The 144,179-nt window shown below is 40.8% G+C and overlaps 2 protein-coding genes across 5 annotated transcripts in view; one reads left to right on the top strand and one right to left on the bottom strand.

The window, feature by feature from the left end:
* Nucleotides 1-18,723, bottom strand: part of RHBDD1 (rhomboid domain containing 1) — a 27,843-nt gene extending 9,120 nt beyond the window's left edge. For 3 of the 4 annotated variants that reach the window (XR_004498637.1, XM_015637536.2, XM_033516591.1), the window contains exons 1-6: nucleotides 18,647-18,723; nucleotides 12,462-12,980; nucleotides 10,803-10,935; nucleotides 7,327-7,415; nucleotides 5,678-5,728; nucleotides 1,067-1,189 (exon numbers count right to left, since the gene is read on the bottom strand). Coding sequence is in view for 3 of the 4 variants with exons in the window: in XM_015637536.2 (XP_015493022.1) it covers nucleotides 1,067-1,189; nucleotides 5,678-5,728; nucleotides 7,327-7,415; nucleotides 10,803-10,935; nucleotides 12,462-12,894 (829 nt within the window). In the remaining variant the exon portion in view is untranslated. Of the gene's footprint in view, nucleotides 1-1,066; nucleotides 1,190-5,677; nucleotides 5,729-7,326; nucleotides 7,416-10,802; nucleotides 10,936-12,461; nucleotides 12,981-18,403; nucleotides 18,494-18,646 lie in introns of those variants that run through there. The other variant, XM_015637537.3, reaches the window with a different exon arrangement.
* A 25,159-nt stretch (nucleotides 18,724-43,882) lies between these two features.
* Nucleotides 43,883-94,299, top strand: IRS1 (insulin receptor substrate 1). Its single transcript, XM_015638101.3, has 2 exons — nucleotides 43,883-48,510; nucleotides 93,235-94,299. Exon 1 carries the CDS (start codon nucleotides 44,954-44,956, stop codon nucleotides 48,485-48,487), a length of 3,534 nt encoding a protein of 1,177 aa, XP_015493587.1. The 5' UTR covers nucleotides 43,883-44,953; the 3' UTR covers nucleotides 48,488-48,510; nucleotides 93,235-94,299.
* Nucleotides 94,300-144,179: the final 49,880 nt, after the last annotated feature.

Genomic DNA, 144,179 nt, shown 5'->3' with positions numbered 1-144,179 from the left:
TCAAAGGATAGTGCTCATTCAAGCTAATTATTTTTCAAACTAACTGACAGGGAAGAATATCCTAATTGCCCATTAGCACAGTAAATTTAATCTCATCCTTTGTATCCCTAAAACAGGTGTGATCCGTGACATGCTCTGTATTATGTTCTTTGTGAAATAAGACATCTGCCTATAGGCAAACTGAACCTTTACACAGCTTGTTTAAGGAAATATTTTAAGAGCTCAAATCTTGGGTCTTGCTTGTCCAAACTGAAGTGTTCCAGCAGATAGGAGAAAGAGGTGCCAAATATAGCAAGATCCCTATATATTTGATCACACCAAATTATAATGGAAACAATATATGATGATACCTTTTCCTGCTTCAATTGCCTGTGAAAAAACTAACCAGCACTGAAACCATGCACTAACAGAGTATTAAGAAACACTGCTTTTGTCAGAGAAGTTTAAAGTGAAACTTGGTTTGCCACAGCAATCTACAAGAGAGTACTACTGAAATTCATTCTTGTGTTTCATCAAAGGATATTCTCAAAAAATAAATATTCCCTCTTACAGCATAAAACTTACCTTTGTTCAAAAACACAAGCTGACAAAAAATACATCTTACCTGGAGTGCTGGAGATTATTTAAGGCTACAAATGAAAAGCTGCAGATGTTTCACAGTGATACATGTAAGCTTTTACAATGCATACTGTCTACTTATTTATATTATAATCTTATTACTGTTACTTGTATTCTGTTTCCTTCTAGTTCCTAAAAACTTCTAGTTTCAAAAACACCCAAAAAAAATGGCTCATTCTTTCACGTAACATCTCAAAATACTTAATATTAAAAGCTTTGAAGAAGCTTAATATTAAAAGCTTCTCAAACTGTGTTAAAAATTATGTAAAATATCATCTTAGAAAGACCATAAAATAGACAATATCCTCTACAATAAAACTCATTTTATATCCATTCCTTCCCAAAATTACAAGACATGTCTAAAAATAAGTCACATCTTGTTTTCCCTCCTGCGTCCCTTTCAGTATGAATCATAACTTGAGAGATAAAAATGCAATAAAATTCCTACCTCTTTCATTAAGACTGTTCAGCACTGCCCTTTCAAGCTGTTCTTCTTCAGTGAGCCCACCTGTATAATCAAAGTAGTTCCTTGGAGCTCTGTGTTGATAATCTGGATAATAGCCATAATACTCTGTAAAATGAACCAAAAAATAAAATAAATTGCTGCTACTCAGCAAGTGTGAAATCAGATACTATCTTCTTGCTATCTTTCTTCCACAAATTGTTTTAATTTGGGAAAGAAAAAAATTATTAGGGTTCAATTACTTGTACAATATATGCCATGAATTAACTTCTAATTTACAAAGCCAAAGCATGGTAACAGGAGAAAAAAAAAATAAATATTGAAAAAAGATGGACCAAACATGTCAATTTTTTAATCTGTTAGAAGTGTTATAGAATTGCTATTACTAAGAAGTTTAACACAGAAATTGAAAGACAGTTTTCATCATCTCCTTTTAACATTAGTTGACAATATTTGGACACCTTACTGCTATCACTAGAACACAAACCAGGTACTGCTAAGGCATTTTCTCCCCACCTCTCTTCCCCTTTCCCCCAGGGCCCATAAAACAATGCCATTATGAATTCCAGTCATCTTTGGACCTAGAGAAGTCACAGGGAAAGAACCCTGCAAGTTCCTGCAGTGCTGTACACAGCTCATGTTGTGCTCTGGCACAGCTAAACCTGCCCTGCAAGAAGCCAGCAGAGCACAGATCTCATCAGTGTCTCACTCACTGCTGACAACCCTTTCTGGCCTTTGGAAAGCTGGCCAAAACCAAGCACAGGCCATCATCCACCCAAACACATGGGATTCAAAAGGAAAAAAATTACTTGGCTAGAGAATTGAGCAAGACTCTCTTCCTGTTAACAACACAATCTGATCTTGCCTGAGCACAGAAAACCTAAGCTGAGAAAAATTATGGAAAAAGGACACACTTTTCAACTGAAGAAAACTATTTAGAAAAGTCCCATTTTTCTATTCCATTTCTGTATTTTCAAAACACAAAGCTTTTGTGATGTGCTCATTTCCAGACATCTGAACGAGGGATTTTGAAGAACCAAAGTACAGAAAGGTTGGCAGTTTCTTCCAACTGAGAGAAAATTATACAAAGGTTAATCAAGATGAGTAAAGTGGAAATATTTTTTTATGAAACAAGTACAGCAAGCCATTTCCCTTTTCTTCAGCTTATTAGCATCAATGATAGTCTTGTGTTCTCTCTTTGCTTCTATCAATTCCAGATGTAACTTGTGAAGGTTCTGTACTTAATAACAAATACAGATGACAAAGTGAGGACAAATAAGCAATTTCTTTTTAAAAATGATTTTGTTGAAGAAAAATATCCCAAGTCCCTTAGACAAATAAAACCAGCAATACTCTGTCTTGAAAGTTTCCCAGGAAAAGAGGAAAAACTGACCAGAGTAACTGCACAAAATTCTACATAAAATTATATACATACCTCTGTATTTGCAAATATTCCTACATTGATTTTATGTACACATGTACATGCACACAGATGTAGGTATACACATTATACACACACATTCTGTCTGTTTCTTGTCTTGGAACACAACTGACAATGGAAGATTTTTCCTACACCTGCAGTGAAATCTGACTAAGGGACAGCATTTAGCTGTTTTGTCAGTACACTTTGGATGCAATCTTCATATACTCTTCTCATTCTCCTCTGCTTTTTATGCTAATCTGAATGAACATTTTCTCAGCTATTAATTTATTTACTTTATTTACTTTTGAGGCTTCAAAACTACATGCATGAAGAGTGTAAAAATCCTGGTACTAAAAGCATGAAATTATCTGATGAAAGCAAAAGGATGCTGTATTTTACGTTTGTTCTATTGCTGTAGTTCTTTCTGTTTTATGTTTCACACTGCCAGCAAGTTGTAAATGCTCAGAAAGCTGTAATCTTTTATTTTAAAACGAGACAGTTTGCTAACATTGACATGTTCAAGGTGTTCCTATTAATCAAAATAAATGTACTAATACTTTATTCATGAACTGCACTTTGAGAAAATCTAATTCACCTACTAAATACTAAATGTGTTAAAATTACACTTAAAACCTTTTTTCTTTTAAAGCTGTTTCCTTGTGCTGTTTCGTAAAATCTGTTCTGACCATAATTTCATCTATTTTTCTCTTTAAATTGGTATTTAAAGGCACATAGCAATAAATCAGCAATTCCAGAAAGTGAGAAACTAATCAAGATATGCATCATTAGCCTATGACACTAGAGCGAGTTTTCTTCATTCACAGATGGTCAAATTTATTCCATATATTATACACCAAGCAAAAGGTTAAATCTTCCATTAAGGCTTCTGCAAATAGGATGAAAGACAATTACAAAGTATATGAACAGGGAATGAACATAACAAATATATATTTTCTTAACTGCAGTTGTCATTTTAGACAAATGACTTTAGTACAAAGTAAAAATTAAGTGGTTATATCTAAAGGCTACTTTAAATTGTTATATCTAAAGGAACTTGGAGGACAGGATAATTCAGATTAACTCTCTCCATCTCCCCCTTGCCCAAAAGAACTCAAAGTAACAGCATTTGGGGACTGCCCAAAACAGATTTCCTTGCTGTCAGCATACTAATTTTTTTTTTCCCTCCTCATCACAGCAGATCTCTGTGTGATCTCTTCCATTTTCCCTACTGGAAAAGAGCTGGGAAAGCAAACAGAAAGGGCTGTTCAGAATCTCTCTGCTGCTCCTTCAAGAGGGGTGGTCTTGTATCCACCCAAGCTCCCAGCAGCTGGTGTTTGTACAGGGGCTGTAATAGATCACAGAGTTTAAATGTCAAGTACAAATTCTTATCTTCATTAGCTATTAAAGGACATTTTCCGACATAAATCTTCTGCCTTTCCATCCACCCTGCTATTGTGGGATGCTGGAGGAAGGTTCAATGTCTGTGAGCAGCTGGGCTGACCCCACCTTTACTTGGGCTGGGATTGCCAACCATGGGAACAGGTAACTTGTGAATACTGTGTTCACCTCTCATTTCACTTCACAGTAGTAATTGTTATATTTCTTTACTGGCCTTTAGATCAAATGTTTTTTAACTTGAGAGTAACTTAGAGTAACAAAAATCCTGGGTAAACATACTTTTAAATTGGAATAATCCCTGTTGCTGTTATTGAGGAAAGCAGGCTAAGATCTTTTGTTTAGGAATTACAAAACAGATGTTTCAAAATATTTAAGAACCCAGAATCCTGCTTGTGGGAACTATTTAATGTAATAATAAAATTGGAGATAGATCATGGAAGACAAAGTCCATCAGGGAGAATAAAAGCAGCTATAAACTTGGCTCAAAGTAACACATCTCACTTATAAAAGACTACACAAAATAAAAACCCCTTCTGATGAAACATCAGAGAACAGTAAGAATGATCAAACGTGTGAAATAGCTTCCTTATAAGCAACCAGACAGACTCCAACTTTGCAAATAGAGGGAAAAGATGACCATTTTGAGTACATTTTAGACTGTAGCCTAAAAACTACTAAGGAAGGAAGTACATAAAGAATGAAGGTTCAGTCTCCCTCCCAAAGAAGAATTAATCTGTATCAAACAAAATTGGTAGTTAGCAGGTTCAAGCCAAACGAAAAAATGACAGATTCTAAGCCAGGAAGCAAACTGTGAGTCTTTACTGATGATGTAGGTGTTAAGTGTTCATGTCAATTCAAAGAGCTTTTGACAAATTGGTGGAAGAAGGAGCTACCACAGGCTATTAAAGACAAAATTCTCCCATAAAACTTGCTGCTGAGAACATCTTTAAGCCACAAGCCACTGCACACTGGGAGATATTTGAGTGAGTTATCACTATGCATTTATCCCATTCTTCCAACAGATGCCTAGGAAAGAGCATAAAACACTGCAGGAGGTAAGAGATGCCAGGATATGCATCCCTTAGCTCAGATTCAACACCCAGAGCCCTTCTCTCAGCCTCTCCTGGCCCTCACAGACAAGGATTCCACCTATTACATCTGTACACTCCACATGCAATGATTCAATGTTCTGCAGGAGAAGTGAATCAAATGTGTTCCAGTCAGTGCCAGCATTCCAGCCATTCATCTATAAACTGAGGATGGCCTAAATTCAGTCTGCTGAGGAGGGGCTTTTTGCACATAAATAACTTAATTTACAAAGACTGTTCCAAGGAAGACATCCTTGTTAGAAGAGAAAAACCAACCGCAGAATAGAACAGATAAATTTGCTGGATGAGGGCTTATTTACCAAGGTCCAAAATGCTGCTTTTAGCAGACACGATTGCCCCACTGCTATACCTTGTGCAAAAGGAATGACACTTCCCCAAGGTAGCATTTTAGGATGTCATGACCTTAATTTGAGGCCTAAGCCTCGAATTTGTACAAATTTGTACTAAATCAGATCTGTAGAAAATCCATCCACATGCTTACCTGAAGAGGAAAGGTAAGACATGCCCAGAGAAGTAACATAAGTTTAGCAAGTATACATATGCAGAATATTTTGCCTACTATGTACGTTTCCATTTACACAGCTCTCCTATACATTTTCTAATCATCACCAAAAGCTATTTTTAAAGCTGGAATTAGTTTTTGGTTAAGTGGACAAGAGTACTTACCTGAATAGTGGTTCCTTGGCCTGTCAGGCTCAGTGAAGAAAGAAAAGCCAGCTAAATAAAAGAATAATGCATATACTGTTAGAATAATCATATTTTCTTTAAATTCAAATTTAAAGTACCCTTTCTTTAAGAGTCTGTTTCATAAGATACAGGCAGGAAATCAGTCATGGGTATCTGTGGATTGTTTTGGCATCATTGAGAGACTGTACTATTGCAAGCTTGTATGTTCCAGATTTTATAGAAGTGTGCTATGTTCAAGCAACATATCAATGTAGACCAGAAAAAAAGCAAACCTATAATGTTCTCCCTAGAAAGCACAACAAGCAATTTCTCTACTGAGAGTATTCATTATTAGTAATGTTTAATGAACAGAAAAACTGAGGACTGGAGCATTATTCCTGCTTTGCCACACGAGAAAAAAAATGCCCTTCTACTGAACACTGCTTCCTGCAGCTGTCAGTCACACACAACCTGCAGAGCAGCCCAGTCTCCAGGGCAGGTTTCACTAACAGTACTGTGATGCTATCCCTGAATTCCCAGAGAAATTCATTGGAAGGGGCCTCAGAAGGTTCCCCAGTCCAACTCCAAACCTGAGCAGCGTTAGTGAGGAGATCAGAGCAGGTTACCCAGTCAGGGCTGCATCATGCTAAAGTCCAAGGCTGCAGACTCTGAAGCTTCCCTGACAGCTGAGCTGATGCCTGCTTGTTCTATAGTCATCATCCCATGGCACAGAATCATGCAAGGTTAACCTTTAACTAACGGGACACCTGACGTCTGCTCCCTCCAGTAAGGCAGGAAAGCTGATGCTTTGGTGTCCTTTTTTCCCTTCCAGCTGCTGAACATACATGACTTACAGACTATCCCCAAACTGTGATCCAAGCCCCAGTGAGAGCACACACATTTGAACAAATAATACCTTGCTATACAAACACCATATCCATGCTCAATTTGATGGAACAGTCATGAATAAAGTACTCAACCTATCAAGCAGTCAGACATAAAAAGCCAAATATTCTGCCAACCAACCCCAGCACAGCTGTTGTGTCAGGGCTTAGATTTCCAATTAAAACACTGCCATTTATAGGAGTGTTCATTTAAAAGTTTGCAGGGCTGTATTTGAAACAACTGTTAAGACACAAGATGTTTAAAGCTATAATGTTTTTAAAAAAGTAATTATTACTGCAATATGAAAAGCTGTAATAATACACTGTTGGAAAGCTCAAGAAATCCAGTAACAAATTTTAAGTATCCTACCACCTCTTTCAAACTGTAGAGACTTTCATTAGAATCAACACAACAGTAGAAATCAAGAGGGAAACATTTTTTTCTTACATATGTTTATGGCCTCACCACACTTCATTTGAAGTTCAATTTTCATTCAAAGATTATACTATAAATAAATGCTTTTAAAAAGAAGATTAAAAGATATTCCTCTGAGTAAGAATACCTGAAAGACACATTTATTTTTAATTGTTCTTAGCCGTATATAAGAAAAAAACTTAATTTTTTTCTTCTGCACCCACTTTAATAAAATGAGCATATCTTTAATTATCTAAAAACTTGCTGGAATGGGCTGAATTTATGCAAGACTTACTGAGTTTCAGAAGTGTTCCTTATGCAGATTTTGTAAATTCAACAAAATTATATACCTGCACAGGCTTGCATGATTTTTTTCAGAGGTCCCATAGTGTACATCAATCCAACAAGAATCCCTGACAGATGCCCAGCAAAAGAAGTCCTAGAAAATAAAAAAAAACTTGATTAATGGAAAGGGACACTTTTTTTGATAGGGATACAAAAGGGGGAGTGTAAAATTTGTTGTAAAAGAATTTGTTGTCTGAGACTTCCCTGACACAGTCCCTGAGTGAGACCAAGCACAGAGACATTACCTGCCTTCAAGGATATAATGCCAAGTTTTCTTTCTTTGTAACTACCTTAAACTTGGGAGTTACACAGTTACAGGAAAGTATTTTAAAAATATCCTGAAAAATTGGAGAGATTATTTTAGTTGCTACAGAATATGCTTTCCCTAAAAACAATTCAAGAGCTACCAAAGGACTAAACTGGTTTTAAGCTTTAGAAAAGTAACTTACATTGTAATGTCTGGATGGATCTTACCAAAACCATGCACAGTTCTGAGTGAAAGCACAAACACAATACTTGCTACTGCACTATCCATGCAATCCTACAATTAGTCTGAAAGAAGTATGAATGCAGATCCATTGCAATCTTTGTAATACACTGCCTTCAAAATTGAAAGAACAATTGAAAAGCTGTGATCCAAATTCTTTTCTATGCATACCAACAATTTCTTTAAAAATATCATTCACATTTGTACACAGAATGAAAAGGCTCTGGAGTTTTTTGAGAATTCAACCCAGAGGCATGTATTTTCATTAAATAAAGAGATTTGCTGTAGTTATTGACATGACTATGGGGTACTCTATACATTCAAAAATCAATTTTGAGCATTCAAATTAAGAGTTAAACTCTTGTGTTTAAACATAAATTAAGAGAAAATCTTCTGAATTCAAGCAGGTGTAAACACTACTTGCAAATTTTTCACCTCTATTATGAAGTTGCAGAAGCCAATGCATTAAACATTAACATCTTGTATGTGCAATTAGAAAATAACTCATTTATACTGGTTGTCAAAAAATCTAAATAATACAGGCTAAAATGAGATTTTTTTTTTTCCTTTATAAAGTAGAAATTAAACCTCCATTTAATGTACCAAGTGTAATTGGTACCAAGTTTGCATCAATTTTTACATTCACATCAGTGATCTGCAGGAGTTATACAGATGATGGCATGAGCACTCAAGCCAACTTCCAGGCATCAGTGGTAAAAGGAGACAGGACACGTCACTAGAGGGAGGTAAAGATCAAATTCTAAATTCACTCTTCTGCCACCTACTTCACCACAAACTCATATCCTGCCATGGAGAACTGCAGTTCTCTCTTGTCAGTAACCAACAACTCTCTAAAGAGTAACTTAACAAGAATGCTGATGTGAGAATTTATAGATAAAAGACCATTACCAAAATAAAGTATCTATAAGGAACTAATTTTTCAAACAGATTTCTCTGGAACAGATATCCCAAATTTATGAAAAATTAATGCCCAACTTGGAAAATGTCTCACCTCAGAAAATGAAAAATACTTAAAAATCACCTACTGTAGAAATCACCAACATAATATTGGTTCACCTGAGACTTAGGATACCTGCCCAATTCTGGAAGAGGCACAGATTAACCAGAAAGCAACTTTTCACATGTCTGTTCTTACATTAACTAAATAAGCCCAAGGACTGCGAAGGAAATACAGATATATCTCAATATTCTTCACGGAAGGTGAAGATTAGAAGGATACTGAATGCACTTTAAAATTTTTTCCAAAACAAAAACATTAATGAGAAATTAATGAGAAAGAAAATAATAAGATGTCAATAGACTCCTAAATCCTCTCTCAGCACACAAATCAAAGTTTTCAAAAAGCTCAGTACAATTTTTGTACCTTTCATTGGTCATGGATTTTCAGGTGAACCTGTTACACCAGTCCAATAAGGCAGGTCCAAATTTACTGCATGACTTTCTAACTGGACAGAATTCTGCCCCAATTACTCACCTCCTATCTATTCAAAATGAAATTATGCAACTTGGTCTACAAAAAGGAACCAGTTGAACACAGACTTCAAATATTATAACCTGTCCTGAGTACACAGATGTTCATGTAAGAGCAATTCTGTGAGTGCTATAATTGTTATGGTTCATTGCAAGGCAGTTGGCAGTTATTAATTAAACATGTTGTGTTCTAGGACTGAATTTCTGGAGGTCACTACCTGTTTTCTGTAGCCCCCATTATCCTTTAAGTTCTGTGAAATTTCCCTCTGTAGAGGTCACTGTAGAAGTTTAGATGAGGCAGAAATCTAAACTTCCATGAAATATTTTTTTATATTATTTCTGGACTTCTTATCCACTCTCTACCCAAAGACATTTCTATAGTAATGCAACTGAAAAAGAACAGCACACAATGTCTGAAATCATGTTTTTCCTCTACCATAAACAGAATGATATGGTTTTACTTCATACATAACGCTCTTCTACTATTCTTTAATTAAAAACAGTATTGTAAAACATATCACCAAATAAAACCTATGTTCAGCTGAAACAGCAGTTTATATTTTTCCAAAAAATGTTTTAAATGCACTGAAAGCTTTAGTTTTATACTTGTAACAATGCCAAGCAGCTCACAAATAAAATTGTATTTGGGCAGAGCACTCTTCTGTCTTTAATCCTCACTGCAGTCAATTGAGCAGCCAGGCATAAAGCAATAAAACCAGTGCTTAACCTAAGCAATATTTGAATTCTCCTTCTGCACTAGAAAATGTTCTATCAGCTATATCATAGTATCTGACAAGGAAGATCTCCGTATTGCTGAGCCCTTTTTTTTTAATCTTTCTGAAAAGTGGGAAATTGTACATAAACTGTGATTTGATCGTTCACAGGTTTTGTGTCTGTACTTTGCATATATTCAGCAATATGATTCACAGTTACAAAATATTACATAGGAAAATTACTCATTTGCAAATAGGACTACAAAAATCAACTGCCAAAGAAGTGCAAGGTCCTGTTCTCCCAGAGATAGGGGTAGATGAACTGTGCTGACACAGAGCACACAGGGAAACTGAGGGAGATGACCAGCAGCACTGCAGGACAGTGACACTGACAGTGACAAAACTGGCAGAATACTGGATGATAGTTTGATCATAAATCAGAGGAGTGACTAAGCCAGAGTGGGCTAGGACAGAAATGGCAAGCAAACAGTGGAATGCTGCTCAGGTAATGAAGCCCTTGGCACTATAGTGGAGTAGTTTTGTTACCTCATTGAAAAGGCACAGACCTTTTCCTTGTCTATCAACTTTTGTTATCTTCTCTCAAATAACTCAATTAACACCTTCTGGGAAGGGTATTTCAGGTTTTTAATTTGAGATGAACTCAATACTGCAGACTGCAGCCCCAACACTGCACTGGGATACCAGCTAACACTACTCACACTTCATGAGACATTTCAAACTACTTCAGATTGCCCAAATCTCCTTCCTATGAAATATTAAATGCACTTACCCTGGGGAGATTAAATGAATAGCCACCAGCTCCACCCAACAAGCATATTTACTAGCTATTGGCAATCCAAAGATATTGCTCACTCTTCCTGGATTATAATGGTTGTTTAGAACTTTCAAAGCAAACAAGACTCCTGCAAACAAGAAGAAATCACATGAAGAGAGAAATAATGTACAAATAATAAAGGAATGTAAACAATTTGAAGCACCATGCAGTGTCAAAGCACCATAAATCATACAGCTGCATGCCAGAACACTTCTGTTCTTTCAGTGATACTTTGCAGTGACTTAAAAAAAAAAAAATACAAAAATTATGTATTTGTGTAACAGCCAAATCTAAGCTGCTTTTTAATGTGCCTGCTCACTGTAGCTGTTCAGGTATTCAAAATAATACAAACATAATTTAAAATGGGAGTTCTAGTTGAAATAATTGACAAAATTAGTGAATTCAAAAAAATGTTCCATGATTTGAGAAAACCCATTACTGAAAACAAGGCAAACAAATACGTGTAAAGCTCAACAGTAGGTTCAAATTCTGAGTTAATGGAAAATCATCTTACACAAACTTCAGATTCACTTGTTTCTGAAAAAAAAAAGTAGATAAATCACTTTTAATCACAGTAAATATTATTAATTTTAACTGACTGCAACTGTTTTGTCATGCAACCACTAGCCAATATGATGGAATGAATTCAGAGCACTTATTGAAAGTGCTTATGAAAACGTTCCTCTCAAGAGACAGCTCACAGTGGTCTGAAAAAAAACCTGAAAAATTAATAAATAAAACTTCTGACATGGACATATGAAGGCTGGCACAGGCAGCCAAACCACTCAGGGAAAGGGGCTGCACTTGGGGCCTCTACAGCCCCCAGAAAGGCTGATATTAGAACTGGACATGTCTTGTTACCAAAGGGGGGTGCCCAGAACATACCTGGAGGTCCAAAGGAGCAACTCCCAGGATTTTCCAGCTTGTATCCACTGGAATATCCCAAGAAAACCTCAAAGGTGTTGAAGTAACTTCCTTAAAAGCTGAAAAAGAGTGCTTGCCTTCTAAGTCTAGGTCCCAGTGACAGCAAGGAAATCCCCTACTTATCTAGAAATGCAGGGCTACTTTTCCACTTGACTGCACATTTTTTTAAAGAGAAGGAGTTTATTGACTTGAAAATAATCTGCTAAAGGAGGAGACAAGACCATTACCGGAAGGATGATAACCAAAATCAGGTGTTTGGATGTTGCCAGCAGAAGCAAATCTAGGGGAGTCTCTCCAAAGACAGGCATGAATAATTTTAAACTGACAAGTTTTCTAGAAGCCACCTAAGGATCATTATTGAAATGCTTATATGGCACCAGAAAATTAAGAGCTCAGACTTCAATTAACCAGTGATATTAAACAGAAAACATAATTCTACCATGATAATGATATTTCATGTATTCAAGTAAAGTTCCTGTCAGTCACAAGAACATGAACTGAATTACTTTATGTCCATACCCAGAGTACATGTTTTAAATTAAAAAATAGGATAAGCATACTGACATGACAATCATACATTTATTTATACAGATGTACACCTATTCTCTTCCTGCAATTAACAGTTACTGTTATGTAGCAACTATACATATTAATTTTACCCATGTAAATTGGACCAACTCTGTGTCTTACCTGAAAAACCTACACCACAATTCATTTCATAGGAATGATCATCCAGAATTATCACAAGCAGGAGCTCCAGCACCATGTAAACTACTCCAATCAGTACTGAAAATACTGCAATAATGTAGGCAAACCATATGCTCTTCAGCTTTTTTTCCAGCTTTATGCCCTTCCAAAGCATGGAAATCATGTTATAATACAAATGCCAATCATCTGCATGGTGGAAAGGAGCAAGCAGCAAACGCTGCCAGTTCTTTCTGTGGACAGCTTCATTTACACTGAGACACACTTCAGACAGTGGTTTCAAAGGATTCAGAAAGAGAAAAATATTCAGTAGAAGTACCCCAAGGGTAACAGAAGGAATGTTCTGGAGTCCAACTTGAGAAATTTGATAAAGCAGCAAAAGCAGTCCAGCACTAACTCCTCTTTGCCTTCGTTCCATTGTTACTTCTTGTTCAAAGAAATGTGAAGATTATTCTGATTTCCAGTCTTTTATTCAATTTCAAAACCATACAAGTTCTGGAAATTCTGAAAGAAAAAAGATAACTTGTTATATACGTATTTACGTATTATATACACGGTGTTTTGAAGCTCATCACTGGTTTTTTTGAGTTTTTAAACACAAAAAAATTCATCAAGGTAATCAGCTGAGACCTTTATATATCAGAACAAAATTTCAAGTGAGGGGAAAAAACCCCAGAATTTTTAAACTGATACAAAACACAAACAAAAGAGATTTATAGAGGCAATCCAGAGCAAGCACTGAGAGAAAAAGCAGTCTGCAACCTCTCATATCCCTGGACAGGCTGTACTTAATCTATTAAAATACTTGTGTATGCTAGACATGTTTTCATTAATTCTGATTCAGTCAGAACAATTAAGATTTCAGGAAGTAAAACAGTTCAAAATTCTTCTATAGAGTCTCAGTTTCCAGAATTCCTATCTTTGGCACATATTTAAACTTTTTAATGACCACTTCTCCAACTTGCACAAATATTCAAAACAAGCTTGAAAACTAAAAGTAACAATTTTTAAAAAAGGAACAGAGACACAGCTAAGCAATCCTAGATACAATTTGAAAATTGTTACTGCTTTCATAGAGATGAGACTAAAGAGTTTAGTTTAGAAGTAAGCAAAGGAGAAAAGAAAACTATGGGAGAAATCATATACAAAATCAGCATATAAAATTTAAAGAGCTATAACAAATTTTCATCTCTGCCTTGTTTATATCAGAAAAACCCAGGGGGTTAAAGAGGGCTACAGAAATAGATCTGGCTAGAAACAGAGTTACTGTGGCAGGAACTGACAGGAGAGGAAGGAGGAAGATGCGCTGGATAACACAGCACAGGGGGCTGTGGAGTTGCCAGAGGGTGGAACCACCTGTGGTAGACAGAAAGAGACCTGGGATTTCAAGCTGGTTCTGAGGGCTACCCCAACTTGGCCAGTCCAGCTTTTACCTCTGAAAACCAACAAAATACAACTACTATTCAAAACTCTGCTCCCAGGTTTCACATGAAACTGCCTGAAATATTGAGATATATATAAAATTCTCATCTAAGCACCCCAATAGCCTTCTTTTTCATTATAAACAAAATAGTTAAAGTTGATAATATACTAATTTTTTATTTAAATGCCTTTCCTGTTAATACAGAACTATTCCTCTTCAATATTTTCATTAGAAAAACAAGCAACAATCTAATTCTTCTAGAGGACAGGAGGAAAAATTACACATTTATAAAGGACAGCTCAAGATTCAAAATTTAACCTTCCCCATTATGTCTGTTAGGATTTACTAAGTTTCACATTTCTACAGACCATTGCTATGCCTGTAAGCACTTTATTAAAAAATTTTATTCTGTTATTCAGACTATTCTTAATAATTTGATTGAGATGCATTCCACAAAGTCAGTGAGGACATGGAAAAGAAGGAAAGCATCTCTGGATCATGGTATCTTATAACAGACCTGCATGGGGTGGAACATCAAAGACAACCCGGTAGGGGCCAGGCTACCTTCTCTGCTTATCCTGAAGTGAGGGGAGCACACAGTTCCATGCTAGTTCACACACAGAATTAATTAATGCCACTTCTTATAATTATTTTTTTAGTCTCTGTATTTCTCTCTAAATCACATTTATGCTTATTATAGCAATTTAAGAGAAGAAAAAACCAATCTGGTTTTGTTTTTATCCTGAAAATAACTGCAGTAAACCAGAATGAATGTGAAATGTATTTGTTACATTACAAGGAAAGTCACTACATTTTCCCCATGTTATTATCTTGGAGATGCTATATAATCCCTGCGCTTTGTCCAAAACACAGTGAAAACAACAGAAACGCACTTTATACCAGGCCTTGAACATGTAACTTCCTACACTGGTGCCTTCCAAAACCAGTTTCTAATGATCACAATTTAACTGCAGAGAGCACAGCTGCAGCCCTCACAAGGCTCAAATGAACCAACCTGTTAAACTGAAAATTGGTCATTGCAGATAATTACATTGTCATCTTTGAGTTTCAAGTCAATATTATCACAAAAAATAGTTAATCCAAAGTTAAATCAATGTCATCCTCTTTTTCCACACTAGCTCTGATATCAGGTAGACCAACATCCCCTAATATTCTTATAATCTTCTGCCCAGACCTCTGGCTAGTCTTGTACCACATACAGAGTTACATCTTTTTCATCACAAAACAGTCGACACAAAAACTCTTAGAATTTAAAAATGGACATCCTTTAAATGCAAGTTACATGGAAACATCAAAATCTTGCCATACCATGTTGCTCAAATTGTCAAATAACCTTGTGTTTTAAAGCTTCTGTCTCTGTTTCTGATAGCCGTAAATTCCCAAATTAAGTACTTTCAGCATCCATGCACCTAAGAAAAGAAACCCTCATCCAGCACACAGCCAGACAATAATCATGGAACAGGATTGGGAATGCTTTCCATCATGATCATAGCAGTGCTAGTTACCCTAAACCATTCCCATTACTGGGAGCAACCAAAAATATCAACCAAAACACATTATGTGTTTGAGTCAAAGGGAAAAAGATACAAGAAAACAGTAGCTGACAGCCTTCTGGAATGCAACTCCCTTAAAACATAGAGAGCTTTCAACTGTTTGAACATTCCTCCTCAGCCTCTACTCTGTTTATTAAAAGTCTAATGAGGCTTGAAACAATGAAGCACTTTTTTCTTTTTTTTTTTTTTTGAACACATGCCACCTACTTCAAAATGTACAAATTTCCAGAATAGACTTGAAATGGACATTTGTCTTGCATCCAGGCTGCCACGTGTCTGCATTTTTGTCACCTACTGAAGATAAATATCTGAATGAAATATTCTTGGAATTTATTTGTTTGTTTTGTACTAACCAAGTAAAAAGCATTTAAACTTACTTTACTGTGACAAACCCCCTCACTCACTTGGCAGCCATAAAATATTACAACTTCACATTACTAAAAAAATCATGCAATAAAATATTTTAATAAATACCTGTTAAATTCAAATGTTCTACTGTCTTTTCCTGTAGCTGTAATTTGAATTTAGAGGAAAATAATCTCCCTGTACCCTTGCTCCCCTTAAAACAGACATAATTATCCTGAAATTTTGATTTATGTTTATGCAAAGCCAAGTACACCCTGGAAAAAAAATTTATGCATTCAGCCTACATGTCCAGATTAGAGCTAGACCAATGTCAAAACCACTTGAAACATAAAGGGCGAGTATCAGATCCTAAGCACAAAGCATTCCACAATACAGATAAGCCTCAACAGGCCCACACCACTTGTCTGTGAAGATACAGTCTCAGGGTACAAAGACTTCTCCAGGTAAAGCAGAAACTGTTTTTAGGGCAAAAGAGGAGGGCAAAGGAAGCAGGAGCCAACTGTAAACACTTTTACTGTGGCACTCACACTTTGGAAAGGGGTGGGGAAAAGGCCTAACAGAAAAAACAACCAATGCAAGGAAAAACAAATAAACATTTGAAACATAATGAATCATCCTGTTTATATTTAATAAGTATGCAAGGAGAAGGTCAGCCACAAGCTGTCAGCTACAACAAGCTTTGAAATGTCCAGTCAATTACATAGTTCATAGCAAAGACAAGGTTCTGACTTAATTATAAAATGAATTACTTCATAAAGGACAACTTCTGGATTCATCACATGTGCCTTTAAAGGGTTTTCCTTCACAAAGGAATACTGAATGGTGAACTGAAAAGATACAGCATTTCAGAATTTGGTGAGAGAAGTCATATATCTGTAATAAAAATATTTTAAAACTGTGTAAGTCAATAACTTCCTTACAATTCAATTGTTAAATATTAATGTTCAATGACTTCAAAAATGGCTGTATCACAGTCACATTTTAAATTTCATTCAAAGTTTTCTATGTGAATAAAGAAGTCCTTCTGCCTCTTAAATCTACTTCAGCATAGAAACTGGAAATCTTTAATAGATTTGTAATCCTCTTAGGTACCACCGAAAGAGGAAGTCCTTAACAAAATAAGCATTTTAACTAAAAACTTCTGCTTAAAACTGAAAATTGTGTTCTGAAGGGTGTAACAACCACTGTTCACAATAAAATATATACATATTAAACAATACATGTCAAGAATCATTTTAGCTACCTTATCCCAAAATAAATGAGACAGCTTTCACAGGAAAGAACCCAAGGGGCTAGGTCAAATCTCTCTCATAACAGACAGTAATTAGTAACTGCCTCTCAAAACACCAGGATACATCTACACTAATTGAAGTTGGAGAAGTGAAATAGTCATAAATATTTAATATCACTGTACTTGTAAAGGAAAGAGGATGTCACACCTTAAAATAAAAATACATCAAAACAACAGTGAACTTCAGATTAGGCCACAGCTGAGTTTTAACTTCACAGATTTTTAACTCAGGGTCAGGGATTTGGGTTTTGATCGGGGTTTCTTGGGGTTTTTCCCCCACTTGATTGCAATTGTGCCACCTGTATAAGGTTAAAACTGGGTAATCATGCTAGAAAAGTATCCTCCTTTATCTGAAGAATTTTTTAATATTATGGAAAATGAAACCATCAAAGACTGCGTGACTCCACTTCAGAAGTGTGAAGCACAACAGCTCTGATAATTTTAGCATTCCTTGGAAGCTTTTGAGGAAAAATTTGTCTGCAGCGTGTAGAAGAAAGGATGAACAGGGAACTCACTTTTTGAAGAAATCTATTCTAAATAATTCTGTTTAAATATACAATTAATTCAGAAACATATGCTTTGTAGTATTAGCATTATATTACCATTGTCAACACCTCCAATCTATGTCAATAAAAAAACAGTTCCAGGAAGAACATCACTGTGCTATTTCAGGAAATCAAACCAGCTCAGGTATTGGCCATTACATTTTACAAACACCTGAATTAATTGAACTCGGTGTTTTAACAATTGTAAAAAGGCTTACCAAATACAGTCAAGATATACTTGCCATTACTTCTTCTTTTATACAGATGAAAGATATTTGCAGTTTTTGGGGGGTAGGTTTTTTTGTTTCGTAGTATTAACAAAAAAAGGGATATTGTTTCGGCCAATTACTGATTTTTTTAGGAAGTCGTTTATATAATTTTTTTAAAATACCACTGCAGAATATGAGGTAAATGGAGGCTACAAGCCCGAACTGCGGAGGCTGTAAGGAGCACAGCACATGTGCAGGTGTGGCTGCGGATAAGCCCCGCGGGTTCCCGACACTCGGCTCCTCCAGCGCACCGAGAGCGCTCCCAGGAACCGAGCCCCAGAGACACGACGGTGGGTGTGTGTATAAAGATAACGGCTGTGAAACCGTGAAATATTGGGGATCCGACTTCTCAGGCCGCTTCACTTCCATAATTCCCACCACCACTCCTTGCGGCGGCAGGAACGAGCTAAGATCGGCGGAGGAAAACTTCCTACAGAGCGCAGCTTGAGGGCAGCTTACCCAGCGCAGACCCGGCTTGCCGGGGCTCGCAGCGGGCAGCCCCCGCTCAGCAGGGCGGCGCTCCCCGGGTGTGGGCCGCGCCCCTCACGGCCGGGGGGCCGCTCTCCGCCGGGAGGCGGCGGCAAAGGCGAGAGGAAGAGGGCAGGAGAGCAGAACAGGAGAACACGGCAGGAGGAGCCGCGCGGGGAAGGGGAGGAGGAGGTGGCGGCGGCAGCTCCAGCGTCCCCCCGCCCCTGCACTCACGTTCTCCGGCGGCGGCAGCACCTGGAACCCCGCGCCGCCTCACGTGACCGCGGCGAGGGGCGTGGCCCCGGCCCCGGCCCCGCCCGGGGAGCGCACCGCGCCTGCGCCGAGCCGGCTGCGCCGCTAGGGGCGCTGTGCGCGGGCGGGCTGAGGGCGGAGGCCGGAGGCGGGAAAGCTGAGGCGGCGCGGCTGTCTCGGGTTGGGTATTGGTCGCTGGCACTGCCCACTATTAAAATACATATTAAGGTTTCCTTTGAAAGCATTTTACTGCACATGCAAAACAGTAACTAGTTCTGTAAGTTTAAAATAGTTCGACGACTTTTTTTTTTTTTTCCAAGCGTTAAAATCAGTTAGATGAAGACAGTGCAGAATCACAGAATCAACAAGGTTGGAAAAGACCTCTGAGATCATCAAATCTAACCTACGACTAAATACTACTGTGTTAAACAGACCATGGCATGCAGTGCCACATGCAGTCTTAAACACCTCCAGGGGTGGTGACTCCACTTCCCTGGACAGCCCATCCCACTGTCTAATCACCCCTTCTGTGAAGAACTTCATCCTAATGTCTAACCTAAACCTCCCCGGGTGCAGCTAAAGACTCTATTAGTTTCGCTTTTGTAGAGTACTAGTCACTGGTGTCAGTGTATTATTCCCCAAATTTGACACAGATATCCAGACTGTGAGCTGTATTATTAATATTCAGTAGGGAATACACTGAACAAATTATAAATGCCTGAAATAATAGGTTCTCATAGAAATGTTGGCGAGCTGTTGGTGCAAATATGTGACTAGAAATGAATCATACAAAACCCATAGCCAAAGCTACATGTAAACCGCCTGATTCTGCTGTCATTTATGTGGCACTCAGGTTTCATAGAACATTTTGGCAACTTGTACAAGTATGTCATAGACTTTATAAGAAAATTGCATTCTGCCCTTCCAAAAACAGCACACAACTCAGCAGACTGGCAGGCATGAAAGGGGCTGAATTCCTAGAAATAGGGTGGAGATCAAGTTAAAGGAGCAGGCTTTGCCAAAACAAGCAGCTTCAGCATAGTCCTCGCTTCCAAGAACGAACAGAAGCCAAAAGAGGCGGGCCAGGTTCAGTGTGTGCCACCATTTACACACATTACCTTAAGCTCCTTACTTCTGGCACATTTAGATTTGTTACCTCAATTAAAGCTAGTCATAATAATTCATAGAAATATCAGGATGTGGGAGTTAAAAGTGCCCAAACTGATAGATTTTTATCATACATCAGGTTTTCTACAATTGGCACAATTTCCTGTAACAGCATACTCCATTTTCAGGCAATCATAACTTCAGTCCATAATTCTTAAAGATGCCATATTTATTGCCTCAATACAGGCTCAGATCTTATTACTGGATGTGCAAGTCCTGAGGTTGTGGTTCCTTTTTGGGACCTAGAAGATCATAGTTCCCTTCATGGTCAATCTGAGCAATTGTATATTACTATTCTCTCTTTTCAGATCCTTAATGATATGGCAGGGCTAACAAAAGTCACAGGAACAATGGGAGGCTAAGGAAATGAATACTATGTTCTAATGCTATAATTAATGGACCACATATGTAGCTAGGTTTTAAAAAAAACCCACCATTGTTCTTGTACTCTTTGCCCAAGTGTGGGACTTTATACCCATAAAGTTCTTAAATGCTGGGGTTTTTTTTCCTTGTTCTACACAAATTTTACTAATATCCCGCCAGATCTTCTTGGTTAGTTTATACTTACATAAATAGCTGGTTAGAAGCAAAAAAGAAACACCTGCTGCTTTCTTTCTTTAATCTCATGCCACCTCATGGATTTCTTTTACTTTTTTGTCTGAATACTAATTTTTCTTACCAATAAAATTTAATTAAATGAAAAACACTGTTCACATATTGCAACTTTTTTTTTGGAAAATTATACATTTTATATACATGTGCCATACAAGGCATTCCTCAGCTTTCCTCAGTATGAATAATGTTCTTGAGTAAGAATTACTGAAGGGCTGACACATAAAAGGTTGGTTGAATTAATTTAAGACAATATCCCTTTCCATTTAAACAACAACTGACAGTATGGGTTCTGTTTCCTGGTTATGTCTGGCCTGATTAGAAAGAGAATTCAATACTTGGAAGGAAAATAAAGAAGAAAAAATCAAAACCATCACTTTCATAACTTGTGTACTCCTGGTACAGGAGTGACGCATACAGTCAGCACTGCTTACGCCTTACTGCTAACTATATAATCCATGTAAATATTTATCATACAGCTATTATCAGTGTAAACATGCAGTTTAGTCATATGTTGACACATAATGAAAAAGTGACATTGAGATCTTTGCTTAATAGCATAAGGTTTAAACATGTTTTAGAAGAAATAGAGCAGATCTCGAAATACTCACTTTTTCTGAGGGTTATACCAAGGCTTTTCAACATGTAACAATTGCAAAGAAACATCCTGCTATGAATGCATGGATGCAAATTAAATCCATATCTGAAGGTTATTTTTTTAATTAATGCTGGGAATCTGATAGCAGCACATTTGAAATACTGTTTATGTTAATCTTGAAGGAACTAGTTAGGACTAGCCTGCAAATATAAGAAGAATGTCGGAGTGTAGTTATGGTAAAGGAACTGTGGCTTTCCTAGACTGTCAGTACATGACAGTGTTTACAAAAAGCAGAAGAAAAGTGGTAACCTAGAATTTGATACATCAAATATTATGAGTCTGTCAGAAAATTAACAAAATACTGACGATCAAAGGATCAGTTTAAACATGTTATTAGTTTATATACAGCTGTTGAACCACTGCTACCATTCAGCTTCTGAAAACAACATAATGCCTTGGAAACTGGAGACAATCCCTTCTGAGAGAGACAGATGGAAATAAGATCTGATAGTGAATGTTTTGTATGAATTCAGGGCTTACTCTCCCAAAGAGTCTTTGATCTGACATTAACTCTGCTTTTACTATGTAATCCAGCTCTACTAACTTCTTCTTTGCTGGCAGGTTACTTTCTCCAGTTCAGCTGCCAGCATCACTAACACATATGGAAAAATGGAGGGAAGACAGAGATGCTTTCTCTTCAGCTTACAGAGATAAAACAATATGTCCTGGAGGTTCTTGATTTGTTCATATAGACTCCCAGAAAATATAGATGAAACAACCGTATGGAAACTAAAGCAGTGTCTTGGTCTTAATGTGGGCTGGAAGAAACGGACCAACATCAAAAAGGTTTCCCAACACAGCCAAAGGCATCTGATCAGATGATAAGTCACCTCCTGCTTATCTGGATATTTCCATGCTGCAGTGAGACTCTTCAGTTAAGCCAAAGCATTTTGAAAAAGCTCAAAAGCCTGAGCTCCTGGATGTAACCAGAAGAGAAGGGAGTAGACCAAAAAGTGTTAAGGAAATGTATGTGAACTATGCCAAAAAGATAATACCAGGCAATCCTTCTATGAAACTAAAGGGCTTTCTAAAAAAGGTGTCAAAAGCAAAGAGAATAGGATGTGACATCACTAAAAACATGAAAACAAACTACAATGTAAAGAGTTATTTGGTATGAAGCGACAAAAGAGTAACCTGCTGTCATCTCAAACTGATTTTAAAAGCTGTATATGCAAACATTTATCTTACTTTTACTGACCACAGGAATAACACTCAAGAAGTTGTTACTTGTAGGCAGAAAATATTCTGCTGAATACAGTTGTTTGCTTTTTTTTCAGTGGCAGCATCTCATCATTCACAGTTTATAAAAATCATGACATTAAAGTATATTCTGCTACTGGCAGAGAATTTTTCTTAATTCTCTAGCTGTGAAAATTTTGTGATTATTTCCCATTCCTATAAAGTATTCACGTGATGTTTTCCATTATGGAAACACAGGGTTTGATCCATTTTTTCATGAATTTTTAACTACTTTATAACAAGGATATGTCACTATTCTGGTGACATTTGTGTGCTCCATTGGCCTACAGGATGCCAGAACAGTGGAAGCAATGTCCTTCCCAAGGGAGATGAAATGTTGATTTGCTGTACTCCCACGTTCCCAGCTCTCAAAGTTGGGCTAATCCAGAGGCAATACCAGAGGGCTTTATCTTGCACTCCTTGTAAAGGAGGATTTGTAAAAGATAGTACAGCAATTTCACCAGAAATTACATTTAAGCCCCTTCTTGGAAGTCTTTTCTTGCTCTGTATTTTCTTCTGAATATATGAGTAGAATTCATGTTTTGCAAGTTTTTGCCTATCATGCTAACCTTGGTTCTACATTGTGTGTGATCACTAGCCTGACTCCTGTTCCCTGCAGAGAGGCTGAGAGACAGAGGCAGGGGTGAGGAAGCATTTAGAAGAGGTGCTGATACTGGAAGAAGACCACATAAAATTTTACTTCACAATTTGGTCTTTTTATTTCTGTTCTCATACAAAGAGAACTTTCCTTGGAAGTTTGAATCCCAGAAGTTGTGAGGAGATATCGTGTGCCATAATATTAATAATATCGAAATAGGCATTATTTTTTGTTTGGGATTTTTTGTTTGTTTTGTTGGTTTCAACTTCCTAAAGCTGTCTTTAACATATTTTTATTTAACAAAACTAAGCCTAACGAAGGCATCTGTCACAGCTCAGAGTGCATTGATCAGGTTTAATTAGGCCTTAATAGTCCCTGGCCAGTCTCATCTGGGTCCCCACAGACACATCCCCTCCTCATGGGCCCAGAGCCCCACTTGAGGTCAGCCCTAGGCCTGGGGTTTTTCCCTAAGCAGGCCTGCACCAGGGTCGGTCCCTACTGGCCCCCAGCCTTGCCCTGGTCATGGGCCTTTGGTTGATGGTTCTGTCTCCAAACAGCTCCATCCAGGTGTAATGCCTGGTTTTGACTTCCTGCCCTTGTCTTTGTCCTGCCTTGTCCTCATGGGCTGCCTTGTGTTTTGGAGGCTTGGCTGAACCAGCTGCTGTCCCTGGACCTTTCCTGCTCCTTGCTCAGGTACCTTGGGGCTGGATCCCCTTCACAGACGCTGTTCCAGACAAAGTAAGGAAGGGGGCAATACAATATTCAAGGCAGTGAATCTGAAAGTGGCAATTCAAAGCTGGTAAGCTCTATTGAAGCATTATTTTCACTTTTTTCACTATTGGTTTTTACAATATTCAGCAGAAATTACAAGGCTGCTGTAGATAGCAGTAAAGTAAATCAAGATCAGATTGGGTTTTTGAAACGCTTGAACATTTTTGAGCATAGAAAATAATGTATGAATTATAATCAAACTACACAAAACTACTGAATATCACCAAACCTGAAAGCTTATATTTTGTAGCTGAGTGTTACTCAGGTTCAGCTCATGAGAAATTTCACTCTAGCCTGATAAAGTAGACTTTTCTAGCCAATATAGTATATTGTATTTGGTCAGCTAGTATAGATGGGAAAAGCAGACAAGCCTTCAGGAGCACAAGGCTTTATTCAGATCTGAAATAGAAGCAGTGGTTTTCAAAGCTCAATAAAAATTGAGGAGTATTTTTTTTTAACTGCCTTTAGAGCACTGGAAACTACTGATAGCAGCTGGTGGAAATAACTGGTGAGCCTGCTGGGGATGATACTTTTTGCTGTGTATACAGGAAATAAGCCTCAGTCTTTACCTCGGTTTCAAACAGCAGCTTTCACCCCTGTTTTTGTGGTAGTGCTGCTGTGGCCATAATGATTGCCTCAGGGCAAAGACAGCTGTGGTACTTCTTGTCGGACCAAGAAAAACAGGTGGAAGCCTTCCTTCAGACCTGGAGCAGCAGCAGGAGATGGCTCCGTGCTGTCCTGCCGTGACTGCTTGTCGTGACATGCAGCTGAGAAATGCTCTGACGCCGTGCACTCACTGAGCAAACAGCTGCAACAGGTTGCTGTCTTACTACACCAGTTTATTTTTCACTCTGCTGAAGATGACTGCCTGTCAGTCCTCTGCTGATAGTGCTCTCTAATCTTCTTTAAACAAAATCAACGAGGTGCTTGGGATCGGGTTGAGGCTGTCTCCAGGGGCTGGGTGGGGCCGGAGCAGGCAGGATTCACCGTGCTCTGCGTGTGCTGAGAGCCATCGCAGCTCCCAGCTAGAACAAGTGACAGCCCCGGGCTGCCCTGTCCCGCAGGCCATCTCCACTGCACGAATCACCCACTTCAAAGGCCACCCTTGAAAACAGAGCAGAGGTCAGGGTACAGGGCTTGCGATTGGCAAGGAATGAGCACCAGCAAGGGCATAAAGATAGCGCTCAGCCATCTGCAGGGGTGTTCATGCAAACTTTCTAGGACTTGTTCAGGTTTCTGGGGATCTTCCAGCTTTCTAGGTAGAAGGGCAAGTTTTTCAGCCATTAGTTAGATGAACCCTCCCACTTCCCAGAGTCAAAGAATTCCCATGGGGATTGCCCTGGGGACCTCTTCCTCCTCTTCTAAAAACTTGTGAGAGTCTATTTGAAGCTTTTTCTTTCAGCAGCTCACTAATGTGTGTTTCTGCTACCTGTCACGTTTATTTTCATTATTCATTCTGTGTTCAAATTTTGGTCCATGTCCAATGAGCTTGAGAAATACATTTTTTAATTACTTTCCTTGTTTTCTTTACTGTCTTTCTATCTGTAATATAATGGTCTCTGGCAGCTTTTTGGCTTTTGGCACTGCAGAATACCTACATCAGTTACAACAAGGTGACTTGGCATTCTGCGCAGCCGCCTGTGAGGATTTCAGCCAGGCCTTTGCTTGATTAATGAGCATTGGCCTATTCTTGAGATAAATTCATGCTGGATTTTGCCCAAGGGCTACAGAGTGGGCACTCCAGGGAGTTTAGTGGAAGAAATCTGTACTTGAAATGACTTTTCTTTGAGATCTGTTTACTTAATGATTGCTTGCATGAAGGTAATACCACTGATAAGGAGGAAAAGGCAGTCAAATTTGTCAAGAGAAGTACATCATTAGATTTATTTTTTTTTCCAACTTGTGTATTACAGACAGCTCTCTCTTGGAAGGAAGATTATATGGCACATCCTGTGCTGGGCCAAGTCCCTGAAGTAGGTGGGAGCTCACAAGGTGTTCACTTGCACATGCATGGTGCCTGTCAGCAGTGCCATTTGTACATCAGGGACTTGGCAGTGAATAGTAATCCCCCTCCTGCCCCTCCCAAAGCTACTTTCCTTCATGATGACTGGCATATCCCTGTTGGTATCAATCACCAATCACATGTATGAGCATGTTTTAGTTGATTTCCTAAAAAATCAACATGTGACAATTTTACCTGCATGCCACTTTCCCAGTAACTTCAGAATCAGTTAACCAATTTCTGTCTCCTCTGCCAGAAGTGTGGGCTGCTTGTGGGCTGCAGCCCCACTACCTCCTGCAGCTGCCATCCGTGGTCAGGATGGCAGCCAGTCAGCCTCAGCAGAGCCTGGTGAGGGGAGCTGCTCTGTGCTGCTGATGGGAATGGCTGGGATGTGCTTGCCAGTCCCAGAGCTGAGTCCCCATTCTGGAGACATGGCAGGATACCAGTTTGTTCTAAAGGGCCTGGCTGGCACTGCTCGTTTGTAGCTGTGCCCCCTCCACACCTGGGGATATGCAGCAGTGGGTTTGTGAAGAATCTCCTGAGCTTTACCTGCCCCTACTATGTGTTGCTTCTTTTCTATACAGCAGGTGAAATAGGGCTGGGTGGGAGACTTCAGGGAGACTTGAAACCCTTGGGTTGAAAATGGGAAGCAGGGAACCTAAGGGGTAAACAAGCAGTGTGTAGTGCCAGGCAGCGGACAGTACTATGATTAAACCTGATATTCAGACCAGGCAATCAGGGTTAATTTTTCTGCTGTTCATGACTTCTACATCTATAAGGAGTTAGACAACTGTTATGAGGCATCATTGGGGGATGGGTGTTGAAATACTTAGCAAAAAAAATCTACCAAGAATATAAACTCTGCAATATTTGAGTGCTTCTGTTGCTGTATCAGAGAAGTGTTTCTCTGAAGGAATCATATGTGATTCTGCAAATCCCAGGTTCATTTGCAGAAGGAGAAGAAATAAATGGATATGTGCACAGAAAGTCAATGTACTGAAATGAAAAAGCAACAGAAGACAAAACACAATATGTGTGTTTTTAGAGTATCTGTCAATCTAAGGTAATAAATAAGTAAACAGAATCATTTTAATTTGTTCAAGTAAATCCCTTTCAGGGCTGAATTAACTAAACCATATCCCTATGAAATAACCCTCATTATATAAATTAGTGTGCCGATGGATTACTGATTTTGCAGCCAAAAAACCTCACCACCATAGGTGTGAAGTTTCCTGATCATCTAATAAATTGATAACTTTGAAGCCTAGTTGTGACAATTTAAATGTCATCACTATTAAACAAGTTGCCAAAATGCAAACAACCATCCTAAGTCATTAAAATGTAATTATAAAGGACAGCTGGGTCTACTATCAATCTGGGCTGTGGGGACTCATAATGGGGAAAAATATGAAACTTTCACACAAACTGAATGAGATTGCTGCGTGTGCCAAGCCCAGCCTGCTCAGGAAGCAGGGGAAACGTGTATTCAGTGCATGCACAGTTACTGGTGCTCATGGAAGGCTTTCACTGCCGAGATGGACATAGGAGTCAGAGGTATCCATCAAACGTCTTCCCTGTCTCTGCCCTATATGAGGAGTCCTTTTACTTATGACCAGGGTCTGCCTTGCTAGTGAGGGGCAGATATATACTGGGTAGCAGCTACAGTCTAGCAGAAATGCCAGTGAAGTGGGACTAAATTTGCTCTAGTGTGGAATGGCAGTGCAGGTGGTGTAATCGCTGTTTGGAAAACCAGGTGGATCAAAGTGATAATGAAGGTTTGCTGTTTGGCTGAGAGGAATAAAGGAAAATGTGACTGTAAAGCTTTGCAGGCATACACCTGATATGTTTATGAAAGCTGTGTTTAGTCATATTGATAACAAAGTTATTGAACTTTATTTTTTATGTTTATTATTTTCTTGATACTTTGATAAGGCCACGATGTGGGCAACGAGCCCAGTCCCTGCTATGTGTGAGATAGCTCTAAATTCCCATTGGTTTCAGTTCCATCCCAATAGGTTCTACCTTTATTCAGCAATGCAGTGTGCAGTCGATGAGATTTACTGAGGATATGCACCATGGAAAGGGTGGAACGAGCTAGAACTGTGATACTGCATCATTAAAATAGTAACCCCAAAAGGAGGCCCTGCGGTCTTTTGGTGTTTTATTTATATGCATTATGGAGCTACAACAGCTGCTGGTTTCCATAATTAAGCCCCATTTTCCCTAAATGTGGTGGAAAGGGTAAAATAAGTGAGAAATGCTGATCACTGGTAAAATTCTAACAGAAATCTTTTATGTATCTTGATGCATGTTCCAACTCAATTGGATAGCTTCTTTTTTTGAAGCTTTTATAAATGTGAATAGATTAAAAAATACGTATGGATGCTCATGTATTATTTTAAATAGTGGAATTCTTTTTTCCTGTATGTCAGCCTATAGCTTATTCTTCTCAAAATTGAGTTGCAAATAATTGCAAGGTGTGTTCTAACTGATTAGTGTTCCTAAAATATTTACGTATCAAGTTAATGTATCATTTTTACACCTATGAAGTAAATTCTTGTGGTGCTTTGGGGAATTCATTGTACTGAGAATTTTTTCATTTATTCTTACTGAGAAATGTCTGCTATTGCATATGGGTGGTCACAAACCATTCATTTCCTTCCTTTTGTGTACTTGGAAATGATCTAATAACTGAGTGTTCTGCTGTAATTATCTACCTTTCACTTTTGTAAATTGTAATTCTTGTTTGTTTTGAAATGAGAATCAGTTGGTATGGAGCTTAGAAAAACATTTAAGATTATGAACTGTTTCTGATGAACAGATTGTTTTTTGATGCAAATGGAAAGCCAAGTTGAGAGAGGTTTCTCTTTTTTATGCAGAAGGATGCAGCCACTCAACAGGCTTTGTCCTTATTTTTTGGCAGAATTGGACTGCCCTACTCAAAAGCATAAACAAGCCTCAGCCTATCAACAACATAAATGGGACACCAGCCTGCCAAATACAGGGAAATGAATAAATGGAAGAACAATAAAAGTCAGTAAAGTAGGAAATCTCATGTGGTGTGAATGATTTCCTATATAGCGTAAGCAAGTTTTTTCTGCTGTTTGTTTCACACAGCTACACTAAGGATGAATAAATTTTTGTCACCAATGATATTATGAAAAGCATGCAAATTTGAGAGATCACACTCTCTAATGGACAGAATGCTTATTTTGGAAGGAAAAATAAGCTTTCCTACAATTTTCATTCACTATCTCCCAATGTGAGATGACAATTTACTGCAGGCTTAGGAAATTAAATGTTAGTTTTCCATGTGTAGTGAAGAGGTTTGGAAATTAACTTAGCAAAGGTGAAGATACATGGCATTTTTCAATGCACAGTGAGAGTCAGCAAGATGACATTGTAAAATATCCCTAGTAATAGGCAGTTAGAAAGTCTGCAGGGGATGAGGTCAAAGAAGGGTTAGCAGCTGACATCAAATCAGAAGCCAGATGTGCTGACCCTTAATCATAGGCTTTTGCAGGCTTTTTGTGTACTGCAATTCAGCATAACATTATTGAATTCACCTTTAGATTAAGCTGGTCTGCTTTGACATATACAAGCCCATATGCAAGTCAATGGCTGTGTCATCCACTTCATTATGCAAGCTTTGATAACAGACCATTGAGGTGACCTCTGCAAGGAGCTCCACTTTTCAAGGTCCTTAACATTTGCATTTTCAGTGAAGGGAAAGTGGCACAACCCGTTTAGGTCATGTTGGATCATTAGTTTTGCACATACAAATTAAAACTGGGAATAGTAATCTACCACATCTTTTTTTCTTCTTGCAAAATTACTTAAAACTATTTAATTCAGCTCTTATAAATTCTTATGAAAGTTCCCTACTTCTGTACCAGTGCAAAACTTTTGGCTTTGCAGAGGATGCATTCTTAAGAGGCAGTAGTTTCTGAAAAAGCATAGGTGTTAGTAGACTAGACTAAACATGGTCAGAAAATTTTAAACAAATAAAAAACGTAAAATCAAGGTCTGGGAATAACAAGGTTAAAAATGTGCATGCAAATCCTAACTGTTCCTTCTTGCTTTTATATACTTCTGCAGTTTTAGCTCATGAGATTATTCTGCAGGGTATTTTTGCATTAGAACTGGAGTGAAAGAGGGCTTCCTATGGTGCAATTCCTGTTAGTTTAACAAATACTTTTGGGTTGCTAATAGAAGCTTAAAATAACACAATATTGATGTAATGTTATCTTTATTCAGAGGCTGTGCTTCTGACTTGCTCACTTACACAGTGCTTACTCAACAAACCACACGGTAATCGGTAGTATTAAGGTCAATGGCAACAGATCTGTCTCTCACACTGTGCACTAGAGATGACATTTACTGAATATTGCACCAATAAACTCATTGCTGATTCCCCTGAAGCTACTTACCTTTCATGCAGCTGTGGGAACGGATTTAGCCAGGAGCTGGCCAGTGGGCTCATGCCCTTTGCAGCCCTCACTGTATAACTCACATCCTGAATGAGGCAGGTATGCAAGAGACAGGGCTTGTTTCTTACACTGGATAATATCTGACCTTACAGTGAGGTGTCTTCAGTGGGAATTGTGTGTTCCTTCAGTGGATGACCCTGATGGCATCCTTAATGACCTGGAAATCCACATAAAATGTTATCATCACTGCTATTAGCATAAGATCCCAGTTCTTGGATACTGAAACTGCAGAACTCAATGTCTGATGTCTCCTGTTCACAAGGCAAGGGGAGGCACATGTATGGGCCAGACTTTTCCCATGCCTGTTTTTAAACTGCTTTCTGATTTTCTTAGCTTCTATTTCACTCTTGTATTTTATACTTTATTCCTATTAACTTTATTCCTATTAAGTGGGAAAGTACACTTGAATTACTTCAGCACTTATACCTGAATTTGTGGTCCTTATTTCATGTCTATGAGGAGTTTCAAGCCAGTATGGTTGGGTGATTTTGTCTTCTCACAGGAGTTTCACCCAGGAGTTTGGTCATTTCATTTCTGAGGAATGCAGCTGTTGAGGAAGTTTGTCATCACAGATTAAAAGAAAAGGGCTCTTTAATGCTGCTTACACAGAGACAGTTTCTAGTTGCCTGTGAAGCCTCTAGTTTTTGGTGAAGACTTTGCTCCTCTAAACAGATATATTTCACTTGCAAGTCTTATGTCTTCAAAGTAAAAACTTACTTATATAGGCTGTACTTTCATTTTGACCCTTGATTTGCGAAGGTCATGGATACAGGATTTATAAACCACGGGAAAGTCATCCATGTTGTGCCACTACTCTGCTGGGAGAAGCAGCACTGCATGAATCTGCAGCTGCATAGAAGGGGGGACACATTATCATCTACCAGCTGTAATCCTCATGAAAAAGATAAAAAAAATAACTGCTGGTTTATTCTGTTTCTGAAGCGACTGATGCCAGGATCAGTCATCTGCCTCAGCTGAGGAGGACCTGACATACCTTTTCACACCTTGACTTTAAAGTTTCCTCTGCCACTAAAAGAAAGGCAGCAAGGGGAATTCCTGCCAAAGCCAGAGCACAACTGTGCTGTTTGGTGATGCTGTGCTCTGCTGTAGCACATACCTGCAGGATCTTAGTGCATGTGTGTTTAGGACATTATTGTTATTTTGCAAACTGGCAATGTTTTACACCACATTTGCTACAGAACTCTAATGCACCAAAAGAAACTGGGTATTCTACAGTACCTTAATTAATGTTAAGACATTTAAAGTTAGTTAAATATGGAACTGTTTCATAATGAGAATGAAATCCTCTGAGATACCATTTTTTATTACTTCTTCTACTGCATGGCCAGCTTTGGACCGGGGGTTAAGAACAAAAGCTGGATGCTTCTGCTGGAATTCTCCATCTAGAAATAATTACTGAGGGCAATGCTGTAACTTATCTTTCCATTCCAGACATGACAACCCTTTCAGGTGATTAGGGGGAAGCAGACCTCTCCATTAAATTTTCTCAGGTTGTTCTGCAGACTCAGGAAGACATTTATACTCTCTTCATGTATTTAAGTTGATCTTTGTCATTCTGTGGCCTGAAACATCTGTTTTAAACAACAAAAGCAGGGATTATTAATCACTATCCTATAGGAAGGATTTAATTCAGTAACAAACTGCATAGCTATAGAATCTTGCAATAACTGGAGCCTTGCTGATAGCACGGATAAATTGAGGTTTTCATTGTATTGAGATGTCAGTCTTACATCTGTCATCACTGCTAAATAATTTTTAAAGGCTTAAAAAGCCCAAGAGGTATCCTGTCCCTGGACAAAATACCAAATTCATTTGTTCCTATCTCCTGGGTGCTATTTTTGGAAATAGCAGAAAAGACAGACATCATTCTAGTAACTATATTCATATTTATAGTTTAATCCTATGAAAAGGGGATAAGTAAGGCAATGGTAGGAATCTGTAAGAACTGGAATACGCTTAGTAGCATGTTCACATTTTCTTTTTGGTGAAAATATTAAAATTGGGAAGTTGTGTGATCCTTAAAGATTTCTTAGAGGCAGAGGAACTGCCAATGGGCACAGAAGGGGTGTCTGGAAACAGTCTCTGGATGCTGCCAGTAACAACAAGGAAATGAGAGAGTGAAAAACATACCATATAAAGCCAAATTTTTTACGGTATTTACACTAGTTTTGTACTTGTAACATGAAACAATAAATACAGAAGTGATCCAAACAGCTATATAAATCTAACTGCTGCAAACCTGGGGAAATCTTTGGTATGAAAATAAGTGAAACTACTGCAAATGTACTACTTGAAATCTGGTTCTTGAACTAAGCCCTCAAAGAACAAAGATAAGACTCCTGCAGCTTCATATGTAAAAAACCCTATAGAATGAGGAAAACTCAGCATTGGAGTTTTGGGCCTTTACCTCTGGATTTCTGCAAATACAGGATGGGAAGTCCAGAGTGTCTGTCAGTGTGCAGTGGTCTAAGCAACACATCTCCTAATGACACTGGGGTTACATGAAGGGAAACCCTGAAAAACTAACAAATATAAGCAATTTATTTTGCCACTTCTTCTCTCCCCTTTAATAACCATCCTGATTTTCCCAAATTTTATAATTGGGCTCTTTTCCGTCTACCTAAATCCACCAATTGATAAATGTTTTCTTCCTGTCTATATCAGAAAAACAAATGCATATGTTACCCACTGTGAGACCCTCCTCTCCACAGCTGGGCTCATGTCTTGGATAAAAACAGCTGCTTGCTGTACTTTGAGTGTGAACACCAGCGTGTCAAACTCTACAGGGAGACCGTGGGAACAGGGTGGTTGTCAACTCTGTTTTTCTGGACTGTATGACCAGGACAGCATTCTCTGAATCTGCTGGCTGCAAATAATCCCCAGTAATGCTTTGTAGAAAATAATCTAATGTATGTAATAGCATAATAGGAGGAGAGGATGTATTTATGTAAATCAACTGAAACATCCTCAAGAATTAATGCATTAGTTAGGAAAGCCAGCAGTGAGTAATAGGTATGGAGACCTCCTGTTTGTCAGCAGAGACTGGGAAATGGCTGAAGCTGCTGTAGTTCTGTGCATGCCAAGTAGATAGAAAATAATTGTCAGCACTAGAAAATTATAGCAGTAACTCAAGTAATATGTTGTACTTAACTCAAACACATGAGTATCATTAATACTTACATGTGCTGGCATGTAAGTACATAGCAAAATAAATTATTTCATTAATGACTGTTGGCATTTTCATGGGCGATCTTTCTTTATTCTCTATGAAGTTGAAGAGAATTAGATACCTGCATTTCTTTAAAATGGCTTTTGATGTCCAAAACCGACAAAAAAAAATGCTATTTTAAGAAAATGAAATTGTGGCAGATCATTTTTTAAATTTATAGGAGCTTCTAAAAGAGGTAGAAATCCTGCTCTGTTTCTATTACCTGTGTCATGCTGTGTGCAGTATTGGAGCAGAAAATAGTTTTTTCTAATATTAGCATACACATGAAGGAGACCAGATGTCGTGTAGTTTCCATAATTTGGCTTAATTTTAGAGAGAAGTGGCTACAGTTGACAACACTAGCAGCTAGCCAGACTGTTTTTATTTGTAGCTGTAGGGTCTGTAAAGATGCAGGTCTTGGGTTGGGTGCAGATCCTGGCTGAGGAGCAGAAGAGCCTGAGGACTCCCACAGAAAGAGCAGAGCCCTTGATCCCTGTTATGTAACTTCAGAGGCTCTGTCCATTGGACAGGACATGGTCCATGTCTTCTAAAGGAGCTCTCAGAACTGAAAAAATTAAACTCCTTGGTTGAATGTTTCATTTGTAATGTTTGTTCTCAGTTACTGGCTTTTGTCTCATTCTACTCAATGAGATTTTCCATAATTCAACTAAGAGAGCTTTTCTATATAAACGTATGTGCATACATTAGTATTTCCTTTTCTTGCTATATATACTCTTTTCTTTCTGCTGGAATATTTTCACTGTAAACAGGAACAGTTTACCTTGGCCCTGGAATTAACAGTAACTTGGATCTCCTCAGTTTACTAATGAAACAGAGTTTTAACTGATATTATTTAAAAAAAAAAAAAAGAAAAAAATAAAAAAAGATGAACAACTCTTTTGTGGCCAGATCAACATTGTACTGGGATGGCAGATTGTTTCCTATCTCTTTATTTCTCATATTCACGAAGGAGATATTTCTCTACTAAGTTCACAAAAATCTCAACAGACAATTTTTGGAAATTTTCAGTATCTGGAAAGTTTCAGTATCTGTTAAATAGCAATTTTTCAAAGTACTCACTAGAAACAAATTATGTAACAGCCCTGTGACAGATTTATTTAGGGATAAACACACATACTGGTTTTGTAAACAGCTTTGAGTTGCTTACATTCAAGTTGTTTGCTTTGCTCCTAAAAGACAAAAATTGGACCATTTTTATGGTAGTCCTAAAGTAATTTCTAATTCAAACCACATCAGATGGAGGAAAGAAGATGAAAACCAAACCCCATTATTTTATCACAGTCTTTTTTTGAGCCTGGCACGTATTAGACTTACAATAAACCAAACTGTGACTATTTCAGTAATTTAATCTATGTAAAATTCTACAGTAATTGAAAAGAAAAAACAGAACAAACCCCATAACCAAATTGTTGCTTACAGGGCAGAACCGCTGGCTTTCTGGGACCAGTGTCTTGCTCAATTCTAAGCTATCTGACATATTAAAAATAGACAAGTAATGTTTTAAGAAGGCAGAAAAGCTCAAGATTCCTTCATGTGGTGTTTTCTTCCTCACTGCTTTTTGAAGTTGCTATTACCATTACTAAATCCTCCATTGAAAAGAGCAGATACCCATTGATTTCAGCCCCATTGATGTATAAGTTTATGGAAATATAATCCACATTGTTTGGCCTTCCTGATCTTCAAAACCCTGAACCCCATTGCTTAATACACAATCAGTTATTCTGTCTCTTGAATCAAGTTTGTATTTCTAATCTGAGAAATCAGTGTTTTCTAACCAGCTCTTTGGGGTGACCAAGACATTTAAATGTTATGGGGCAGGTGGGCAGTTCTGGCTGCTGCCCTTTGAAGTGCCCACACATCCAAAGGGTTGACACAAAACTGGTGGGAAGCATTCCCAGTCCATGCAGGACCTCCCTCCTTCTGCTGGTTTGCAGCTTCAACTGAGTCTATACCATATTTGCAGGAGCCAGGATCAGGCATTTTAAAGAATATTCTTGCTCATGACTTACTAATTAAATGTGACCTTATTTAAGCAATAATAGTAATGATGTTCCAGGTAAGTACCAGTTATTAACTTCCATTAGGCTGAAAACTTTTTCTTCAGCAATGTCCCTAAAAATGACTGTTCTAATTTGGCATGTATTGTTTGAGTAGTAATTACTGTGGTAACATTTTAAATGCATAGGGTGCCTTTCATTTTAAATAGCAAACCTGCAGTAAGTAGAGGTAGAAGTTGAGAGAAATTAATGGATTTTGACTAGACTATTCAGAACAGGCTAGAAAAGGAAAATTTGAATAGTGTTTGTCTTGGGTTGCAATGCAAGATGTAACCAAAAGCATGTATTCTGTTAACATCTGTTAAAAACAGGTGGGGCAGTGTTCTTTATTTCTTCCACAACCCAGTCTCCCTCCAAGAGGAATATCTTCTGTTAATAGGCCATTGAGTCTCACTGCACAACTGATAAAATTACATCTTCCCATTGTGAGATGCTCCACCCAGGGGGAGGAGCCAAACATTCCTACCTGGATATAATCTGAGATTTGGAGCACCACATCCAGCCTTTCTCCACTGGATTCCCAGAGGAAGACTGGGCCCATCTACACCACTGAACCTTCAGAGGAAATCTACAGCCTTTCTACATGATCATTGCTTCAACAAAACCATGTCTATCACTCCAGGACTGCAGCCACACTTAATCAGACTGCTACCAACACCATGACCAATAGGGTGTCAGGTTGTATTCTGACTCTGACAGTGGGTTGATTTTTTTTTTTGTACTACTCATTTTTGTTTTAATTTTCCTAGTAGAGAACTGTTATTCCTATTCCCATATATTAGCTTGAGAGCCCCTTGATTTCAAGATTATTATAATTTGGAGGGGGGGGTTACATTTTTCCATTTCAAGGGAGGTTCCTGCCTTCCTTAGCAGACACTTGTCTTCAAATCAGGACAGCGTTAAAAAAAGAAATGTAGTTTGTGTTGGTCTTTCATGCAGACAGAACTCAGAAGAATTGATAGGATTTTGTCTAAGATTTGCTAAATCAGTTTTTTGTCTGACATCAGTCAAGAAAATGTTGAGTCCTGAAAGTATGAAGAAAATTGAATAATATGAAAATGGGTTCTAAATTTTTTTAGTGCATTACTTTACATGAAAGATGTCCCAACTACCTTTTCTGGGAGATTTATTCCAATATTCAAAGGCATATTGTGTGAAAGGTGTAATGAAAACCCATGTATTTACAGTGAAATTACTACTCAGTGCTGCTTGTATCACACACGAGCATATGGATATTCTCTGGGTCTTGTCCCAGAAATTGTTGAGATGTTATGGTTTAAGAGAGGTGTGGGATGCTAAACAAGTCATCATTCTCTGTCCAACAGCCTTTTTCATTGAGATTCTTACTGCAGTAACTGAATAGGATATTTGGCAGGTGCCTAAATGTTCCTGTTTAAATAATGAAAATTAAAATCACTGTGTAGAATCCTGAGTGTTTCTTAAATAGAATAGCCCAGGCTTTGGATTCAAACACAGCAAGTGTGACCAGTTATCAAAGAACTCTTACAGGACCAAGTGAAATAAATCTTAAAAGCATAGGCATGTGTGCTGCATCATACCAAGGTCCATCTAGGTGCTTCTTGGTGACAAAGACATGTACAAGAGTAAGATCCATAAGCAGTGGCACTTACCTGAGCTTACTCCTGGCTTCTGTATCTTCTGCAGTCCTGGAGCTGGCTCTTGTGTCTTTCCACTGCATGGACAGACTTTCCCAAGTACTCGTCCACTGATTTTTCAAGTCACAGCATCCTGCAGCAATGGTTTCACAAGTTCATTGACATTAAAGAAGGAACTTTGTTTTGAACCTTCTAGTTTTAGTCCATGTTCTTTATCTTTTGTATTGGAACAATCAATCTTTTTCACCTTCTCCATGCCAGTAATGATATTTCTGGGTATCTGTCACATCTCTTCTCAGACACTCTTTATCCAGTCTGAAAAATCTCAGTCTGCTAACTCAGTTTGCACTATCTTTAATCATTTACTGTTATCTTTTTCCAATTATTTATTATTGTTTTCAAGTCCAGAAAGTAGAATTTTCTACAGTAGGCAAGGACAAGATGCATAATAGGTTGTGCATGTCAAAAAAAAAAAATTCTCTATTTTGTTTCCTCTCCTTTACATGATAATTTCTAATCTTCTATTTGCTTTTTTGACTGCAAAAGTGTTAAGCTGATGTTTTTAAGGAGCTAACTCTGACAATTCCAAGACCGTTTTCAGAAGTAGCTGTAACTAACTTGGAACATGTCACTAAATATGTGAAGTCAGAATTGCTTTTTCCTGCATGCATTTAAGCTCACTATTTTATTGCCCAGCATCACATAGTGCAAGGAGGCTTTTCTGCAACTCTTTGAACCTTCAGTAATTCTTTTAAAGAGCAGAGACCAAGGAAGTATGTTCCATTTACGATCAGCAGGCCATGATTAAGCTTGATCATATCACACAAGGGAAAGCTCAAGGAATTCTGAATCACAGCTGGAGCCTGTGAAATGAGTCCACGTCTTCTCAGGTTGATAAAAATCAATAAATTTTGCCCACTATCACTGGACATAAGTCGGGTCTTTAGATAAGCTCCACCGTTAAACTCTTTGAAGAAAACCAGAGTAAATCTCCTTTTTCTTTAGAAACCATTGCTTACTCTTTTGCTCTGTTATCCCGTTTTTCAGTCTCTCATTCCTGACAAGCACAACTGAGGAATCAGTCATGTTCAAACACCTGCAGCGCATCCTGCTTAGAAGTTACCAGCCCTGAGGCCAGACTGAGAGCAGGGCCAGCAGCAAAGGCAGCTGGTGACAGCAGTGTCCTGGTGGCCAGGGCAGGGCTCTGACTCCAGGCCAGGAGCTTTCCGTGTGTTCCCACCACGGGAGCCCAGAGCCCGGCTAGCCCACCTCGATGGCATGGGCTGGAGCTGGGGCTCTGCACAGCCCGGCTCCCTTCCCTCCTCTCCAACAAAGCAAGGGAAAAGGTAGCTTATTTTTGCCTCAGAAGGATCTACCCCGTGGGATCCTGTAGGGATTAACATATTTCCTCCTTTTGCTCTGTAGCTATTAAATGGCAATGTGGGCAGCAGCAGGCACATTACCTTCTGCTTTATCTATCATTCAGGGTTAAATACTGACACCTCAAAGATGAAATAAAGCTGACTGAGCAAGACCAAGACTGCTGCTGTCACTGAGTAACCATGGGTAAAACCTTCTCTTTGGCTTTAATTTTCATACCTCTGTGGACTTTGCCACAGTGGTAAAAAACCCAAACGAAACCCCTGTGGACCTATGAGACTCCTTTGCTCAGTCAAAAGCTGCTTGAGACCATTGCTTTAAGCTATGCACAGACAAAACTTATTATAAATTAGATAAAAGATTCTGTAACTTGCCCTTTGAAATTCATGCTCCAGGCAATTTTGTCTGTGGTGAAGGAGACAGAATTAAAGCACAAAAAAAAAAATATCTGTGAAGCATCACTACAGTTTTTGTACTTATTACAGCATGGAAATATAAAGATAATAGATGCAGAGCTGAAGGTTGATCAGTGTAGTCTGGGAATTATCCAAAAGTCTTACCAAGATTCCTGTTAGTTTAGTGATACTTCAGTTGGGATATCTATATTCCCCAATGGGAATGATGTTTTACCTTTTCTGGCTTCTTTAAACAAAGACACATGAAGCTATATAGGGAGGTACTAATGTACAAAAAAATATAATCTGTATGAATAAATTTTGATCACTGAAACATAAATATTTCTTATCATTAATGTGCTTTAAAGGCTGTTATGAGTAACAGTGTTTTACACATGAACTGGAGAATACATGATAGAAAAATTCCTAGTAAATGAAGTTTAGAAAAGATGCTTTTCTAGTTCTCATTATTGTGATACAGTGGGACAGCTGTCAACATAACAATTTAATATAATACACTTGAAAATTCTAATTAGTCATTCCATATGTGTTCTTGGTTTGCTTCAAAGAGGTGACAGTAGAAGTCAAAATGTATAATCATGATATTACTATCATTCCTTTAACAAAGAAATTAAACATCTTGTTTACTTAAGTAATCATTTAACTAGTTTAGAGGCAGCCACACTAATTTTGAAGGAGTTATGCAAACATTATCCTTATTTTTGATTGTAGAAAAATAAATACTACAAAGGAGCTTAAAATAAAAAAAATATGCAATCAACTCAACCCTGGTGACGTGGCACAGAGTATTCCTGTGTTGGTGTGATGGACACAGAGCTGGATTGCCCAGTGTCAGGATGAAAGGCAATGGCCACAAATTGAAATATGGGAAATTCTATTTGTATGTAAGAGAAGTTTTACACCAAAAAAGCACCAGGGTTTTTCCATTGTACCCAAATAAGGGTACAATAGGAATGGGCTGCAGTTGGGGAGGTCACTGCCCCTTGGCACCTGGCTCCCCTTCCCTTGCAGAGAGGCTCATTCTTCTTGCTCCTGGATAACTTGACTCCAACTCAGTAGGAAATGAAAAAAATAATGTTCAGAAAGTTTTGATTTTCTGACCTGTTTTGGGGGTTTTTTTTGTTGTTTTTTTCCATTATATTCTGCCTAGAAATAGTTTTGTTTTAACTGAAGAGTTGGGTGTGGAAAATGAGATCAAGCATTTTAGGAACAACTGGGAGCTAGGGTTAGAGGGAGCAATTTGTAGGTCAGTTGTGTCTGCAAGGTGAATGGAGGAAGGTGGTGAACAAGGGCCATTCTGCTTTCCTTAGAGACTTACAGTGATGTAACTTCACCTTTGGGATTTTTTTTATTTTGGTTTGCATCCTTGTGAGAGATTTTTTTTTAGTGGATCCCTAAAGTTCTAGAAGACTGTAATAACAAGTCTAACACCCTTTTAACAGAACAGTCAGATACATAGGAAAGTGAGCAAAGTGCATAGAGATGTGTCTGAGGAGAGAAAGGTTGGGAAAAAGAGCTGTAAAAACAGTTGATGGCAGAGGCAAAAAAAAAATAAATAAATAAAAATCAAGAGCCTATGACAATCACCTGAGAAGATAAATGAACAGTGCTTTTTTCCTTACTGCACTAAGGATGCATGTTGAGTCTTAATTTCTACTTTTACTCATTTTTGCAGCTGAGAATCTATATGTGAACAGCTAAATGTGGCTTCAAGAGAAACCAGTTCTCATTGTAATCTAGAGCAGCCTACCTCTTCAGTTACTTTTGGATCCTTGCAGTTGCCTTCCTGGGATGCCATTTCACCAACAGAGCATTACCAAAGCACAAGTTTTGATTATCTCCCAGTCCTTACTGATGTACCCTGCTAGGTTCAGGAGAGACACTGTGAGAGCTAATTGTTTCAAGCACTTTATGCCTCATGAGATTAGCCTGCGCTAAATTAATCTTTCAGCCACTTACTAGGGTAGATAAAAATTAGGAACTTTGATCCTTATCTGTTCTATTATACACTTTTCCTTTATATCAAATAATCATGTTGTCTCCAACAGAATAGATATGGATATATATATATGTATAAATATATATGTGTGTGTATATATATATATACATATTCTGAGCTGTGTGATCAGAATAGGGGAATGGTCACAGGGTTATGCAGAAAGTAAATTTAGGATTTGGACATGGGTGCTAGAAAAGCAAGCTCAGTTTTGTTTTGGTTTATTGAATCTAAATTTATTGTATAGAGAGAGAGTGGTGTAGTGTGATAGCTATAGGTGTTTACACAGGGAATGTCTTGGTTTGAACCCCTTTGCAATTAGTTACAAAGTCTGAATTCTCAGTCACTCATGGTCAAGGCAGGGTGTTTAAATAGAAACAGTAAGGGTATATTCTTCACTTTGGTCTGCTGGTGTGCACACTTATGTACCTCACAGAGAAGCACAGTACTTCAGAGTTTTGGAACTCAAAGAGCAAGAAAACAATTCCAAGATGTGGTCTGGCGTGATGCAAACTAACCTTAAAAAATAGTTTTCAGAATATGCTGGAAGTATGTTATTGCTTGCTATTTCTGCTGGGCAAAGGACATGAATCTATATATAAAGTTTGAAAACACTTCTGGGACATTTACTGAATCCCCTTGATAACCAGATAAGAACAACCAGATTTTATTTTATCTGCAAAATCAGCTATTATTGAAGAGAATGTTCCCAGGATGAATGAGCATATGTAAATATACTGCCTGCCCACAAGCTGTGGCTAGGACATGGTATGAACTGAATGAAACTTAAGGAAGTTGATTGGACATTAGGAAAAGGTTCTTCACTGAGAGGGTGGTCAGGCACTGGAACATGCTCCCCAGGGAAATGGTCAGGACACCAAGTCTGTCAGAGTTCAAGGGAGAGTTTGGACAATGCCCTTCATCATATGGTTTAGTTTTGTGTAGTCCTGTGAGGAGCAGGGACTTGGCCTTGATCATCTGTATGAGTATCTTCCAACTCAAAAAATTCTTTGATTATAGGACTGTCTCCTGCTTTTACTCTCAAATCCATGTTCCCTGATGCAACACAATACAAGTCAGATGGTGTTTTTTCTCATTCAAGAAATCATTCCACTTATATGTGCACATCATTGGAACACCTGCCAAGAGAAAGAATGGGGCAGAGCAAATAAAAGTTATTCTTTAATATTAATAACCTAACCTACTATGTGCAAATTGTTTCATTAAAAAGGTAGCGTATATATTCTGTGCACAAACAAGCATTCCCACGCTTGTGAAGGGGCAGGGAGAGGAGGTTTAGGAGCTATCCTCCTGCTACAGGACTTTTTAGCCATGGATGTATAGGGATGGTGCCCTCTCCTCACAAAACATACCTTGTCATTAATGACAGCCACGATAGGTGATCTTAATATGCCTTGGGACTGCAATTCTATGCCACAGCTCCATGGTGTAGGCTGGGGGAGTAATTTCCTGCCCTACTTGTTGGAGGATAGAAATACACTTGGTTTGTACTAATCTTTATCTCCAGGTATCTGTAACAGATTTATTTTCAATACAAATATCTGGGTTTGTCATGATGAGCTACGGTGTGGAGGAAAGAACGAGGTGATGATATGGGTTATTGTTACAGCATGGATTGTCTTTTTTTCTCACTCTTACCAGCTAGACTCTGCTCTTGCATTAGAAATCGTCATCGTGTGTTTGGCAAACACCCTTAATTCTGTACTTTACAGTGTTTTCTGCAGGGTAATATGCAAGGGTGGTTTGTGCTGCTGCTTGTTGTCCTTTCTGGGTTCTCCAAGGGTTTCAGCTGTTTCAGGGGAATTTTTCATCTTTTGACCAAGTAACTGCTCCTCTCAAATAATTGTACGGCCGTGATCTGTGCAGCAGCAAACTTTGTAGCACAGATGCATTAGAAAAGCATCCAATTTGCTTAACCCGTGTTTGGACCTACACAAAACCAAACGAGAGTTTAATTTTGTATTTGTATCTATCTTTAATTTTGTATTTGTATCTACAATTTATCTATTAATTTTGTATTTTGTATCTACTGAAGAGTAGATGAGAGAACTACCGTGGTGCTTTCACCTCCGACTACCTGCAATCAGTCTGCTCGGGTAGGGCAATGCCAACTCAGGGCGATTAGAGCGCCTCTGCTCTCCCAGGCTGTCCAGGGTCACCCATGGTAACTGGCACCAGGGAACCCCAGAAGCACCCCCAAAGCCGCACCCCGAAGCCACAGCCCGCAAGCCCCGGGCCGGGCGGGCGCTGTCCCGCAGAGGGCAGCATTGAGCAGCGGATGCGGCCGCAGCGCTCCCGCACTTGTTCCCGGGGCCAGGGCAGAGTTGCGGGCGCGGCACGTCCAGCCCCGGCACGGCCGCTCCCGCTGCACGCTCAGTCTAATTCAGCACAGAGCCTCGCAGGGAGACGAGGGACCCACTGCACAGCCGGTGCCGGGAGCGCTACTGGGGCCCGGCCTCGCCCGCCATGGAGGCAGCGCCGTGCCGAGCCCCCCCTCCCGCCAGGCCCTGGTTGGGGACCGGCCGCGCTGGCAGCATCGGGGCCGAGTCTGAGCCCGAGCAGCGGAACGAGCCCCGGGCAAGGCGGGCGCGGCCCCACGGCCGCAGCCACAGCGCCCCCCGCTCCGCTCCCCTTCCCTCCCCACGAGGCCCGCGGCAAGGGCTGCGGATCGGCGGGAGCAGCTCCCCGCCCGGCCGGGCCCAGAAGCCGCCACACTGCAGAGGCCGCCGGCGGCGGGTATAAATAACACGGAGCTGAATGGCGTCTACGCCTCTTTACTACGCGCCGCGCCCCAGCCCGGCCGGGCGCCGCCGCCGCCGTGACGGACGGGCGGCGGCACCAATGGGGGCGCGGCGGCGGCGGCCCCGCGGCCGCGCTGAATGAGGGCAGGGCGGAGGGCGGAGCGGCGGCGCTGGCCGGGAGCCCGGCGGCGGCTCCGGGGATGGTCCACGCACTGGCGCCGTCACGTGTTGTTCTCCTTGGAGTGAGCCTGAGCCGCGGCGGCGGGCGGAGGGGGCTGGACTGGCGAGCGCGGCCCCCGCCGCCTGTTTTGGTGCGGGGCGCCGGGAAACTCCGAGGAGAAGCCGGCGGAGAAGGAGCCGCCGCGGCGCTGCCCCGCTCCCCCGGCGGGCTGGGGCACGGGAGGGGGCCGCGCCGCCGGCCGCTGAGGCGCTGCCGCCTGGAATGAAGAGGAGGAGGAAGAGAGGATGTTCCTTCGGCACTCGGGCTTGCCTCCTCTCCTGCCGCTGCCGGGCTGCGCCGCGTGTGGAAATGGCACTTTCTCTGCCTAACGAGATGGGACTGAATGGGGTCGCCAGCCTCCTCCGCACGCACGAGCGGGAGCAGCAGCCTCGGCGCTGATATTTGGGGAAGGGGGGTTGTATTGTGGGCGGCATTTTTTTTTTTAATTTTCTCTTTTTTGCGGGGAGGGCGAGAGAGGGGAAAGCAGCGTGTATTTTTGGGTGCAAACCCCGGACTTTGCAAAACAATCTCCGCCCCCGAGAGGATATTTAATCTGCAACAGAGATCGCTGCTCGCGGAGGCAAACTTGAGCCGGGGAAGGGGTGCAGGGAGCGGAGGAAAGGGACCCGCGCCCCGCTCCCAGCCTCGCCGGAGCCCGACCCCTGCAAGGGAAGATGCGTTTTTCTTTCCTGGCGGCTCGTTTTGGGACGAGACTTTCGTCTGGATTGATCGGGACTGGACTTTTTAAGGACGAGCTTACCCGTCTAAGCGCGATTTGGGCATAAACAGCAACACAAACTCTGATTTGGTGCTGGAAGCTGCCTCTGCCACTGAACAGCTGCTCTCACCCTCCTTCTGTCCCTCCCCCGTCCCGTTCTCAAAAGAGGATCCTGAACTGTTTTGCTTTTTCTCTTTTTTTTTCTTTTTTTTTTTCCTCTGTTTTTTAATTGTCATTGCATGAATTTTTTTTTAGGCAGTTGCCTTTCCTGGCTGGCTTGGCTGTTTTGGGGTCTTGCAGACTGTGAGCTGCAGTAAGAGCTCCACCACCCCTCATCATGGCCAGCCCCACGGATAATAACGAGGGCTTCTTCTCAGATGTCAGAAAGGTGGGTTACTTGCGCAAACCCAAGAGCATGCATAAACGATTTTTTGTGTTGAGGGCAGCCAGTGAGTCTGGACCCGCCCGGCTGGAGTATTACGAGAATGAGAAGAAATGGAGACACAAGTCAGGGGCGCCCAAGCGCTCCATCCCACTAGAAAGCTGCTTCAACATCAACAAACGGGCTGACTCCAAGAACAAGCATCTGGTGGCCCTCTACACCAAGGACGAGCACTTTGCCATTGCAGCTGACAGTGAACCTGAGCAGGAGAGTTGGTACCAAGCACTGCTGCAGTTGCACAACAGGGCCAAGGGCCATCACCACCTCCATCACCATCACCATCACCACCACAGCGATGTCACTTTTGGAGGCAGCAGCACAGGACTGGGGGAAGCAGGTGAGGACAGCTATGGTGAGGTAGCCCCTGGTCCAGCTTTTAAGGAAGTTTGGCAAGTAATTCTGAAGCCGAAGGGCCTAGGGCAGACAAAGAACCTGATTGGCATCTACCGCCTGTGCCTGACTAACAAGACCATCAGCTTTGTAAAGCTGAATTCAGATGCGGCTGCTGTGGTGCTGCAGCTGCTCAATATCCGCCGCTGTGGTCACTCTGAGAACTTCTTCTTCATTGAGGTGGGACGCTCAGCTGTCACTGGACCTGGTGAGTTCTGGATGCAAGTGGATGACTCAGTGGTGGCACAGAACATGCATGAAACGATCCTGGAGGCCATGCGAGCTATGAGTGAGGAATTCCGGCCCCGCAGCAAGAGCCAGTCTTCCTCAAACTGTTCCAACCCGATCTCTGTGCCCCTTCGCAGGCACCATGTCAACAACCCTCCACCGAGCCAGGTGGGGCTCAGTCGGCGGTCCAGGACTGAGAGTGTCACGGCCACTTCTCCTGCCGGTGGTGGAGGTACAGGTGGCAAACCCAGCTCTTTCCGGGTTCGAGCATCGAGTGATGGGGAAGGCACAATGTCAAGACCTGCTTCTGTGGATGGTAGCCCTGTTAGTCCCAGTGCTAACCGGACTCATTCACACAGACACCGTGGCAACTCCAGGCTCCATCCTCCACTCAACCACAGCCGGTCCATCCCAATGCCTTCCTCACGCTGCTCTCCTTCAGCCACCAGTCCGGTCAGCCTGTCATCCAGCAGCACTAGTGGCCATGGCTCCACCTCAGACTGCCTGTTTCCACGAAGGTCTAGTGCTTCAGTTTCTGGCTCCCCTAGTGATGGTGGATTTATTTCTTCTGATGAGTATGGTTCAAGCCCGTGTGACTTTCGCAGCTCTTTTCGCAGTGTAACCCCTGATTCATTGGGACACACCCCTCCTGCCCGGGGTGATGAAGACCTCAACTACATCTGCATGGGAGGGAAGGCCACGTCTTCATGCTGCAGCTTGGCAGCACCCAATGGCCATTTCATCCCACGCACCTGCCACCCTCAGCAGCAGCCCCGCTATCCTAGTACACCCTGCTGTCCTCGAGGTGGTGGTGAGGAGGTTGCTGACTTGGAGAAGGCATTCAGAAAGCGGACTCACTCTGCAGGCACTTCACCCACTATCTCCCATCAGAAGACTCCCTCCCAGTCTTCAGTGGCCTCCATTGAGGAGTACACGGAGATGCTGCCTTCTTACCCCTGTGGCAGCAGCAGGCTGCCCTCCTACCGCCACTCAGCCTTTGTGCCCACTCACTCCTACCCAGAGGAGTGCCTGGAGATCCACCACATGGACAATGGCCGTCATCGGACCAACTCCACCCCGCACACGGATGATGGCTACATGCCCATGTCGCCTGGTGTAGCCCCTGTGCCCAGTGGTGGGGGGCCTCCCAAGGGTGGTGACTATATGCCCATGAGTCCTAAGAGTGTGTCGGCCCCACAGCAGATCATCAACCCTGGCAGGGGTGGCCGCCACCCTCCAGCCACAGTGGACTCTAATGGCTACATGATGATGTCCCCCAGTGGCAGCTACTCCCCCGACAACAGCTCTGCGGGCTATGGCAAGATCTGGACAAATGGTGCCGGCCACCACCCAAAACTCTCAGTGGAGAGCAACGAAGGGAAGCTCCCTTGCGGCGGCAGCGACTATATCAACATGTCCCCAGCCAGCGGCTCCACCACCAGCACTCCGCCCGACTGCTACTTCGGGGCTGCGGGGCAGCCGGGGGTCGAGGAGGCGGCCACCGGAGCGCACCACAAACCCATCTACTCCTACTTCTCGCTGCCACGCTCCTTCAAGCACGTGCACCGGCGGGGCGGCAGCAGGCCGGCGGGGGCAGCCGAGGAGGGCAGTCCTCAGCCCCGCATCGCGCTCGGTTCCAGCCGCCTCCTTTACGCGGCCGAGGACTCGTCCTCCTCCACCAGCAGCGACAGCCTGGGCGGCGGCGGCGGCCCCGAGGGCGGCCCCCCGCCTCAAGCGCAGCCCCCGCGCAAGGTGGACACGGCCGTGCAGACCAAGGGCCGCCTGGCGCGCCCCACGCGGCTGTCGCTGGGTGGCCCCAAGGCCAGCACCCTGCCGCGGGCCCGGGAGCAGCCCCCGGTGCTTCTGCCCCCCGAGCCCAAGAGCCCCGGCGAGTACGTGAACATCGAGTTCATCGCCGGCGAGAAGCCGCCCTTCCCCTCGGCTGCTCTGAGCATGGCCCTGCCGCCGCCGGGCAGCGAGGCCGCCGAGGAGTACATGAACATGGAGCCGGGCCCGCCGCGGGCCCCCTGCCCGCCCGGCTTCGCCACCGCGCGGGCGGCCCGGTTCGGCCGGGACTACGTGGCGATGCAGCGGGGGGGCGCCGCGGCCGCTGGGGGCTCCTGCTCGGACTACGCGGACAGCCCGTCCCCCGGCTCGCCCGCCCGCCTGCTCAGCTACGCCGAGGTGCGGGGGGGCCGCGCCGGCCCCGAAAAGCCCCCGCCGGCTGCCGCCACCGCTGCGTCTCCGGAGCTGCCGCGGCCGCCGGCCGAGCTGTCGGCGGCGCCGCCGCGCTCCTCCTCCCTGCTCGGGGGCCTGGGCGCGGGCAGCGCCTTCACCCGCGTCAGCCTCAGCCCCGGCCGCAACCAGAGCGCCAAGGTGATCCGCGCTGACCCGCAGGGCGGCCGGCGGCGACACAGCTCTGAGACCTTCTCCTCCACGCCGAGCGCGGCCCGCGGAGCGGCGGGCGGGCTCGGGGCACCCTTCCCGAGCGGCAGCGTGGGGGGCTCCGAGGAGGTGAAGCGGCACAGCTCGGCCTCCTTCGAGAACGTGTGGCTGCGGCCCGGAACGGGGGAGGCGGCCGCCCGCCGGGACCCGGGGGCCGCGCCCGCCCTGGAGAACGGGCTCAACTACATCGACCTGGACTTGGTGAGGGACTACGGCCACCGCCGCCACCACCACCCGCACGCCCCCGCCGAGGCGAAGCAGCCGCTGCCGCCGAAGCCCCCGGGCCAGCAGCGCGGGAGTGGCCACTGTGGCGAGGATCTGAGCGCGTACGCCAGCATCAGCTTCCAGAAGCGGGAGGAGATGTAGGGGCCGGGCGCCCGCCGGGGAAGGTGAGCCGGGACGGGGCGCGGCTCCGCTCGGGGAGTGGAACGACCGCGGGGAGTGGGCTGGGGCGGGGGTCGAGGCTGCTCGTGGCGGTGCCTTCCCTCGGGCTGGGGGCGGGCGGGATTGGGTTGGTTTTGATGAGCCTTTTGGCCTCACTGCAGCATGCTTTAGTGGCAGAAGCGTTCAGGAGTGCAGCATCCCTGCAGGTGTCCCGCCGCTGGCCCGCACCTGCACGGGCTGGGGAGTACTTCCAGAGTAGCTTTGGACGTTGCCGTTCAGCCGGGGATACGATACCGTGCTTACGGTTTTGCCACGTTTTTTTACTTTTCAGAATTATCAGTACTTCGAAAGTGTGGGGGAGAGGGATATGAAAACCAGTCGCTTCTATATTGGGCTGGCAACAGTAAACTCGCAGTGTAATCCTGGTTTGGTCAGTAATCATCACGCTTGTGGCCAAGAGTAGAGCAGTGAACCGTGCTAACACGTGCACGGCTAAGGGCATCTACATCAAGGGGCTGTGACCAGTGTTAATTCAGTATTGTCGAAGGAGTTCTGAGTTTGAAAACAGACTTCAAAACCTCTAGAGCATTGTATCTATCACTTGTGTTTCAGTTAAAACTGTGTGGCTGTCCCTCACCTGCTTCAGTGTTACAAACAGCACAAGAAATGAGCCCTATGAACTGTGTTTTTGGCGTTGACTAATGTGTTCTGTTTCTTCCTGAAGCTTTTAATTTTTAATTCGGGAAAAACTTCTGCTAGGCTATTTGTTGCACGTTGATTACAGACATGTAAGATGAGTAGCAGCCTTGTTGGAAGCAGTGTGATGTTTCTGTTGAGTGGGAACTTCAGCATGCAGCACAGAACAATGTATCTTGTTAAGCCCTCGAAAAGTACAGCACACCTGTGTAAGTCCTTTCATGAAAGGTGAAGAGTGTTTTGTTTTGGTGCAGGCAAGTACTGGCAGATAGTTGTCTAGTAAAATTCGTCACTTGATTTTAACAGTTTCTACACACCTGAGCAGCAGCAATCTTAGTAGTTTAAGCAGTCACTATGAATATATGCAATGATATTAGGGGTTGAATCTCATACCACTGTTTACATCATCTCAGTATTTGTGTCTCCTTTTTGCTGTGCTGAAGGGAACATTGAGGGCTGGTGTTGGTGATGTCTGGGATCATATGTTTTTAATTTTCAGATGTTTTGCATCCTTATAACCTGAACAAAAGCAAAACAGTCTCTTCATATTTGCTGCTTGGCACTCGCTGCTGTTGCCCATTAGAGCAAAGCAATATTAAGTCTTAGTCTTATGTGACCTATCGATACCAGGTTAATTTGAAAGTTCAAGGTAGGACTTAAGATCAGTGCAAATATTGCCAGTTTGGTCCAAGTGGTAACTGGTAGGAAGTGGTAATTTTTGTGGCTGACAGGACTGTGTTGAGTGTCATCATACATTATTGGTGACTAAATGTACACAAATTTACACGGCCACACCTTTTCTCAGTTCTGGCATGTGCTTGCACAAGCCCTGTTTTTGCAGATGGCTTTTGTTACCCTGGGAATCCATATCTGTTTAGGACAGTGTTGGTGTTGTGAATTCTTCTGGAGGGAATTTTTGCCAGAGGATGCAACATGTTCTGCAGTTAAATCACTTTGCTGGGAGCATCACTGTCCCCTCCCACTTGTGCAGTGCTGAGACCGGGGAGTGAGAGAAGCTCCTTGGTCAGTGTGTGGGTAAATAAAGAATATATGAAGGGTGTGAGAAGGCAGGTCTGGCAGGGAGCAGTGTCATAACTGTTTGCTTACACTTTTTTTTCAAATGCACTGCTTTCTTTTTGTTGTGGACAGCTTGTTTAATTGAACTATGTGTCATCTTTAACATAAAACCTGTGGCAATACTCTCCATGGTGGTGTTAGGTAGACACCTGCTGTGATTATGTTGTTCAGTGAAAGATTAGCATGTGGAAGACTTGATATAAGAGCTGGCTGAAGAATACTATGCAGATGTTTTTAAGGGCAGCATTGTGTAAAATAGAGTATAATAGAACATCTGTTATTTGAAGTTGGTTCTTACTTCCCAAAATTAGGATTAGATTGAGGAGGCACAGCTTCTTCTGGGAGGCAAGGGGAGAATCAGGTTGTTGTATGAGGAGTTTGAGCCATGGCTGTTGCTTTTCCCTTTCCAATATAAAGCTTTGTTGGTTGCTTGTAGCATTCTCAGACATTAACCCTCGGGACTCTTATTTCCCAGGCTAGATTTCTTGCCATCAACTGAAACTTCCCTTGCAAAATTCTGACCAAGTAGCTCATCTCCTGAGTGTGCTAAGGAAAGAATCCCAACAACGTTTTATTCATACTAAATCATTTTTACAGCTATTTTTTTTTTTTGTATGTGCTTGTACCTTTATTGCTTTGGAGGTAAAACTTAGGTTTGGCAGAAGATTTGTTCCATGTAGGTTGTACCTTATGCCATTCCTAAGAAAACCTGCCTGGAGCTGAGTGAGTTATGGGACTGCTTCCACATGCCTGAAAAAGTTGTCGAACACCTTCAGCCAGACCATTCACCTGAAAAAACTCCACATGCAGTAAGGGTGCTCCAGTTCCACAGAGCTTTGCCTGCCTTTCACAACAAGCAGCAGAGCAGGCTGTGCCTCCTTGGCCAGCTTCCCGTGTTCCTTCTGGCAGCTGAGGCTGTTGAGGCTGCAGCTCAGAGCAGGGAGGTTGCAGTTAAGGTTTCTCCTGTTGGTGTCTGAGCAAGTGAAAGATGAAGGAAAAGCTACTTGATGTGTTTGCAGGTACAGTGGAGAGGGGAAAACATCTGGAGCTGGGAAGGGAAAGGTGAAGCTGCAAATATCAGAACAAGGTCTGGGGAAGGCTGCACTAAGTACTCTTTCTCTACTTTTGCTCTCTTTCATGAGTTGTTATTTACATTTTAATCTCAGAAGCGGTAAAGGGACTGCACATGCTTTTTTTTTTTTTCTCCATAGAACAATCTTCCACCACATCCCAAAGGCCAAAACTATCTGGATAATGCTTGTTTTATCCATTCTAGAATTTTTTGTTGTTGCCATCTACAGGACAATTACCCTAAATGTTGGCTATTCATCTCCTAAGGGTAAAATGATTGTTGCTACTTTGATGCAAACTAGCTAAGTCCTGTCCTTTTCCCTGCTCCCCTGTCCTTCTCTGCCAACTGCCTCCAAGTCGTTCAAGCATTGGATTCTGAAATATTTTTAATTTCTTTCAAGTGTAATTATTTCTCCTAACATTAAAGATACTGGCTGAAATCATCATGTTGTTTCCCAAATTTAATTGAAAAATATTTCTCTCTCACCCACGGCATTCCTCTGCACTCTCAAATCCCTGTCATATATTCTTGTCTGTTTCCAAACAGCTGGCCCTGCTCTAACTCTCTTCTTTTTTCCTGTTAGAAGTGCTGTAGTTTCAGTGTAGTTCTGTATGCTCTCCTGCCCAAACTTTTACCTCTGCTTTAGAGAACTGAGTACTGTTGTGTGTGTGTAGCGCAGATGGTGACTCTTTGGTACTTGGATCCTCTGATGAGTGGCCTTTTATGCTGTAGCTGGAAGGCTACGTTGCTGCAGTTGCCAAGCTGTGCTGGGAAACACCAGCCCATGACATGGAAGAATTGCAGGGAGAGAGCAGTGTAGCCCTAAGTTGTTTTCCTCCTGCTTAGGGTTTTGCATGCACAGATGTGGTGGGCTGGTCCTGGCTGGACACCAAATGCCCACCAGAGCCACTCTATCACTCTTCTCAGCTAGACAGGGGAGAAAAAAATACAGCAAAAGGCTCATGAGTTGAGATAAGGACAGGGAGAAATCACTCATCATTTATTATCATGGGCAAAAGAGGCTCAACTTGGGCAAATTATTTTTGTTTATTACCAATCAAATCAGAGTAGGATAATAAGAAATAAAAACTAAATCTTAAAACACCTTCCCCCCACCCCTCCCTTCTTCCTGGGCTTAGTTTTACTCCTCGTTTCTCTACCTGTTCCCCACAGCAGCACAGGGTTATGAGAATGGGGGTTTTGGCCAGTTCATTGCATATTGTCTCTGCTATTATTTCCTCTGCAGGGTACTTTCCTATATCCACAGTGGTCTCAGATAGCCTCACTCCTCTCTCTGGCTGCAGCTATGCAGGTTTTTGTCCTTCTCCTAAATACATAATGCCAGAGGTGCTGCCGCTGTCAGAGGCACTGTTTGGCCTTGGCCAGCAGCAGGTCCATCTTGGAGCTGACTGGCAATGGCTCTGTCACACATGGGGGAAGCTTCCAGCAGCTTCTCAGAGGACCCACCCCTGTAGCCCCCTGCTACCAAACCCTGCACACAAACCCAAGACAACAGGTGAGCAGATGTTATGGATGTGCTCTGGATCCGGCTTTTGGAGCTGCTCTGAGGAGGCTCCTCAAATGAGCAGGGGTTTTGAAGATGAACTGCTGATGTCTTGTGTTCTGAGTATAGAATCAAAAAATATTCCAAAAAGGAAACCATTGGCTCTGGAGAAACAGGAAATGCTGTAGCAGGATAGTAGAATGAATCCAGGTATCTTGCTTTGATCTCCAAAACTTCAAAGCTTCATTTCCATTTTGTTGATCACTCTGAGAACTCCTGAATATAAGTGCTAATAATACAGAATAGAATATGTGTAGTGTAAGCAAGTGGTAACTTGGCTCTCTCTAGCTTTGATGCTGACTATTTCACCCACTGCATGGGTGGTTTGGGGTTTTTTGGTGATGTAAGAAAATGGAAAACAGTACAGTGGGAATTCAACACAAGGGCATCTGTAGGGTTGTTAGACCTTTTGCCTGTATCCACTAAAAGCAAAACACTTCTAAGGGTAGAACTAAACTTTTGTGTGGTTCTCATGAAAATGCATATGACGGTAAACAGAAAATTACTCATATCATTCTTGTATTATGTACCTGGGTTTTATTTTTGCTGAGACACTGCTTGCTTATTAAATTTATTTCTTTCATAGTTTTCAATAATTGTGTTCTTTTTCTCAAGTTAAAATCATAAGGTGGAACAACAGAACCACAGCAGTTCATAAAATCATAGGATGTGCAGAGTTGGAAGAGACCCACAAGGGTGACAAAACAAGACTTGTACAGTTAAATTAAGTTTCTAGGGGTGTGTGTTTCCCGAACTGAAGAACAGAAGTTTCTGTAGTTTTGGGTCAGCACCAAGGTAAATACCAGCATGTTATGACAGTTTTTCATGCTTTGTGGATATTACTGTAGACAAAACAGTGCATTTTTTACTGTATGCACACACCAGTTTTTCCCCATACTTAATTACTTGCCAAAATTGAGCCTGTGTCTCCACATACTTGCATATTTGCAGTTCTCCTGTTTAACAAGACCACAAGCTTATAATGAATGGGTTTAGGTGTTTCTCTTTTGTTTTTCTGGCTTAAAACTGAAACAGAATGATTTATAAACAAATTCATATGATTATGAGGTACTACCTGGACATGGTTTTCACATTCACATTTCAAAAACAAACTGGTTTTTGAATGTGGTTTAAATTTGAATACGAAATATGATATTACAGGGCGATGCTGATTTTTAGTAGCAACTGTAGGAAGATTGTACATTTCCTTAGATAACACTTGTAAATAGAGAATTAAAGCTCTTAAATAAAATGCAGCAAGCAGCTGTGGAATGGGAATGTTATTTGACCACTATATTCAGTATGTTGCATTGTTTAGGAATAGCTAAAATTTTATATTCATTAGGACTGTAGAATTTTCAAGACTTCCTAAATACATTAGAGCAAGTACTGAAAGTAAATGTACTTGAATATTCTTTTGAACCATTAGCTGTATAATAGCTTGTTTGTGAACAAAGTGAATTTTTTTACTCAGTTTATTGAAGCTCTGAAAGTGAATCTGTTCAATACTGATCATTACGTGAATAAAGTCAAATAAGCTTTAAAAATAATTTTGGTGTCCAGTGATATGGAAGAGAAGTAGATATTATTTTCCAAAACTAATTTCATTTTAGGTTTAACCTCTTTGCCAAGCAAGTTTCAATGAAAAGTAATCATTGTGTTTGATTGACAGAGTTATAAAATACTCTTAAGAGACAAGGAAAAAGGAGGGGAAAACTGTTCATGGGACCTGTGCTGTGACAAGGAGAGATTGGGGGTTACTGACATAAGATAATGGGGAACTTGAGGTGAAGACCAGGCAGCACTTGTGGAGTATGGGAAGGAGATGGAAATGAGAGAGAAATTACCTGGGGGACACAGAAACTATAGCAGGATGATGTAGGTAGAGAGAAGTGCAAGGTGGTTGTGATCTGAAGGGAACTGGGATGGTGATACTTGAAAGTTTAAGGATGAGTATAGAGAAATGTGGAGAGCCTGGATATAAAGAGTTTGTTCTAGAGGTGGTCATTTTGCATGGTTCTGCAATTTTCTGAAGGTGTTTTATCTTCTGTACTTTTTAAAATAAATTTTATTACAGGAATGGAGACTCTGCTTAGGAAGCACATGTTATTCCTTATTTGTTATTGGATTTTATTTATTTAATTTTTTTTTTTTTTTAGTATTTGGATAGTCTTCTGACCTTAACAGGTTGATTTGCTTAGTAAGGCAAGTAGAATTTATCTCCAGCTCTTCTTTCCTGAATTCTTTGTCTTGTGGTATCCCTGTTACAACCACAGCAGTAAACCACAAGATAGAAATCTGAATTAAATACAAGATAAATATAAATGAGTGCATTTTAACATTAAAACCCCTTGATTTTATAAAATACGTACAATAAAAGGAGGACTATGTTCACACAGATTTTTTTAACTTCAGCATTTTCTTCCTTACACTCTATAAATGGACAGTTATAAATTTGATTTGGGTTCATTAGTTCAGTAATTTGTCTTACAGGTTAGTAAGTATAGATTCTCTTACTTTTTTTTTTCAATTTAAAGAATATATTGTAAAAGAAAACTTCAAATGACAAAGCTATTGTGGCTTGTTAGAGCAGTTGTGGTTTTCATTTTGTGGTAAAAACTGCAACACAAATATATTAATACTGGCAAATACATCTGAATTCCCAACTTGTCAGAATGGTAAAAGCTGGCTTTTGGTCATCTGGACACAATCTGATGTGTTAGAGTACCAGTTCATAAAAGTGAATAGCATTATACTATTTTTACATAATTCTGGGGCTTTGATAAATGGTGATTATTATTTTGACTACATGAAATAGAGATAGTAAAGGAGAGACATCGGTAACTTAAGGAGAAAAAAAAAAAAAAGATTCACAAGTTTAGCAGCTTTACTTTCCACTTACAGAAATGATGCGAAATTTAACAAAAGCCAAGGTGTGAACAGATAAAGGAGATTTAAATAAGCCTGGCACTCTTAACTAACTAAAGGATGTCTTGATATATGTCTCTCTGATCATGTTTGACATATCTAGGTCATGTTCTCTGAAGACTATTATTAGAGATTTAACCTTGGATAATTGTGAAGTGTATTTCCTTCAGAACAGTTTTTGATCAGGTAGATGAGACAGTGGAAGTTTGTGTGTGTTCAAGTGCTTTGTAATAATTTGGGAGTCTAGTTAGAAGATCTGGTGTCAGCCACCTGAGCTGGAAGGTGAAATGTAGTGTTCTGTGGCATATTACAGAAGATTTACCTGTGTACATTTTGTCAACCGTTGTAAAATTCTATTTTTTTGGAAGCTGGGAATGTGGTAGAAATGACCTGTTAAATTTCCAAATAAGATATGCTTCAGGAGGATGTGCACTTTACAGCTAGTAGAGCTGTTGAAGTGTACTTGAACATTTGAACTCTCTGATGATGTGTGTTATATAATGGAGGAATCTAGAGTCTGGGAGCATCTACAACTTTAACTCTTTTTTTTTCTTCTGCCTCAGCCCATTCCCTCCAGTCTGTGTGGGCTGGACGTTTTTAACCACTAGGGCATCTAAGGATCGCACATGCTTTCTTTGAAATACAGAATCGGTGTGAATAGAAAAAATGGGAATTAACTAGCAGCCTTGGTGCCTGCCTAATTTTAGTAGTCTGGCTTTCAGTGTGGTGCACAAATATTTGTTAAGACATAACTATAGGGTAGGAACTCAATAAACTGGATTTGCCAGTCAATAAAATACTTAACTAGTTTGTGCACGAGAGCTTTCCTTCAGTAGCACAGTTCACCCAGTTCCCTGAAGGAATAAAGAGCTTGAAGCTGGAGTGGAGGAGACTAAGCCAGTCTGATTGTATGGGTTCCTTCTGCCTTCACTGAACTGTGGAATTAAAACCAAACCAAACCCTCCCATCATCCTCCTCACAAGATACTGCATGCCTGTAACATCATTAAATCACCAGTACATCAACATCATATATCACCAGTAACATTCATGTAAATGCTGTGCCCAGAGTTGTGTGTCTTCATTGAGAGAGTAAAAGAACCTCAAGAAGTGTACATGGGAGGTAGAAGATTGAGTTTGTTTCTCCTCTTGCAGCACATCTCGTCTGGGGTCTGCTGTTCATCAGTTTGTCAGTGACTGCACAGGAATGGAAGGGAGGTGGGGAGCTTGAAACACCATGGCTGAGCTGTGACTTGTTTCAGGTCTGACCTGAGCTTCCCGTGCCCTGCACTGTGTGAGAGATGCAAAGACACCTCAGGTGACAGCTGATGTGAGTCAGTGAGGGAATCTTTTAGATTAAAACACTGGATAGTAATTAATCTTCAGCCAGCTGGCCTTCATTTTGAAGACAAGAATTGCTGTATTAGAAAAAAGATTAACCCTTAGAGAGAATGAAATGAGTGGCAGGGGAGACATTTTGGCTTTAGAGATGAACTTGGAGCTTGGAAGCTTCCTGTATGTGCTACAGGGGAGTGCTGGTGTCCAAGTGAATGATGCTTAGGCTCTTTGCTGAAATACCTTGAAAATTGCTGGAGCAAGGAGACAATGGTCATCCAGTAATTCCCAGTTTGGTTTGATGGTTCCTCTGCAAGTGATTGACAAGGTGTTTGGGAGTCACTGTCAGCTGTGATGCTAGTGCCTTCACATAGATATTAAAAATAGAAGATATACAGAAGGTCTTCTCTTTCCTGGAGAAGGCACAGGTGTAACAGAATGTCCTTTGCTGTGCCTGCCATGTCATAGGGCTGGTAAAGTCTGCAGCTTTCCCTGCAGGGTACAGTGTGCATTTTCATGGTGCTTGGTCTCTGTGGTGGTACCCAGAGAAATAAAGGTTGGGTACTTTGCTGAAATGATGGTGGCTGTTCCACTTCAGACTCACAAAGGCGTTTTAGGTAAGTGATGGTGGCATTGGCTGAGTGGTCACTGAAAAATGGGATTAACTATTATTTCCTCAGAAAAGTGTTTGATGTCTTAAGTAGTGATTCCTCTCCTGCAATTCCTGATCACAGTTTCTGAATTATTTGTTACTTCAAAATAGCAAAAGGGACATTTATGGAACATAATGTTATATAATAATGATGGCATAAACTAGCAAGTTGTTTACTTACTTGAGACTAAGACAATGTTGTCTTACTTTTTTCCCTGTTTTGGAATTTATCCACCAAGATTTTCCTTTCATAGTACAGTTGTATTTCCTGGAAATGACCAACAGCAGGTAGCTCTGCTGTGCAGTCCTTGAAAGAGGTAGAGCAGCTCAGCTTGCCACAGGATTCAAAATGACTCTGAGATGTCAATAAGATTATGCATTCCTTGTTTTGATGGGAATGAAGATCTGTACCATGGCTTCATGAAGGGGAAAATGAGCAATACTCAGATTTTTGCAGTGATGGGAAATTCAAACGGAACCATTTTCATTTGGGTAAAGTGAAAGTGACTAATTGAAATCTTCAGAGGCCAAAAATATATTTTAGACAGGTGGAAACAGCATTGTTAAAATAAGTTTCTCTTTAAAAAAAAGGAAATTCAGGAGAACTAAACAGTTAATTGCTTGATTGCAGATATAAAATGAAATACAGTTAAAGAAACTTTAGTTTAGGTGTACTGAAAACTATTGCAGAGGAAAACAGAAGAAACTTTTTATCTCCTGTGTGTGGTTCAGGAATCCCAAAAAGCAGGCTGGCTGGCACATCTGGGGCAAGGTCCTGCAGGAGCTTTGGGCAGATACAACCAGCTTGCCTTCCTTCAAAGGTGGGGGAGGTCTCACCTCTGCTGCCTTCACTTCCATCTGCCTGCTCCACTGTTCCATACCATGAAATAGTAATTTTAGTTAGCCTAGTCTTCAGTAATTATTTATATTTCCTCATTTTACACATAATGGCATTCAGATTTCTGAGAAACAGCAAAATAAAATATTTAAAGAGGAATTCAGTTTGTTTAGGAAGCCGTATGTTGAAAACTGTGAATATTTTTTTCTTGTTGAAAGATAATATTTGTTCTAGTGTCAGTATTTTGGAAATAATCTTGTATTTTGTTGACTTATTATCTTGTGAACATGATGCATAATGTTCTTGTATGCCTTGGATATCTTGATATGGGTGGATAGCAATGTGTGATTTACATCTATCTTACCAGTTTGAGATCAAAACAGGGGAAGATGAAACTAAATAGAAGAGCAGTGATGGAAGCCAAACAGCTCCAGATCATCCCTTGTCCTTTTCCAGCTGCTGTGCACACTCCCTCCTTCCACAGCTGCTTCTTGGGAGCAGAAGTTAAAGAACTCGTGCACTGTGCATGAACATCGTACTTTAAACATGTGAATGGTGAACTTTACTCTTCAATGGATTAACCTAGCTGATCAATTCGTATGCAAGGCAGTCTTGAGTCCTTTAAACAATTTAAGAGTTCTTAAAAGTGAAACAAAACTCTCAAAATGTATTTACTTCTTTTCTGTATGAACCTTCTTTCTCTAGGAAGCTCTGATAGAAGGGAAAGCCCTGCTGAAGGTGTGCAGGCATGTAGCTAGGGCATGTTTTTTCAGGCCTTTGAACTAGGTTAGGAATGTGTCTCAAGATGGAAGAATGAATAGTTACTTGGTGCTTTTAGCCTCCGGGCTTGAAACTCGCAAGAGAAATGTTATTGTGTCTTCAAAGCCTGTTTCACACAAGCCTTTGTTGAGCAGGAACTTGGAGAGTCTTTGTATTATCATGCACACAACAAAAAGAGCCAGCCACCCAATTTGATCTAATTGGGCGGCAGTGGTGAGATGTTTCTTCAGTAGGAAGGCTCTGGAAAATGGGGTACATATTTTTAATTAGGAAATACCCTTTAGAGTATTGGGATTGCCTACACAGACGTTTACCAGCTTGCTAAAATTCTCTAATTATACTGATGCAATTCCCCATATGCACATCCCTGCTTTTTCCCCCTCTTCCTTATGTAGTGCTTTCCCAGGAAGAAAGCAAATATTTACATTTCTTTTAAAGTCTGTTTTGACCCTGAGGTGGTGGTAGCACATCCCTGGAGAAGGCAAGCTGAGGTTGAGAAAGTGGGGTGGTTCAGGTTGAACTAATTTTTGTCTTGCTTTCTCAAACATAAACCTGTATTCAGGACTAAATATGCTGTAGTATATTAATACTACCTAAATTGACACAGAGCTTTCACTCAATGTAACTACCAAATGTTTAGAGGAAATAAACCCATTGCTCTAGTGAACATGAGTGGGGTTTGAAGTGCTAAAACCTCATTTCTGAGAGCAGTAGCTTCAGTAGATATCTAGAGAAATTTATTTTCATTTTAGTGTGAGCAGCCTAATGTTTTTTCAAAACTGAATGAGATCAACAGAAAAGATGGGAAAACAACTTCCATTTTTTTAGTAAAAAACTCAAAGAATTCTACAAAATCAGAAATTTTGAATTCCACAGTAGCCAAGTTCACTCAATTTCACCAATTTCACCTACTAAAGAGACATGAGGCTTTAAAAAAGAAAAAACTATCTTTAAACGCAACATTTATTTTGTTAAGTAACTTCATTAGGTGTTTAGGGATTTTGTTCGCTTTCATCCTTTCATTCAAACAGAGCTTGAAAAGTCATAATTCAAAATTTAACCAGCTACTAAATAGTGACCTGTGTTGGTCATTAGTTTCATGTCAAGAATCTGCATAAATGTACATTAATAGTATTGTCTAACTAGGGACTATATTAAATGCTAAATTAAAAGGTTATATTGCAGATAATCGTGATTTAGTGGTTATTGGTGTTTGAGAATGACCATTAAGGACATAAAAAAATAAGCTTTCTCATTTGCTAATCTAAATTTGATTATTTTAATCACTTTAATTTGAATTAATCCACCGTGAAGCTTAGTGTCAGTATGTACACGCTAATTAAACGTATTTGAACTGATACAATCATGCAGAAATGAAGGGTAGGCGCAGAAAGGACCTGGATGCAGGATGATGCCTGATCCAGAGGAGCAGGAGCAGACCATCCATGAAATGATAGGAAGCTGGGTGGGGGAGAGGAGAGGGCAAAACCACAAGTACAGAAAAGTGGTGGTTAAAAGGGTGAGAGTGACAGGCGTGCTGTGTAAATTGGCCAGCTCCTGGGTCTTCTGTGAGAGAAGTTTCACAAGGTCAGAGAAGGGAAAGTTGTGTAGGAAGGGGTACAGGGACTGAGTGAGCAGAAAGAGAAATTGGAATAATGCCGGGAAGCTCAGATTTCAGTTGATGTAATTGGACTTTAATGGCTTGAATGATTCATAATCTCTTAGCTTGATAGGCTGTTATAAAATTTTAAACATAGGTATGAACGAAGCCTTGTGCTGATAACACTGTGGGATTGCAGCAGTGGAAAGCATTGATGTGCCAAGAATTGTTAGTGGAAAAAAATTCCTCTAACATATAATGTTGTTCGTAAGTTTTGTGTAGGCATATTTTGGAGGAAGGTTTGAATGATCCTTCTGCATGAATGGGCTATGAATTATTTTTCACCTAGGTGTGGAAGGGGAAAAATCTCCAACTGATGCAAATTGCTGTACCTACTTGAGGTTGGTGGGATGAGGACAGTGTACCTCAATTTAGAACGTGTCCCTTTAACAGTTTTTCTTTCCTTCTTTTTCTGGAAGCTGTTACTACACTGTTCTGTTTGAATTCATAGTGAGTCCCTATTAATTTTAATTAGCTGTAGTAACGAGTTAGCTCTAAAGGGCTGCAGAATGATCTGTAATTCAGTGTCTAGTTTATCTCCTTCCTTGGTTATTTCATCTTTTCCAAAACTTCTTCTACCAAAGATTGGTGAGATGTTTGATCTGTCTTCATTCAAGCTTCTTTACTGCTGTGTTTCTTAGAGTTTCTGCTGTGATATTAATCATAGATTTGGGTTACATTTCAGCGTTTGCATTTGGGTTGAAGGAACAGGTAAAAGCAAAAGACTATTAGTAGGATTGCTTTATACGTAGAAAAGAGAACATGTAATGCTAACCTTTGCATTACAGGACTTCTGAGGACTCTGTTATTTGTAGGACTTTCCAATCTCTGTTTTTAACTGAAGCACTCTTGTAGTAACTTCTTACTGTTCTTCATTGTAACTTTTTGAAAGGTTTTGCTTTGGTTTTATGAAGTCAGGAGTGATACAAGTCACTGTCTGGAGTGTTTCCCTGCCTTTATCTGCATGTCCTTGGCTGATACTTGCAGCTTTTACCATTGTTGTGACTTTCTCTGTTCTGATTCTTTATGCTCAGTTCATGCAGGTACATCTGACAGAATTAAGGGCAGTGAGAGGCTGCAGTAAGTATGGGCAATCACTGCACTTCAGAAGCAGAATGCAGATTTACCATCAGCTTAAAGAAATGGAAGGCCACGCTGTTGTTTCCGTCTCCTTGAACTTGTATTCCTCTGGAGAGTTGTTTTTGGCATCACCTGGGGAGCACTTGGGAATGCATTTAGGAGGAAATCCAGAACCATTTCTCTAGACAGCCGCCAGCTCCTAGTTTGGTTAAAACTAACTGTGAAACCTCATCTGCTGTATTCTTTCAGGCAGCAAATCTTCAAGTAGAACACCTTATGTGATTAGTGCCTTACACTGCCCTTGAAACCACACTTGTCTACAATATAGCTGCTTCTGCAGAGGCTGTGTCCAGGATTATCCATGGGCTTGCTGTGAAGCTGCCTTTAGTGAGTTGTGATCCTGACCAGCTGCAGCACCAGTCCCTCTGCCCAGGGAGTCTGCAGGTGTGCTGGGTGAGAATCTGAGAGGGTTTATCGAAGTGGGTTTGCTTCTTCACTCACCCTGGAGCTGCTGCTTTGAAGTAGGAGTGCAGTATAAGTGTATTTATACTGTTAGAAAAAGCTCCACTTCTCAATTATGGCTTGTTTTGGTTTAGGTAGTCTGTATCTGAGAAAAGACATCTTTTACTGCCAAACCTGTGCTTGCTGCTTTAGTATTCATGCTAGTTTAGCTGTCTGTGTTAGTCATCTTCTCAAACAAACATTTTCTGCCAAAATCCAAATCCACATGGGGAAATTAGCCTTTCTAGTTTAGATAAGGTCATTTATATGTGGAAAACACTTTCAGGTGAAAATGAAAAATATATGTAATGGCTTCAGATAGCTGTCTTGCAGACCTCCTGGTATAGTGACTCAAGATGTCATTTGAGACACAGACAAGGTTCTCACCTTTCTGCCCCCAATTCTTGGTCAAATTTAGTGATTATCGGAGGATTCAATAAGTAATTGACTCCAGTATTCGATAGGTAACTGGCTGTGATAGAAGGAAACATCAGTTTCCCTAAAACATTTCCTACTGGTCTCACAGCAATTCAGAAGAGTCAGTGGAAGAAAACTTTAGTTCTTTTATTAAAAAATCTCTTGCATGTTTGTCCCCAGTGGAGTATTACAAAACTGGATGTCTGTTGTCTGGCAGATGCGTAATTGTACAAACAAAACTTTCTTTTAACTATTTGTTGAACTTCTGACATTATGATCTACATTTAGAAGTAACCTCTTAAAGACAGCACTGCCTTTCTGCTGCTCTGTGCAATGTTTCCAGATGTATTTGAGTACAGTTGTAACATTAAAGTGCTCCAAGAGCTTCTACAGTTGTCTGGAGCTTGGCTTTGGTTTTTCCTTTGCTTCAATGTTCTAATGCTTTCTGTTTTAGGCCTTATTTATTAAGAAGTGTTACTGCATTCTGCTTATTTTTTCAAACTACTGTGTCATTTATTTGGCAGGAGAGGAGGAAGGTTAAAGTTCTCCTTACCTCCTCCCCTTCTCTCCAGTGAAATTTCTGATTGTTCTGTTTAATGAGTCATTTTCTCTACAGCTGAAGTTAATTTAGTGGCTAATCCAAGCAGTGAGTATTTTCTGAGTGAGGAAGTGAGAGAACATTAATTCTTTCCCCTCTTTTCAAAGGTGTGTCTTGGGTGTTTAAAAAAAAAGCCTTGGAAGAGAACAGTGCCTGTTGGAGGTATTTTATAATTTAACAATAGGTAACAAAAAATCCATTGACTTCACTGGAGTGAAGTTTCCTCAGAGTACAGGGGGTGTAGGTAGGGTTTGCAGTGCTGTAGAGCTGCTTTATGTGCAGAAATGCTCTTTTCCAAGGGTTCTTTATCAGTATGTAAAAGCTGATAATGAATGCTATTGAGCTCTTAGTTGCTCTTTCTTTCCTGTGGAAGTGCATGTGTACATTAGTCTGAGTTGTGTGCTCTGGGCTGTTGAAGCCAATCTGGTCAAGAGCACTGTTTTCCAGAGAAAAAGGATAATGAAAAATTTGAAATTAAAATCACTTGTGAAATATTTCTGACAAGTACGTCATAGATTTATAAAATCTGTTTCATACACTGCTGTGTGCTGAACATAGGGTGTTCTGATTTGGCTGAGTAGTACCCAGTTTTTGTGTGGCAGTGTCCTCACACACAGGGCTTTGATTAAGCATGAAAAAAATATTAAAGGCTGGCCTAGATACAAACTTACACAGAAAAACAAAAAGTGTGAATTAAAAGATTGCATTTTAATACAAGTGTTTCAATACCATGCATAGTAGTGCCTCATCTGGGCAATTTAAGGTGATGACATAGAGTGAAAGATTCATTTAGCCCTTTGGGGAAGACACAGAGACATTTCATACCAGATCCGGGTTATTTGAAGTTGTTTTTTTTTTTACAGCTGGGTATAATTTAACCAGGGTAAGTTCAGTGACTTTGTTTGCTCATGAGGACCACAGGTATGCACGGGTATTCAAGGTTCAGTCATCAGCTCAACTTCCAATTGACAAAAGCAGATTTCCCCCCTTGCCGCGAGGCCCTTATGCCTTTGGTTGCGGTGTATGCCAGCGTATTCCTGTGTTCAGTCAGGCTGCTGAGCTGAAGTTCCTGTCTGATTTGGGCCTCCTCTTCCCAGGAAGAAGAAGCAGAGGTTACTGGGGAAGGTGTGGTTACAGCCATGTCTCTGAACAGCCTCTGGACAAGGGGGAGTTTGTGCTCTGTCAGTTCAGAGAAGCTGCACAAGGGCAGCTTTGGGCACGCTTTCACTGCTACTTTTTACACTGTCATTTGGAAGAAGGATTCTTACCCCAGCTCCCATGCTGACACCTCCTTTGCCTGAGTATGTGCATTCCTGTAGCTGTGCCAGGCAGCTACCTCAGGGACCCAATCCAGGCTAAAAGTAACCTGGCTTAGGGAGGGCAGAAATCAGAATTCAGATTCATTTCACTGTATTGCTACAGACCTTGGTGCCAGGGCAAAGGAGGGGATGCTGTGTGTGGTGGGAACATTTACAGCAACAGCAGGACAGGCTGGTACAGGCTTCAAGTAGACATGAAACAGTGATCATCATCTCCTTGAAACATTTTTATTCATTTTCCAGAGTGCTTATTTCATTGGGCCAGGGTAATAATGATGGTGTGAAGTAGAAGAGGCTTGGTTTTTTTCCTGCATTAGGATCATAAAAACTTTCTAAGTCTAATGGCTGGAGGTGAGCCTTATGCACAAAAGTTCTTTTGTTTTGTTTTTATATAAACCCATTTGATGTTAAGCAGCCAAATCTCATCTTTTATGGTTAGTATAATGCGTTTTTTAGAAGCTACTGTGCTTCTTGTTTAGCTTTCAGCCCCAGCTCCAGGAGGCTGCATCTCCTTACATGGTCTTGTCTCATACCTGCTAAATCAGGGATACCAAACTGGCACTGAACACCTCTGGTTAGAAACACAGATTTCTTCTTAGGAGTGTTAATTACTACAAAAATTTCTCTGTCCTTCAGCTATGGAGAATTTTCTAGGTTTTTTTAAAAGATTTCCAGTGCTTAATAGAAATGGGAGTGATTGTGCTGAATTATGTAGTGAGGTGAGGGGTTTTTTTTTGGTGTTGTTTTTTGTTTTGTTTTGTTTTGTTTTGTTTACTCTTGAATAGCTTTCCTGAAAGGCTTGCTGTCTGTTCTCTCTGTGCTTATGGAACCGTACAAGCTCTTGCTCCTTGGGAAGTGTGTCACTGTGAACTCTCTGTAGCAGTTAGGCAAGAGAAAAAACACAGTGAACAGTAAGCCTGTCAGGGTACCAACAGCAGACGAACTGATAGTTCAGCTTACCCACTATTTGACTTGGATGTACAGGGCACAGATCAGTGGTCTACTGAGCTGTTACATACTAGAAGGGGATGCACTTTGTGCCACAAAGTACAGTCTAGGTTTTGTTCCTCTGATCTGCAAGCAAGTATTTTGATTTGAAATCTTTGCCGTCTTACTGTTTGTTTGAAAATTAGGAACAGATGCGGGTTTAAGATTTTTTGCAATAATGATTAAATGATTAAAGCTTAAGACGTTCTTCCAAAGAAGGAGAAAAAGATTTTTTTCCCTCATATCTTAGGACTAGAAAGATAAAGGAGGGGGAAAATAATGAACTTCAAAGGAAAGCTTTCTGGATCTTTTAATGAAATGCCAAATTAAAAGCAGAACCCAAAGACCAAAATTAGTTAATGAATTTTTTACTTAAAAGGAAGGAACCTAAAACTTCATGTGTGGAATCCCTGATAGGTGAGCTTTGCTGTGGGCTCAGTGGGCTGAGTTTGGAAGCAATAAACTTGTAATCTGAGGCCTCTGGCCATGAAGGAATTGATAGAAGCCACACCACTGTAACCTGTTGCTCATCTTCTCACCATCCAAATGATAATTCAGTGTGTCATAATAGTGAGGATGTATTCCTAAAGCTTGAGATGAACAGCAGGAATTAAAACACCCAAGCTCCAAACTCTCTCTCTTTTAATGCTGAGTGTCCTGCACTAGTCTGCTAGAGGTAAGAAGTCTCACCTGTTGGATGGAAGTTCTCAGATGCAGGTGTAAGAAGGATGTTGAATAGTTGTGCAGTTGTAGCCCTATGTTCATTACTTAATGAGCCTTGTTCACAAAACTTGAGTTGTTAAGCTTTTTCCCCTTCTTCCATCCTGGTAGCTGTTTCTGCCGAAACTTGTCCAGCAGTGCAGCAGGATGTTTTTCAAGCTTGCCTCATTAAGGTTGTAACCAGGAATTTGATGTGTACATCAGCTTCCTTTCCTCTGTTTTTAACACTGAGTGTAATTGCTTTCATGGCTCTGTCATCTGTATTGCTGTTTCTACTTGCTGATTGTTTTTTTGGAATAATGGCAACCTTAAAAGGCACATCTTGTTTATAAGAATCTTGTTTTATCTTGTTTAATAAGAATGGGATCCTTTTTAACATCAAGAGATACTTTGTTACAAAACAAATGACAGGTTATCTGTCTTCTTCCGTGCCCACAGTTTTTAGGCAGCTTGTGGGGAGGGCTCTGTACCTGGAGTGAGCTGCACGTGCAGCAGAGGTGAGACTGTGACAGGGTCACTCCCTGTAAAACAGCTTGGAACTGGAGCACTTTGGAGAGGAGAGAAGCGGCTTCTAAATCTTTAATTTTATGACCACAGCTATCTAAATTTAAATCTTCTGTGATTTCAGGGATGATGAAACCAGATAGCTTGGGAGGTTCCTCCTTTGGGGCACATGAGCGAGAGCACCAGCCAGACAACTGGTACAGACAAGCAGGAAGCATCGAAACACACAGTGTGATCACTCGAGCTGTGCAGGAGGGAGAGCTATATTTACCAGATACAAGTGCTAATAATGAGACTTCAAAGAGAGCACACCCTTTTATTCCACAGCTGTGCTCTGCCATGCAGAAGAGACAGGGTAGTTTTCCAGTGGAGGTTTGCCACGTGTCTTTGCCTTGGGGAGGAAGTTTGGGGAGTAGAATTAGCATAGAATTTCAGAAAGGAATTGATCTACTAGTAAAACCATTATCAATTATGTAAGAGATACTCCTAAAGGAGTGACAGAATGGTAGAGTTTGGTCTTGCTAAAAATTCTTGAATGAAACCGTTTTAAGTTTGGTCCTCTGTACTGTGTCCATTACCTTGTAGTCAAGCAAGACCAATTCAAAGAGGATGCAAGATAGCAAATAATCATTGTAAAATGCAGTAACCTGTCATCATCATGTGCTTCATCTTCCTTAACTTGATATCTTACTAGATGAAAGTCCTAGTCCAGTGAATCTCAATAATAATTGGTCAAAGGGAATAAAGAACATGTGAAAGTGAAAACACATAAACAGTACTAGTCAGCTGTGAGTAAATAAATGTTCCATTCTGATGTTGGGTCTGTGATTTGAAACTAGTCTGACTGCTGAAAAATGACCTCTGAAGATGGGCAGGAGGATGGTGTTCAGCTCAAACGCTACTGGGACAACCTTTTTTAAGCCTTTAAAATGACCATGAATGTTTCTTTCCCACAGAAATTAGAGGTATAAAACAAGAATTATCAAACTTAAAAGTACAGCTTTAAGGCAGTATCTTAATTTCATTTACCTGTCTGTACCTCAGTTTTCTTCTGTTAAGTTTTATGTGGTTTAGAGGGAGTTTTAAAAAAAATCATTTTTAAATGGCAAATGCAGATTAGAGAAACCAAAATATTGGATCTAATGAATAGAGAGGGAATTGTTAAGAGGAGAGAGATGACCAGTAATGTTTGACACACAGCCTCGCCCTGTTTTAAACAGATAATAAATTACATTATTTGTTGCCTCTGACTTACGTGGGACAGATTGCTGTTTGAGGGGGGACTGGATACAGATGCCAAGGTAAATATGATAGTAGTAGTCTTTCTTTTCTTTACTAAGCTAAACTCAGGATGTGCAGGAAAAAGAACCAAATGCCTGAGTCAGCATCTGCTGGTATAGCCAATGTGTGTATTCTGGCAACTCACTAACAAGCTGTTGTATATACAGATTTCAGAGTGTTTTGAAAATAAATTTGCCATACAAAAGCTGAAAATAAAACTTGAAGAATTTAAATCAAAGCTATGTTAAGGTTTCAAAGTAAGAGATTTGCCTCTTAAGACATTATTTTCACAGGGAAAGGCAGCAGACATAATGTGAGGTTATCAGTGAAATTTTAGTGTTTTCTTTAGTTTAAGAAATTGCACCTAAGGTTTTCTGGTGCCTGGTGTGATTGAAGTGCACCAAGCATCGAGAGCTGCACAGGGTGGGAAAGAATCTATAAGATGAAAGGAAAAGTGTTGGAAAACAGCTTCATCTTAGTGAACTACTTGCATCTTTTATTTGAAATTGGAAAAGATTTATTCTGAGTGCAAAACTTACTTAACTTGTATGGAAAGGGAAAGATAGAAATTTAGGTGGGAATGTTTGGGGGTTTTTTCCGGAGAACTGGATCCTTTAAATAATGTTAATTTTTTATAAAAAAATTAAATGTTGAGGCAAGTGCCTGTTTAGAATTGGAAAATAAAACCCCATTATATGAAGAAACAGTGATGCAGATGAATTGCTCTTTCCTGATACCTGAGGAACATTGAGCTGCTGTTTCTCTGGTCAAAATGGAGAGGCTGTAACACCCAGCACCATGCAGCTTAGTGCGTCCAGCTATTGCCCCTCAAGTATTCACATTCAAATTTACTTTGTGAACTTTCCTTAGCACATAAATCTTTCCTGTTTTTTTCTTCCCTAAACTTACTGTTGCTTTCCATGTTTGATAGCCTTTAATTTGCTCTTTTTCTAGTTTGCCTTTTTCACCTGCTTAGGAAACTGAAAGGTAGCCCTGATCCCTTTAGAAAAACAGTCTGGTCACTAATGATGGTGGAGAAAGGGAAGAGAAGCTGTGATGTAATTCTCACTCTAGCCCACAGACCAGAAATCATTGGAAAGAGGTTCCTGGTAGCAAAGTCACTCAACACTTTTCCTTGCATTTAGGAATGGAGCACTTTCTTGATTTTTGTTTCTCTCTCCAGAAGTGTTTTTTACCATCCAGCTATTTGGTGACAGGTGGTGGAGAATATGTCAGTGGTTTATTCAGTACAGAAGCAGGTGCCTGGTTGGGGAGAGCTGAGAAGAAGAGTGCCATCACTTTGCACAGCAGTCTGTGTGCTCACAGCTCTGCACTGGGCAGTCTTGTAGTCCAGGGAGAGCTTCTGTGGTCATTGTGAATCAGGGGCACCAACTTCTCTGTATTTAGGGTGACTGTGCTGTGCCCATTACTGGGCGTGTTTTGTTACTACTGCCAAGGCAGACTTGGAAGGAAACAAAACAAAAAAAAACTTCTTAGGAGACAAAAGTTTACAAGGTTTTTTTTCATTTGAGAAGCAAAAGTAGGTTTTCTTCTTCTACAGGTTTTCTGGTTTTAATGTTTTCATACTGGGAAAAATAGAGTTAAAGTGCTGGAAGCTGCTGTAGAGGACAAATGAGCAGTCTAGGCTTTAGTGCTTTCAGTGTCAGAAAATAACATTTCATTGGTACCAGAATGTGCTTGCTCTGGGCTGCTACCAAGTATCTTAGTAATCAGAATCTCAGGAGAAGAAAGTCAGTACTTGTCCATCAGCAGATCTCAAATAGAATTGATTCTTAGAGAGTAGGAGTTTCTGAAAACTTACTGAACAAACATTTAGAAAAGCCCAACACACACCTTAGGGGGAAGACAGTGCAAGTGTATTTCAAATACATTGAATAATTTGCACCCTGGAATCTGGAAGTTAGTGGGGTTCTTTTTGGGGGGGCAGTGAGTTACCGCATTTTTTCAGTAAGTATGATATGCTAATTGTTACTTGCAATGTATAAGCATCTTTGCATGTGGAAAATACAAAATGAATGTGACATTTATATTTCTCAAGAAGCAGTCTGTGCCCACAAACCTGCAACAGAGTCCCAGATCTAGTAGATATGGCTAAAAAAATTAGCTTTCTATTGTAAAGTTACTGTCTAGACAACAGAATCTGATAAAACTAATACTTAAATTTGGGGATTTTTATCTGAAATTATTTGATGCTCAAGAGAACAGAATTTTCCAATTCCTTTAACTGTCAAAAAGGGGAATGGAGCTTTGATAGTTAATTTAAGTTGACTTTTGAGTGTTGTGCATTTGTTTTTTTTCTTTCACAGAGCAAACTGCAATCATATCCAAAAATGAAAATTACCGATATTTTTTTAAACTTCAGATCTGCTGCTTTTACTACATGAAGTTTCTGTAGTACATCTTAGGGGACAGCCCTTGGCAATTCTGCATATGATAAATTATGATTTCTATGGTGGTTTAACAGTGTTTAGGATGCTGCTGAGAGCCAAAATACTTACTTTCTTAAGATCTTACATTAATCAGAAAAGTTCTTAAGGCATTTGTTTACAGTTGCTGGTTAATTTTCTTGTGTGATAAGCTGTTTTAGCCCTCTAATTTGGATAAGTTTTTATATAATTTCTGTTGGTGCTGTGGTGATTTAGCTTGCCCAAAATCAGAATTCTTTAGCAAAATAATCTTGCTTCAGTCTTCAGTATGTTTTTTAATTAGATTTTTTTTTCCTTCAAAGTTACTTAAATTTTACATTAACTCTTTAAAAAGTAGTTTTGAAGATTCTTCTTGCCAGTCATTTTTCATTGTAAGGTAAAAGTGAGGACTGATAGCTGACAGATACAAAATGACATTAGGAAGCCTGATGTCTGTCTGTCATGCTAGAGTATCACCAGAGTTGCTGTTACAAGATCTAATTTCCTCCACAGTAGTGTTCAAGCAGCTCCATCCATAGATGGTCTACAGTTTCATGGACAGTCCATTGCAGGTTTTGTTTGCCATCACCAGCCATGGAGGTGTGATGTGTGGGTTTGGGGTTTTTTTCAATTTTGTTGTTTTGCACCCAGTTTCTGTTCTGTTTAATAAATCTCCTGTATCTGGTAATTTTCCCACAATGATAAAACTAACTCTGGTGGTCTTGATTGATCTCACTTGCCTTCCCTGTGGCTTCTAGACATCACTCAAACCAACAGCTCAATTTATTGCCTTGCACCAGCCCCAGAATAATTCCAGTTTTGATGAAAAATGGTAGTACTGTTACTTTTGGGTAACTAGATGCTGTCTAAGTGCAGAGGAATTCCAGAAAGCCATCACATAACCAGTGGGCAAGAATGTGGTAGACTAATGTCAGCATAGGTAAACACATAGGTTCTTAAACAGAATTTTTTTCCAGTTAGGAAGAAGTTATTCCTAGACCATGTTTGTGTGATGCTGAACTCAGAACTTGGAAACGAGGCTTTGTGGTTGTCACTGACAATTTCCCAGGACTATTGTCAGCAATGTGGAGTAGCAACAGACAAAAAATCCAGGAAAACTTGGGCAGTGTGTGCCTCTTGCATCATAAGGAAAAGGTAATGAGGACAACAAAATACCTTTAGTTGGTATTTAAAACACTGGTGGTGTCCTCGCCACATTTGGAGCATGAGGTCCAGTTTTTGTGCCCACATCTAAAGAAGGTGGAGTTAGTGCCTTTAGCTTAGGGAAGGTACAGGGGAGGTCAGCCCTCAGTGCAAGGGCTGGTATTGCTGCCTCATGTGGAGTTGCATCATTTAAAAGGTTTGATTTGGAAGGTGGGTGGCTGAGAGGGGCAGAGAGTTCAGGGTTTACAAAATCATGAGCTGGTGGAAGGGTGAACGCCAAGCTCTTGTTGACACAAACCCTGCAGTACCAGGACACTTGGTGAAACTGGTTGGGAATCAGTTTAAGACAGATGAAAGAAGAAACTGTTTGTTTACATAGCAGGTAGTGAATTTATGCAACTTGCAGCCAGAGGATGTTTTGAAAACAGGCTGCGTAGGCAGGTTCCAAACAGGGTTAGGAGAGTTCATGGTCAGCGGGGAGAGTGTGAGGGGAGTGGATCACAGGACATGGGCTATTGGTTCTCTCTCTGCAGCACCTTTTCTGCCTTGTTGGACATGAATTCTGGACTAGATCAGTCTGACCCAGCTGGGTGTTTCTTATATTCCTAAGCTCTCAGGCTTTAGTGGGATCCTTTTGTCATTCACTTAAAATGATGTTCTTGTTCACGGCAGGGTTAGATGGAAGGCGTGAAACCTCTCTCTTCTTTTTTTGTATGTTCAGTAAGCTGCACCTCCAAGGTAGATACTTGGATGTAATTGTTAAATTCATCAATGCTGCAAGCCAATATGGCAATTATTTCTTAATAAGCTGGAAAAAGTTTCCTTCTTTCCAGCCAGTACTAGAAAAAGTACTGGGAAGTCCATCTGGGAATGTGATTCATCTGGGTCACAGTCATAATTTTCCTCTCAGATTCCGAGGAGAGGTTTGGGCAGATACTAGTGATAAGATTTTATTTAGATGTAGTTTACAGTTGTAGTGGTGAGCAGCTACACTGGTGTTTATGCAACAAGACTCCAAATACACATTTTATTACTTCATCAGTGGGACACAATCCTTGGTATTTGGTTATGTGCCAGTGTGCTCTGAGAATTGGGAGTTATTTGGCCCCTGCCTCATCTCACAGTTACCAATGTTCAAGAGCGAGAGTAAAACCTACAGTTAGAAGCCATTGAATCTGAAGGATGTGAGTAATTCTTTTGCTAGAGAGTAGGATAGAGTATTACAATATTTTCAAGTAATTTTTTTAAATCCTCCTTAACAAAATTAGTTTCAGTATAGAAGTGCCTTGTAGGGTGGTAGCCATTGGTAACTGGAAGACAGTGAGCCTAGGCTTACTATCCATATTTTCAGATTTAATTTGGGCAGACTAAACATAAAAGAGGTTCATAAAGAGAATTTGGAGATTTTTGCATAATGTTAAGCCTGGAGAGACTACAAGAGCTGAAAAATAGTGCAGGCATTCCTTTCAAAGGTGGTGACGTTTTGGTTTACTTTTACCGTCAGTGTCTTACAACAGGAAAATAAATGCCCCTTTTTTAATGTAATGTTTTATAATGATTTTTATCCTGGAGGAAAATTTAATTAATGGAAAGAGCTAGGTTATGTCTAAATCTGGACACTGTCAAGCTTCATCATAGCCTAATGTCAAGCTGCTGTAGAATCCATCACTTTGAAGGCTGTGCTAGCAGGAGTTATTCTTCATGTGGATATATACATCTGACTTTCCCTTGCTGGGGCACAGTTGTCTTGGAAGAAGACTGAGAATGAGCCCTTTGAGAGCTCGTCCTGCTTCCTTCCTTCTTCCTTCCCTGTCCCCACTTTCTCTTTCCACAATTGCAGTAAAACTTGAAAATAGAAAAAAAACCCCAAAAACGTCCCCAGCTTTTCTTCTTTGACCAAGAGAAAGCTTTCTTACTATTATGAAATACATCAAAAGTGTCAATATTTACTATTGCGTGAACAGTCTTCAATATTTACTATTTGAAGCAGCTCTGTACCTTTTTTTGTTCACTTTTGAGAGTGCTTAGTGTTTCTGTTCAATGCACTGAAAATATTAAATGTTAACAGTCTTTAGTCATCAAAATTATCTTCTAATTTGCATTAAATGAGTTTGGTGAGGTGATCTAAAAGGCATTCTTGATGGGTGGAAAAAAATCACGAGAAGAATACAGAAAGAGTGGCTGTTTACATGATGGGCACTGACACTGCAGACCCGAGCTTAGAAACATTAGAATTTTGATTGGTTTGGTTCCAATCACATTGTGCAACAGGGAAAAACAAATGTATAGAGAAAACTTCCTTTGCTTTCAGTCCCTTTCTAGGGTGTACCTGTCTGAGTGATTGTATGTCCTGGTTTAGGGCAAATTTGGGAGGAAAACTCTGAATGGGGTCCCTCCAGAAAGCAAATTCAAGCAACTCCTCCCCCCACGGGTTTGGGAGACATAAATCTCCTTTGAGAAAAGTGGAAAAAACTGTCTATTTAACAAGCAAAGTACTCACAAACATGGAAAAATGAGTAATATTAAGCAATAAGCTCTTGCTGTTCTGAGGAGATGGCAAATCCAGAAATTGCCATGAGGTGTAGCTGGGCTCACTCAGTCTCCTATCAGTCCCTCTGCTGCTGGAAAATGCCGCAGCCCGGGCCCTGCTGGGCCCCAGGGGTGAGCTCCAGGTGTTTGTCTGGGTTTTCAGTCCAGAGCAGAGCCTATGGGTTCCAAGGAAAAGAAAAGGCACAGTGTGGGGAACTTCTGTGCCTCAGCTAACTAAAAGCAAAGGGGAGAGCTCTGTCCTGCTGTCCATGCTGCAGGCAGCACAGTTCAGAGCAGGAGCACATGGGAGCAAGGGCAGTTTCTACAAACAAACTGCGGCTTCTTCTCCCCCCTTCATTCTTGGAATCGGTCTTAGAGGTGCAGAACTTAACATCCAGCATAAGCAGAGCAGAGCATTGGGGATATAAGCATCATAAAGGCACCCCAGGACACTGCAGAAATTGATCTTCCCACCTTGTAACCATCTTAGTTCTCTAATGAGGAGGAGGATGGTGACTTCTTTTTGCTTGCTACAAATCATCAGCTATAAATAGTGAAGGGATAATGAAGTCTGCCTCAAATCTGTTTGGTTGTTTTATGCAAAGCCACACTGTAAAGCTCCTTAGATTGCTTTGCTGATCAGTTGGTAGTCCTCCACTCCTGGAAATATTAAATTGCTGAAACTTGGGCTATTCAGGGATGGGGTATTTGTGCCAGCCAGCCAAACTCTGAGGGACATATGGAGCCATCTCTAGCATGGGGAAGTGTGCAGGGGCCACCTGATGCACTGTTTTGTGTGCAAGTACTCAGGGGTGAATGTCAACATCTTTTTTGATAAGTGTGTCTGAGTCTGTTGAGAGAGCATTTAACAAATGCAGCATGAGAGAAGCTGCAAGATGCTGAGGTTCCCTCTGTGGCTGAGTAAAGCTGTGTGCTGCATACCAGCAGTGGCAAATTTGATTCTTTCAATGTCCATTCAAGTGGCTTTGCTCCTTAAAGCATACATAGTGCAGTTCTGCAAATGGATGAGTAAGGATAATGTTACAGCCTGATGGCTACTGAAGGAAGAGAGCTGCAGCACAGCCTAGAAAACTGATGCAACTTTGTTCAGTTTCTCTGTTTCTGTGGAAGTTGTTTTTTTCCACAACTATACTTGCAGAGCAGAAACTGAAATTCAACTTCCTAATATAATGTATTTATATTGGCAGCTGTATCTGAAGCCTTCCTTGGCTGTTCAGCTTTGAGACGTTGACAGAGGCTGTCTGAAATACTCTTCCCTGAGGATGAGCTAACTGGCCATATGACAGCATGTGGGGAAAGCTTCCTGGGCAGCTAGGAGGAGAGGCAGTGGAAAACATTCAGGTCCAAATCGGCTGGAAAGAGGGGACAGCTGCACTGTATTACTATGAACAGAAAAGATACAGTTTGGTTGTACCACATGGAGGAGCAGCCCCCACTAAGAAGGGGGAAAGACATAGGATAAGCTGCCAAATAAGCCAGGTCCTGAGTTCTCTCTAGTGTAGGGATGGCAACCTATCTGTGCATTTGAGGTGAGAATGGAGGAAGTATTTTAATAAAAAGGTGAAGTTCTGAAGGCGACAGGTCCGTGTGCAGGCTGGATCCCTGTTTTCTCCTTTTTGGAGAAAGTCAAATATCGTGGTATTCCCATGACAGCCTCACTAATCCAGCTGCTGCAGTTAAGAGTGACTGTAGCCTGATCACATGTGGAGATGACTGAAGCTACAAACTCAAGTCTGGCCACTGATATTTTGCACAGTCAAGTTCTCATCTCTGAAGTTCTGTGAGCAGAAAAATTCCATCTGTTACTCTTGGAGAAATATGTGAAGTATCCACATAATCTCTTCAGCCTCTCTATTCCCACAAATCACAGGGTGCTTTGACAGACATGGTTGCCATGTTCATTATGAGAAGGCTGAAGTCTTGTTGCACAGTTTCAAAGTTAACTTTAACACCTTCTTGGATGTTATCTCAAACTGTGAGATTTGTGGGTTTTTATATTTAGCTCAAATTGTCTGCTATAATTGGCTTTGAGACTGCTTATAGAAGGGTAGCTGACTGCTCAGGAAACACGCCTGCATTTCATGTTACTTAAAAACATGCATCTGTCTTTTTGTCATCTCAGAATCTGCTTTGTAGAGTAAGATTTACTGGCATAACCCTTCAATTTACTTCCTTTATTTCCTTACTTCTGTGAGAATGGCATGAAGCTCCCTCTGCATCTTCTCACTTGGCCACACACTTGTCTTGACACCCCAGCCCACCTCCGATGGTGCTCAGCTTGGCTCTAACTTTAGTTTCACACAGCCAGGCGGCAGTGAAACTGGAGGTGGTGGCTCTCCTGGGAGCTCTGCTGAGAGGGACCCACACAGCTGTGCTGAAGAGCACCCCTGTCCCTGTGCTGTGGCCACAGCCTGCTTTGGGGTCATCTATTCCCTGATATATTGTACCTTCTAATTGTAGAAGAAAGCAGTGTAATGACATAATTGCTTACCTTGGACTTTTTGAGTAAAATGAAAATATATCTGTATGGCTGTGATGTTTTATACTGGTAGTTGTTCTCAGTGCCTTGCTAGAACCCTTGAGTGATAATGAAAGAAAAGTGAATTCCTTCCAAACATTCTGTGAATGGTGTGGAATCAAAATATAATGCAAGTCAGAAGTTTCTGTCTCCCCCCTCTCCCCCCAGCAAATGCTTTTATTAATTTGCAGTTCAGTTGCATTCTCTTAAGGTTAGTTGTTGTAGTTGTTCCAAAATTACAAAAAATAAATCCATCTAGAATGATGGTTCCCAAGTGACGTGCAGGGGCATGCAGAAGAGCCAGCAGGCTGTTAGATATGCTTTGAAATCTGAAGTAATTATAGCTGTCTCTTTGAAGTGTTGCGTTCAGACTACAAGCATACTTTTGCAAGGATTTTGGCACGTGCAGGTATATAATGGAACAATTAATGGATGCAGGAGGATGCTGGGAAGAAGAACTCCTCAGGAGAGTCAGATATTTGGGCATCAGGTACTTACCTGGTGTAGCTCTTACTTGATGTTTTGTTTCATAGTGGTGTGAATGTTTTTTCATCTTGGTGAACTCAGAGCTTATATTGCACTTCATGCAAATATTTGTGTATTTGTGGTACCCAGAAAAATTGTGGCATAATGATCACATTAGTGATATGTATGGTACTCTTGCTTGTTCTTTATTACACGTGGGTACTGTGAATATCTCGCTGTACATGAAACAGAATGAACACCATCTTTTCACTTTTAAAAGAACCCTCCCACATTTCATCATGACACTGCATTAGAAACCCCAAGAGCTGTCTGGCTTAGCTGGACTCCCTTACATGATGCTCATTCAGTTGGAGGGTAAAAATATTTGTTAGTGTGTAGCAAACCATGCAGGAGGTGCAGGAAGGCTTGTGAATTGGATGAGCTGCAGCTGCTGTGCAGGGGTTGGAGTGTGGGGCTGTTTCCCAGCTGCTGGAATCTGAGCCAGACACATGTGCACTCCCACCCCTTTAACTTGGTATTGTAGCCCAAGGCTTGAACCTGAGTATCTGCTTTTGCCAAAAGAAAGGGATGCATGAAATTATAGAAAAAACCTGTGAGACACAGGCCTGTTAGAGATGCTCTGCACTGTGAATAGAAAGTGCTTATTAATGGTCTTTCAAAATGATAGTCAGTATTTGTCATAAATGATAATCTAATTCAAGATTAAACAATTCATTCCTGTATTTTTGCCTTCCCACCACCCAGCTGATAGGTTTAAAAATGAAGTATCAGCTGCAGAAGGAGCTGCACGTTGTGGGACAGGGAGTACAGTTAATATCCTGAGCCGAAAATCCACAGGCAAAGAGGGGCTGGGGGAGGCCTCTCTGCTGTAACTTAATCTGAAGAACAGATAAATTCTTTTCTAAGTCAAAGCAAGTAATGAGTTCCCTCTTGGTAAACCATTGTTATGCTGATTTATAAATGACTGCTGTTTTCATGTTGTTTTTACAGCCTGTAAGATGGAGGGGCTTGAAGCTTTGGGGTGTAGACACAAGATTAATTTGTATTTAATTTTATGTGTGCATACACTGGTGCTAATACTTTATTTGACCTGCACAGAAACAATCACCACCAAGTGCAGAGAGTGGTTTAAAACCATAGGAAGGCTAAATACTGCTTGTTAACATAGTTTGATTTCTGTATTGTGTATACCAGAGACTCTTGTAAGCTTTTTTTGTGATAAACATTCAAATCACTGAAAAGAAAAGCCAAGGTATATTTTCACAAGACACCTGAGCCTCTCTGTAAGCAGTTTTCCCCTCTTAGCTCCTTCCCTATCCTAGCTTCTTTTGGCTGTGGCTGTAATGAAGGTTACAAGGGTACTTGAACTGCTTTGCTGCAGGTGAAGGCAAAAGGTAGTACTTTAAAATACTTCCAGCTCAAACTACTGAAACACTGTTGCTCACCCACAGGCTGTCCATAAGTGTTGAGTGACTCCAGTGTTGCTGTTCGTAGCCTCTCAAAAACTGAACCTGCAGGCAGCTTCAGGACAGAGAGCGATGTGACTTTTGTTTCTGGTCATGTTTTCAGCTCATAGTTTTCTAACAATTGATAAATCTGCACATCATTTTTACCTGGAGCTGGACCATAGCACATACTGTAGATATCTGAAGGAAATGCTGCAATAGATTTTGCTTTATGCTTGCCTGTATCAACAAACTGAGTGCTTGAATGTGTTTTGTGCATATATGTATATACTTACATGTATCAGTCTGTGCTACCTGTGTGTGTAGAGGGAGGGGGAGATAAAACCAGTTTGCGGCAAATGGAGTTACAAAGTGGGATAAGACACATCTAAATGATTGCAGTATAAAGGCTGGTGGAAAGGATAATCTGCAGTAAAGTGTCCCTTTTTTAGTCCCTGCCACCTGACAGCAGAAGCTCTGCAGTTGCTGCAGCCTTTGGAGTACCCTGTCTACTGAGGCTGCAGCTGAGTTTGTAAAAGATTGCAGGGAATGCAGGGTTTTAAAGCTATTGTTGTTTTGTCCTTCATTAAGGCACAACATGTTTTGATTTGTGTAGAGAATATCTTAAAGATGGGATGCTTTGGCAATGTAAACAACTGGAAAAGGAAAATGCATCTGTTTTCTATTACAGTCTAATATGATGCTCATCTGTGGCATCTAAGTAATGGACACTTGTTTACATATTACAGAATATAGATTATAATTTTATAAACATAGTTTGTAGTTGCATACTGGTTTCCTGAATAAAAGAAAGAAAAGCAATAATGGCTTATAGAAATGCTTGCACTGTGACAGTCCTGGAAGTCCAGCAGCCTGGAAGAAGCAGCTGGTATCTAAGGGTGGGAGTGGAAAGCCTCTGCTTTCTGCTCTGCCTTTCCCATAGCTCAAATACTGCCTCTCTTTATGCTCAAATCTGTTTGTTACTGCTAATGACTTTGCTTACTAAATTTAGGATTTGTTGTAAATGAAGATTACACCATTGTTTTCCTGTAACTGAATCTGATTTGTAAACCCTTAAGTGGAAGAGAAAGTCTCCTTCTGTGTTTTAAAGCAAAATGTCAGTAGACATCTGTGTACTTCCCTGGTTTAATCACTACATCTAAATTGCAGCTGTGGGACATTTCCAAACCCCTGCTTTCCTTTCTTACATTTCCATTAATTTTTAATGAAGCATGGCTTTGTTGAATGAATTGGGTTATTATTTTCTGAATCTCAAGTACTTCATGCAACTGTAGTGGCCAGTTCAACATTTAGAATCCACAGCTTTGAAGTCTTACATATCTGAATGTATTATTACTGTTTGTTGATATAAGATTGCTATGACTGAAAGAACAATGCAAACAAATTTGGTTATTTTGTCCTCTCTTGAATGTCTATGCTGACAGTACACTTCAGGCAGCTGTAAAGGAGTCATCTGAGCACAAAAGAGAAAATAAAATATAATAAAAATAAAATAAAATATGGAAGCATGTGTAGATACATTCTTAAGCCTATATGGAAGAAATGTGACAAATAAAAAAGTATAAAAAGATGGGAGATTCGTGGGTCTTTTTATTAAAAATCTGTGTTTACAATTATGCAAAAATCTGATGGTCCAAGATGAGTTAACTTTAAAATAATTGTTTTATTTGCCCTATAAGGAAGTTCAGGGTATTTTAGCTAAGTTGCTTATTCTTTTGAAAATGTATATTACAAAAAGATTTTTCACTTAAAAAATCATATGAATGTCTGTATTGTCTATATTTTGCATGGTAAAATAGCAGAACATCTAATTTGCTCCTATTTTTGACAGCCTTCAGTGCTTAAGGCAGAAATTTCCAATGCTTTTTACTAGTCTCCCTCCAGATGAAAATCACTGGAAAGCTTTAGCTGAAAGAATTTAACCATCTTCAGTGAGAACACCATCCCTTTTTCATCCCTTCCAACCACTGCTTCAGACAGTGCTGGTGTTCTGCAGATTTTGAAGTGACCTTGAAGTTTGGAAGGAAGCAATTGCTCCATTTCAGGGGCTGTATTTGCCTGAAAGCCACACTTCGTTATGTCAATACTCGGAGTAACTGAGAAATGCCAAGTTGCATTTACAGTAGAACTTCCTGCACCTTTAGGTATTATTTGAAAAAGCTGTGGCTCACTGTGTGAGCTTCCACAGACCCTGATGGTGCTTTTTCTATTAGCAACCAGGACTGCAAGCTGGGAGAAAATCACAGACAAAAATGAAGTTTGAAGTCAGTTTTTTCCTTGCTGAAATACCAGGACTTCAACAGAAAGAAAAGGTTCCTGTGTTTGTATTTCATCATATTGTCTCTGTAGGAAAAAAATGCCTACAGACGCTGCAGAAACTTCTGACTTCTACTTCTCATGATCCTTAAATCAAATTAAACATTGCATTAAACCTTATGCATAGTTGGTAGCTAGAGAGAGATGAATACACAGTTATTGAGAGTGTAGAACATGTAACAGAAAAATCATTACCAATATAGGATGTATTTTAAAATATACTGTATATATAACTTTTATATAAACAATATATATATAGCAGTTTTTTATATACAAAATGTATATATTGTAAAAAATAACTGTAGTTAGTTTTTCCCTTCTTCTATGATAATTCTTATTTCTAACAGTCCTCAGAATATGAACTGAGAATCATAAATTTTGTCTGGAGGTTTGTGGGGGAGGGTGTTCATTTTTGATGCAGGGAACTGTCCTGGTTTTGGAGTGCTTTTTTGTCCAGTAATGCAGTTGAACTACTTTTTTCATGCTACTATAGCCTATTTTAGCTCCTTTTTGTATAATATACATGCTTTTAGGCAGTGGTGTTACACTCTTACCTTTTCTACATGTGATAAGTAGAAAAGGCATGTTACAGAACAATGTGATGGGCAATATACCTTCTGATAGAACTCCAAATGGCAAAATATATATTTTCATATGATAACATATTTGCATAGTTTTCTTCCTTAAGTGATTTAAAATGATGAAACGTATCTTTAGAAAAGCTTTAATAATATGAAAAATCTGCTGTTGCTGGAAAACAGATGTACAAAACAACATTAACTGAGATCTCTTTAGTTGCTGTGCTGTGTATTTTTTTTTACCCCAAAAGACCATGAAAATTGAAGTTTTATAACAAAAGTACTAGCTTTATCTTAATTAAAACCTTCATTTAAGAGAACTGGACCTTAAATTAGAACCTTTTTAGCTCTGGCATGAAGTTAGAGATGGAAAGTAGAAACTGGGATACTGCCATTCTTCATATATCTTCTTTGTTGTAGCTTGGCCATTCAGGGTTCCTACTACTGGAGGTACAGGGAGTTTCCAAATGTATAGAAAACTGAAAAAAACAATGCAATATTGTATTGGATAATAAGGGGAGAACACAGGAAGAATTTATAGGTACCTTCTGAAAGCAAAAATTGTTTTAAAAGATGACCACTGATTATTTTTTAATTTTTTTTAATTTTTTTTTAAATAATTTCTCTCCGTGTTTCAGGCTGCCTTCTTCCATCTCAGGCATATCTTTGATTTGCACTTGCTCCTTGAAGTATAATGCAAGGTTGTTTTTTAAATTACATCTATAAGGCTGAATGGAACATTACCCTCCTTGTTTGACCTCCCACATGCAATACACAATCCATTAAATCTCATGTAATATTTAAGAATTTAATACATTCTTTGCATAACATAACAGTAATAATACTGACAAAACACTGCTCCAAGCAAAACTGCTTATACAAACAGCTGATCTGTGAGCAGTGGAACTAATGAAGCTGTTTCCTATAGATTTTTCTCATATATTAACTGTCCCTTTCCCCTCTGCAGCTTCTCTGGAGTATCTGACCAGCAGTGCTGGGCTGATGAGGGGGTGGGTGCAGGGGCTGAGCATGGGTGCTGAGCACCCTGCTCTCTTCATTTTGGGGAGAGTTTCAAATGTATCATCAGGTACTTCAGTAATCCCCGGGGCTATCAGCAGGCCAAGTTAGGTACAGAATCTTCTCATGGTTAAGAGGACTGGGTGGCCAGTGATACAAATTTGTGTGGTAGGTTATGAGAACAGAGAACTTTCTGTTTTATGATGCTATAATGTGCAGTGATACAGCATGATAAGCCTGGATTTTTATATATTTTGTCAAGGTTAATTTTTACAGGATGTTTTCAGTCACTGATTAACCAAGACATCTTAATAAAATGTGATATTGTGTACAGGTCCTTTAGTGTGTATGCTAAGCCTTTAATCTGTACTGCTGTATGCTTTTAATTTTCAATTGACACATCCTAATAGCTTCTAAAGGGTTATCCTTAATGCTGGATTTGACAACCCGTGGAAGATTTATGTGTGACAATAATACAGTTTCTATCATTCAGTGAGATTCTTCTGATACTCTTGTGAACAACTCATTATATGGAAAGAATTTCATGTGGCATGCTTTTTTTTAAAAGTTTAAAATATCTGACTGAAAATTTGGAGATGAGAAAAACTTTCACCTATTTTGACTTTTGCTTGTGTAATTATACAGTTTCATAATGCTAGATTGGTGTTGCAATTAAATAGCTAATGTAACTGTTGATTGGTTTCCCGTTTGAAATCATGGTAACTGAAGAAGTGAAGGTTAGTCCATTTAGGCTATTAGTAACTTTAAAATATAATATTGGCAGTCATTCAGGCTTTTAAGATTTTGCAGAATGAAACTCAAAAGAAAGAGCAGTAAAATACTTGATTTGTCTAATTGGTCATTATAATTTGGATTTAATTTACAGCTGCATCCAAATAAGGCTCCCCCCTCCCCAAGTGCCTGCCAGGTGCTGCCTCCTCTGCTCATGTATTTCAAACGAGATAGCTTCATAGTTTTGAATGTGATTGTATTTCCTTTGTGCCCTTTCATCACCCTATATTTACTATTTTCTTGTTACTATGGTTTCTGAAAATAAATTGGATGACAGTTGTTTTGAAAACCTAATCTATATACAAACAAGTTTTTCAGTGTTTAAATGGTGCAATGAATAGTCTAGCATGGACTATCTCAGAGCTCATTAAAGTGCTCAGCATTGTTATTGAGGTTAATCCCATTGCAGTCCTGGGGTAAGTTTATTGCTAATTCAGTGGGAGGAGGAGGGTAGAGCTCTTGCTTTACCAGTGAAGGCTTATTTTCTGATGTTGGAATTTTGTTGCCTTTTTTTTTTCTCCAGCTAAAAATTCTATTGCATGTAGAGTATAGTTAATTTTATAAATCTGTTTTAACGTGGAATAATGCTTGGCTGTATGTATTCACACTCAAATGTTGTTTTTGTAAGCATTGATACTTTTGCCTCCCACCCTCATGTGTATGGGTTTTTGTAGTTTCAGACCATGTAGCACAAAACTAGCATTTCCCACATAGAACATATTCTTCAGTTTGTAGGAGTGATCCAGGAATGAGGCATTTTTTCAGTTCTTTTTATTCTCAGCAGCGTGTGGCTGCCCAATGTTTTATTTATAGCACCTTGTCCAGATGCTGCCCTGCGTCTTTCTTCTTGTGGGCACTGTCAAGACATTACCACCCTGCTGTCTGCCCCTGGCACAGTCTGAACTCTGCTGGCAGTTCTCAGCTCACAGGCAAGGAACTGAGACTCGGGAAGATTAGGGCAGAAAAATGATTCCCTAGATATTACAGTGACTGTGCATGTTTGAGACTTCACAACTTCCTCCACCTCACAATTAAATTTCATGTAGAAAATAGATGGGGTTTTATCTTTTCCTTGAGACTAAGACAAAGTAACTTGAGTAAAACTACAGAGCAAATCAAACCAAGGGCAGAATTAGCTTTTAGGTTTTTCTGCATGTGGTTGTATGCTGGTCCAACTCTCTGGAGGTCATATACCCCAACCACAGCACTTTACTGTTGGCAGCCTTTGAGTATGGCTGATGCTTTGAATTTCAGTTATCAGCTTAAGTGTCAAAGGAGTCTGAACACCAGGTTTGAAGTGCTGGGAAGAGGAAGATGCCATTTGACTCTTAGAGAAGTTCTGCAATTTATGGCAGAGAGGGAAGGTTAAAAGGTCAGGTCAAATGAGTGCAAATTACTAGAAATAAATTGTGAATGTATGTGGATATACGTGAAAATGCCTTCATACTGAAACAAATGATGTTGTATGTCAGTAGTTTTCTAGGATTTCTTATCTTGGTCTACAAAGCAGAAACAACATGTCAGAGCAGTTACTGTAATTCATTTAATGTCAGACTGATGGTGGTATCTTGGTGAAAACTAAATCTGTGGTTAAAATACTGTTTCCTAGTCGAGCTTCAAGATGTAACAAACTTGGCTGTTGCTTTTTACTAAAGGCCTTCTCCTTTCCCTTTATTAAAGCACAACTTCTAATTTGTTTTCAGCTGTTTCTGCTGTATGGTAGAGTTTATATTATGGAGTAGCAGATGGTTTCAAAATAATGGATTCTTTCCTTAGACCTTGGCTTTCCAAGCCTTTTGGTACAATTTTGTCAACTTTATGATATTTCATTTGCTCTTATCCTTTCCCCGCTTTGTTTTCTTGGCATGCTTTTCACAATGTGTTTTCCAGTACCTCTTTATTAACCTTGTTTGATATTTAATGCGCTGTTGTTTTGAATTGAGGAAGTGTTTCATCCAAAATCACTGCAGAACTTCCTTCCCACGCTGCTGCCCAGACGTGTTGCAGACTAGCTACTTAATTTGCACTGGCAAAATTTCAAAGTGAAGGTCAGCTGGCCAGGTTATCCCCCTGCGGGGCTTCTGTATCCCTTCCTAAATGCCATTTTTCTTCTGTCTGTTCTGCATTTTCCCCTTATTTGTCCATTGGGAAGAAAATTACTCCAGTGAAGTTGAATGGTGTGACTCCTTTCTTGCTTTAAGCTGTAACTCTCACAATTTAGCATGTATCACAAAAACAGTTTCAATGCAGTTCAGACTATTTAGGGTTTTTAACATGTTGTCAGAGAAAATAAATCTGTCAGAAAATGAGCATTATAAAGTAGGGTCAGAAAAGCACAGGAGAACATGGTAAGATTTGACTTCTGGAATGGGGAACCAGCCCAGAGTGCCAGAAAGGCATATGAAATACAGATTCACAGAAATATAAGGATATTCAGCAGCTGAGATATATTCTGATTATGTGGTTGCTACACTGGGCATTATGTGTTGCTGACCTCCACTGCTAATGTAATTTAGTTGATATAATATGAGCACAGCGTTAGTGCAGTCAATTTTGATCAAAATTAATTGTGTATGTTTAAATTGCTGGCAAGCTGAGGAAGTGTGAGTGCATCTAAAGGCACCCAGCTCATTTGCTTCCCAATAGTCAGAGCAGCATTAATGTTGAATTCAAAACTGGCATTAAAGGAGTTTAATTTGAAAAATAAAGGTTCTAAGAAAGCTCCTTTGAAGAACAAATTGCATAATGAAGTTGTTTCTGGGTTCCCCTTGTTAATATTGCCGATATTTGGTTATATGTTTGATAAAGATAGAAACTGAGCAGTACTTTATTTTGAAAGATACAGCCATACAAAGTGTACTTCACCAGTGCCTTCTTGTGGGTTATTGGGTCATCATGAGAGGTGGGAATGCCACAAATACTTCAGGGTTAGACTCTGCAAGACTTGGTGAGGTACAAATTCCAAAATAATCAATGATCCCATTTGTTGAATTTGCAAGTTTATTTGAATCTTAAAGACACAAGCAGTGTTGCCCTGTGAGGACTGAAGCTGTTAACTTCGTGGTGCACATTTAGGGTTTGATATTGCTCTCATTACTGCAGTCTGGGGAGGAGAGAAGACCTTGGTCCAGCAGTGGGTTTATCTGAAGGATATCAAACACAAACAGCGCTGCCAAGTGTATTAGAGGAGCATTATGAGAAGATTTGGGATGAACTTGGAATATTGATCTCATGAGATCCCTGGCTTCATAGTAACATCATTATTTTCAGTCCTGAAACAAAGGGATTTTCTCTCTGTTGTAAGATGGACTCAACCTTTAGCTGATTACTCAGATGGACTATTAGTAAAGCCAGGGAAAGATGCAGACCTTCAGTCCTTACAAAATTGGAAGACACAAACATGAGAATTCCATTTATAGCATCACACCTTTTAATGAGAAAGACTCCGCCCATATTTTTCATTTCATAGAAACCGACCAAGCACAAACCTACAGGCTGCATCTTGGATTTTTGTAACTTGCAGCTACTGGACACTTGTTTTGTTTTATGGCTTGCTTAGCTGTGCCAGCGCAAGAAGAGTTGTAAAATTTATTTACAAAACATGCTATTGATTTTAAGCTCTTTCTTTCTAAGCTTAATTGTATTTTGTTTCTTTTAGTCTTCAAAAAACCCAAAAACTTTTTTTTTTCAAAATTGAAAAGATGAAATATTTAATCAGAAATTCAGTGTTTAGGTCATCAGTCTTGTTCAAACCCCTGACTACTACTGATTTTTTGTAACAGAGCAGGAGATCCCTTCAATATTTTTTCTACATAGAAACTTTGTGATTTCCTTTTTCCAGCATGTTTTATGCCAATGCAGAGAGCTGGCTGGTGTCCTCTTTATTGGTGGAACCAGGCAAATGTGACCTTCAGCAGCTTCATCTCTCCCATGCCAGGCGCTCGGGGCAGGCAGTCCTCGGCTTCGTGTTAGTGGCAGCAGCCTTTCTTGCTGACCTCCGTGATGGGTTGAGTTTTCTCTTGAATGAGTTTAAATCAGGTTGACGTGCTGTGAAGCTGAAATCAAACATACGAATTCTTTGTTGGGCAGAAGCTCATCCAAAGAATGTGTGTGGTTTAGTTTGTACTTTCCCGCTGTACTTACATCCCAGGAAATGGGTTCTTAAATGTAAAAACCTGGTTCTGCTCATCATCTTATTTTTAAAGTCTCATAGTTGTTGTTTTTTCTCCACCTTCTCTTTCTGGGGAAAAGAGGAAAATTTTCTGCTGTAGTGAGGATGTTTGGTTTTTTCCCAGTGCTGTACATGGATTTTGTGTGAACCAATAGCAGAAAGGCAATATCATCTGTAAGTGGTCTTCAGACTCCTTCCTCCAACAGTGAATGACCTCTGTAAAGACAAAACCGGGTGGAAACACCAAATTCAGTTATTCTGCTTTATAGGAAAGGACTTGGTGAAACCGAATCTTCATTAATTCCCCATTTAATACGTTCACAGGAAAGCTGAAACAGGCATTTTGGGGTACAAGAAAGAAAAGTTTATCTATTAACCGTAGATTACAGCCTGTGAAGTTGAATAGCGATGTTGTAATTACTTTGTTTGGTTCTGTTTGGAATTGCTTTTGTTAGACCCGGGCTGCAATTAACACACTGGAGCGGCCATTGTTCCTGCTGCATTCCTTGGCTCTTTCGGCGTCGCTGGGAGTGGGGAAGGCTGCAGCTTATTTGCATCTCTTTGAAAAGGATTTACTTGAGCTAGCTTAAATTTTGGTCCATGTTTTTAATTTACCCGAAGGAGATGCTTCCCGTGCCTGTGTGCACGGTAGTGATGCCCTGGATGGAAACACTACCTGTGCTCATCCGTGTGGGGCGCCGGGCACGGCTTCGGCTCCTGGGTAGGTGCGCCCCGCTTCGTGACAGCTGATGACTCGTGCAAATGTCACCGAGACGAACTGAAAATGAGTTTTTCAAGCCTCTTAATGTGTTTATTTTGTATGGGATCTCTCTTAAAGACACCCCGTTATACCTGTCCAGGCTATGGGTGTCCAGGCTGCACGGTGGAATCGGCTGGTGGATTCCTGCATGAGCCCTCCCGAGGATGTTTACAATGGCTCTCCTTTTGTTTCGAGCTTTTGTTCAGGAGCTTTTTCTTTTTTATGAGCTAGATTTGTTACCTATGTCGGAAGACACTGTTTAATCTACACAGAATAAGGTGTTGTATATGTTCCTAAAGTAAACAACAAATGCACTTCTAAAACAATTTATTTATAACAAGTAACTATGACAGGTAGTCTTCAATTAGTCCATGGTTTCAAATGAGGTGTTGATGGGATAAGTACAGTTCTGGAGAATGTGTTTGGATTAACAAGGTTAATGGCAGAGCTGCAAAATATCCTCATTTGGTAGACTCAGAAAAAAACTGCATTTTCTTCAGTCAAGAACCTTCTTTTCATTGACCTGGCTCTGTCACCTGTGAAGTTGTTTCCTAAACAGATGCCAGCTGACACTGGAAAGGTGCCACAGTGTGCTGAGCAGCTCTGCTGTTCAGGAGCTGTGTTTTGCCCTGCTGTGTTAATCAGTGACAAAGTAGTTGCATTTATTTGCTGAAATGACGGTAGAACTTCAACAGCAAGTTCATGTTACTGGACTGTTTCGAAATTAAATGACCCTGTGGAAGGGCATTTCTGTTGGTGTTTTAGGGACAAGACACATTATTGGCTCTTAATAGCAAATGGAGGTTTACATTGGCTACTGGAAAGCCTTTTGCTGAAACATTGCTTGAGTTTTCACTTTTGTTTGCTTTGTTTTATTTTTCCTCTTTGGTTACTTTCAAAGAGAATGGAGTGTAAGGAAGAAATAAGGATTACACTTAAAAGTGTAGTTTAGCAACACATCTATGTTTTAATGAAAATTCTGTTTAACTTCAAAAAAGATATATTAAGCTGTCTAGACACTCTCCTCTTAGTTCAAAATTTAAGTACTCTTCTTCTTCAGCTCCCCAATAATGGAAATAAAATGAAATAACACTTTATTTTTAGTTACTGGATTTAAGAATGGGATTTCAGCTGTAATAGGAGCTGCAGCTAGCTGTGCTGTATCCATCCTGGACTAAGAGATTTGAGAAGGAAGCTTTGCCAGCTGGAACATGCATCAGTGTTATCTGCATGTGTGTTGTAACAGATGTTCAGCAGAGACTACTTGTCAGAGGTACCTTGTAGAAACTTAAAGATGCTTGCTTGTTTCAGTACATTTTTCTTGCATCACTTTTTCCATAAAGTCAATGAAGTGCATTATTGGGGACTCCAGCTGAAACTTGTGGTGAATAGGAAATAGATTAAACACAGGTTTTCCCTTTTCTCTGGTTGCCAACAGTGATGTCAGTAGTTTTAAAGATCCTTACCTCAGCTCGCTGCTGGCCTCGCACTCTCTATTAAAACACTTGTCTTCTGCACTGTTTTTTGTGTTGTTAAGGAAATGCTGATGGCTGGAGGTATCCAGCCAATTATTTCATTTCCAAATAAGGTTCTCTCACCTTAAAGCACACTGCAGTAGCTCACTGAGGAGAGAGGAGATTCAGATTGTTCTGTCAAAGATTTGGGAAGTACTCTTTTGAAGTCCAGCAAAGAACATTTGTATGCTAAAATTGAGGATAGGGTTTTGGCTGTGCATGAGGCACAAATAATGAATTCAAGGTTTATGGATTATGTGTATTTCCAGTGGCCTTGGAGGAGCAGCTTTGCTCTCAGATTTTCTGTTTCCTACACATCTTTGTGCATTCAGACAGAACAAGTACCACTGTCCTGTAGCAGTAGTGTGTCTTGTCATTCTTGGTTACTCAGTTCACATTTTGTTGAAGGAGATTGGTCAGAGGAGTTTGGTATGAAAGCCAGTAATTGCAGTCAGTAGTTTCAGATGGTCCTTAGCAAAGATCCTGGTTGATTTTTTTTTTCCTTCCCAAAGTAAAAGAAAATAAAATACAATACATCTTTAGGAAAGGGTGACAGACAAATTTCCATGTTGTACTGCTGAAGATCTGGAGGTATAGGTACAAACTTGAAACTGCTCCATGCCCTTATGTCCTGTCATACCTGCAGCTGACATTTGTATGAAATTCAGCCTGTATCAGGTCGTGTCCTACATGATTCTGGCTCTTCATCCTGTCTCCAACCCTTGGATTTTTCAGGCTTCTGTGATTTCTTGCTCATTTTACACATGTGTGGGACTACAATGTACAAGTGTTTGGGTTTCTGTAACTGTGTGTTTCTTCAGTTTTCTTTTCTTAGTGAATTCTTCTAGAAAGTGTTTTGTTTTTCCAATAGACTTGTTACTCTCTTTCTTCATCTGCTCTTCTGACTTCAGAAATAAATGCTCTCCAGTAGTGGTTGAGATGACTTCTTGGCCATATTGATGGAATTGGTGAGGAACTGGATGGGACAGGCAGTTTAGTTCAATACATGATGTATTTGAGTTTAGATGACCTGAATACTGGTGAAGAGGTGTAGAACTTGGCCCTGATACTGCAAATCATTTATTATTTATGCTTTTAAAATCTCTTGGCACAATCAAGTCTGACCATGTAGAAAAGCTGTTTCTTGCTGTCCTTCCACTTGCCCTGTCGGTGCAGGGCAGGTCAGACCTTTGGGCCCTGCTGGGAGCACCCAGCTGTTCCTCTGGCCCTGCTGGATGGGAGCTGGGTGTGGAACACCCACCTCGGATATGCAGCATGCACATCACGCACACTTCACTCCTCCATTTAAATGAAGCCATTTCTCCTTTGTTGCTTGTCTTTATTAATAATAAAGTATGGCATTACTGGCTAATTTTAGGTCAAATGTAGTTGAAAGCTGCACAGCTATGTGAAGCTGTGTATAGATACTGTGGTAGGAACATTCCAGTAGATCGCAATGTGAGTGCAGAAGAAAGTTGAAAGTAAATAAGAGATCTGTGAGATAATTCTCAAGGGAGTTTTCACAGCATACCACACATCATTTGCAGGGATAGGCTTTCCTTTCACTTGAAGGACCACACAAAGTAAATTTTGTTTCTTGTGCAATTAAAGAATATAGGACAGGAGGTCTTTTCAGTTTTTTCACTTCCATGTGTCTATGGGATGCCTTTGTACTGAGGAAAATGCACTGTTTACCTGTCTTTTCAGGAGCACAGTTAATATTGAACATAGAAATAGACATACTTTTATGTAAAATATGAGTCTTGCTTCAGCAGATTTTAGCAAAACTACTGAATTGTAAATGCTGGTAGTCCTCTAACCCCAGTTAAAAGACAGATTGTATTCATTTCAGTGCTGTGTGGTTTGGTCCCCAGTGGGTCTGGCTGTGTGTCAGCAGTGTGCAGAGAGGAGCTGGGGCAGTGGTGTGAGAGGCCCGAGGGTGGTGGCCAGTGGGGGACACCAGGGCTGTGTGTGTGGCCAGTCAGTGCCACAGGACCTCAGGAGAAGTGGGAGGCAGCCCTGGTGCCCCAGCGTGTGACCTCAGCTCTGTGTCCCCCAGCAGGGACCGTGGTCCCCACGGGGGCTGGAGCAGCTGCCAGCAGGACACGAGGCCATCCAGCCCCGAGTGCATCCTGCTGGGCACTGCCTCACTCCTCATCAGGCTGGGACTGACAGCTTGCCTGGGAGAACCGGCAGAAAGGCCCAGGACAGAGGACTTGCTGACCCAGACACCAGTCTGTGCACAGTGCATGTGCTCTGGGTCAGGGAGGCTGCAGCAGATGAGGAGAACTGGGGGGACAGGGTCAAAGGCACCTTCTGGCGTTCATTCCCCACTAAACCTGTGCTGTGCATTATCGGGGTTGCAGGACCTGGTTTTTCACCCAGCCCTCTCTCAGAGGGAAGCAGAATGTAGATAGATTTATGGACATTATCAGGATTTTCTATATACAATTTTTTTAGCATTGGTATGTCAAGTAGGGAATGGTAATGCTGTGCCCTGATTGCTCCCTTCCTTGGTCATCCTTCCCAGACCAGGCATGGTGTTTGCAGGTGGCCAGGAAGGCCTTTTGTAGGGCCTGACATGCAGTGGATCTTTCTTGTAGCTGGTAAAAATGTAGCTGGTAAAAACCAACAGCAGGTTGGTGTTTGGAGCTTTTCTTTCTCTTGTTACAGGAGCTTGTCAGAGTTAATCAGTATGGACACTTAAATTGTTTCTGCTTAGGTGAATCTCTTGCAAGTTTTAAACGTGTTTCTGACTGCTTTGAATTTTATTGCCAACATCTGTTTTAAATGCTTTTGGGATTCACATGCTCGAGTACAGTTCAACTGTGTATGCCATAATTTTTCAAGGTGCTAACACTTTCAGTTTGAATGATAACTCTTTTAAAAAGAGGAGGGGGAGGGAAATATAGGAAAGTTTTGAAGTGCTCATGATGCTAATTTTCTTTCTCTTTCAATTTCAGAATGATGACCTACAGAACCTCACCAAATCCTTCTTTTAAACTCATGGGTATCAAGACTATAAATGTTTCATGCTATCACAACTAGGACCTCACCTCCTCCTCCTCTTCCTCTGTAAATGGGTACGATGCATCCAGTTCAGTTTGTTTACTTTACACAAACCTCAGGAGTTGTTGACTGAGCTGCACATCCTGTGTTGTGCCAAGCAGAAGCACTGTGACACCTGGACAACAAGTCTCTCTTACTTCATATCCTCTACCATAAGGACTTTGCTGGCCACATGAACTGATGTGCCCACCACTACATCATGGGTGAGAATGGGTATTTTACTAGCACATTTACACAACTTCATTTGCTGCTGAAAACCTGTATGACAAATCATCATTGTAAATTATTACATACAAAACTTAATGTTGGTTGCAGAGTATTAAATATTTAACATAGGTTTTGATTTATACATGTACTTTTTTAATTAAAATGTAACTTTTCCTACAGCACATCTTTTTTGATGTGGAACTGAGGTATACTATATTCTGTTGTAAACAGAGTGGGGAACCTGCTTAAAACAAGGCTTCTAAGAATAGAGTAGGGTACTATTCTTGTTTTAAGATTGTAATTCAGAAAATAATATAATATGAGTCATTGGTCCCTGGGCCTTGATTGTACAGTCATATTTACTGATACTATCAGTTGTAAGATAACTCTGATGTTGAGCTGAATTCTTTCCAAAAGAAAAATAATTTTGTACTCCTTGTAAAATAATAGTCTGTATTAACTGCAATGAAGACAAACGTTACTGTACATGGGTATTTACAAGTGTCAACTTGAATTCATCAATTGCACAGGAACTGACAAAAAAATCAGAAAAAAAGAAATCAAAGTCTTCCATTGTATATATTGTAAAGAAGAAAAAGAAAAAAACAACCAACAGGAAACCACAAAGCAAAATGGAAACAAAAAAGGGTGAACTTTTTAAATTGACTCTTTCCCTGGAATGAAAATGTGGGTGTTTGTAAATTCTGGAAATCTCTTTCTATATGTAATAAACTAGATACTGTTTTATCTGCTGTAGTGGGTTTTGGGTCTTTTTTATTTTTTTTGTAAGCTGTCTCAAATATCTGAAATTCTCCCACTGGGTTTCTGTGATGTTTCCATGGTTTGTCATTGAGAATGGCTGTGGACCACCATAGCTTAAGAACGAAGTATAATTAGGTGGAGTAGGGAGTATGCTTCCTTACATGATTCCACTAAAGCCCTTGTTTCTGTGTTGTGAAGACTTTTCAGGATCCAGCTCTCCATCCACTGAATTTGGGGGAAGAGTTCACAGCATGTAAAATCACTTGGAAGCCATAGCAAGACTTCAGCATAAAATCTAAAAAGCATGGCTCAGATGATTGTCTGGAAATCAGTGCTAGAGGCACAAGGAAGAATTCTTCTGTGACTCTCCTCTGCTTTACACTGATTCTATGCAGATGAAAATTCTTCTGTGCATAACATTTGCAGAGTCTTAATTCTTTTGGGGACTGGAAAAATACTGGATTTTCAAGTAAAATGTTGTTGAAGTGATAATTGAATTTGAAGGCATGTCAGGTCCCCGTTGGTCCCTCCTGCTTCCACGAAGCAACTCCATGGACTAGTGCACATTCAAAAGAATTTTTGTTATCAGGAAAAGGCAGGCAGGCACAGCAGCAGCTCTCCTGCAGGAAGGCTGTCAGCCCTCAAAGAAGGGGTTTCTTCCCCCTGAGATGTTTATGATGTCTGGGATTAGGCTGTGGTTAGTGCGGTGTCCACTTCTGACTGCAGTATAGATGAAGGGGCCATTGCACAGCTGCTCTTCACCTCTCCTTTTCCTGGAGGCTTACCAGTCCCTTAGCTCTGCTGGTACTGCTGCACATATAAAACCACTTTGACCCTGTGAAGTCAGAATAGTCACTTAGAAAGGACTTGGAGCATAAGAAAACTTAAATCGTTCCAGATTCACCGGGAACAACTGCAGCAGTGGTGATGCTGGCAGAGTGAGGGTGCTGGAGCATGGTGAGGCTGCAGCCTGAGAGGAGCCTGTGCCTGCCCAAGTGCTGCCTTGGGAAACCTTGGCTTTTGCTGACAGAGAAGTCTCCTCTCAAAGGTTCTGATACCAAGCAGTAGCAGACAAGAGGCATTGCTGCTTTTTTATGTTGGAAGGGACAGGTGAATCTGGATTAGCTCCCCTATTACCCTTGATGATCAGTGATGTGGATTTTTCCAAAGAACCTTTAGTACCTAAGAAGGTAGCACTTGCTTTAAAAAGAAAGTCATGTGCATCAGACCACTATTTAAATTTCCAAGTTACCCATTTTATCTTAAGCCTTCTTTTTTGTTGCATTTTTTTTTTATTTAATGGGGTTTATTTTTAATGAAAGCTTGCATATATTTATTTGCAATGAAGTAACAACATAAGAACAACTCACCCTCAACTCCTTTGCCCAGTCTTCTCCATCTTAGTGAATTAAATTAAATGTTCACTGTGTTGATTCGGTTGCTAAATATTAGCCTGTGTTGATGTTTAAGTGCCTTGCATAGAAAAGCATTTAATGTCCATTGTGCCAAGGCATTGTTCCAGGTAATTTGCAGAATCTGGCAATTACTAAGTCACAAGTTTGGAGGTGCTGGAAGTTACTGTTAAGGTTTAAAAGGCACCAGTAAGTTCATTTAACATTGGTAGGAATATTTCACAGTTATACCTCTGTGTGCAAATTTTGTTCATAAAACAAAGTGAGTTCTACAAAAGTGTAGGAATTGACAGTGGTCATTAGGGATGGCAGGGGTGATGGTGCTGATCTGGTGGGTTTCCATTCATCTTAATGATAACACATGGGCAGAGAAGGAGCTTGTTAAAGATGTTAATGTGCATGGGGTTTATGTTAATCATTATTTGTTCCTAAGTAAAATTAAAGATGCCTGTTCAGCAAATGTTTTGAAAAGACTTTTTCAATGAATTGCATTCATAACCAAGCCTAAAACTTGATTATTGCATAGATTTTTATTCTTATGAATTACAAACTTTAATAAATAGATGATTATGAACTAAACCCTTTTAAATTAAAGCAAAAATGCCTCAAAAATACAGTCGTATACTATCCCTTTATGAATTCTTTTGCACTGTCTGCCACAGAACAGATTGTCATTTCTCTAAGTTTGAAAATGAGCACATGGGATCAGTCCTGGATCAGCTGGTAACATTCAGATGCTTGGGAGTTTATTTTGCTTTTAATTTTTTTCAAGTGGATGTTTCGGGTTATTATTTAAGTTCCTTTCTGGCTCTGTTACTGGCACAGCTTCAGTGTCAAAAACTCTCTACTGAATGCATTTTATTAGTGCTATTGGTTGAAAATGAGAAGGGTTGGAAAAACCATTTGAAGCAGTCTCCAGGAGCACAAGGAGCATTAACACACTTGGGTTTTGGCGAAGATTGCTAGGTTCAAGTTCAGTTTGATTCTGAGTTGATGTATATGTTGTAGAACTCTTAATACATTTTTGTCCTAGTATTTGATACTAACCTCTTTACTTAGTATTTAAAATATCATGTCTTCCATAAGTATTGTTTGGGTGGGGGGTTTTTTCAGTAAAAGGTCAAATTCAGAAAGCAAAACGAGAGCTCAGGCCATGTTTATAAGCATGTTCTGGTGCTGTAGCCTTACTTTGTGCATATTTAAGAACCAAGCACTGTGTCCATCTTGCTAGCAGCTGACTTTCAGCTGAAGCTGTTTCACTCCAGGGCTGGGTTGTGCCGAAGTGTTTGAGCTGTGTAACTGCGGCACAACGGAGCCTCAACGGGTGTTTCTGCAGGGATTAGCTGACTCCAGCGTTTAGGAGCAGCTTGAGTACAGCATTTGACTGCCCACTGAACCAATCTGGGGAGATGCTGGAGCACTTGTTCTGCAGCTTCATTCACCTAGGCTAGTGCAGTTTAAAGAAACAATACTGAAAATAAAAAAGTTGTGGCAAATTCTTGCCCATCTCCACTATGGCCTCCAAGCCATCTTTGGGTGCAGATTTTGGGGGCCTTTTTTGTTTGTCTGATTTTTTCAACCTGCAAACTTTGAGGCTAGTTCAGTGGTGATGGGGAAGTGTAAATACTGTAAAGTGACAGTATTCACCCTTGTCCAGTTCACCTTGTATTTATCTGCCTGTCAGTATTTGCAATGAGATGTGAATTTGAAGATACCGTAAATAAGTTTGTGAACTTAGCAAATCCCCATTAAAAAAAAAAGAAAAAGTGAAAGTGGAAAAAAGTTCAGGACTTTCAGTTTGGAGAAAAACTTATTGGAGAAAAAAATGAAGTGCTCATTAATTTGAGGAAAATGACCTGACTGTAGAACGCACCTTACAGTGTTTGTAGAAGATAGAGCATTGCAATGGAAAAGCACTAGAGCAGAAATGCTGCTACACAATTGATAAAAAATTAAAACAACCAGATAATGTCTTTGATAGTTTTACCAGTAATTTTTGAGGAGGAAAACGTTGTGACTTACAGCTCTGCTCCTATCTGTCCATCCAAATGCTTGTGGCATTGAACATGACTGTCACAATCTGTGCCTTTCTTTTTTATTTTTTTAATTTCAAAATCAGTCTGGCACCTTTTGGCTGTTGGATGTCATGGCTGAGCTCTCCTGGAACGTCAGCAGGGAGAAAGTTCCTCCTGCTGCACATGGTTCTGCTCATGGGGCTTTTCCCAGTGTCCACCTCAGACTGGGAAGTTAGAGCTCTTTCTCCTTGTTTGCTTGTGTTTGGTTTTTTTTATTGCAATAACAAATTGTTAGTTAGATTGAATAAAATACCAGTTTTGTTGTGAATTATTTGCTGTCAGTAAATTAAAATATAGCTGAAATGTCAGGTGTTTTCTCCTCAGGTTATTGTGGACATGGTTACTGTCCTGCTGAGTTTCATCACTGCAGTGGTAGTGCTTTGTTCTTACGCCTTTTTGAAGATGGACTGAAAGAAGAAATGGTAATTCTAACTATCAATTTACTGTTTCACCTTCAGCTTGTGAATTTAAAATAGCAATTTTGTTTTTTTTTAAAACTGTTTAGAAATTTGATTAGGGAAGGAGTTTGAGAGCAAAACAAACCCAAATTTCTCTGATTCTGCAGTCGGCTGAGCTGGGTGCAAGGCAAACTTGTCACTGTTTCTTCCTCAGTAATCTGTATCTCTTGAAGTCCAGGTTGGCTTTTGTTTTTAAAAGGCTGATGGAAATAAGGTGAGTTGTGGTTGTGGTCTCAGTCCAAAACATGCATTTGAGCCCATGCAGGGCCAAACAGTCACTATTTGTCCTTTAAGTGACTAACTTCAGAGAAAAACTTGTCTTCTAACACTAAAGTGGTGTCTTCAGACACCTCTGTGGTTTCAGTGCAGCAGGGCTTGGTTTTGTTTCCTCCGGAGCAGCCCCAAGGCCTGCCCTGACTCTGGGTGCTTGGCTCCCCTCAGCAGGCACTGCCCTCCTGCCCAGCCGCCCTTTTCCCACAAGGTCTGGCTTTCCTCAGCCACCTGGCAGCGATGTGGCTCCTCCTGACAGCCTGCCCTTATCAGTAGCATGTTTTGCATTAATTTCAGCCTCCTCACAGCGTGCTGTGGGAACGCGGCCCGCTGGTGGAGAGTGTCCGTCTCCTTCAGCCACACATCGCTGCCGCCTCAGCGGGATCAGGGAAAGGTAAACTGAAATTCTCTTTCTGCCAGGAGGCAATTTGCCTGGATTTCTTCCCTGTTAGGCTGTGTGAAGTGGTTTGGTAATCTGTTGGCTCATCACCAGTCTCCCAGTCATGTGGGTAATCCTGAGGGTTGTCATCTGAAGTGAAAGATAAGAAGGGCCTGAACGTGACACATGGATGTGAAAGATCAAGAGACTTCTGCCTGCTGTGTTATTTTTAAAATTAGAGCTGTTTAGTTTTGCCTCTTCCAAAGCATTATAAGAATGTGAATAAATAATTTGGTATTATTACATTAGTTTTGTGTATGCAAAGCAAAACTGATTTTTACTTTCTTCATCAAGGTGTTAGGAGGATTAAGTAATGAGTAAGAAGTACTTAACTCCTGTAGTGTTGGGTAACAAAGAAATGCTGCTAAGGAAGCTACGTAAACTGTGTTCTTGCAGAACAGTAGTACTGTCCAGCCCTTTTTGTCCCTCCAGATTTCAGTTTCCACTTCAGTGCTTCCTCTGTTCTGTTTAATGCCATCTTGCTTGCTCAGAAAACTCAGCTGCTGGAAAGTTTCCTTCTGTATTTAGTCCATTCCAGTCCATCCTCAGTTTCATTTGTAACTGTTGCACAGCCAAGGTGTTCTCACCAGAAGATCTCACCTGCAGTTCTCAACCCCCTTCTTTGCAATCTATTAGTGGGAGTCATGCTTATCCCTGACTCAGGAGGCTGCTGCTATTCTGGAGGACTGGTTCAGTGCCTGCTAAAGGTTCACCAAAGTGATCTCTACTAAACAAAGCATATAAGCTAAACACAGAAGCTTAAAGCAAGTGTATCCTTAAATTAAGAATGGCTCTACAGACACATAAGTGCTTTGGGGAGCCTGTGTTTGTTATTCCAGCAGTGTCATTGTGAGAGCTGGAGCTCTATGAAATGCAGATCTTCAAAGATGCCTTGAAGATATGATGCCTATGATTCTCCCTGTCAAAACAGAAGTCTCTTTTAAGGTCACAGTCAGCAAGTTTTCTTCCTCCTAATACCTCCTCCCTTGGATGTTTCAAGAAGGGAACTTCTTATTGTTGAGCTCCTCACCTCTTCACCTTACCAGTGAGCTCCTGGTGCCTTTCTGAGCTTTTCCTTTGCTTTCCTCTTTCCTGTGAAGCACTTTTAGCACCTGAATGTTCTTTGACTGCCATATGCTGACTGTGGGGACAGTGCTGCCTTAGTGAAACAAGCCAGCAGAACTTTCTGGAGACATGCTGTGAGCAGCATTGGCTTGGACTTAAATGACCCAAGAATAGGGGAAAGTGTGAAATTCTTAACTTGAAACTGCCATAGTAGGCAGCAGGTCCTGAGTCTGCAGGCACTTCAGTTTTACTGTGAGTAAATGGGCTTGTAGCCTAAACATGGGAGAGGGGGAGGAGAAGTTTAGGAGGGAGAAAAAGATTATTTTTCCACATAATAGAATTATTTTGATTTTAAAAGATTTGATCTTCTCTGGTATCTTCAGCTGGAAATGAAGGCTTGATAGAATACTGGGAGGGTTTTACCTGCTTGAGTAATTTTGTTCCTGACTAGATATGTGGAATGATTTAACTTGAAATAAAAAGAGAATTCACTGTTTGTTTGGGATTTTTTTTAAACATCATTAAATAAACACATTTTAGAACATGGTTACACAGATAGTAACGTTACTCAAAAGGCAGAACTTTCCAGTGTGAGATAGCATCCTATTAAACTTATCCTGGCTTTGGAGTAAGAGAAGCAGAAGACCAATGGCTCAGAGAACATTTGTTTCTCTTTTTGATGGGATCCCAAATGAGCTTGGTGTGCAGATCAGAGTCTCTTTCCCACAGTAGGTGTTACACACCTTGCTGTCTAGCAGTGCAGTGGAAGTGTTTCCTAATGAAACTTCCATCACTGTAAAATAATCACATATCCTTGCTAAGCAAATAATGTCATAACTGTGATGTGGGTTTGTCAGTCCATTTGTTTAACAGCCTTGCTATTTAAGCAGGATGTTTGGCAAATATAACAGTAGTATAAATTGATGCTGAATAGGTGAGATTTTCTGAGAAGAGCTGTGCTCTAACCTATAAGAATTTAATGGCTTTTTGAGGTGTTTTTTCTTTGTTTTCTTGAGGTTCTTTTGCTGCTTATTAGGTTTGTGTTTCTGCAGAGTAGACGTGACTTTCAGTGAAGGCTTGTCAGTGAAGAATCAGTGACTGATTGTGTTGTAACAGACATTGAGATAGGTGCTCTCTGATAAATTTATATTTGATCTTTGTGTAGACATTGCAAGTGTCACTTTCCAGCACGCAGCAGCTCTTCTAGCTCCAGTGATCGCCAAATGTTATTTTGGGAAGTTACAGGAAGTACGTGCTTAGTCTGAAAATAGTTAGGGCCAGTTCTTAAAAAGAGGAGTTAAGCCATCTATGACTTACAATTGACATAGATAACTGTCATTATATTATAATTATTCCCTAAGAATATTTCAGGAGCTATAATTAGAAGGAAACAAGAAGTGAAGCTCAAAGGAAACAAATTACAATTCCAATGTGCTTAAACTTTCCCTTTTTCATCTTTGCATATTTTGTTGTTTTCAGTATTTCCACATATTTATTCAAAGCAAACTTTACCCAGCAAACAAGTCAGATTTCTCATCCCTAACATTTGCATTCCATGGTTTCTTCTCTGTTGTTCTCAAAGGTTGACAAAGACGAATTTAGACTGACTTTGCTTGGTTAAATAGCCTTGGTATTACAGCATAATTCCACCTGTAGTGCAGCTTTTTGGTGTCATTGCAGTACTGTTGTCTGTCTAGGTATAATGTTGAATGCATTTTCTTTTGTTATAAGGGAAAATAATTCAAATACAAACTTGTGAGAACTCTTAAGGCAGTGCCTTCAGAAAAAGGTTTTACCTCCCGTGCTCCTTCACAGGAAATGAAAGGTCAGGAGAGTTAAACAGGAGTGTTGATTTTGCTGCAGGAAAATGCAGTGCCTCTGTATGATCACGATTTTAAATTACTTCTCCAGCTTTGTCACTGCCAGAATTAATCAGGGTAATGTATGGCAGAGTGAACTGAAATACATAAACACAATAAGGTACCCTGACTTCCTAAGACAAGAAAAAAAAAAGCATTAATTTCTGAGAGATGGCTGAATTAACAAGAAAATTCTTTACCATATGAAGCAGTCCATAAGATATTGTTTTGTACTGTGTTTTGTTTTAATGGTGAAGCTTAAAATGAGGCTGCTTTAAGGAAGTTCATATCAAAAAGATTCTTTGGGGGTGAGGGGAAAAAATTCATGATTTCCTGCCAGGTTTTTTATCTGAAAATGGGGTTGGTGTGAGAGTGTGTTGTGCACAGGCTTCCATAAACCAATGTCCTGAGGCACACAGCAAATAAACACATTGGAGGTTGTAATTATTGTTTAGCTGATGCCCTGTTTTAGATCCAGTTTAGAGAGCAGAGAATAGACATCACCATTCCTCCCACCTGCAGAATTTGAAGCTGGGTGCAAGGCTCAAGCACGGACACGTGTTTATGGAGGGATGCAGTGGGGTAAAAACAGACAGCAAGGATTGGAAAAAGCCTAACAACGTCCTCATCTTGCCATCTTTGCCCAGGGAGATGGTATGATCCAAGTGGAGCTTGGATGCTGAATTTAACTTTGCTGATATGATTCTGGCCTTACCTGGTCTCTGCTAAGCAGAAGTGGCCTCAGAGGAGGGTTGAGCCAGAGGTCAGTGCTGTCCTGCCCGTGGCCCTCTCCCTGGAGCAGGAGTGTTTGCAAGGGCTCTGCCAGGCCCAGGCAGTGGCTGCACCCTGCCCAATTGGTGGGGAATCTCAGTGCTGATGATCACTCATCCCTGACACACTGAGTTCAGTGGCACTGTTCAGATGCACCGTGGTTATAGACCCGAACAAAACAAGTGGGAATTAGGCTGGTTGCAGAGCAGTCAGAACATGTCACAATGAAGTAATTTCCTGCAGTCCACACAGTTAAAGTGGTCCTCCTTCAGTTTTATAATTTATGAATACGTTTCTAGGAATAAACACAGGACTTGTGTGCTTGAGGCACTTGTTTAAAGCTCTAGCTTGCTCTTGTTTCACTGCATAACAAAATCCCCATCACAGATGGTAGTCAGGCCAGAGACAAAGCTTATAATGAACTGATGCTAAATTGTTTTTTTTCTATCACATACCATTAGACTTCTGTAGACATTTCTTTATTTGTACCTTCTTGTGCACAGAGTATCCCCACCTGCATGGAAAGTCTGCCACTGCTACGAGAATGACTTGACCTAGATTTTAAAACAAAAACTGGACCCAGGAGGTTTTCGGCTGTAGGCTTACATTTTCACTGGAACTGAACTTTCCCAAAAGTACATTGGCCTTGATCAAGGTCTGGAACGGGTGAGCCGAGAAGGGAATTCTTGCAACTCAACCCTGACTTTCTGATCCAGCCAGCATAATTATAGTTTAGCTACCGGCCAGTAGCACTGCTCTGGATAGCATCAAAGCATTCTTGTGAAGCGTTTTGAACTACTCCCAAGGACCACTTTTGTGGTCGCTGTGCAGCAGCTTCTGAGCACACCCTGAGCCTCTGCGTGCCCAGAGAGCTGCAGCTTCTGCACACAGAGCCCAGCTCGGAGCGGTGTGAAGGGCTCATCTACCAAAGGCTCCCTTGTAAAGGCCTGATAATTTGCCTGCTCGGGCATTGTGGCATCCATTGCATAACTGCACTTCAAACGCTGTCTGGAGTCCGTGGCAGCTTCCCAAGCAGGATCTATGGGATTGGATAACGCATCCGGAATGGGCTCTATCAAAAGCTTCAGCAAATCAATGCCTACAGAAATGGAATTTGTATTTAATCAATTTTATTGTTAAGAGTAAAAGAGGAAATCATAGATAAAAGCTTTAGGAATACAGAAAGGAAAAAATTAATTTGCAGGAAGCTAATTTCATTTGTTTTTAAAATGTGTTTTTCCAGTCCTTTGCTGGCGTGCAGCTTGTTGAAGGAAACTGACATGCGGGACAGAAAAGACAATGTCCATAGCAATGTTTTTGTCTGTGCAAAGAGTAGTGCAAATTATCTGTGCTTGTTTCTTCTTTCTGGAAGGACCTAAAATACACTATTGTATAGGTGTGTTCTGATTCAAGAGAAAAAAAGGAAAAAGGGAATTAGGTGAAACTGTAGAAGATAAAGAGGGAGCAAATGGGGTAACCATCAGAGTGACTGTCAGAGAAAATCTGTGTATGAATGTATATGTGTAAAACCAGTAAATGCTCCAACAACACTGACTGCAGCTTAACCAAAAGTCACAAATTGCCCTTGAAAATCAGTTCTGTTTTTATCCCACAACAGCATTAACATCTGTATTTCATAGGTATTTTTTTATTAGTGCATTACGTGATGTGATCGGTTTTCTGTGGGCTTCAAGTTATGATTTGGTTTCTGTTAAGATGCACATGTCTTATGGGATGTGTTTAAAGCTGGATATTCATCTATTGGAGGAAATTTTGAACTGTTTGTGTTTCAGAGGATGTTGGATATTCACCCAGGACTCAATCGCCCACCCCTGTAAGGTGGGATGTGGTTCAGCAGTTTCTGTTGGCCAAGGTAACTTTGGAGTTGCTTTTCTGCAGGTGAAAGCTCACCTGGACCTCTGCCCATGTGAAAGAGGCCTGTGTATAGTTTTTGCTTTTTGTAGCAGACTGCTCAGGAAATTAGATAATCCTCTTCTATTGCTGTTTGATTTGAGGGATGTCTTCTGGGAAAGACAAATATATATAAATCTGCCTACCTGTTTAGATGATATCTGAAGAACGCCTGTGAAATTAAGAGGCCATATATTTACATTTAACTGTAGTCATTGTTTAATACTTCCTGTTCCATGTACAGTGAAAGAAATGAAATAATGAAATTTCCTATAGATGTAGCTAAGATTAGCTGTCAGTCAGGCTATCCTGATAATTCTGTGAACCCAAGCATTAATTTTCACATGTTCTCCTTTTCCCAGTTTTCTATCAGCTTGCTGCTACTATTCTTAACTCCTGAGCAGTCAGCGTTTGGGTTGGGGGAAGGTGGAAAGTTGGGATTTCATGTCTGTGTTTCTTATTGAGGACAGCTTAAAGCTGGAGAGGTGAATCTGAACATTTGTGGGGAAGAACTGTGTGAATTGAAATCGGAACTAAGAACTATGAACATTTTCTATTTATTGTTTTAAAAGCAAGTGACATACATAAAGTCATTGGAAATTACTTTAATGGGACAGACATAGGAAGTATCTTTATTTGCAGCTTTTGGACTTGGCCTGATTTCCACAAGTGCAAGGCGCTGACAGATGCTGTCTTTTACATTGGGTTCTGAGGTTATGGCACATTTCTGAGAACTTAGCTTCTTAAGGTATTCTTAAGCTCTACAAAAAGTGATTTGCATCATTTGCAAATATTGTAAATAATTTGAAAAAACAAAAGTTGTATTTGAAGGGAAAACGCTGCAATTGTTACAGCACTGTTAAAGAGCAGCAAACCTATCAAGAACACCACAAGGAAAGCATGTTTGCATCATGCATCATTTCAGGACTTAAATATCTTCTTTTCATTTTATTGCCATTTGCAATGCTTTTTTCTGTTTTGTTCTGCTGAAGGAGATAGTGCTGATAAAGAAACAACTCTCTCCTCCTCCTGCTTGACGTGAACTCTCACCTTTAAGTTAATAATCCACATATTTAAAAGTGTATGTCTGTGCACATACATGTGCATGTGCATAAATAACAGTTTACAAAGAGAGGGGGAATGCTGTGACAACTGCCTCAGTAACTTTATGAACTCGAGTGCTGACTGCTCTTCAGAGTTATGATCCTTCTGTTCTAGGGTGAGCATTGCTGGAGGGTCATATTACTATTCTTTGTGCTGTATATATTTCCTTGACTTCTTGCAATAAAAAGAACCCTTGCTTTTACTGTAAGCATTTCTAATTTGTAACAGATCAGCAACTCAGTGTTGTTTCTTTGGCAGGATGAGGCCATCAAGACCTGTCCTTTATGGGTCTTTGCAGGTGATTTACTAGCTATGACTTTCCCATCATATCACACTTGAAGTTTCATCAAAATAATTTGGAATGTACTGGGACCAAATAAATGGCATAGGCTAAAGAATCTGTTTGCCAAGATAACCACACTACAACTTGCCAAACCAAACATTATTGTTAGAAACATGGCTTGACCATAATGCCTATCTCTGAACTGGAGTGGGAATGGTTTCATGGGAAAAAGTTTACTCAACAATATATGGGCTCATAGAGCCTATGCTGGAAAAGAGACAGCATATTTTAGTTTAAATAAGTTGAAACTGCAGCCAGTACTATGGCTTGTGGCTGATCTTTATTACGTGCTATGTTTTCAAATTCTACTTTTTTTGCTTTTAAAATGTTATCTCAATATCTTCCCCCATTGCTATTTTTGAGGATTCATTAGAGAAAGCAAACTCTATCCTCAAATATTCTTCTTTCATTTTGCTTTTGAATTTTGTGACTGTTCTCCCTCAAGGAGCATGCTGCTGATTCTTGACTTTACAGTGTTTGGGTGCTTTAGCTTGAAACATCATTGCAGCATTGGAAGTTAGTAAAACATAAAGGTTTCATGATGAGATTATTGGAAAGGAAGTGGAAGGAGATGCACTGGATGTTGGGTTTACCAGCTTTGCATTCAGTACTGGTGGGAGATTCCCAAGTTTAGTAGCATTGCCTAAGAATGGCTCATTTCTCTGACGTGGCTTAAGGGTTGAGGCTCTGGAAAGCAGTTTCCACACTTTCATAACCTACCTGAAGTAATACAGTTACATCAATTGTGGATGGGAACAACAGAGCAGGATACCTCAGCACCCAAACCTTGCCAGCCCCACAGAGAAAAACCAGCACAAGCTGATGGAGCAAGCTGCGAATTCAGCTGAAAAGTTTTCCCTTGATTTTTGTGCATGGATTACTCAGGTGATGCAGTGCTGTGACAGTGCAGCAGCAAAACCATGTGAACTGTTCATCACCCAGGGGCTGGACTGAACTAGAGCAGGGGCAGAGCACCAGATTAACAGGATTAAAAGCAATTAAGTTATCAGGGTAAATTCTTTTTGCTGGAAAACTTGGAAACTTGGCAGTTGTTTCTCCTTGCTCTTTAGAGAGGAGAGCCATGGCTGAGCAGCAATGCTGAGGTTGTATCTTGCCTGTACAGAGTTTGTTCCAGTAGGTTCTGAAGAGGGGAAGGGGATGATGGAGCACACAACTGCCATGCTTTCAGCTGGCCTTTCCCTTTCCCTTAGAAAGCTTTTCTATTGAGGATCATCCAAATATGTGCCATCTTGCCTTGTGAATGTGTCTAGTGTTTCATTTTGACCTAGGTTCAAATTCTCAAGTGGTTTAAGTTTTGTTTTTTTTCCAAGCACCAATGCAGCTCATGTTTTGTTCTTCCCATATTTTCCATCACACTTTGACAAATTTTGACTAATCCTTTCACCAGCTTTATTGTCACTCGTCTCTGTGTTACTGTTTCTCAGCTTGTCATTTAATAACTGAAATACTAGGATGTATAAGAACACGGGAAATGCCATATATCACCCAGTTGTCATGTTTGGAATTGTAGCAGCTCTGTTTCACATGATACAGTTATAAATTAAAATTTTCCATTGACCTGGAGCTTAGAAGGATATTTTCAGTGCAGTATTTACTTAGTTTTGTTGATCTTGATATATTTACATCTATTTATATTTTATGTATCTATTTGTATTTCTTCTTATGTTACTATTTCTTATTTCATTTTGCTATTCCTAGTAAAAATCCATTTTTCTGGCATGTCCTTGTCTCTATTGAGGTGATGTTTGCAACCATTCCTGAGATGGAGTGAAAGTTTTTGATTGTAAATGGGTTGGCAAAATATACAAAATCCTGCATGTCCTATCTATGCAGAGAACTAGGAAAGCTGACTTTTCTTAATATCAAAGGAGAAAGGAGAAAATGATGTCTTTCAAAAATGGCTTTCTCTGAAATAATTCTGGATAGGAAGTTTTTATGAGACCTGTCTTTATAAATTCTGGAGCATATCCATTTGTCTCTTTAAAATTTAACTGTAGTCAAGAGAAAAATTAAAGATTGTGTCATTTTGATAACATAGTACAAAGCTATTTTTGGTAACTAAAAGAGCTTGTTGAAAGCATTTGCTTTCCACCAGGACTAGCACACTGAAGCCAACACGGGACTTGAATCCAACCCATTTTCGAATCACGACAGGCCCAAGACATTAAAAATGTTGAGATCGCAAAATGCTGTCTGATTCGGTTCAGACTTTACAGGTAAATTCTACCTTGGCGCAAGGCTGTGAAATTCCCGGCATGCTGGTGTTACTTTGCAGGAGCTGGGACTGCTCACAGCCGGCTCTGGGAGGGAAGGCTTGTTGCAGGTCCCTTGGGAGAGGCCATTGTCTCCTCGGGATAAAGTGAGAGGTATTTCAGAAGTGCTTTGAAGCCGTGCCAGCCTCCTCACAGGGCTGTGAAATCTGATACCTCCGCTTCTGAGCTGTTGGGGAAAGTACAAACTGTAGTACTTGTGGAATTCATTCACTGACTTCCAAACTCGAGTCTGGCCCGGGAATGGAAGAAAGAGTTTAAGAAGAAGGCGGAAAAAAAAGACTTCAGTACTATGTGGCAGTTAACTGTCAACTTTGGCATCTTTTCAGATTTGCAGCTTCATGCTTTCTAGAGATAAACTGTGACTTTTCCCTAAGGACTGGAGGATTTCATTTTCCTTCCCACTGAATCTGCTAGGATTGTATGACTGTAGGAGCTATGAGAAGTGCAGAACTACCAGCAAGATGCCTGTCATGCTCTTAGGTAGCTAATTTAAAGTTACAGAACATTTATTGCAGCTTGTTCCTATTTACATTAGCTTCTCAGTATTTTCCATGTGTAAAGCAGATCAATAGGCTTCTTCTGGCTGTATTACTGTGCCTTGTCGTGTTTCATCTGGGTTTCTCTGAAACCTTTTGTCTCATTAAGAGGTGGATTGAAGATTTTCTATGAGCTCAGAGCATTCCTGTGCACCCTGTATGACAAAGGAACTTGTGTAAAAGCAGAGAAGGAGCAACCAAATCTTCAAAGAGTCAAACTTTGTTACCCTTTTTGTTCTCAGTGGAGCTCAAATACGAGCGGGCAGCAAGGCCTGTGCTTGTGCTGTGTCGCCTGTTGCTTTTGTTTCGTTTTGGCCGAGTTGAAGGGAAGCATTCACCTCTCTCCTGGTGCTCTCTGGGCTTGGCCAGGCAGCACCTGCAGGGTGTAGGTTCTGTTGGGAAGCAGAAGCCGTTCAGGAGGGGATGTTTCACAGAACACAGCGGCTGGTCAGCAGGGCCAGGCTGGAGCCAGCGCGGTTTGCCAGCCGCTAGCGCGGTCATTCCGTGCGGTCATCAATCCCCGTGTGCCATGCCAGGGGCAGCGTGCAGCTGCTCTGGGATAACAATCCCAGAGAGAGGGCAGGGTGAGACATGAGCGTGGCTTATCGCGCTGAGCGGAGCAGGAAAAGTTGGCAAAGGTGTGTTTCTCCTCAGGGGACTGGTATGAGAGATTCCAGGGACACGTAAGGGAGGGTTGGAAAGCTCGCACTGAAACTGAACTGCAAGTGCCGAAGAAGGAAGAATAGCAAGAAAATACTTAAGTAACCAAAGTGGAGGAAAGTAGTTGCTTAATATGGAAATGAACAAATGATAGGTCATCTCTTTGATGTCTTTCTCCTTTCAACCACCACAGAAAAGGTGAATTATAACCAGATGTTTAAACCAGTTAATTTTAATAAAAACAGAACTAAAAAGGAACAGGTCAGGTGTACTTGATAGATAAGAAAGATTATGCAAGTCAGCAGGACTTGATACAATATCCTATAATATTAAAAACTTGCCAGTGCTTATTTATCTGCCATTCTCTGTAAGAAACATGGAGTTTCCTGATGATGTCAAGAAGACAAATGTTTTACCTGTGTTTGAAAATGCAAGGACAGCTGAGAGGAAGGAAGCCATGGAGAATTTGGAGAACCTTAATGCTTATTTAATATTAAAAATTAATAATGGCATAAATCATTATATGATACTTTAAAAATCTTTCTTGTCCTTACAAATGTGATAAATAATTATCATGATGCCACTCCGTACTTGTGCATAGTAGATCTGGTTGAACCTTATTGCAAAGATAAGCTAGGACACCATCCCACATGACATTGTTGAAGGCAAACTGTGCTGGGTTTATGTGGTAAGGTGGGCACACAGTTGACTGAGGCAGTTGTGGGTAAATGGCTCCTTGGGGATTTGGAATTTTTTATGTGAAGATAGCCCTAGGAGGTCATGATGACTTTGCTGATAAGAGTGTTTCAAAAAGACTGTAGATATATTGGACTTGATTTTGCCTCAGAGGTGGGATATGGATGAGATGATTTCCTGTGATTCCTTTCCCTTCTCTGTTCCTGGGACTCTGATGTGAGGCTGACTGGGGAGGTATTAACTCAAGTGCAAATAACTCAAGTTAACTGTGCACTGAAGACACAACCCTCAGCTTAATAGACGTCATTTTAAAACCTGGCTGGGAAAACATGGTTTCATATGTAGGAATAATGTCCCAAGAGGACATCCCGAGATGATTGGTAGATTTGAGAATAATGTGGGCTGATTGGAGAGATTCCAAAGTGGGAATGATCAAGCAAATAGGAAACAAACCTAGAAGGCAACCTGAAACAATCTGGATTGTGTAGGGAATAAAAGACCAGAAGAAAAATTACAGAAGTCTTCAAATACAGAAAAGGCTGCTGTAAAGAAGAGCAGTATGATGCTTAGAGAGAGTCCAATCCCTGCAGAAGATGGAACAGGAATTAATGAACTATATTGCAACAGAAAATTTCCAAAAAAGGCATTAAAATAAAGGGAAAAAAACCCAAAACAACAACTATCTAAATCAGGGATGGCAAGTAGTGTAAAAGATTGTTTGGGTGATTATGAAATCTGTGATAATGTTAAAGGGCAGGTGAGTGAAATACCTCTCAGAAAGGACATGGAGATGGTCTTACTTTGGGACCTTTCAATGTCCCTATCTGATTTCTTCAAATATCTTTTTTCTCCTGAGAAGGAATGCTTTGCCTTGACAGTTGAGGATTAAATTTATTCATTTACTGCTCAAAATAGAATTGCTACTCTCTATTCCTACCAAAACTGTCTGCCTAGCAAGTAGGGAAAGTAGCCAGCCCTGCATCTGCGGTTTTCACCTTTCTGTTCTCTTTTGCCTGTGAGCTGACCTTTAGCCCATTGCAGCTCATGGATGGGGAGGCAGAGATTTCTTTGCAGGAGATGCTAGGGCTCTTCACAGAGAGGCCATCCTGAATATCCAGACATGCCAGTGAAACTGCTGTGTGCAGTTCTGAATGCAGCTTCCTAATTAGCGTTTGCATGGTCCTTCAAATAGCATTTATGCTTGTGTTCATTGCACATATTTGAATTTTGTTTCAAGTAAAATCCTCACACAGCTAGAGTTTATGTCTGAGTTGTCTTTGTCTTTTGGGTATTAAGCTGGAGAATGTGTTCTAAGTTAAAACCAAACCTAGATGCCAAAGGCAGCTCCTATTTAGGCAATGTCAGATAGGTTTTCTGAGGCTAGATCTGTTAAAAAACTACAAACGGATCTGTCATTTCTGTTTAGAAGTTCAGAAGGAAGCAGACAGTTTGGATCAGGCAACAGTCTGCAGTGATGTAGCCAAAACAAGAGCTTTTGTTCCAAGCAGGGCTGATGCAGGCCACCAAATATGCCAAGAATGCGGGGCCGTTTGTGGTGCTGCACAGATACCATCACCGGCGAGCACCCACATTCCTGCTCAAATAACAGTGCGGGGAGGCGACTGAAACAGGGCAAACCCAGAGCAGAACCCTGTCACTGCCTACATCTACACTAATGATGAAATGATCTCTGTCTTTGTTTGAAATCCACCGTTTTCAGACCCCTCCCTCAAAGAGGCTGTTAAACCCCTCAGGGTCAAACGGTCAAGGTTAGCTACAAGAAAGAGATTAAGAATTTTTTTATCAGCTGCTGTGATTTCAGTGAAATATCTATGAATTATTTCACTGAAAAAATCTATGAAGCCTGAGTCCTTTACATCAGGAAATGACATAATTTCTGAAATCAAGCATAGCCATATATGTGAAAGCTCTGCGTGTAAACATGTATGAATTGGAGGAGTTGTTGCTCTCTCTGACTTATGAAAGTGCTCTACCAATTGCTCTGAGCAATTTTCATACCCATTTCAGTGGTATTTTTGTAATGCCATGTAATTAACTGCTAAGATTGTATTCATACTTTTAAAGTAAAGAGGGGTTTATTTCTTTTTATTAGATATGAAAATACTGGTTGAAATAACAAAAATAAATAGTGTTTTTAGGGAAAAGAGTTGTTTTTCTGGAAAATTATATGGAAATGTACTACAGAGTACAAAATTCAAAGACGTTAAAATAAGTGGTCTTTGAATTTTACAAGTTCTGTGTAACATTTGAACTGTCAGGACAACATAGTGGTTGAAGCTTTAGGGAGGCATTAATTACAATCCACTCCAATAGCTTGTCTATCTTGAAAATAATTTAAATGAACCATGACACCTCATTAATAGTGGCTAAAGGAGCTAAAGAATTAAAAACCCCAAAGCCACAGTGCTCCAAATCTGCCATATGGCACATCTGAACCCTGACATTGCCAGTTTTGGAATTAGCTCCTTTGAGGACCTGGTAGAGTTCATCTTTAGTAAAGCAAATATTTTGCAGAATCAAGTTTACTTTCACCCCAGGATGTGGGGTGCAGCAGGGATCTGTGCTTTTGCAGGACCTGGACTCTGAGAGCTTGCTCTGTGTCAGGATCACCATCTCCTGATGTGTGATGTGCTGCAGGGGAGGTATTTTCATCATCCACAGGGGTGAGCTGAAGTAAATCTGCTTGCTGTGGGTAACCCTTAATAAGCCCAGCTAAGCACATCTGGAGAACAGGCGCTCATAACCATGAAACACCACAGCCTCGGCTGGTTAAGAGCTGGTTGCAAGATCTCCTCCTGCTGCAGGGAGGCTGGAGGGGCCCTTGGCCTGACCAAAGCTGGCACTTCTCATGCTGGAAATTGGAGTGTTAGGAGTCCATGTGCCTGGAGGTTACCTGGGTGGGTATAGCAGAAAAAATGGCTTGGAAAATACTGATCAATAAGTAAAACCAGGCTGCTACTGCAGCAGTGTGGGCTGACACCAGTGGTGAAATGGGAAGCAAAGCAGATTAAACTCTCTCTGGAAAGATCAGTTGGTGAAGGCAATGATTTGGATCCCAACCTGCCAATTAACCCATCTAGAGGAGTCACTGTGAGGATTCCCCTAGCCAATGTTTTGATGAAGTAGTTGAATGGTATAAAATCACAAATCCAACACAACTGGTATTTCGCTCTCTTTCATTACAACAATTTTTCAATTACACTTCTTTTCATTAAGCTCATAATGCAGATTAACAGATTTCCCTGCCTTTTTAAAGGGAAACTCTGGTAATATTAAGTAAAAAATTTAGAGAAGAGGGACAATTTATTTTCAGTATCTTTATTGTGTGTTAATGACAAGATGGATAATCAAATCTTCTCTGTCTTTTCAGAATGGAGTTTATGTTTAAATGGGTGGGTCTAATCAAAGCTAAAAGGAAGTTTCACAATATATTTTTTGTAGGGAAGGCTCCCAATGCTAATGAGCAGCCGAATCTGTCTCGGGGAAACAGTTTGTTACTAAAAATAAATTGCAGCCTAACTGTAACTAAAATCAGATTGCAGAAACCAAGCTACTCCAATTCCTGATTTCTGCTACAGAAGGAGATGAATCTATTACAAACAGTTCTGATTATTATATATTTTTAAATGTACCAACTGAGACCTGTTTTGAAATTAATCCACTTGTGAGCTTCTATCTAAATATGCTTACAGCATTCTCCAGAGATTTTCTTCAGACTCTGCAAAGCCAGTGAGGAACCAGTTCATAGTTATGAGGCCAAAAGGAAAAACAGTGCACATGAGCTATTTATAGAATATGAAGCAAAACAGTGTGATAAAGGGCAAATGAAAGCTTTCAACGAGAGGCTTTTCGTTCCCAGTCACATGGTCTTTACATGCAATTTGTTTTTTACTATACAATTTAGCAGGGAAATTAAAGCACTTGACAGCAGCCTTTTTCTGGTTAGAAAAGAACTGTTCAGTGTTCCTTTACCATTTATAATACACTCACTTGCGGCTGTTGCTGTTTGAGAGAGTTTGTTTGCAGAAGTTTCTGCAGGGTTGATAATTTCCTGGCAGGTGGAAGCAGAAATGGTGGCCAGAGGTTGCCCTAGGAAGATTTCAGTGTGGAGCATGGAAAACCACCCTGCTGCTGAACACAACATGCAGAGTTCTTAGTCATGAGCCCCAGATGTTTGGGAAAACAGGAGAAGGATCCCCCTTCTCTGAAACCCTGACAGTTACAGGCAGTAGCAGAAGCAAGTAAAGGTAAATCCAACCTTTCTAATTGCTTTTGTGTCCCCACCATATATAAATGTCCTTGTTATGTTCCTGCCTTTTTGTTCTTAATGCAAAGAGCAAAGGAGTCCTGGGAGTTCATCAACTACTTCATTCATTTTGAATATATTTCTTCCAGAGATAGTTTGTTCAAGTCAAGTATCTGTGCTCCATCTCTGGGGGCTGCCTTTAAGCAATTCTGACCTTGAAAAAAACCCCAATTTGACCTGGGTGCCAGATTGGGACTTAGCCTAACACTGTATTCGACTCTTTCAGAAATACAGAAGTTGCCAATTTTTTGACAATTCCTAAAATTAGATATTTTACTGCCAAAGTGTGATGACTCCAAGAAGGGGAATGGTGCAGAGGAGAAATTCCATGAACTGTGTCCCAGAGGTCCAGGCTGATAAAAATAAATGTCTTCTCAGATAGATTTCCTTCTGTTATCTTTCCCTTTTCTTTGTGTCTGTGATAAAGTTTGAAGGAGGCTAAATAAACTGGATAGTTTATCTCTCAAATATAGAGGCTGGTGCTGTCATTTCAGAATATTTTCACAGACAAGGTGATTTATGGCAGCAGCCTTTTCTCCTTGGACATTAGCAGCATGTTTGCAGGTTCGAAATGTTCACTACCTGAGCTTCTCATCACTGAGGCCATCACCCAAACTGCCTTGTCTTGTCTGTGCCAGATTCTTCCTTAGCCCTGGGAGCTCCTGTGCTTGTGCAAAAATATTAATACTTTACAGACTCATTCTGCACTGTGACTAATGAACGAGTGGATAAAATGCCGAGGCTTTAGCAGCAGTGGTGTATGGGAGCTGAGTGCTGCAGTTGGGGAGCAGGGGAGCAAGGACCAACGAACATGGTACATCTATCTGTAGTCCCACATGGCAGTCCCTCAGACAATTTTACAGATTTGCTAATGGGAACAAGGCTTTTTAGTGAAGCTTCTCCAGACCCTTACAAAGATGTGAATGTACTCCAGAACCCTGATGAATGATAAGCAGAAACACTGAAAGACAAATTTCCACTGCTGTTCTCAGACACATGAACTCCTTCAGAAGTCAGGAGTTACTCTGAATTTAAAGAAATCAATGTTGGCTTCCTCCCAAGATGTAAACTCTTTTTAAGAGCTCTGTTTTATGTGTCTGTGTGTATGTGTGTATATACATATATAATGTTGTTTTCAAATGCCCAATTTAATGGAGCTGCAGGAACAGCAAAATAGAAGAGAACTAAGTCTATATCCAGCACATAACCCAAACAGCGCTGCTGAATTAATCCCCAAGAGGAAGGCAGGGCAGTAATGCAAAACTAGAGTTCAGTGGTTTGGGGCTGCTCAGTCCTGTTGAACAGTGAGAAAAATCCCCACCTTCTCTGCTCCTCTTGTGTTCTTGCTGGACACTAAAACCAGCCTAAAAATAAAATCAAGCAAAACTGGAAGAAAAAAAGATATTGGAAAGAGTGGAGGAAAAACAAGTTAATTTCAGCAATGTATTCTGTGCAAGCTTTACTTTGCTGGGCAAGAATTAAAATGGTATTTTTGAGCCATCATGGCTCATTGCAGTTGTTCAGAAGACATGGTGCTCCCATTCCCCTCTACATCTGGAACTTCCTAGTCAGACTGGCAGTGTCTCTGGGAGACACTGCCTTCCCATCCAACAGCTGTGCAGGGGTGAGGCAGAGGATGAGGAGGTGCTGTCACCCTGCCTTGTAAGCTGAAGGGTGTCCCCACTGTCACACCCTGGGCAGAAGCAGCAGGGCCCAGGCAGCATGGCTGCAAGGGGAGGTGACAGGAGTGCAGAGAGAGGGGCTTTGGAGCTGCCTGAGCTTGGCTTTGCATCCCTCAGATGTTTCTGGGTGCGTTATGAAACCTCAGCTCATCTGTTCGTGTCTACTGTGGCATCGCTGATATTTTTTTACTTGTAGTCACTTGTGTGTGAAGCCAGCACAGGTCTGTCTTCCTAAGCTGGACTGTGACCAGAGCTACAGTCAGTAGATTTTAGACTGGAAACCAAGACAAATCTCACATGCAAGTTTCCTTACCAACCACCTAGAGAGAGGGTGAGTTGAGAGAAGAGCCTTGAAGCCATGGTGCTGGAGCACAAATGGACACAGATCTGCCTTTCTGCACTGCCTGTGCCAGCCTGAGGCTCAGCCCCTGAAAGTGAGAAACAGGCTGATCCCATTCATTACTGTCACCTTCAAATGTAAACCTGCTGGAACAGAGAGCTCTTCTCAAAGCCATCCCATACTCTATGTGCTAACAAACACAACCATGCTTGTAAGAGTACACCATGAAGTGGCAGGGTGATCCTTTTATTTTTTTTTTCAAGCTGATCAAGAAGGACAAGTGACACAGGAGAGTGGCTTAAGGCTGTTCAGATCACAAGACTTTTTGATGAAGAGAACATGCAGCTGGTTGCATATGCTATTCCAGAAAAATAAACACCACTTGTAAATATCTAGCCCTCTTGCCATCTCTGAAGAATTTCTGCCAGCTGATGTAAGTAGCTGAGGAAGAGGTTGGAAAGCTGTCACTCCCAGGCTGCCACCCTTGTGTGTTGGCAGGGTGAGACAAGCAGCCTGCAAAATCTGGGACAGGCAAAGATAAGCAGAAGGGACTGTCCTTCTCCTGGATGAGGTGTTGTGAGCCTGGAATTCTGCTGAAGCACACACCAGAAGAGTATGCACTGCAGTTTACACTAAAGACCTAAAGGGCGAACCTTACCTGGCACAGGCCTTTTTTAAGGAGTTGTTGAAATGATCTCTTAAAAGTATGGCACTACATCACATGCTCAGCTGTCTAAAACTGGCTTTTATCCTGCCACTCCAGGGAAGTCCTTTGGCACAGATGGGATCCTCTGGCATAGCTTAGGGGGGCTGAGTACCAGGCAGAGCCGGGGCTTGGCTGGAAGGGCACACAATCACAGATACTGAGCTGAGCTTTCAGCCCTAGTAACTCTGTACATGCTATGAAGTGAACCAGCCCTTACTCAGAGAGACTTTTCTGGCACAAAGGCAGCACTGAAACAAGATCTCCCATGTTTTGAGGGAAGCATTGGTTTGTAAAGTATCATGTAATATGATAAGCCTCCTTCCTGAAGAGTGGCTTCAGAACAAAACATTGTGCCTTCTATATATTTCTCTTTTCTTTGCTGTTACAGTTTACCTTTACAGTTATAGAGACTACTGCAAGGCGTTTAAGTTTTAGTACCAGAATTCATCTCCTTCTGTCCCTCCATCATATGAAGTCAGTGATGTGGAAGTTCAGGTAGTATCTGGGTGTGCTCACTCAATTTCAAGAGCAAAGATTTCCAAAACACATCAGGATTGCTGGCTTTGGACTCCAGCCCACGGACACATGCAATTTCGAAACAACATGCCTGATTCCCTGCATTGTTACCTCTTCTTTCAACATTTTACTTATACTGCAGTAAGATTAAATGAACTTTTTTATGAATCATACATGAGCATACATGCAGGTCTGTATGTACACAGAAACAGGAAGAAGGGAAATACACTAGGATATTTTGAGTGCTTAGTATCTATATATTTACACAACAAAATCTAGCCTATTCTGTTTCCATTTTTACACAGACTTGTCTGATTACTTAATCCAAAGCCACATCCTCCACTCGCTGGCTGCCAAAGTGAGCCACAGGCAAGAGGTGAGCTGAGTTGTGTTCAGTCAGTCCTCAGTCAAGTTGTCCTTTCCCTTTTTTCTTCTCCTGCTCTGTGGTTTGCTTGCTCTTCTTTTTTTGGTTGCTTTTTTTTTCCATGATCTTTTTTTTTTATGGTCTTCTTTTTACATGTGATCCTCTTGGTTTAGGTTGTTCTTTACCTAGATGTTTATGTTGCACCTTATCACTTTGGGCTGTGAGCCCAAATTTGGGTCTGTGTGATACTGGTATATAAATAATTATGTCTTGTTGCTTTGGTATGCAGTCAGATTGGAATCTGCAACTCTACTCTGCTTGTGTGCACTACCCATTGCAAGACTGCTTTCTTAATTTTTGCCTGAAAGTGATACTATGTATAGCACCAAATACCCCAGCACAGCAAAATAATGAACAGCAGTAGCATAGCAAAAATTTCAGCTGTGTCGATGGTAAAAGCATTTTCTTGCAGGAGTGAAATTGTGCTGTAAGTACTCGTTGGTTTTTTAGAAATCTTAGGATGTGAAAATGTAACTGATCCCATCTAGGTTATCATTAAAGGAGTTTATTGGTGAGTTTGAGGTTAAAAAGCCCCTAAAGCTCAAAGGATAAGGGAAACAGGTGTTTTCCCAGAGCCTTGGAAGTTATGCTACAGTCAGTGTCTTCCTTCCCTTTGGGCTTCATGATATAGTAAAGTTGGTACATTATAGATATGGTAACATTTATAAGAAGAAAATGTGCAAATACAGCAGCAAGATGATTTTTCCAGACTGCTTAGCAAATAAATGGTTGTGTACAGAATAGCCTTCAATCCTGTGAGCATCTTTCTGTCAGAGGCAGCTCCTGTTATTGATGATAGCAATAAAACTACTGATTATTATTGGATAAATTTCTCAGACATGAAAAAAAAACCTTCAGACATTTTACTTCCAAATCTTTCAGTATGTAACAAAGGTTTGAGGTTTCAGAAGTTTAGTCCCTGAGGATAAACAAATAAAGTTGTAAAGAGCACACCTTGTTAATATGATTGTTCCTTATTAGCATAATAGTTTTCAAATAAACAACCTGCTAATGTCTCTAATAAGCAATTACTCTATGATGAAAACTGCAAATGGAGCCCACTGGTGGGTAACAGATAACAGTAAAATCTGTCAATAAAACAAATATTGTTCTGCATGAACAGCTCTCTTCTTCACTCCAAGAGAAGAACAGAGCTGCCTGGGTATTTTTATAGGCTGATGGTTGACAGCCAGATATGTTACAACACTGCTCCTCTGATGCTTTGCTGTGATGTTACGTGGAGTCTTTGCTCTTTACAGTGTTAGTGTTACAAGAAAATAAGGCAGAGATCTTTACTTATTTGGAGCTATACTCTTGAGTCCAATAAAACCACAGTAGGGTGAATGTTTGCCCAGGAATAGGGATTTGACAGATTAATAGAGTTTGCTTTCTTTCATAAAAGGAAAATAATTAAAAATTTGGAGTCCATTCTATCTCTGAAACATGCAAATAAATGGAAGTAGCGTCTCGACACTTTTTTCTTCTTGCTATTCTAAATCATTTGCAGTGGTGAAAAAGATGTTAAATGCATTCAACACTTTCCCAAACATTGAAAAGTGAGAAAAAAGTCATAATTTTTCAAGCATGGTTGAACTATTTTCAAAACATTTGCAGTGCAATTTACGTACTTGCCTAGTTGCTCTACCATTGATTACAATGTGTTGTGCTTGCTTTGGTCCCTGGACTTCTGCACTCATTTTTCCAAAATAATTTCGCATTTAGTTTTCAAGAAATAAGGATTCAAAATATGAGAAAATCACAAATCCCCAAGCCTGTTCCTTTCCAAATTCCATGGTGAGTATGAGGGTTTTATTTTATATATAGCTTTGTAGAAATGGGATCGTTTGAAGGAAAATCTTGAGCAATTCTTATCTTTGTTCCATTCTGTACTGACATCATGGTACGAAAACGCAAGGAATGTACAGTAAAGCCTGGTGTGGGAAGAAGATCTTGACAGAGGGATGATTAATGGTGTCTGAAAGAGGGAAAACAGTTATGTAAGAAATACAGCCCATGAGGTTGAAACTGAAGAAACCATCACAGGTGCAGACTGTAAACAGGCCCCAGAGGGAAGAATATTGGTCTTTTAAAGGTGGACTCTGTAAACAAACAGACGAGGCATAGGAAATATCCTTCCATATAAATTTTTATGGTACAAATAAGTACATGGAGCACATAAGCACTGTAAGTGTTTATAAACTCAAAGAACATCCATATTGCTGTAAAGCTGCACAAATAGTACCACGGTGTAAATTTATATAGCGTGAGGCAGATGTGTGGTCTGATGGCTTAGTTTGTTTTTTTGACTTTAGCAGATGACATGATTTCTGCGTCTCTGGTTTTGTTTTGTTCCATTTAGCTGCTCTCAGCTACATAATTGTTCTTTCAGCTTGTAAATATTATGGTCAACCTCCAGCAAAGTTTAGATGAGGCCAATCAAATGTAAACAAGATTGTCTGCACCAATGATGTGAGTAAGCAAAGTCATCTCTTGTGATGTTTCCTCCCCCTTTTCTCACTCCCCTGGTACTGCAAGAGCTTTGTGGAGCCTGCTGTGGTACTGTACAGCCTGGGGTTCAGTTTAACTGTCTGTCTGGGATTATTTTTCTTTTTTTTTCCTGGCTATTTGGTGTTGAATTTATCCAGTGAAATGAGAATAATGGACGAGGATCACCTCTGGCGAGTGTCCTCACATCTGTCCTTCTGCCCCTGCCCTAGGGGTGGCAGCCTGCAATCTCAGCACAAAGTTAATACAGGTGTGAGGTGCAGAGGGGCCCAGAAGGGCTGAGGGTGAGTAGAGATGCCTGAGGAGCTGCAGGCTGTTGCAGTGCTGTGGCACAGATGCTGTCAGACCTTCTGTGCAGTTTCCCAGCAGGGCTCAGCCCCCTGGGCTGCTGTGCCCTGCAGCAGGTGACAGCCAGCAGCACAGGGCCTGGTGGCTCTGGCAGAGCTGTTACTGTACCCAAGGTGCTGCAGTCACCAAACCCTCTGGGTTTAATGCCTTTGCATTAAAAAGGTGCACATGGAACAGTTTTTACCCTTGAATGTGGTCTTTAGGGTTTCATTAAGCTCTACTGTCTAAGGGTTTCACATTGCTCTACTGTCACTGTGCAGCCCCAAACCCGCAGGATATGCTGGCAACACAGTGAATGCACCCCATGAGTTTCCTGCTGCAAACATGAGCAAGCAGGTGGGTTTTCCTTGCATGCAACCTCCTCCCCTTGCTTTGGAGCCTCTCACTGTTGTGCACTGAACACAGGCCCTACCTGCTCCCCTGCATCCAGTCTTTACCTGTCTTCCACCCTGGTTTTGTGTCTCCAAGTGCCCAAACCCTGCTGTAGCTTTTTGCAGCTGTAGCAGTTCAGCATTACTGGCAGCCAGACATTCCACACCTCATGCTCCCATAAGTACTGAGCTGTTGGGTCACAATTTTTGGTTAGATATGAATTAACCTTTAAGGAAAAAACCCACCAAAGTAATGACTGCAATGCTATTGATCTCCTGGGAATGGAGCCTGGGAGGTGTCTGACATTTTACGTTGTTATCTATGGGAGAGGAAGGAGCTGGGCTGTTTTTTCCCACAAGAAATGTATCTATTTTTGAGAGCAAAGTACTTCTTTGCCATGGGACCCAAAACAGTTTTTGTTCACTGACTCACAGTCTCTGGAGGCTTTTTCCCTGAGCTTAGGAGGCAAATGCTTAGTGGTTTGCAGATGGAAAAGTGACAGCCCAATTAGCTAAAATTGTTAATTTAAAGGTAAAGATGTTACCTGTTTAAAGCTATCTTGGCTTTGAGAACCAAACAACCTCCACCAGCCTCATTCCTCTGTTTTTACATACTGAGTTGCTGTGGATTTGGTCATAATAACTATTGGGTGAGAATCTGAAAGCAATATATCAACAGCATATGATTTATTCTGTGGTTCTTGTGCAGAAAGCCAGAATATGATTTCATGCTTTCCTGTTTCTCTTTTTGTCTTCTTATGGTATGAGAATCCTTATTAGTTATTTGCTATTAAATTTTTCCAATAGCCTATTTGCTTAATTATGGATGAATGCTTATTGATGAATCTTTCTATCCCAAGAGACAATCTCACCAAGACCCAGGCAGAAACTCCAGGAAATGTATTGGACAATGTTCACATTGTATCTGTTCTTGTGGTGTATGGCAGAGCCAGTATGGGTCAGCTTGGCAGCTCATGGCCTCAGATCGATCCACAGGATGTTCCATGTGTGTTGCTGTTTATTCTTTGAATGATGAGGAATGTCTATAATAGCATTAAAAGTCCAAACAGCTGAAAACTCTCTGCTGCATCTCTGCAGGGTCTGAGGGTGGATCCACGTGTGCCTTGTCCACATGGAAGGACTTGGTGGCAAATGTACTCTGGGAGCTGCCACTGTCCACACAGGCTGGAAGTTTTGGAAGGTATGGGACACTGGCAGTTGGGACCAGACATCTAAGCATGCTTTTCTGTTTCATTCAGAGATTGCATAGGGGAGGTTTAACCTTTAGATAAAGCCTTTCCAAATAAAATTATTTACCAAAGGAAAAAAGTATCAGGGAGAGGGGTATAACAATATTTAGAATTCTTCCACATTGCAAAATCTGTGCAAGGAACTTCAGAAGAGTTATTACTAACTATGCCTATTAGCATTTCTTAATATTTGTAGTTGTTCTTTAATCTATATACCTAATCAGCTCCTTAAACTGTGCTCCAGGCATAGTGAAGTGGAAATAAATATTTAAGAAATTGCCTGAAGGGACGAAGTCTCTTGGTATTTATGGTAAATGCACTGCTTTGCTCTTGTTAGGAGCTTTCATTAGTTTGAATTGTCTGTCTTAATGCAACTTGTAAATTACTGTGAAGGAGATTCCAAAATGGAATGTGTTACCATGGAATATTTTTACTGTTAACATATAATAAAGATGTAACCCTCACATATCCTGAAGTCAAAAAGCAACTTCAGATTTCTTATTTAGAAGAGGATATCTTAAAAATACATGTGATGTTTTTGCATAAGGTGTGTCGATCAGGTGCAGTTGGTTCTTTTGAAAAATGTAGTAAAGAATTTCAGTGCAGTGAAACCATTTTGCTGTCTGTTCACACAGGTCATGCTTTCTGTTGGCTTTCTGGAGCTTGGTGTGACTGAGGTTGTGCCACTGTAGGGCAGAGGGTCCATGAGCTTCCCTATCTCAAGGCACAGAGGCAACAGAGCTACAGGACAACACACTGGAGTGGGATCCTGGCTGGGTTGTAACCTACCTTATCAAACAACTGAGAGCTCCTTGCACTACATTTTTGACACTGGTGAGCAGGTTATGTGCACTGAAAGTGTGGACTGGACTGGCAGTCAGTACCTCGTGTCTTTAGGGAAGGATTCCAGTCTGTAAAGGACCTGCTGCAGCTGATTTTGTGTTTTTTCATCCTATTCTTTTGAATCAGCCTCGTGTGCAGAATGTCTGCTCAAAATCCTTCTTACTGAAGTTTCATGGTCTCTTATTTCCATTATTTGACAATTACTAAAAGGAGATCTTTTAACTGATGCAGCATTAAGAGCAGATCTTAGAATAATCAGTAGTTTTAACAGCTCTTTCTATTCTCCCTGCTTTTGTGGCATATTATAAAAGTGTCAATCTCTCACTGCTATCTAACAAACAAACTTCTGCCCTGGATCCATTTCCTCTTGGGCAGTTTGCCAGGAATAACAAATTAAACTCCAGCTCTCAGTTTAAGAAGTTTCACTTCACTGAGTAGAGTTCAAGTACAGTCTATTATCCTGACTAAGTGATAGAGGAGTCCTTTGATGTTTGCTTCTTGAGTGGTTTATACAAGCCAGGGCTTCCTGTAGGAAAAAGAGCTGCAGCTGAAGGAAATACTTGATTGATCAGGTAATCTCTTCCTCTCACTCTTTCTTGAGAGTGTCTGAGTGCCCAATGACAGAATCTCACAGGGATACAAAGAGAGACCCAGTACAGTCTCCACCAGAAGAAGTCACAGAGTTTGATGATATTTCTCAATTTTTCAGGTAAGAAGGACCAATCCTGCTCCTTCCACCTTCCTGTTCCCCACTGCTTTCCCCACATTGGCTCTGGTGGTCCACCATGTCTTGTTCAACCTGCTTAATTTGTAAGACTTCACAACTGAAATTAAGTGTTCTGCCTTGCCCATGAGCTGAACTGGATAATTAGTAGTGCTGAAGGGGGAGGGCTGCACATGGGCACCTGGAGCAGGAGGCACAGGGGATAGAGGAATAACATTATGTAGGAACAGAAGTCCTCCATCTGTACCTGCCAGCCAGCAGATCAGCCTGGCTGTGTCACTGAACCATGCACTCAGGGCTCCTCCAGAGCCCTCTGACCTTCAGCTGGGTCCCATTCTGAACTCTTCTGGAAGATGCTGATTTTATCCTTTGATCACCAGAGGCTGTGTTCATTTTATCACAGAAATGGTTTAGTGCTGTTGTTTTTTGCTCTCTATAAGAATGTAGAGCGATGCTCCCCTCCCAGTAATTCTGGCCTGGAAGTCTGAGGGAAAAGCAGAAGTTGGCTAGACTATATATAGGAAAACCAGGGAGTGTGCAGTGCAATGTGGTGAGAACATGGGGATCAACTAAGAATAAAAAGGAAAGAGGTACCAGCAAACCTTGCATTGTCTGAGTTGTTTCAAGATACTCACTGTTCTGTTGTCAGTGGTAGTGAACTGCTGTGCTTGATTTCTGAATCTGAGTATTTAAAAACTCCCTTTGTTAGCTTGTCACGTGCAGATAATTGGGGTAATTTTTTCTGTGCCAATAATTGTTCACAACAACTGCTTCTCCCTGATTCTTTAGAGGCATGGCCACAACATGTGGTGGGGTGCAGCATTGATTTCCTGTCCAAGCTGGAGCACCTGGGCACAGAAGTGACTGCTGAACTCTTGCCTCTAACCAAGGGGACAGTGGAACAGCCCGTGAGCAGCACTGCAGGGCCAGAAGGCACGGTGCTAACAGCTCAGTATTACAGGGGAGTCTTGCTCCCCTTCTTAGCTCATGGCCTTGCAATTGTGCTACTTTGACTTGGAGGTGTTGGGTGCCTATCAGATGGCCACTGAGCTGACTCAACTCACTAACCCAAGAGAAAACAATCTCCATGTAACACTGTCACTGTTGGCTGGAAGGAGACCGTGAGGAGATTTGGAGGCAAACAGCCTTTATTTTGCAATTAAGATGTTGCAATACCTGTGGATATTGCATGCTCCACAGTGTTGCAAGAGTCCCTTGAGCAGAACTCATTGAATTTGGTTTGTAAAAGCTTGTCCAAAGTATGGGTATTGGAAGTTGTGAAATTACCTGTTATTCAGTGCAAAGCAATCCTATATATTTTATTACAACTTATTTTGGGTTGTATAGAAGCAGCTTTCCTTTCAGCTATATCCATGAGTGAAACACTTTTAATCCCAAACACACAGCTTCTCCTGGCCTCCTTTGTTATATAGAGAAGCACTTTGGTAAGGTCTAATTACTTGTTGAAATGCACATGTTGGAGATCTCAGTATTTCCTTGCTTTGGAGCCCGGTGTAACAGGTGGTTTCAGGGTACCTCCTGGATGACTGAATAAACCTGGGAGTTGCCTCTTTCCCACAAATTATTTGCTGTTGCTATCTACCTTTCAAGATCTAGACTCCCATCACAGAGAACTTTGGAAACCTTTCCCCATGTAGCCCCAGGAGTTTGTCCCATGTAATGGACACTGATGTTTTCCAATCAGCAATGTTATTTTTAATCTCTGCCATGTCACGTTATCTTATTGCTTCACAGACCCCGTGACTGCTTGTGCCTGTAGACAAATCTAGCACAGGCCAGGGGGAGGGTAATTCTTCCTTTTTGGTCTGACCCCTCCCCTCTTACATCTCAGAGGTCTATTTCTATCTGGGAGTGGAGGCTGGGAGGCCAGTTGTCTATATGTGACTTCATGTGACAGTGCCTCTGTGAATCCAGGCAGCCTGACTGCCTTCTCTGAATCTTTCCTGTAACCCACAGTGCTTCTTCTTCCCCCAGTGAGACTTTTGCCTCTAAACAGCTATAAGTTTTCTTGGGAATCATTTCTAAAGCAGTTACAGTTTTTGTGTTGTATGCCCAAAATGTGTACACCATTTCAAAGAAACCAAAATGTTTCTTTTAAACCCTCCTCTTCCTGCCTTCCCATAGAAATGCTGCTCATCAGCTAGTTCAACGTTTGTGCATTCCTTTTCTTGTCCTAGAGCTCAATGCTACTCCTTTCTCAGTCTGAGGATGGACAAAGTATGGTCCCCTACTAAATGGAAACATTTTTCCTCTCAGGAGATTTGCTTTTATCCAAGTTGACTATTGAAGAAAGACAAAAATGCCAGAAAGAAAGATGTGAGCTGAAGCAATTTGTTTGTCTGCCTGCAGGCTCACCCTTACATCAAAGTCCAGTGGAGTTGTGTGGTCAGATTGTCAGGTGTGTGCCCTGAGTGTGACGAAATGAAGTTTACAATGACTGCAAAGGGATAAGCTTTTAGAAAGGTTGAATTGGCCAAGTCTCAGTCACCTTTCTCTTGTTTCTACTCATTAAAAGTCATGTTCTTACTTTCTCTTGAACTCTCTTCTGGATGGAGCATTAGAATGAGTTCCATTATGCCCATCCCACACAGGTAGTAAATCCTCTGGATAAAACAAGTGATAAAATTCTGCTATCTTTGCCAAGATTCTCATTTTTGCATTCAACGAAACATGTTCCAAGATGGGTGTAAAACAGAGTCCCTCAGCTGTAGAAAATGTTATTGCTGGTGCTTTTAAATTTGGTTTTGAATTTCAATTTTTAGGATCATCAGCTTTGAAGTGGTAATCCAGGCTGGATCCAGGTTCTGACCTGCAGAAGATTTGGAACAAGGTGTTTCTAATAAACAGCATATTCTTGGGATAAATTCTGGTGATTTGAAATGTCTAATACTTCATACTGCTGGTCAATTTGATTTGTTGTGCAGAAGAACCAGACTCCGTCCTAGCTGCCCAAAACCCTCGGACTGTCCCTTGGTGTGGTCATGGAGACACAAGAGCAGGCACCTCAGCATCCCCTCCAGAAAGTCACCTCTGTGAAGGCTTTGATGGTATCTGTCGTATCTCCCCTTGCAGCTGCAAGGCTGGAACTGCAGCTTCTGTGACTGACTGTGACTCTGATGGTAAACATAAACCAGAAATACACTGTCTGCTTGCACTGAGAGACAAAGCAGCCCTATGGCAATAGGACTCATAACTGCCAGCATTTCTTGCCTGCCAATTTACTTCTGTAGTAACTGGGATAAGGCCTTAGGGGGGAAAAACCATGACAACGAACATGGCAAAATATGAAGCCCCTTTTCTTTAGTAGCAACTGCTCTCTTCCCAAAGCTGGCAGTGAGGGAGAAGACATGAAGAGAGCTTGAAGCTCCTTTTTACCCAGTGTGTATCTTAGAGATTGATTTCTTCTGCTAGCATAAGAAACTCCTGCTCCAACAGATAGTTCCTGTCACATGGTTTTGAGCTGGCATGTCACAAAACCAGGACACACTGCCCCACAAGCAGCTGCCCCTGTGTCCCTGGCATGGTGAGCTGCTGGTGGAGTAGCCATGAGCATGAAGCCACATTCACAGCACACCTTGGGCAGCCAGTGTAGCCCAAGGAAAGGGATCCTTCCCACCTGTTGGCCAAGCAGCACTACATGTGCTGTGTAGCTCTTTTGCAGGTGGTTGCAGTTGGAATGCTGAAAGGTTGCATACTTCTCTTTATTGAGAGGAAAGAAGACAGTGACATAATCATTTGGTTGAAAAATATGCAAGGAAGGACAGAAGGAAGAGAAGCAAACCTTGACATCTCTCCAGCAAGAATGAAAGAGGAAGGCTATGATAGGTCCTTTTTAGGAAAGCTTTTCTGCTTCCTTATGAGTCACTCCCATTCATCTGGAGGGCCTTGCGTTGTCTTTTGCACACCATGGGAATAGCCCAAGCCTCTCCCACAGAAATTGCAGGAGTCACAAGCCCATGTCCATTGAGTTCAGCTTGGGGAACCTCATGTTTGTTGTGCCAGAGGCTCAATGTGCCTCTCTCTGTATGTGCTACTGGTAAAGGCATTCCTTGCAAATTGGTTTTGAGGCTTTTTGGCTTTCACTTTTGTGGTAAAACACCCCTCCTAAAACTTTGGGGAAAGGATGGGAGAAGAGGAAAACTGCATGCAACTGACATTTTTATATCATTATTAAACTATTCTGATGAGAGAGAATCCTAGAAGTTTTTTAGTGATTTGAAACATTTCCATTTCTTTGGAAAAGTCTTTGCAGAAGCAGATTCTGGGATTTTGGCTGGCATTTCGTAGCAGCTGTTGCCAGCTTTCCTACAGGTCTGCTATAAAGTGCATAGACTCTGGTGTGCTATGAGACTGTGTGTTCCTGGATGTTTTGTCTCTGTGACAGTCCCCAGTCCTCATTTCAAATTTTAGAAGTCTGCACAATGATAAAGGCTTGAGCATCCCACTGTGCAAGTGCAAATGAAAGCTGCCTTTGCTTGACCCCCTAATGCCCACTGTCTTTGCTAATAAAGATTCACTGGGTAACTCCCCATTAAAAGTGGCAGTTGGAGGCCAGGAAAAAATCAGTTATCCAGTGTTTGAAATAGCCGTTTAGCTGCTGGGAGCCACCATTTGATCTTAAGCAGGATACCTAGATGTGTTCATTTTTAAGTGTCAGGTAGTTCAATGACTTCACTCAGCATTTGCATTTTATGGGGGTTACATGTAACCTGAAGAATGAAAGGAAAGTTTGCCATTTCCTGTAAACATTTTTGTATAAAAGTGTCACATGAAAGGCTGTTGGATGAAAAAAATATTGTATTGTGGAGTGCCTGGAAAAAGTCACTTAGACATTATTTCAATCCTTGGCAGTAAGTATTTCAATGTATATTGTTTGTTTAAGAAACCTAGAACACTGCTCCTGAAATGACTTTCTTACGACTCTGGGTACAGAGCCAAGTGCAGGGAATCTGTGTTTGGGCGAGCAGATAGAGGCTGTCCCCTTTGGGACAGTCAGACCATGTAAGGATGCAGAAGGATTCTGACTGTTTTACCTGGAATTTAATTCAGACCACATTGTCTCAGCACTGGCATAAGCTTGTAACCAAAGCAAGTAAGCCTAAAGGTCGACAGTCATTAGATGAGTTTTTTTTATACCCCAACAAAAAGCATTGATAATGAGTTCTCTCTTCGTCTTCTCAGGCTCTTTTGATTGGTTGAAAGGTGTTAAACATGCCACTCTCTCAGGGCTTTCATCTTTATGGCAACAGTGTCAAGTGTTGCTCTCCTTGAGTAATTATAGGATAAAAAAGAAAAGGGAAAGAACCTGGAAAAGCCTGGAGATATCCAGATGAGACAAGTGGAAAACACATTTTGTGACCATGTGGTGTAAATCAAAGATCTTATATATTCAATAGGAAATTTTGTCCTTTCAAGCAGCAAAAGTATTTTGGTGATTAATTTTATGTTTAATCTTGTATCCCACCACAGAAACAGAAGTTTAAAAAGTGATCTAGTGACTGACAACAGAAATAGATCGAGAATTTCAAGCCTTGATATGTCTTCAACAGAAAACAAGTACCAGTAAGAAACAAAACCATCCTTTTAATAGAGAAGTTGGTGGCCAGGTCACCACCTACTTTGACAAGTCCTTTTCTCTTGTGTCATTTGTTGGTTTTGCTCTTACCTGTAGGAATGATCAAGGAGACTGTCAGCAGGAGAGAGGTCACACACAAAACTTGTCTCCTGTACTGTCTTTAATTGAACTTCCCCTTTTGTTTCTCCAGGCTGGTGGATTTCTGCACAGATTTAGATGCAGGCAGTGCCTCCAGGGAAGCTGGGTTAACATGATAGCTTGGTCACAGCAAAAGTCTTGAAAGATTGCAGGAGACCTGCAAACATTGATGGAGGAAGAATTTTTGGTAATGGTAAATGGCAAACAGATGCATACAAATAGAGCAACTGTAAAAGGTCAGGAAAACACAAATGGAGTAGGACAGGACACAGTCTTGGAATGTTTAAAAGACGTTCATCCAGAACATGTGGCAATTCTGGACACTTGAGCTGGTGTCATACAGTCAGATACTTTTCCCAGGAAACCTTTAAGCAATTCGAATGATATTTATTTTTTGGTGCTTAGGCAGCCTGTGAGTGATGGTATTGAGGAAATATGAAGTGGCTGACAAAATTGCTAAGCAGTAAACTGTATTGTGTTTATCAGGACCCAACCTGTCCAGCTCTGGTTTTAATTCAAGAATATTTAGTTATCAGTTGCTATAGTGAAGACACATAAATCTGAGGAGGAATCAGTCTCTTTCCTATCTGCCGATGTCATTGTCCCTGAGGGAGGAGGGAGAAAATACAGAGGCCCTTATTTCAAATATCCCTCTTCTGGGGTAGTCCTCTCAAAGGATTTTAAAGTCCCAATAATTCTGTGCTCTTTGCTCTACCTGAATGGAGGTTTCTCTAGGAAGTCTTTAGAGGCTGTTTGTCTGCTGTACTAGAGGAGTTGGGGAAAGAGCTCCCTCACCCTTTCTCTCCTGCTCATCAGAAGTAGCCACCTGATATTTTGCAAATTGTGGTCTCTTTGGAGGCAGGTCAGGTACATGTTGTCCTCATAAATTTGTAGATAAAAGTGATGCTGAAAAAGGTGAACATGTTTAAGAGGTTAATTGGCCCCCAGGAGATACTTCCTCTATTGTATTTTCCTTAAATGTGTAAATAAAATGCTAAACTTGTTCAGTGGAAGCTTGAGCCCTGTTCTGGCCCCCATGTCCTGCTGCAGTGTAACTTTCAGTACTTCCCTCTGAATTGCAGAACTGCCCTTGTCAGCCCATTATCTGTGAAGGGAAAGGAGGAACCCTTAGTGCCAAGCATAGGAAAAGTCCCAGAAATTTCAAGCCAGGTTATTTATTCTCCTGATGTTGCATTTTGTGCTGTACCATTCAGGACAGAGCCAAAGTCATGGAGGCAGGTGGGTGAAAAGCAGTTCTAGGCTTTTCCCCATCACAGCAACTTTCAGGGAATCTCTAATAGCTGTTTTCTTTCTTGCATTGATTGAGTCAGAGCCATTAGATTCAAAACTGCTGCCCTGACATTTGAACCTTTCAGGCAAACTGCTCTGGCAGCACCTTATTTTTCTGTTGGAAAAGGAGAGAAAAAAAATCGTTAACATGTAATAAATGGAGCTAGATAGAATCTGAAATCTGAGCAACACCCATTATTGAATAATGAGATATAAATTCTTCGTTATAAATCACTTTAACATCACAATGGCATGGGAGGATTCAGAGGAGATAGTGACTTGTTTTGCTTAAGCAGTGATCTTGTACACATACAAATGCTCATGAGAGATGTTCTGTTAAAGACAAATCTTCACAGGGCAAACAGAATTATGGACCAAAATGGCAAAATGGAGCAGGTAGGAAAGGTGGAAGGAGAGGCAGAAGGAGATCAAGATCTTACTTGGCCTTTTTCAACCTGCTGAGTCCCTGTCTAATTTTGTTTTAGAATCAGGACTGTAGAGTTCTAGACAGGTGAACTCTGTCTTGCATCAACTTTTCTGAGGTATCCATCCACAAATGTGTTTCTGTCTGTGTAACTGTTGTCTCTCTGAATGCAAAATATTACTAATGCATAGCTTTTAATTGATTACTAAGCTATAATTAATTGTTCTTTTTAACTAAGAGGGAGCTTCAATGCTTTAAGATCTCCTAATTTTGAAAGTAATTAATTGCAGATTAAATCAGAAGCCACTTGTTAGGTTTAACAAAACCAAATTCAAATTTGAAAAAATGGCTTTATGCTGTAAGAAATAAGTGTTACATGGAGCCAGTGGTTATAAAGTGGTTATAATTATAATTTGAATTATCTTTTTATCTGTCTGAAAGTATAAAATATATTTATTACATGAAACCTAGATAAGTTTTGGAGGCATATTATATAGTACTGTGGGATTCTGCAGAGATAGGTAGAGGTGTCAGACTGACACTGGATAGAAGCAAATGTAGGTTAGCTGAAATTCTAGGGCACCTCAGAGATGCTTTAAGAAACTGTGATTTGACAGTGTTTTTATGAAGATGAGAAAGAAAAACACAAACAAATGTTTACCTGTTTTAATAATATAGTCTGCAAAGATTTTGACATCTGTTTTTAGTGGTAACTGAAAGCTGAGGGATTTGGGGAAATTGAGCTGTCTGTGTGGGTAGAATCAGAGGAATGTTCTTTAATGCCACATCCCAGGATGTGAGCTGACAAAGCTGCTTTCTATGTAAAATGCATAAGACACAAGCTTTTTTCGGCCATATGGAAAAAATAACTGAATCACTGGCAAATGTTCCAAACGTTCCAAAAGTTCAAAAATTTGTTCTATTTAGGCTCCCTGCAATTCAGAAAAGTATTGAAATTTTCCTTTGTTATCTCTGGACAAATCCCCTTTCCTGAATGCAGGCCTGCCCCATGCTCTCTTGCTTTGGCTCATTCCTGATTCGAATCAGCTCTTCTGTAGTGCTTGGAGGACGTCTGTCCATCTCACCTGGCAGGCTGCTGCCATGGATCAGGCATGCTCAGGGACTTTCCTCAGGATTAGAAAGGTACAAAATCTGTTCAGTACCTCTCCCTGTGAGGAAGCCCATTGGCAAGCTGGATTTGGAGACAACCCAGGTAAGCATTACTGATACTGCTGAGACACAGAACAAAAGTGCATATTCCATGAAGCATCAGCAAAGGGATCCCCCCACACCTTTTGGAAAAGAAATGGCTGGGTGATTTTATGCTGATATATATCCAGGTGGACCTAGCTCTGGAAAATGTGATTTGGTTTATGCTGTTGAGAAAAGTCAGGCTCCAAGACAGTTTTATCAGTGTATTCATGATTCTCTGATCATTACCCCTGGCACTACCTACCCTTCTTCTTAGATCTTGTTTTTACAGGTACACTGGAGACCAAGAGTTTGGAGCCTAACTCAAGTTAGGACATAGCACAATGCAGTGACATAGTGCTACAGAATGTCTGAGTATCCCACATGTCCTGGGGACAGATCAGTACCAAGCTGCCTGGAGAAGCCCTTGTGTGCCTCAACTGGTGCAGCAGGTGTCAACTCAAGCAAGAGGCAAAGGAAAGCAGCTACAATGTAAAAGCTAACTTGTAAGAACTGTTTCTGGAAGAGTCAAACAGTAAGAACTTTTAATACAGTCTTGCTTTAATACCTGACAAATTAAAAATGCTCCTTCTTTTACATATGCTTTTTATATAAGTGTGCAGTTTCCAACTAAAATGTTTTTATATCTGATGCAACCTCTTCATGGGAACAGGTTTTCTTCTAAAATAAAACAAGGCATAAATATCTAATATAGAGTCTTTATTAGTGCTTTGTCACTTAATTAGTGCTTAAAACATTGATCAGTAGCTCCATGTACTTCTTGCAATTGCAAATGGTATGCCCACACTAACACTGCAAATGTTTTGGGCAGTACAGATTAAGAAGTGTGTCACCAATGAAATGTACATTAGACAGTTGTGTTGTGACATTAGGTTATTACAGTTTATTTCTGTTATCTGGTCAGTTGTAGTATTCTGATGGGACTGGGGAAGATAAGGTTACAGGATGAGGCTGATATGAGAAAGCCTCATGTGCTGTGTTAGACTGAGTGGGTCAAATGCATGGCACTGTATATAGATAAAGAAGTCTCTTCTTGTTAGTTAGGAGCCTCTATTATGGAGCAGAGGAAAAGATAATGCTGCTTCATCCCTGTTTCAATCCAGTAGAAGTCCATTTTTCATCTAAGCTTTAGTGATTTTGACATGAGGTCTTTAGGAAGAGTGACATAAAAGAGAGGAAATGACGTTTGGAGAGGAAAATGCCACTTGACCTCAGAGGCTTGTCCCCCCTTAAGTTTTTCATAACCCCCACTTTTCTGTTTTGTCACTAGATCCTTTAATCCTTTCTCTCTCCATAAAAGTGCCAAGATGTCTCCAAACCACTTAGACCGCAGTGTTTCCATGTTCTTAGTTGGCAACTAATTCCATTAATTCAATATTCTGACCCTGAGTGAAATAGTTTGAATTTCCGGTATACACAATTATTTTGGGTTATGACTTCTGACTTTTGAACCCCTCACCAGAATGCACCATTTAAATCTCTTCATCAGCTCTGAGTGCTGTCACTGGGTCAACTCAGTGTCAATATTCCTCTAACAGCATTATGCTACTCGTAATTTCTTCTTATGTCTTCTCTTGAAACAGCTGCAGCAAATTCTTCAATCTTCTGTTCAGAAGGCGTGATTCTTTCACCATTATTCATGTTCTCCAGGAGTCATGGGATTGTTTACAGCATATGGGACAGTTAGGTGCTTTCTGAAAAGTAAATTTGAGTTAGTAACTAATAGTCCTTGCTGCATATTTCACGCTCTCTGCAGCTGTGCTGGGCTGCATTCTGGTCTCATCTGCAGCAATACAAGCAATAAGCAGCACAAGTAATTTTAGTACATGATCTGAGTGCAAAAAGAGGTATAACTTCAGAAAACTAATCTGCTGACATTCCTTTGTGTAGTAAATACATTCTATATGCATTTTGTTTTCAGTTTAAAACCATGTTCATTTTCAAAAATATAATTAAAAATTAGCAGATATTAAATACCCAATCACTGCACATGGAAAAAGATAATCTGATTTATCTTACTGTTTCTTTTACATGTTTTGCTCTGTAGCTGTAGGAAGTAATATGATATTAAAGAGTAATTTTCCATCCAGTTGCTTCATCCATTTAATGTATTGATAGTGTCAAGTGCTCCTGTAAAATAAACTAGCAGCCCAGACTCACTTAATTCAGCCAAATACTAATCTACCAGTATATATCTTTAGTAAAGCCTGATTTGGCGGAAGGGAGTTCAATTGAGGGTGCAAAATGGACATACAGATGGATTCCCAGATGGAACTGTTTTGAAGTTTGTGTAAAAGCAGATAATAATCTCCTGAAATGCAGTCTCAGCCAAAAAAGAGCAGAAAAGGACTTACACCATTGAAGTGGTATTTACTATTTTTTATTTCCTTCCTTAGCCTGCTATCAGCCATGGGAATTTACAAGCTTTCCAACAAGACTGAAGAAATCCAGGAAACCACAATGACAGATCCACTTGAAACAACCATTTCATGTGAGTGAGTTGAAAAAATACAAAATATATTTTATCAGTGGCTGAAAATGTCTAGTGGAAACATCACTAATACTACAAAGTTCAGTGTAATTAAGAGTGTTTCTCATGCACAGCTGGCATTTGTTGGCATCAGTATTTTTTTTAAGTGAAGGTCGCTGTAAGCAATACACTTCTCTCAGAAATGAGTGTAAGATTAAAAGTTTTGGGCACTTTCTTTAAGTAAGTGATTTGTTTTTCTCTTTAAACACTAATTTATAAACAAGAGATTTGCTAAGAAAATAAGACCTCACTTTCACCAAGAATACACCTTCCTTTTTCAATAATCCATCCAAGTATCCTGTCTTTGTATCGTAAATTTGCTGAAACTTAGAATGGTGACATTTCTACTACTTACTAATTTTACAGGAAGTGTTCAGAGACTGGCTTTGAGGAAATGTGCTATTCACTTCTTCATTCACTTCTGATACAAAATTCTGGGGCAGAGAACCTGTCAGTGCTTTTATTTGTCTCACAAACTGTTACTCTGGGTTGAGATAGAGAAAGCCATTTGCCAGAGTCAATCTCAGATCCCAAGCCAAGCTTCCAAAACAAGCAAAGTAAAATAAATTGAGCACAATTTAGGTGTAAATCAGTAAGATACAAGCAGTGTGGAATCTCAAATGCAATACTGGTGGGAATAGGCAAACTACTGTATTTAATGAGGTACTACTGTATACCTGAGCACGTGGGCTTGAGATTGCTTTTGGAAAATACTCTCTGTCAGCTGTGCTATCCTTTTTGTGGTTTTTTTTTTCATGCTTTGCTGAGTCTTCTGCTTAGTCTACTTTAGGTCTCATGAGTGGAAGTTTCCTTGACTGCTGTCTGCAGGTGATAACAGTATCACACAAAGCCGACACAGTTATGCCCATCACAAGTATGTTTTTTGGTGTAGAGGTTCATTTAGAACAAGTTTTTGGTGCAAATGAAGGCAAATGGGCTCACACTCTCTGGGTTTTTCAAGAGGCTTTTTTGCTGGTTTCCACGCCATGGTTTGTACATGCTCACCACCAAGAGCTATTATTTCAGTAGGACTGAGATTGTTTCCTGTAACACAGAACTCCATTGCTTCCTTGTTAAAAATAATCATGTGGGTTTTTGTAGGTTACTAGCAGTCCTTGGAATTTTGTAATTTCATTGTAAGATGCCTACAATTACCAATTAACTTTGGGCTTAATTGGCTTACTAGCTTGTCTGCCTGCCCTTTAAATTTTCAGCATTTTTCCCAGATGTTGCTCAGCAGAGTGTCATTTTGTCCTTATTTCAATTTTGTGGATGCTTGGTGATAAATTCTTCTTGGTTTTGACTCTAGTTTAAATAACTATGCCCATACAGAACCTAGATTGCCCTGTATAAAATTTTGTACTGGCACCAATGTAAACAGAGCTGAAATGGCTAGCAGGCCACAGCATAATAAATCAGAATGATTAGTCAGCCTCCTGGGACACAGATGAGTCAGCTCAGGTCAAGACACTTCTGGGAAAACTAGATAGCTGGTAAATGTATTACCAGCTGACTATCAAAGTCCCTGTGCCATACCAGGAAATATCCCTGCCCTGGGCAATTCTTCCTCTCCTGCAATGACAGAAACAGTTGTTAAAAATGCTCTCCTTTCTATTCCTTGCTACCTACTCTGGCAAGTCAAACAAATTGCTGCTCCATGCTGTCCTCTGTATTTGTGGGATAACAACACAGCTTTTTGTTAGATGAAGTACTATTTGCAGTGTAACATGCAGCTTTTTTATCTTCTAGTAGAGGTAGAGGTACCTCATGATCTTTTAAAATTTCTTTATTTAATAATTTTTTCCTCTTACATCAAATGAGGTCCACACTGTGATTTCAGAATAATGCAGGAATGTTCTCTTTCACTGCATTACATTCTACTGTGATGCACAGAATTAAAGTCTGTGTTCCCACCTGAGTAAGGATTATATAGTTTGCTCCATAATGGGATGTGAAACCAACCCCCCATCTGTTCTCATCATTATCTCTTACTTTTCATACTGGCAATTAAGGGACACTTGAAATACCCTTTTGGGGCTAAACACTGATGTCTCAAGGTAAAGATGTTTCTTAAACTCATCTGGAAACACCCACAGCTCCTTTTTAATTTGACAGGCAGAGCTGATTAGCAGATGCACAAGGCCCTTTGCCTGATTATTTTGTTTTTAGAAGTAACTACTCTCCACTACTCTCCAGATAAAATATAAACTCTTTCTACCTTAGCCTTTTCCATATCATATTATTTTAGATGTCTTTAGATATGCCACAAACAGGGAGGGCCTTGGTACTTTGTCCATGACCTCACCAGGGCTGAATTTACTAAGGAGTCTCTTAGTTACCTCTTCTCCTTCCCTTTGCTTTTGCCTACTATCATTTCTCAGCAGAATGGGTCAGCCAGGACCCATTGAACACCATAGGTTAATCCAAGTCTGATCTAATAATTTGCATACATTTTTTATGCCCCTGAAGCTTTGGATAGTAACCTCACTCCAATGTGTTCTCTTTATCTCATGTGTACCTGTGTGTCAGAGGTGTAGCACCATCCAGAGATTCAGAACAAATGGAGCTGATGGGAGTGGAACTGTCTGGAAATGTTCCAGTGATGCCAAAGTCTGCAAACACAGATCTGTTGAGGCTGAAATATTAGGAATTACATGCATTTTTGCTGAATTGCCGCAGCCTTGCTAGAGAATATAACCTTGCATCTGGCATATGGCTGCCTTGGGAACATGATCCCAATGTCTCTTGGATCTCAGGCTGACCATTTATGGCCTGTCCTGCATGAGGAGACTTTGAGAACTCCACAGAGGAGCAGCCCACCCAGGCAACGTGTTCTGGAAGGAGCTCCTTGTGTTTGGTGCCTTTTCCTGCTTTGGAGACAGATATCTCAGAATCCAGATACTCAGCCTCATGTGTGAGTATATTCTTTGTTAGAGTCCTAGACAAGGAACTGAACACATTTCTATTCCTACAGGGTGTTACCTTCCTTGTGTTTGCTTCTTCAGATTCCACCAGGACAGACATTTATATAAAGAGTAATTGTGACCTGGAATTTTACCAGTTAATACATATATTTCAGAATTTGTGTTCTGTGAGCCATTTTAGTTGTAATGTTTGTTTTTGAATTAAAGGCTTTTTTAACTTAGCAACGCAATGTGAGTGCACCTATTGTCTCTTACAGTGAAGAAGTTGCAGTTGAAGACACATATATGATAATAATTTTGACTTTTTGCTGTTTGACATGTAGGCCTATAAGGTCTTTCACGATACATCTGAGAATTTTGCAATGCATGGAAAACAGCAGAGAAAAAAAAAAGAGTCAAATGATTTTCTTAGAGCCAATTTGTACATGCCAGTGACATTAAGCTAATAAATAACTTAGTGCAAATAGATAAAATTATCTACAAAGCAATATATTTGTTTATTTAGCCCCTCATTGCTGTTTTGGTCACTTACCTGCTTTGGCCAGAACCACACCTTCTAAACCTATGAAAAACTTGAATTTGTTTCAGAAGAGAAAAAAAGATTTTATTACAAGAGAGTTTATTTATTTCACTCTGGTAGACATCATTAAGGATTTGATATTGCTGGATCAGATAAGTGTAATTCTTAGGTTTTTCTGGCTAATCTTTTTGAAGCCAAATATTCAGAGAGCTTGGCAGTGGGTATTTAATAAACTTCAAGGTAAGATAAATGTCCGGTGGCCTGTCCAAGGTTCTGTTTTGTAGGCTGGATGGGATTCTAAGCCTTCAGACAGATAAATCATGTATATGGCTCCTGGGAGATTCAGTTGTTAAACTGATCCTCTCCTGATGATAAAGCTCAGTTAAGTATCCCTTAAAGATTTTAAAATGTAGGCCTCAGTCCCACAGGATAAGGCACATTGATTCACTGGCTTCTGCTAAGGATTTACTTGAAAACAGGTGTTCTCTAGTGTGTAAACAGGGCAGGATTAAAGCAGATTCCACCTTATTTTGGTTTCTGGGAAGCTTTTACCAGAGAGTATGGAAAACTGGTGTTACAGCCATATGGATACTGTTCTCAATGGCATAAAATCCCAGTGGTCTACAGAAACTGAATCTGACTTGTACTTTTGTCTGACTGAACAGACTCGCCTACCATTATTAGGTTTTTTTCTACTGCTGCAGTTGTGAATGGGACTTAAAAATATAGGCAACAACGTCAATGCCACAGTATATGCCTGAAATTGAAATGCTCTCTTGGTCCTGTGGATTTCAATCTGTAACCTGGATCTTAACTCTATTAAAAATCCAGATAGAAATATCCTTCTGGTTTCACACATCTCTTTTGGACTAATTTCTTGCAAACAACTGCTTGATTAGAAGGCACTTCCACAGGACTGTAAGCAAGCTGTGACAGAAATGCCAGCTGTGGCATAGGATTGTGTCAGTGCTGTGGGAAGATGGCAGAAGAGCTTAGTCCCTGTGCAGCACTTCTCATTCATAGATTCTTTGAGTGTCATTGTACAGTAATATCCCAAAAGTTACTCAGCAGATAAGTGACACAGATGGAAATAAGTCCAGGTGTCCTGAGCCCTAGACCACTGTTCCATCTGTCCTGCCTCCAAAGAAGCAATGTTTGCAAAGAGCTGTAGGAAATGCCCAATTTGCCTTGTGTTTCACCCCGGGAAAGGAATGTTAGGTCAGCACTATTTATTTTCTTATCTTGATCTCACTAATTTTTACTTTTTAAAGAGCTCTTTCTGTAATGGAGCTTCTTACAAACTCAAAACATGTTGGTAGAGCCTGGAAAATTTCTTGCAAGTTATTGACACTTGTAAAATGGTGATTCCCAAACTTTGCCTGTGGAGCCTGGAAAATGGTAGTGGGAGGAAGTGATCTCCTGGCAGCATGTCAGCTGTGGTCTCATGTGCTGTTCTGATGCCACAGATGACTGGATCTGAGACTAAAGCATAGGTGGGTCTATCACTGCCCTGTCTTGGATTCCACCCCTTGGCCCTTGCTCTGAAAGAAATGGGTTTAGAGGTACAAACTCACTGTCTGTTTCTTGGTCTAGAGCTGAACAGACTGCCGGACTTAAAAGCCCCACCACCCATTGCTACAAATCCATTAAACATCTCCAGTTAACCATAGAGCCTCCAGCTTCAGCGGCTGAGCATGTAAATTCCTGTGACCAAATAACTGCACATTTAACTGCTTTCACATGTGCTCCCAACGTGGCCATCTCAAAAGGCGAAATCCTAGCCTGGCTGCGCCCCATGGGCAGCTGGATGGTGCCCAGGACACGGCTCTTTGGGAGGCTGCATGGGGACCCCACAGCCTGGCAACTGCCTGTGCATGGGCAGAGGGTGTGCGGGCAGAGGCAGCCTGGTGACAGCGGCACCTCTGCCTGTCCCTCATCCTCCTCTCCCCCCGCCCCGTAAGAGTCAGCGGCTGCTGTGGGAGGCTTTCCCAGGATCTCATACTGATGGAGTTGGGCAATAGGGCTGATGGTGGCTCCCGTGGCGTGGCCCAGTTCTGGGATGATCCCCCCCACAGCCCCACCACACCTGTGCGAGAGGAAACTGCTTTTATTTTTATTTATTTATAATTTTATTTTTCCGAGGCTGCGGGCAGGTTTTGTTCCAAGCGGAACAATGCTCTGAGGGGCGAGGAGTTTCCCCCGGCCCCGGCTGGCACGCAGGAGCTGTGAGGAGCCGGCCGCGCTCGGCACAGCAGGGCCGCGTCCCCCCGGGCCGGGAGCCCGCGGCTGAGGCGGCTGAGGCGGAGCGTGTTTGCCTCGGCCGCTGGCCGCCCGCCAGGCCCTGATGTTTCCTCTCGCCCTTGTTCGCAGAGGCATTCAGGAAAACAATCGGGAGCGATGAGGGCTTTCCCGTTCCGGCGGCGCCGGCCAGCGCAGCCCGGCCTGGGGACCTGCCACCAGCCAGCTCCGCGCTGGGGCTGGGCGACGGGAAGTGCTCAGGGGATTACTGTGAGATAAAAAAAGCCCTCACCGCGGTGGGAAGATGGGTATATAGTCTGTGCATGAAGCAGGCTGTCCAAGGTGTCATCTGTGCCGAGGAAATCCTGTGGAACACAAACTAATAAGGTCAGAAATGCTCCAATTACCTGCCGTTTGCATTACCCGGGGCACGGCAGCAATAAACGTGAACACAAGGAAATTTGGAAAGTCCCTCCTTATACAGATAGAACCACACCAATTGTAATGGAGCCAGCCAGGTGCTGGGAATGCGCCTTCACAGCTCTGGGACTGCCTGAGACCTTGCAGGAAGCTGATTTCCCTGTAGGTCTGAGCCTGTGAGCCGAACCGGGCACAAACGGGCAAGGACATGCTCCTGATGCCGGGGTTATTCCGTGTCACCAGGACAGACTCCAGAGGAGTTCACCAGCCTTCGCTAATGACAGCTGGGGAGAAGTGCCCACCTACAGTGCCCACCTGAGTCACTACAGCCCCGAGAAGCTGAGAAGCAGCTGCCAAGGCTGGGATATAATAGTAAAAATGAACTCTGGCTGCAAAGTATTTGCTGGCCCCTCACTACTTCCCTGAACCACAGCTTGTACCCGTTCTCCTGCTCTCAGGAAAGAGCTGCTTGTTGGGTGAAGCATTGCATGTGCATATGAGGCACTTTCAATATTACAGCTTGAGTTCTTAAGTTTCTGGGTCAAATTCAAAGGTGTTTCCTTGTTCAGTAGGCAGGAATGCTAAAACTAACGTTGAATCTTTAAATAGTGTCTCTCATCAGAAGCCTGTACACAAACGGCCATTGTTACTAGAACAAGCTTTTTTTTTTTTCTTTTTCAGGTAATGATCAGATAACCTGACAGAATCTAACTACAGGAACCTGTTTTGGAAGAATTATAGCCTTAAGGGCAGGTGCGCTGGTTATACAGGAGTTCATCCATTTTTCTACTGTAGATGTGAAAGCCTTTGACATATGTGAGCCTAAACAAATTTTTATTTTAATGACATTTGAAAAGCACCTGAATTGTTTTTAAATGGGTTTCTTTCTAAAATAGTCTCAAGAGCACAAGCTGCAATTTTCAGCTGCACTCTTCGTCCACATCAAAAGGAAGTTGCAGGTAGAAGCTACCTTGAGCTAAAAATGGCACAGTTCTTGTTGCTGTTTAGCTGGAGAGATATGTATGGCATGTTTCTCTTTAAGGCTGAACAGTTGTATCTCACATCCAGCAATTCCAACAGGGAGTTTTAAAAAGCAGTCTACCCTGAGTGTTATGCCTTTTCATGCTCGAAGAAACACTAGGAACTCTGTCTCAGTTCCAGTGAGTTTGTAATGTTCCTTTATCTCTGTGAAGTCTTATGTTTTTCTAGAAATTGTGGCAGCCCATGAAATGGACCTAATTTTGGAATTATAAACTCTGAATTCAAATTTTATCACTTCTTGGAGCTTAACAGAGCACTAGGTTTGTGATTTTATTCACAAAGCCATGGATTATTGCAAATTGCTTCCTACTATTTGACAGCTTCCTTTTTAGAAATTTCAACACTCCAGCTATCTGTCTTCAGCAGTGTATGATTCTAATCACTGATATGATTTCATAATCCTTTAATTCAGCAAACATTCCAGATTATCAACATATGCGATTTTGTATTTTGGGAGAGCACAGTGTAGCAAAATTTTCCTGTTGTCAAGCTTTGGGCTTTGTAGCTGAAATGCACACATTGTTAACCAGGGGTAATTTCTTAGATGGAGTTTATAAATATGTGTAACTATTCTGGGTTGTAAAGATGACATTCCCTTCAATGAATGTAAGACATAAAGCTGCAGAGTTTAAAGCCAAATTCAGCAGGAAGAAAGAAAATTACTTCCATATATCTTCTGTATGTCATTAAATGGAAAATGAGATAATTCTCCCATACATCTGAAAACTAAATAAAAAGGTCTATTCTCCTCAGTTTCTGCGGATAACTTCAGCTAATTTTTGTGGCAGTTATGCACATTGATGGGAGAAAAGATGCCTCAAGTAGGATGATACGGTATACATATATTACTAAATAAAATACTCATTTTACTAAGGATAATCCCTCTTTGTTCCAGATAGATGTAGGCATTCTTCTTAAAGCAAGTGTTTCAGTTGTCAGGATGACTTGATACATTTGTTCTTTGATGTCAAATTCAGTTGCATCACTGTGGAATGGTTGCTACAGAAACCCCAGCCCAATTTTTAAATGTATTGAGTTCACTCCTTATTACTTAGAAAAGCTGGATTTGATTTCTTTCCTCTAAAAAAGTTCATAATAAAATGGGTGAAATCTCTAAAACTGCACCAATAAGCATGGAAAAAGTTGTCAGATAGTGATATCAGAGACAATAAGGAAAAAAACAATTTAGAGTCCAACACACAAAATCTATCTCTTGATAAAATGCTCCATGTTGTAATTGAAACCAGAGTTAAATTAGATCAATACCAAAATATTAAAGTGTGCCAAACCTGTTTTCTGTAGGCTTTGCTATAATTGGATTCTGATGCAAGAGATAGCTTAAGTAGGCAAAGTCTGTTGACTTGAGACCATGATAATCCATAGAAAAAGAGATTCCTGCTAAGGTATACAGTACATTTACTGAGTGTTTCTTGAAGAATTCGTACATTTCTATCCTGCCCTTCCATGCTGATGCATTTGAAGTCTATGTCTTGCCTACAGTAAATCTCTGTCTTGCTTAAAAAGAAACTATTTCACTGTATAAGCGAGGCATATTGACAACAGATTTAACCCAGACAACTCAGCTTTATTCAATCAGAAGAATGCTGG

Source organism: Parus major, chromosome 9 (assembly GCF_001522545.3).
Source record: "Parus major isolate Abel chromosome 9, Parus_major1.1, whole genome shotgun sequence".
In the NCBI taxonomy this organism is placed as follows: Eukaryota; Metazoa; Chordata; class Aves; order Passeriformes; family Paridae; genus Parus; species Parus major.
Note: the sequence above shows the minus strand (reverse complement) of the source record. Positions and strands in the feature narration are given on the sequence as shown.

What these genes read in the sequence shown, in the direction of transcription:
- IRS1 (XM_015638101.3), top strand. Translation starts at nt 44,954, where the DNA reads ATGGCCAGCCCCACGGATAATAACGAGGGCTTCTTCTCAGATGTCAGA.